The sequence below is a fragment of the Tympanuchus pallidicinctus genome, unplaced genomic scaffold, assembly GCF_026119805.1.
Source record: "Tympanuchus pallidicinctus isolate F22 unplaced genomic scaffold, pur_lepc_1.0 scaffold9, whole genome shotgun sequence".
NCBI lineage: Eukaryota > Metazoa > Chordata > Aves > Galliformes > Phasianidae > Tympanuchus > Tympanuchus pallidicinctus.
The window spans coordinates 3,670,076-3,814,254 of NW_026294813.1; the positions used below are offsets into that span (position 1 = coordinate 3,670,076).

General features: G+C 39.0%; 2 protein-coding genes across 3 annotated transcripts; one reads left to right on the forward strand and one right to left on the reverse strand.

Annotated features, from left to right (window-relative positions):
- Positions 1 to 538: 538 nt before the first annotated feature.
- On the reverse strand, positions 539 to 72,119 carry RNF180 (ring finger protein 180). 2 transcript variants are annotated; one of them, XM_052670442.1, is made up of 7 exons: positions 71,858 to 72,119; positions 66,184 to 66,315; positions 62,335 to 62,430; positions 55,625 to 56,581; positions 23,568 to 23,793; positions 20,586 to 20,711; positions 539 to 3,731 (listed from the first exon to the last, which is right to left on the reverse strand). In XM_052670442.1, the coding sequence occupies exons 1-7, from the start codon at positions 71,939 to 71,941 to the stop codon at positions 3,532 to 3,534; spliced, it is 1,821 nt and encodes a 606-aa protein (XP_052526402.1). In that variant the 5' UTR covers positions 71,942 to 72,119; the 3' UTR covers positions 539 to 3,531. The 2 variants fall into 2 exon arrangements, with proteins under 2 accessions (XP_052526402.1, XP_052526401.1); XM_052670441.1 differs by having other exon boundaries at positions 539 to 3,734.
- Positions 72,120 to 132,092: 59,973 nt separating this feature from the next.
- On the forward strand, positions 132,093 to 133,407 carry HTR1A (5-hydroxytryptamine receptor 1A). Its single transcript, XM_052670458.1, has one exon. It carries the CDS (start codon positions 132,124 to 132,126, stop codon positions 133,363 to 133,365), a length of 1,242 nt encoding a protein of 413 aa, XP_052526418.1. The 5' UTR covers positions 132,093 to 132,123; the 3' UTR covers positions 133,366 to 133,407.
- The last annotated feature ends 10,772 nt before the right edge of the window (positions 133,408 to 144,179 follow it).

The window sequence follows — 144,179 nt, forward strand, 5'->3', positions numbered from 1 at the left end:
CATTTTCATCCTTCTCCTTCAGTAACTGTGGTAATGCTGCTGGTGACATATGTATGTACTTCAGGTGTATCTGTAGAGATACAGGCTAACCTTAGATCCCAGTTTTGTGGGCAGGTGCAGCTACTTCTTGGGAATTTTTTTAAAAAGTTGTGGGAGGAAAGAAAGATGACTGCACCTCCAGCACGCCATAAGAGATTTATAAACATACCCACCGCTAGGCTGGAAACACATTACTGAATGAACATAAGGTCCCATTGCCAGTCAAAAGGCAAACTTCTCATTCTCATTTTGGATTTACGCTGACTTCAACAGTTAATCAGTTTGAACTGACTGAAGCAGTACCAGGACTGAAACCTTAACCCAGGATAATTTCTGATAAAAGTCTGCTAATATGAAAAGAGGACATCACAGAAACAAGATATTCAGCAGAACCCAGCTGTACCCCAAGAAGAACAGACACGGTGACAAACAAAGCACTGATAGAAAAAACTATTAAAATTTAATTCCACCAAGAAAGAGCTACTGAATGGCTGCAAAATATTACAAACAACTCAAATTTTATTGCAAACATTGTAATATCACTGCAGATAAGAAAGACAAGATTGAAGTGCAGGATCATCTTAACCAGAAAATTGCTCCCACAGATATCAACCTCACTTTACAGACAGTCTTTGATGAAAACCAGATTCAAAACTTTTAATTTTCAATGTATTTTTACAAAAGAATTTATCTCACAAAATCAATAAAACACAAAAAATTTACCTTTTTTTCTACACCTACCACTTCTTGTTCCCTATGGAGGATGTCTCAAAGTTGCAATAGTAATTTATAAAACTTAAAAAAAAAATATTATCTGGAATTAATAACAAACAATATGAAGTAAAATAGTACAGCTCAAGAGAGACTTCACTGTTTAGGCCTCAAAGGAAGGTGCTGCTGCACAGTTGGGAATGCCACACTAAACTGTCCCTTCTACTAAAATGAGGAAAATGCAGCCACCTCTCAGTTACCAACTTTTGCTTGATGGGGCCAATATTAGATTGGATTTTTGCCTCTTCTTGTTGCCCTTTTCAGAAATAATTCATCATAACCTGCTACTAAAAATGATATAAGTAACTCTTTCTTATATAATTAGTTAGTATCTATACTAAGTTTTTTATGTCTCAATATATTTTGAAATACTTCCTTAAGGATATTGCTACAGCAGATATCCTGGTTACACCATTTTAGTTTAAATTATTACTGAAATTTCAGACTATGTCATTTAAATTAAAGATTTTTTTTCATTACATATCTCTTTATTTTAGTATTTTCTGAGATAAAAGGTAGAAGCAATTTTGGCTTAACAGGTAGATTGTCCTCTCTTCGTGGAGAGAGGAGCATGAAGTTCATAACGTTAGAGACAAATAAAAAATGGTTAGAATCTCAGTCCTGGAATAGAAAACTTCTAAAAATTACTGATAGCATTTCAGCATACAGACCTACACATATGCATGTAGCAACACAGGAGCCCATGCCTTAAAACACTCCAAATTTTTAAAGATTTACCTGCATTTGTATAGAGAAGGAAATTTACCAAGTGCTTTCCTATAACCTTAAAAAGCTTTTAAAATTGTATGCCTACACCACCATTAATAAAGCCAATCATTTTTAAATAGAGATAATGTAACTAGGTATAATGCAATTACTGAAAATATATTTCTGTCATGGTCACAGCCACATATGATAGTTAATCTCAATTATTTTACCTTCTTGAGTTTGCAGGTATTAAATATGATGGCAATAGGCATTTATCTCAGTGTGTTCAGACTTGTAATTTTGAATTCTACATACATATTCTCAAACATACAAAGAAATTGTTTTATGCAGCCTGTAAGAAAATGAAATATAAGCAGCTGATTTACAGCTGTTTTCGAGATTATGTCAAAGTTTCTGGTCCTGATCTCTTTATGACCAATAAGATACTGAGCATGTTGGCCATGCTCAGCAAAGAAGCATAAGCACATGTTTAATGTTAAGCACACTGATAAAGCCTCTGGTTTCATTCCATAACATTTGGCAGATGGCACCTTCTGTTACACATTTCTCCTTGTTCTCGTTTAGAACAGGGGAGTATGCCACCTACTGAGAAAAACACAGGTCTCCCACACAAATCCTGATACCACAGTTACAACACAAATGCTATTTAGATCAAACCACAGTGTACTTGTAGGATCATGCCATTAGAAACAAGAACTTCCTTGTACCTTCCTGAAAAGTAAACCCTTCAGCTACCTTGTATCATTACTCAGCATTTGATTTTCATAATAGTTTCAAATATTCTCTCTGTAATTTAGTTTCACTTTCATTTGAAAATACTGTGTGAAGTAGCAAGTACAGACTTATTGCTGACCTGTGTACGGTTTGGTACTGAAAGTCAGCAACATCCACATGGAATAGATATAAAGTGCTTTATAATTCTTTTACATGAAAGGTGCACATAAACGCTGTGTCGTCCTACATGGTCTCCCTGGAGACATAGTACTGGTGAGCCCCCACTTAAACAGTATCCTCAAATTGTTACGGTAGTTTAATAGTGATTCAGTCATGTACAGACTGAATTAGTACAAGAGAATGCTCCGCTTTCTGTTATTCCTCCATTATTTACTGGAGTTAGTGTCTCAGAGCACACAGCTGCAGGCGCGCTGCCCGCCCCCATTAACTCTGTTGCTGGATCTGTATGCAGTCATCTGAATGTCTACTAAAGGTACAGTGCTGCTCTGGGAATCTGCACAGAAAAAGTTCCTTCAGTGTGCAGATCTCGAGTTGTTAGTTGATTCCTTATGATTGCCATTTGCTGAAAAGACAAACTTATCCAATGCTGCGCAGTGTCATTTTTCTTTTTGGTTTATAGGCTCTAGATTTCAGGCACTGAGTATAGTATATCCCCACAACAGAAAGCTGACAGGTCTATCAGTTGTCAAAGCTTTCAGGAATTTGGATAATGCCAGTGAAATTACTCTGGTAAATATTTATATATTACATAGTGCAGTGCTTAAAATCTACTATCCCCAACAGATCTGATTATATATAGCAACTGCCTTTATTGTTTTTTATACACAAGCAATTGAAGCACCAATGAGTGAAATGACTTATTTACAAATTTTGTTAATACAGTATCAACCCTAAACATGACTGTATGGGTTATTTTTTTATCGTAGCACACACTTGAACTCCTCTAAGAACAAACAGTAATGTGTAATTCTACTGAGTAAATATTTTATACATTAGGAGTAAAGTCCTGTTCCCATCCAAAATAAGGTAAAATGGCCACTGAAAGAAGAATTATCTGGAACACACATTACATCTGGAACCAAACTTGAGTACTTTGTCATACATAGCAGAAGCATCAAAAAGCATAATAGCATGCTTGAAGCAGTCTGATGCAGTTTTGAATGACAAAAATGCAACATCGAACATTTCTCCTTCTTCAGTTGTTTTCTATTCACATTATCGTGGTTCACAGTCTTCCTTAGCTGTGGTTTCTACAGACTAGAAAGGGAAAAAGAAATAGCAAAGAAAACAGAACACAATAAATCCTATTACCCAGTTGACTGAATAAATGTAGATTATCACCATGTCCATATCAAACCGCCATCCACGACTATCATCTTCAAAGTCCATATAGTCCATTCTGTGAGCAGCATGTGGGAAATGTCTCCTTGTTACAGTATCTGAGCGTCTTCGAAAACCTGCTGAAGATTACATCATGAGATAAAACATCTTTATAAAAGCAACTAGATTGACTACGACAAAAGTAAATTAAGTCTTCTCTTAGTTACTTACAGAACAAACGGAAGCAGGAGAACTCACATCTCACTGCTAGGATTTCTCACTTTGTTGGACAAGAAGATCTCCACAGACTTCATTTTGAAAGATTTAAAACCTAGCTCTTCTGTTTCTAGCAAATACTAAGTTTGATTACTCAGAGTTGGCACTTCCTAAAGGTAACACTGTATCTCATGAGATGGATGAGATACTTACACAGATCCATGAAACTGTCTTAACTGTCTCTAGGTATCTTCTTCCACTGAATTCCATTCAGTGACCTAGAAGTGAAACCCTCTAAATACTGTAACTCGTTTCTTGAGTAATTTATTTCTGGATTCCTTAAATCTACTCATGTTAATTCTCCACTAATCTAGCCATATGCATATGTGTACATACTGTTCAAGAGGGCAAATATATATGAATTCCTATTATGAGTATTTGTTCAGAACACTCTTAAATCCTGCTTGCTTTAATACTATGTCTCTGTCTGAAGAATATCAGAAACTAATTGTTTTTGTTTTTTTTTTTTAATTAAATTACTGTTTGTAAAATACTCATAGTACTTTAAAATATATATATGAAGATGCAAGTGGAGTCTTTCAAGTTAAAATAAAAACCCTGGGTCTACTTCTAAGGAATCCATATAAAGATCATCTAGCATGTCACCAAGGAAACAAATTCATAGTAATAAAATTTTAAGTAAATGAATATTTACTTAAATATTTTTAAATTGGAATAAATTGTAACCTCACGTATAACTTTCTTTTTAAGCTACACTAATTTTAAAGTATTTATAATGACCATTCTGGAAAGACAGAAATGAAGACATTCTCAGTGAAAAAGCAGTGGCAGAGTGTACTCCATCCAGTCTCTCTTAATCAAAACAAGCAGCAAATGACACAGAGAGCTGCAAAGAAATCTCTGTTCAACAGTTACACAATAATCAAATCTGCAAATATCTGATCTGAGAAAAGTTTATTTTGACCCCCAAAACAAAAGGCTTGCTTTTGCACTGAAATGTAATTTGTGTGCTGCTACTCTTGTTTTTGGAAAGGTTACTCATGCCATACTTTTATCTATGTGAAACTGCAATCCTACTTTAAATTCTGTAAAGCTCTTAATGTCAAAGATCTAAAGAAATCAATTAAAAGTTCTGTAAAAAAATGTATTCAATCATATTAAGCTTTTTTAAAAAATGTCTTTGAATATATTTTGATCTTTTACTAAAAAAAAATCTACAAGTAGTGGTGGCCTATCCATTCTGCAGATTACAGTAGTTTGTCCACAATGCCTAAAATCATGACTTTTTTCTGAGGAAGGACTTTTCCATTTCTGATAATCTTTACTACTTACTGCCATCAAAACCCTCTATTTCTCTCCGTCATTTTGGAGATACATGAAATTTAAGCATCTGAATTAGAGATTTCTGAATATTTTACAGGCTCTGGGAGACCCCAAGAACATCCTCATTGCCATGCCAAACAAACTTCTTTCCACTCTTCCTGATTTCTTTGTTTAGTAAGATAAAGACAAATCTTTAGTAAGATAAATACACTACATGTGAATGTCAAGACAAATTGCACAGGTCTCTTTCATGTCTCTTCATCTGCACTGGACACAATTTGTGGCAGAGGAAAGAGGGCGGGAGGTGAGCTGCAAAGGCGGAAGATCTGGCCCATCCATGAAGGACAAGGTGGCAAGGGAGCACCTTCTGGACTTCTGTTCCCAGGTTGTTCTCAATCATTATAATGGGTCTCTGCAGAGCCATGCAAATTCTCCTCTAAGCAGACATAATGGCTCTTGGGAGTCTCAAGGTGAATAGGAAGACATAAAATCTGTGTCTCTTTCAGTGTGCACCACTGCCCAATGGCATTCATTAATTTTTTATCTGCTGCAGTGCTGTCTTCTAATGCAGTTTAATCAGGATTCCTTGAAGTTCCTGTCTTTAGTATTGGCTAATATATAATTGTTCACATGCCAGTAATTTTCATTTAAATAACATCAGACCTTATTCAAGGTAATTGAGAAATTTATTTAAAAAAAAAAAAAAAAAAAAGTATTCCAATAGGGAACTTTGCTTGGAATTCACCAATTTACTTTTTCAGTGGTAGATATTGACTGTTTCTTTGTATTCTTCTCCTAATTAATATTTTGTCCAGAACTTTTCAGAACAATTTCCATGCATTCCAAATAAGACTACTGTTTCTTTCTATTGTACTGCTGAACTGTTGATCTGTTTCTGTTTTAGAGATATTTAATGATGGATCATTTTATTCCAGATAGAATAGATAATCATTCAAGGATGCTTTGTACAGAAGAGTGACTGGCCTGCTGAAAAGAGAAATTCTTTCTCTGGAGAACCACTTATGGTTAGACACCACCATATCATCACATTTATTTACTTATTTATTTATGACCATTTGTATCAGTTCACTGTGTACACACACTGCTTACAGATCTGCATCTGTACACATCAGAATCCCTCTAGTATTTTATTTATCTTGTTTTGGAGACCATACACAAAATCTTCATTCTAGTCGAGGGAATGACAATATTTTATGATGGTTTTCAGTTACTCAGATTGGTCTAAGATTCACTTCATAGATAAATATGTTACCCTGATTTTAGAAAGAGAAAACAATCCAGTGATATACTTTTAAAGAGTTTGAAATTACAATACTGCAAAAACAAACAAACAAACAAACAAAAGCCTCAACAAATGCATGAGTTAAACATCAGCGAAAAGAGAAGAATGATACAGACTTCTGTTATGCTTAAAATTATTTTAAATTATGTTAACTTCAAATTATATTAATTCAATATATGATCTTCAGTTACTTAAAAATAGTATCAGCAATTCCTTAATTTAATCCTGAAAAATGTGGGTCTAAGTGACTTTCTACCAAGATGTAATTCACTTGAAAAATGCTAATTTGATTTCAAGTGACCAATTTCTATTTTCCTTATCTATTTCTCTAACACATGCTAAATACTGCCAGATCTTGACTAGCATTATTTTCTTAAAAAATTAATTTGAAAATAACAAGTATTATCACTAATGCAATATTATTCACTTCACCTTTTACATATGAAATTTAGTGTCTGGGAACTTGTACTCAGGGGAATTATGTACAGAAGTAGCTGCATTAGTTTTGAATTGGCACTCCTCACCTTCTCCAGGATTTAGACAAACATTATTCTTGATTTGTACATCTGCAATTAACCCTCAGAAAACATGCACTTACTTTATCATGGATTTGATATCGTAATGCAATCATTCTACATTCAAGAACACCTGTGTCAGTATAGGATATTAACTACTCTTATTGTTCTTGCTATAGAAAGCCACAGAGAAAGAACTGTTGATGCACTGAAGATAAGCATCAATCAGGAACTGGTTAGTGTATAACACATGTAATCCCTGTGGCTTCGTTGAGCATGGGTAAAGCTACTGAAGGTTGACAGCTGATTATATGGACTGCATTTTAAATCCATTATTATTATTATTAGAATAGTCTCTTTTTTACCACCTATGTACTGACTGAGCTTCAGCTGAAAACGTCAATATTAAAACTACTCTGTAAACTGAATTCTTGAACTTAGCAGAGGCTAACAAAGAACAATAAATGTTTCTTTGACCTGAAGCATATTATGAAATAAATGTCAGTACAGTACTGAAAAGGGATCAAATTTAGAAATCCTATATGATCATGCCAAAGTTTCCTTCAGGCACTATGATCCATACTGTGACGACTATCTTCAATAAATTGTGGCATGGAAAATACCTTCAAATGTCTATGTCTGCAGTGAGAGCTGACATAAACTGTCTCTACATCTGTTTCTAGCCATCTGCAGACAAAAACTCAGAGCTGTGAAGCTGCTTAAAAACAGTACAGCAACACTTAAAAGGGGTTTGAATTATGAAATAGAACAGCTGAAAGAGCTCCAAATTTCCAATGTATTTGCTCCATTTTTAAAAAGCGAACTCAATCTTATTTGATCAGTACATTTCCTAAATAATTTCTAAAAATACATGCATTTGTTAAAATGTATACCTTAACTTTTTTGTGCCTGTGTTATTATACTCTAAAAAAGAACTTCCAATCAAATCACATGCAGGTACACGCACAGTGCCAGAAGAGTCTAGAAGATTGCTAGTGGAAACCAGTCACTGTATAACAAAAGCAACAGTATGTGCAAATCACACTTCTGTAATCAAGAAATTGAGCAAAGGATTAGCACCAGAACATGAACGGGCATATCTGTGGTATGTGTTCCTCCTGAAGTTTTTGTGGCATCATATTGAGGTACTAGCTCAGTATTCCAATTAAGGCTACCAACAATTTAAAATATTCTCTCAGTTTTATAAATTGACAGAACTCATTTTGCTATTACTGAAGATAATAAGGAGGCACAATTTACTCTGAAATTGTGCCTGATTAATGCACAGGCTACAATAATCATTTACACTGCAAATGCTCATATAAGATTAAAATTCCTAAGAACAATTGTTTCAGATATACAGACATAATTTTGCCCCAGTCTCGTGTTATTGATATGAACAGCAGCAGATAAATCTACCAAAAGACTAACAAAAAATGGAAGTATGGATTGGCACAGCGTTCTTGCAGCAATGAGCACTTTATAGATTCAGTGTTTTGAAAGCTATGCTCAGAAAAATGCATTATAAACATCATCGATGGGACCTCCTTTCCTGAGATGTGACTGTGCATGCTTTTAAACTAGATTTCACAATAAGCCCACTCACACACTTTTTGTCCCTTTATGTAGTAATATTGGAGCAAATAGATTTACTTCACTTGGGGTAGAATTAAACCAGAAGATGAACTTCAGGAGCTCAAATAAGCACTGGTGATGTGCTCCAATCACTAGTGGGCATTCAGCCAATGGGATCAGAAGAAAGTTATTAATTTCTTCCCTAAAATGCAAATGTAGCCATATGGTCTTGTGTGTGTTGTTTTTCCCTATCCATTATGGCTGATTTAATTGCTAATTAACAGCTAACATTTTTCCTAAAACACCATTAATAATTTTACCTCTTGTATATTTTCTGTAAAACCTTTTCCAAATGAAAAAGTTATAGTCTCCCTCTGTATGGAAAAACTTCCATAATTCAGACCTTCCCTTCTATATTACACCTCACTCTGTTTTATCCTTTGAGAAAATCAAATTCAAAATTGTAGCAAAATTGGAGATGTGTGTTCACCACAAATCTTGCTAACAAAACAACGCTTTCCATTTTGTTATGAGTCTAATCATGCCTGTTTACTTTCTGACTATGCATTAAAAATTTCCAGAAAACTACCCATGATGTTAGTAGGTCTCTTTTGATAAGAGGCAATAACCTAATTTACAGCTCAGAACGCTGAGTCATTTCTATGGGTAGCTGCTCCACTTGAATGTCCTCCTATTGAAAATTTATCTTATTTGCAGTCTGAGCTTCTCATGTTACCATGCTTGTCACATGCCAATGTGAAGAGGAAGCTCTTGCTCTTGGTGACTTCCATATAGCTATAGTGCTGCCCCGATATCTTCCCACAAACCTACCCTTCTCCAAACAAAGCAAACCCATTTCCCTCAGATTGCCCTCACTGGGTAGGCATTCCAGCCTTGTAAGATAATAAGCCTTATTGGTGTCCCTTTGCTAATTCTGCTCCAATTTAACAACTTCTTCATGGTACTTGCAGTATTCCAGATATAGTCTGCTGAATAACAGGTGATAATGACTTCCCTAGTCTACTGGCCATGCTCCTATTCCTGCAGCCCAGAGTACAGCTGGGGCACAGCATGCTGGGGCATGCAGCCAGCTCAGCTTCCTCTCCACCAGGATGCCCAGATTCTTTCCAGAGAACTGCTCCCCAGTCAGCACTCCACCAATCACACTGCTAGGGGCTCCTCTCTCTCAGGTAAAAGACAGCACATTTGAGCTTGCTGAATTTCAAGAGGATCCCTTCAGTTTGCTCCAACCTGTCTACATGACTCCTGTCTGAATGACAGACTGATCCTTCAGTTTACAGTCATGAGCAGACCTGATGAGTATTGTATTGCCTCGCTCAAGTTTCTGATAAAGAAAATACTTTTATATTACTATCATCAGTGAAATGAATAATTTAGTATCATGCTGTATCCCTTTTGCAAATTACTGATGAATGTTCTGAACTATGCAGACTGCTGTGGGATTCCAACAAACCAGTACAGCTTGCGATACTTGTTTCCAGTCCATTGCCAGTGTATTTGCCCATCTTTCCTCAGTCTGCTTTCCTTTCTATAAGCCCTGCTTGGAAGAAGACTTCATTTCATGAAATGTTTCCTTCACTGTTTCCCAAATGAAATTTTACAGTGTTTGTCTTGAATTTCTTACATGCACACCAGCCTTCTTAGATGTGTACACCATGTTCTTTCATGTTCTGATTGTGTTTACAGCATAATGTTTAATGATTAAAATAAGCCATGAGTTTTGAGTTATTTCCAACAAATATAAAAGCATTGTTGCTAGATGTTTAGAAGATGGCAGTCACACTGTGATTGCCTGCAAGGATTTTCCACTGAATTCCAAGCTCCAAGTCTGTTTCAAACTTTTCAACACACTCAAAGCATCCAGCACCTTCCCCAAACAGCAGCCACTCATCCCCATCACAAGCCTTTCTCAAAGTCTGAATTTTAGCTTTTCCTGCTTTTTCTGCTTTTCCTGAAAAGTTCAAACTGACCTACCCTGCCTGCCTCAGATACTTCAGATCATTCATTGTCTTAGATGTCAAAATCTCATTCTTTTCTGTAGAGTTATCAAATTCCAAACTCCTCTTGCCCAAGGATGCACATGAGAATACCTGGCTTTCATATGCTAAAAATTCTGCCATCTGTTTCGCAGCCTTTCTCACCTCAAAGCCCAACCATCTTCCCTAAAATGACCCTCATCTTACTTCTACCTTCCTTTCACATTCCCTCTGCACTCTGTGACCACTTCCGTGGTCTTGCCCTTCTGACTTCGTCCCCAGGCTCTCACTGGCTGCCACCACCTCATATCAACATCTGACTAAAATTATACGATGGCCTGAACATTTTTCCATTCCTTTTCCCACCAGAAAATCCAAGTCTTAATAAAGCTAGCAGTTGGTCTTTAAAACACCTGCATATAATCCCTATCTGAGGATTTTTATATTCACTGTGATGTCTGTCTTACTGGCTGTAGTGCTTTTATGGAGCTTTTGGTTTAAATGCTGAAATCAGCGATAAATTTATACAGAGATAAATTGTTTGTAAGCAGTTATTTGCAAATCCATAAAAGCTGATTCACTGAACTCACTGTGCACGTGATGCAGAGTTCCTCTGTACACAAAAAAATCAGCATCATGCAGGCAATATAGCATGCAACATACAGTAATTGGCTTTCAACTTGTCCAACACCTTGTCTACCGAGAATCTAGAAAAGCAACTGATGACTGAGAATTTGAAAAAACTGAAGCCTTTCACAGGTAACACAAGATTTTGTGTTCCTTATGAAAAAGAACATCATGTACAGAAAAAAAAATTGTGCAGAAATCCAAAATTTGATAATGCTACTAAATGACATACATTTCATCAGTTGAAGCAGGAAGTCTAAAAAAATGGTAGCCCAACAGTTAGACATATAATACTCCTTGCTGATCAATTATCATTTTTAACTATTGGCATTCCTACCTGGAAATCATCTGTACTCTTTTGAAACCTTATGAACTCTCCAAGCAACTGGGATGGCAATATATGCAAGTGAAACAGAAGTCACTTGAAATGAGAAGTTCTTGTTATTACCTCTCTTAGGAAGCTTTATTCCATATTGCTCAACCTTTCAACATATAATTTTTTCAAAATTAGAAATGATATATATTTTTTTTCTTTAGTTATCTACCTAAACCTGATATATGCAATCTAAATAAACCTAGGCTCTAAGCTCCTATATTACATGTTTGTTCACAAAAGCCCTGCCTGAATTAACATATCTTTTGACCTTTTACTGTTAATAACTACAACTAACACCTCTCACTTCTTCCAGACAGGATGGAAGAAACTGCTCATTTGGAGTATTTTTCTTTTTTGAAATATCATACACATAATTCAAACAAAAATTACAAACATTTACACCTGACAGAAAAAGATATGACAATTTTACTCTGTCTAAGAGAAAGAGAGGAGATATTTTTTCCATTAAAATAACACTCACTGGAATTCAGTGCAGATTATTTACCATTCAAGTTTTTTTTACAGCTACTATTCCTACCATTAGTTTGAGTACAAAGACATAAATGCAGTGCCTCTGTCAGAAATTAACAACAATCTTCTGAATCTTACCAAATAAAAATGCATAAAGCAAATTATTTCTTTCTATCTTATAGATGAATAATTTAGCTCTTACCAATTAGAACACAAACCAGAAAGCCAGCTGGTATATCTCATCAAAGAATCAAGTTATTGAGAAATAAAACAAAACAAAGCTTTCAAAATGAAGTAAGAAATCCACAAAGCCACATTACATGCGAGGAAACACATTTTTACATTGGGAGTTATGCACATCTAAGATTTTTCTTATTCTTTAAATCTGAAATTCTATTTACTGATTTCATGAAAAATACTCAAAGGCTACTGTGTCCAGTCCCTCTAATGAATTCAGATCAAAGCCAGAACAACTTGCGTTTTCTGTCATGGGCTGTTTATTTCCCTTCAAGTAAATGAATCAACAAGCAAAAAGCGTATGGGAGGACACAGTGAGCTTAGAAAATGTTGTCTGCCTGTTCAGACATCTATGATTATTCCGTAATTATTGATTCACAAATACAAGCTAATTGGTGAGTCTAAGAACTGGGATGCGTTCAAAAACGGTGTGACTAATCTCATGCTTCACAATACTAATGTTAGAATGTGGGAATTGTGAAGGAATTTTGATAGTCTGTAAGCAGATTTTTAAAAAATTCACTAAGTGCATTATTTGCTGTCTTTGTTCCTTTCCCCTAAACTACAACTCACTAAGAACAAAACACGCAGAACACCATATGACAGATTTTTTAAATGATTTACAGCAAAACCTACCCTCCTAATTTAAAATCTCTGTATTCAAAAATTAAATTAAGAGTGATAAAATAAAAATAATATGCAGTAACTTGAAAAGCACGCTCTCCTTTTCACCAGAGCTCTGTGAACTGAAAAACTGTCTTCTTTAATGCTGTTGCCCTTCACCATCCAGTTCTCCTGACTGTAATCCACATGGCCTTGCTGATGAATGCAAAATATGCACTATCCCTGTGAGAGCATGTCATGGATCTTAATACACATTCTATGTACATTTTAGATCAAACAAATGTATTCCTTTAATTGTAAAGAGCACAGTTTTCAACATACATATTTATGACACATATTACAGTTACTGTAATTCTCATTTATTTCCCCTTTTGTTAGCATTTTCATGTAGATGAGTTTTATCTTTACAGTGAATGTAACTTGTGGAATACCTGCTCTTACTGTAATAGCATAGACACTGAAAACCAGTTAAAGTCAAAAAAAACCTTGGAATATTCAATTCTATGTGGTATGTGTATCAATAGCAAACATGAGAAATCAGATTGAAATAATTCAGAATATTCTAACTCAATATGTATTTTGCTATTGCCTTTGTATCTCTTGTTCATGTTTACTTGTCTCTTCACTTAGTTATCACAGTCTCAAATTCTGTCCACCACTGGCCACTTCTTGCACTGCTCCTACTTTCTTATCACCAAATACTTCTAAAAATCATGTTGCATGATATTTTTTTTTTACTTTTATCATCTTCTCAGCTGATCAAATACTGTATTTCAGATGTCATCAACTCTTGCTAAATTATAAAAAGATTCTTTCATCTTTCATATCATGTTCTTGTAATAACCACTCTTGTTAGCTTTATTCCCAACTACTTATTTCCTTGCAACTTCCATCTGTTGGGAATGCTATGATAAAATATGAGTAGAGGCAACAGCTATTGGTACTTATAGGAAGGGTTAATATAAAAGCTCAAGATTGAGTAAGTATAAAATAGCGTAAATATAATACCGTCTGTTCCCAATTTGGTGTACTTAATTTGTCTTCATATGCTATTTCTTGAATTGCTTTATTACTATATTTTCTTAATAATTATACTGGCATAATATTACTTATCATTTAATAAAATTTTTGAAGAGTTTTGCTTACCACAAGACTTTCAGTGCTTAAAGATTTAATGTTTTAAGCCAATTTTACTGGAACACTAAGATAACAGTAATGCAAATATTTTCTTAAGTAAAATGGTTGGCTCTACTTCTGTGACAGTGAAGGCCAGAGACAATATACAGTATAGGCATGCCAGAACCTCACTAAACTGTATGTAAGACAAGACTCTATTGCCACAAAATCATTACACTTGCACATCCAGCTGTCTGGCAGCATGCCTCCTGTAACCTATGTTGGAGACATGCCACTGTCTTCAAACAGATTGATATTCAAATTTGTAGCCAATGTCAATTCAGAAAATTCCTACTTCTCATTTGAGCAAACAAAAGAAATATGAATTCCTCCAGAAAGTGAAAAATATACAACAGAAACCATTTTGTGAGAAGGCTGGCATAGTTTTTTTGAGTTCAAAGACTTGTAATACTGGCATTACTTATATAGTTTTTAGGAAGCTGACCAATGTTTTGCAGAAATAGCTGTGTGAAGAGCTGTCATATTTGTTCATTGGAAAATTAAAAATAAATTTTCACCAAAAAGTGTTACTTAAAAATATATCAAGAAAGACCTTATTTGAATTTAAAATAGACTATGTTTAAGATAAATTATATTTATAAACTGTTAGAAAATCCTGATAGATAGCAGAAAAAAATGTTCTTCATTTTTTTTTGTTTTTTTATAGAACAGGCTCCCCAGATAAGCTGCAGATGGTGGAGGTGTTCAAGGCCAGGCTGGATAAGGCGCTGGGCAACGTGATCTAGTAGAAGGTGCCCAAAGAGGTGGGGCTGGACTAGATGACTTTTACAGGCTTCTTCCAACATTCTCTACAACCTCTTCTCAGCCACAGATTCTTCTTTATTTTTATAGTATACAGGATTTCTGTGGGTCATCAAATCAAATCTCTGTTCACTGAGCAAACATAACTTTCAAGTTAAGATATTCTTACATCAGTGGAGACTCTTCAGGGGCTACTTTATTACAAATTGCTCTACTATCCAGTGCATTTTAGCGCTAAATGTATTGAAGGAGTGTACTGGAGAAGCATGTCTGCCATTATCTTTATTAAAAATAGTTCACAGCCAAGTACGAATATTATTAATTTTACCGGGCATGTTCAGAGGCCACAATCTATTTATTTTCCCATTCAACTTGGCCTAGCTGGCAAGGACCATTCCTCACTTCCAGTAAAATGCACGGAAAGATACTTGCTAATCCCTGCTGGTGATTAAGACAGAAGGCATCTTTGCTGGCACGTGTTCACAGAAATCAGTCACAAGCTGAAGTAGTCTCAGCAGACTCTTACATAAGGCATAAAACTAAGCCCATGGTATACATTAGGCTCTGAAGAGATTCTACGATGAAAGAGTACCATAGCAAAAAGATAATAGTTCCTAGTGTGGCCAGGGTGGTTTAAGCAGGATTACGTACTGTTCTCAATTGTTTCTGGAGGGCAAATACAAAGTGTTTATGTAATTTTATTTGATAAATACATAAAATTATGTCATGATATCTAAGCAAAAATTGTAACTGAACATATAATTGCTAGCAAACTGTAAGATTTCAAAAGAATAGGTGTGCTGGAATACACTAAAGGCCTATCACCCTGTTACTCTTTCTCTAACAAGGTCAAATAATGTGAAACTGATGAACAGTAAGGAAAGAGTATAAGAATGAAGCAAGCATGTTGCAATCCTCTTCTGGTATGCTCTCTCAGTTCCCACGGACACACAGCTCAAGGATCTCCACAGGCAAATGTGTTATCTTTCAGTTTAATTTAACTTTACTGTCTAATTTAGTTTAGTTTGACTTCATTGTACTTTTTTTTTGCAACAAAAAACTGCCATGCTTTGTGAACCTCCTGCATTAACAGAAGTTTACATGGTTTTCATGTGGCAACTTGGAACAATAAGCTACACTGCCTGATTACACATTGTAGGTCTGTGGATTTCGTTGATTTTGAGTATGCCACATGACATTTCTATTTAATGTTCCCTACTTCTTTTATTATGAGACAGTGAATAACAGCAGCTCATTCACTTCTGCCATGCCTCTCAAGACTTTACTTACCCCCAGAGCCTTCTCTCTTAATCCTAATCTCTTGTTCTGGCTGAATAATCCTAGTCCATTTACACATACCTCATTAGGTCTTTATTCAAAACTTCGTAATTCCTTATTTATCTTCTCTCTACCTTTCCATTTTACTACTTCTACAAAGAAAGCAAAGGAATGTAGACATTACTGAAGATGACACAGTATCATGACAATCTTATCCAACTGCTTCTATATGGCTTATGATTTATTATCCTGAACATTGTAGATCTCTAAGCAAAGTTTATCATCTTTGTTCCTCCTTACAAATAAACTGGATTGTGCAAGCTGTATCATAGGGTCATTTAGGATCAGACTGCTAATGTTTGTCCAGAAAGAACACTGGATCATTTATTTATATCCTTTTATTTGTTATCCCATAACCATCTACTAATGAATAATAGAACATCCCCTCTCATCCTAAACACAACATACTGAGACAAAAAAGTCTCCTTAAAAGGCTTTTGGAATTTGTAAGAAGCAGGGTGAAAATTATAATACCTTTAACTCCCCTGCAATTTCAGTTTGGTCCATCCAGTATAGCTGTGGGACCATAGTTGGGTAAGAGGTCTAAGCTCTTAGCTTGTCTTACTGGTGAGCAGTTCCTTATGCCACCACTGATGGTGTTCATTAGAGACATGTCATAAAACATACGTGGAAAGGCGAGGGAATTTGATTTTGTTATGGCCAGTCTATCACAATCCTGGATGTTGCATAATTATAGCTATTGATATTCTTGACACTGCAGGTGTATTAGTTAAACAAACATCTCTGATGACACATGAAAATGACTTAGAATTCAGTTTTCTTTAACACATTAAGATACAGAATCACAGAGGTTGGAAGAGAGATAATCTCTGGAGATCATCTAGTCCAATTCCCTCCTAAAGCAGGTTCCTTAGAGTAGGTTGCACAGGAAAGCATACAGGCAGCATTTGAATATGTTCGGAAAAGGATAATCTACAACCTCTCTGAGAAGCTTGTGCCAGTGCACTGTTGCCTTCAAAACAGAGAATTTTTTTCATCACCTTTAAAGGGACCTCCTCTGCTTCAGTTTGTGTTCATTGCCTTTGCCCCGTCAGTGGGAACCATTGAAAAGAGCCTGGCCCCATCCTCTTGACTTCTGCCCTTTAAGTTTTTTAAGTGTTATAAGATCCCTCTCAGCCTTCTACTATCCAGGCTAAACAGTCTCAGCCTCTCATTCTTTCCTCATAAGACCTTTTCAACCAGCAATGCTTGGATCCTGTGTTTTCTGTCCTGGTGTACTTTGGACATAACAGAAGCTCAAAAACAACACGTCCCAGTAACATGCGTCTCCTTGAGGCAGAAAATCCACCTACTGTGAAGACTGTACATTATAAATTCATCTTGTAAGAAAGGCATGTATGTAAATCATGATTCCACAAGCTATACTGAATAAACTGATGGGTCTCAGCTAAAAAAGCATTCTGATCAGTAAGCACTGTATGGTACCACAGATCGAGTAGTATGACAAAGGACAAACAAAGAAGTGAGGAAGGAAATTAATGAAAAGAGAAAAATGCAATAAGAAAGAATGGAGTAGAAAGTCTAGGGAAATAAGAGGCTGGATAGTTAAGAGGAACAAAGGTAGTACAGATTGTGCTAGAACAACTGTAGCTACTACTGAAGTTTCGAATGTCTGCAGCTAAAAACTATCAAAATAAGAATGGATGTATAATTGTTGCTTAACAACAGAATATCTTCTTGTGTCCTATCCTATACTTTCTCTGCTTCAGCCACAATGAGAAATAATTTATCTAAGTCTGAATATGAACATGAGAGTTGTATGGAGACATTTCTTACACTCCACTGTTATTGTTTCTGTCTAAAATCAATGCTGCACCTTCTATTTTCAATAACAAATGTTTTGTTTCTATTCTTAGTAGATCACAGCACTAGTAACTTGAAAAAGAGTATCACTTTTCTTTTTTCCTTCTTTTTAAAAAGAGAAATATGATGAATTCAAAACCTAGTTAATGAAATTTTTTTGCTGTCTTTCTAGCCAAAATCACTGTAAGAACCTTGAACAAAGGAAGATTTTTGAGTGTTGTGCCCCAATGTGCATTTTTAAAGACAGAGATAAAGGTATATATCAGAGGTGTTATTAAAATCTTTCACAATGTATCTACCTTTTTTGAAAAATGCATAGAAATCTGAGCACTCTTTTTCTCTCAAGAATGATTAGCTAAAACAATATGGCAGATGTGGCCTGCTGCAGTATTAGGAGCTCCCACTGGTAACAGCAGGAGTTGAAAAAGCTGTTCTATCTTGCAATCCCTTTCCAATGCAGAAGCCAATACCTTTTTATTACATTACTAAACAGATGCCATCAGTAAGAATGTGGTACAGATTCCATTATATGTAACACCGGTGGAAGATCTTCTAGATTAAGCATTGAAAAACCATAAAAAGAACTGTGCTATTTCTAAATTGTCTTTCCCACTTCCAGAGCAATGACTATATATTAAATATAAATCTTAGCATGAGAATGATTAGAGTGAATTTTGCACTAGCCCACCAAATCTTGTACTTTTAAATAGCCACCAAAGGTTTTAACACAGTGGTTTTGTTATTCTCATCTCTCATTCTGAACACTATGTATGTCATCCTCAGGTATACCCAAAACCTTCTTCTCCACACAGGCAGCCAACACTATTTTACAACATCTCCATCTTTATCTTGTCTATTCTACTATATTTCCCTGGTTTCTCTACTGTATTTCTATCTCAGATACGATGTGAAAACGTTTTCAATAACTATTTAAAGCCCAATTTTCTAATTGTCTCAGTCTGTTTTTGACACTCCTGCATCTCACTACAGCAAATTCACTATGTATTGTATCCTCAATTTAAAAGATTGTGAACACTTTTTCTTTAATTCACAATTATGGAATAAAATTACTTTTGGAGATTTTCCCTTAGTTTATAAACCTTCTGCAATTGTGAAGTGTTTACAGAACGCAGTTCCAGTCTGGCATTGCATACCAAAGGCTACACTTCAGATATTGTTAAATCATAGGTTTTAGACTTAAGTACAACAGACTCCAGAGAGGCATATTTACTATCTAACTGTTCTATCAAAACTACATCACCTATTTATAAATCTATTTTACAATGCAGTTATTTGAGATATTATTTTTATTGTGCTCTTATACTTTTTGAAGTTGCCAATATTGAGTAATGTAATGCACCTATTTATTTCATAAAGTAAAATTTTAGAGGCAGATTTTAAAGAGACAGTGTTAATAGTACACTGAAATTTCAGTTGTTGCTGAGTGATGGAAGCATGCTCAGAGCTAGGCAGGGCTGCTTGGCAGGGAAGGCTTGGTGCCTTTAGGGTACCAGGGAGCAAAGCCAGGACATGTGCCTGAATTAGCAATGGGGTTATTCCATACCATGTGACATAGTGAGGAAGACTATAAACCTGTGGGAGTTGGCAAGGGATAGCCAGTGCTTGAGGGTTGCTGGGTGTTGTTTGGCAGGTGGTGAAATGTTGAGTTGGTAGCAGGCTGTTGGTCGTTGTGCAGCTGTATTATGACCCGGGCTTTGGTTGTAGCAATAATGTACCACCACAGAGATATATACCACAGCATTTTTGTTTCTGTTTTCTTTTGGTCTCTTAGTAAATAGTTTTTACCTCAACCCACAAGTTCTATTTCGTTTCCAATTCTCTTTCTCATCCCATTGAGGCAGGGGGAGCAAAGGCAGTATGGAGTTGAGCTGCTGCCAGGTTAAACTACACCACCACTATACCTGCTAGATATAAACCAAATGAAAGAGCATATCCCACGAACTTTCTTCTTGGACAATGCTGAATATATTAGGCAGTTATTCTCACATCTAAAATTCCATGCTTTCATTTCCTTATCTGCACCACCATCATGCCCTTAAAAAGCCCTATCTTTACTCCATTTTGCATGTATAAAACAATAAAATAAAATAGTAATACAGTTGGTATTATTCTAAATTTTAATATGAATTTACTAATAAAAGAGACCGATTTTTTGGGGGTAGTCTTTATAGAGTAGACTCCAAACTGGGAACACTTTATCCAGAGCAATTTTCTTTCTTCCTCTTTGCAGCCACATTTTTTTCAAAACAGGAAACCACATATAATTATCCTGATAATGTGCATAAAATTAAAGATTTAAGAATACACAGAAATTTATAGACACACACACACAAACTGCCTTTTTGAAATTTGCAGCATATGTTCAGATCCAGAACGCTAGGTATGAATCACAGAGGGAGAATTTAACTCAACTCAACAACAGTCATCCATTGCTGGTTTCCTAAAGCACAGATTAGCTAGAGACTTATTTTCAACTAGTGTACTCAAGACTGAATGAAGATTGGAAAAAACTTCAACAAAGTTTTCAAAAAAACTAAGTCTAAAAATTATTCTTGTCTAAAATGATATGTAAGCAATGTTCTTACCTTCAAAAACTCTGAAAGCTTTCTTGCAGCTTGGTAGAGGCCATTTTGCAGAATTAGATTTTTGAAAACTTTCTTGTAACTTCAAATATTCCGTAGGGAAAAAGGACTTTGTAGAGTTGTTCAGTTCTACAACAGTTAATGGGAAACAACACATGTATAAATGCTATAAATATAGCAAAAATTGTATATGGCTATGCAACAAATTAAAAGTGCCCTATCTACTGTGAAATGCACTTTTATAACATCTCTTCAAGTTTATTTGAATCAAAAATCCTTTCCATACACGGCAAGAATAAGATTTAAACATGCTTTTCCCTCAGAAATAAAACATTTAGAAAAGATGATGTCAAATGCTAACAAAACAAAATACATTCTAAATCAGTTAATTTAATTTGCAGGCCTATGACAACTTCTATGAATCTATCAGTCTGACTATGGTACTAATTCTCAGCTTGTACTGTTTTTTGTTTTAACACTGTCACTCAATAACAGACAATAATGCAGAGAAGAGAGAAGTCTAAAAATTATTTTGAACATTTTAAAAATACAGCATTAACAGGAACATTCATAGAATGGTAATGACAGGTTGTAAAAGTTGATAATAACCTATGAATCTCAAGAGCTTATCAGCTCATGAAGATGTAATTTCAGTTAATATCTACATGGTCTGCAAATCAAAACTGGAAAAACTAACTCATCCAGAGAAATAAAAGAATGGAAAATAAAGTTTAACAGTATTTTTCTACTACAAAAACGAATTGATCTGATGATAGCAGACAGAGTTGTTAAGTTAGCAATTAGTATGAAAAACTTAAAAACCCACATTTTCAATTGTTTAACAAATATTCTACCTCCTAAATGTCAGGTCTCCAGATAAAAACTAATAACATAGCTGCTGCTGCCACAATTCCTTGTATGTCTTAAAAGAAAGAAAAGGCCTTTCAGGGACCTCTGAAAAAGCTTATGTACTATTACTTTACTTTATTCATTGCAGTTTTTTTTTTCAAGGATAGAAAAGATAGAAAAGGCTCATTTGATGTAGGCAACAGGACAGATGAATCACGGAATCACTGAATCATAGAATGGTTTGGGTTCATCTAATTCCAACTTACTGCTGTAGGCAGGAACACCTCCTTCTAGATCAGGATGCTCAAAGCCCCATCCATCCTGGCCTTGAACAGCTCCAGGGAGGGGGCATCCACAGCTGTGCTGGGCAACCTATTCCAGTGTATCACCACTCTCATAGTAAATAACTTCTTCCTGATATCTAGTCTAAATCCACCATCTTTCAGTTGAAAACCATTCCCCCTCATCCTGTCACTACATGCCTTATAAAAAGTCCCTCCCCAGCTTTCCTGTAGGCCCCCTTCAGGTACTGAAAGGATGCTATAAGTTCTCCTTGGTGCCTTCTCTTCTCTGGCTGAACAGCCCCAGCTCTCCCAGTCTGTCCTAGTAAGGGAGGTGCCCCAGCCTGCTGATCTTCATAGTCCTCCTCTGGACCATTATGTTATTGTGTATGTACACTTTGAAGTGCCACAAAGTCCTCCAAATACCACAGAGGTAATTCGCTGTAGTGGAATTTCATTTGTGGTGTGTGAATTCACCTTTTAAAGCTTCAGGTAAAAAAGACTGATTTATACTGCTCTATATATGCCGATCATTACTTACCATGTATTCCTACTGCTTAAAGACAGGAATACCAAATAGAAGAGTGCAGAGGCCCCGAAGAAAGGGTTTAAAAAGAAGATAGGAGAATTCTGTAGCTCTGCCAAGCTTTATTTTCACTTATAGCAGAATTAAAATCATAAAACCAAAAAGGGGTTTTTTTGTTAATTAAGTTAGCCATTTAAAAATAACTTCAGTGAAGTATTTTGATACAATGTATGTTTATAATGCCTGGAGTTTGTAAGATTTATTCAACAAGAAGAAAGGAAATACAAAATATCAGAATCTCACTTCAAATATCAAAAAGGTTTAAGCCTGCATGAAACAGTCCTAGAACAAGTTAAACACAAAGAAATCCTCGCAACGGATAACAAGACTAAATTTTGCTCTCAATGAATTCTGGATGTACTCATTGCATGCTATTATCTCTCTGGACAAGAGACTAATTTGATGATTGTACACTATACTTTTAACTACATATTTATTCAGATCTCTTGAAATTCAACAAAGACAGGAATGGGGTATTGCCCCCCTGGTGGAATAACACCCTGTACAGATACAGTCTGGGGCTAATGTAACCCTGTGGATAGAGACATATGAGTCTGGTGGACACCAGGCTGACTATGAGCTAGCAGTGTGCCCTGTGGCCAAGGTCAGTGGTATCCTGGACTATATGAGGAACAGCATTGCCAGCACATTGAGGAAAGTTATCCTCTCCATTTACTCTCCCTCTACTATGCCCTGGTAAGGCCTCATCTGGAGTACTGTGTCCAGTTCTGGGCTCCCTAGTACAAGAGAAACATGGAGCTCCAGAACAGGGCATAGAAAAGGGCAGTTAATGATGAAGGCATTAGAGCATCTCTTCTATCAGAAAGGCTGAAGGGGCTGGGCCTGTTCAGTCTGGAGAAAAGAAGGCTCAGGGGAAATCTGATCAATGTGCACCTGAAAAGAAGGTGTCAAGTAAATTGGGCCAGACTCTTTTCAGTAGGGGCCAATGTTAGGAAGAGACGCAATGGGCACAAACTCAAACACAGGAAGTTCTGACTGAACACAAGAAAAAACTTGTTTACTATGAAGATGACTGAGTGCAGTAAGTGGCTGTCCAAAGAATTTGTGGAGCCGCCTTCCCTGGAGATATTCAATAGCTGTCTGGACACAATCCTGATTTTGCTTTAGGGTTTCTGCTCAGACAGGAAATGTTGGAGTAGATGCTCTCCAGAGGTCCTATCCAACATCAACCATTCTGCAACTCTCTGTAATACACAAATGAAAAATCAGAAATAATTTTCTACATTGTAAAAACTTTCAATTTGTTACCTGTTTGGAAAAAGACTCTGGCAATTGTAGTGCGACACAGTGGACACGGAGTGCTGGTTGGATTGTCTTTGGCAAGCATCCTTAAGCAGGGTTCACAAAAGATATGGTGGCATGGGTAACACATGTAAGGATTGAAATAAACATCCAGGCACACTGCACAGAGATAGCTTTCCTTATCTCCTCTGAGTTCAGGCTCATCGTCTGTATGCAGATTATCATTTGCAGTCTGCAAGAAGAAAAAGAAATAGAAAACATCTCTGCACAGCTCCTCTCAAAACTGTTTTGGATAAACTAATCAGCAGGAAAGCGTTTTAAAGAATGGTTAAGAAGCTAGCACACATTGGTGATATCAATTTTTAATATAGGTTACTTGGTAAGACAGGAATGTCATAAGTATTCTGATAGAAGGAGAACAAAAATCATATGAGACAGTAAAAGAAATAACAAAAGCAATAATGTTGAATACAGATGCACTGTGGTCACATTTTTTTTAAATAAATTTTAACTACATACTTACAACTATTATGAAAATAACTGAATACTTTCCCAAGAGAGGCAAAACGAAACTAAAATCTAAAAATAAAAATAACCTGGACATTGTTCTTCACTTGAGAAGTCACTAGCAAAGTACATGCTTCAGCATGAACAATGATTCACAATTCGAAGCAAGCCACAATTTTATTACTATAATGCAGAAACTAAACCTTAAAGTAGAAAGTTCAGCTGAGTCAGGGATTTCTTGCAGGCTCCAGCATGCATACTTGACATTCTAAATCGGCACTACTTTAAACTAAGGTTGAAGGTGGAGGGAGATGATAGCAAGCCTGCACTTAACAAGGTGTGGGACAGCACAGCTGGGTTAGTGGCACAGGGTGCTAGCAAGTGTCTCAATCTGCTGCCCTGACATGTGCTGTCAACACTGCAGCACACTTGAAATCTTATGACAATATGAGGCAAAAGGAGAAAGCAATAGGGAAACTCAAGAAAAACACTTAAGAAGAATCAAGGAGTTATCCTCCAAGAAAGCAAGAAGGTTGGCTCCCAAGTGAAGTGCCTCTACACCAATGCATACAGACTGGGAAACAAACACTAGGAGATGGAAGCCGCTGTGCTACTAGCAAACCATGATGTAGTTGCTGTCACTGAAACCTGAAGGGATGATTCCCATGACTAGAATGTGGCTATCAGTGGCTACAAACTGTTCAGAATGGAGGGGCAAGGAAGGAGGGGAGATAATGAACTCTACATCAAGGAAGGAAGGAATAGAGTGAAGAACGGCCAAGAGCACGTCAAAAGCTTTGGTTGAGAGTTACAGATCAAGACAACAAAGGGAGCCATGTGTCTTTGTATTTACTAAAGGCCATCTGGTCAAGCAGAACATTTTGATAAGGCTTCTTTCTCCAGCTACAGGTGGCACTGAAATTATAGCCTCTCATCCTGCTGGGCGGCTTAAACCACCCTGACATCTGCTGGAAAAGTGGCACAGTGAGCTGCAGCGTAGACCAGGAGGCTCCAGGAATGCACTGAGGATAACTTCTTGTGAGCCATGGCAAACAACCACTGTCTGATGCTCGTATAGCAAATACTAACAGTAACTATTATTTTATGCCTACTATGGATATGACAGTCTCTGTTGATCTCAGAAGTGACTACATTTATAACTTACTGGTTTGGATTTCTGTCTTCTCTCATTACTGTCAGCCAACTGTTGCCTGGGACACCGACCAGTGAAAATAATGAAAGCCTCTAACAATATAGATACTGTGGAATGCATTTAAGAACACAAATCAAAAATATTTACCTAGAATTTATCAGCTGTATTAAGTAGTAGTCCTACCAGACTATCTCAACTCTATATGATCTGCTTTCCAGAACAGTTGCCGAAGTGCTAAGAGATTCTGGTGCATGGAGACATCTTGGGTTTAGCACTGTCTCCAATCATAAGATCACATGGAACCCAGAGTCTCAATGTGTATGTGGATTTTGTAACACTTATCTCAGCATTTATTATTCCAGCTTTTTCTATTCCAGATCTGAGATGGATCCAGCAAATATTTGCAAGTATTGAAATTTACTGCAAATGCAACTAGGCTGTCCTGACGCACAGCCGATGTAGTCTGCCTGGGACTATTATTTCTAGTTATGTGCTGCAGGAAAACAACTGTCAGATTCTGGGGAAAGCTTGCCCAAAGGAGTGTTAGAGAAACACTGTATTACACCAAATCAATTATTCTCTTTAACCCAGACTGTCCCTATAGTTACAGCACAAATATCCCACACCTGAACAACATGGTAAAAGATCACTAGGAGTTGACTGCCATTAGGTAATTTTAAAATGAAGGAAGCCTCACAACACAATTTCATTGACATAACATGGAAACAACACAGGCACAGGAAGTAAGGAGCGTAGTCACAGCTTGATACATGACACAGATGACTTTGGTAGATCTAAGGAAACTCTGATATGTTGCGACAAGAACATCCCCCAGTCCCAGCTCCAACCCACAGAACTCTGCCACGTAAGGATAAAATCATAATTAAAAGCTAGCATAAATCTAAAAGTTGTGGAGTGGAAGCAATCTTTGCTGACTGGTTTTGATGAAGGCTGACTCGAGAGGAAATGTGGAGAGGATGTGTAGTTGAGGTATCTCGCTCAGGGGCAGCAAGTTAAACATTTTCCATGAATCAAACAAATGATGGAATTAGTGGCAAAATGGCTGAGAATTCAAGGGTTCTTGTTGGTTCAGAGACTTTGAAATCAGGGTAAGATGAACAGACAGGAGAATTTCAGAGCCATTTACGATTAGAAGGCATATCAAAATCATCTCAATGTCTCTATTAGACTCCAGTTATGAGTAATTCGATTAGTGGATCAGAGGAAGAGCTATCATTGCTCTTTATATATCTATATATATCTATATATATATATCACTGCTTTGCCCCTCTTCTCAAAAGACCTATCTATGCACACTGCATTATTTTAGAATCACAAAGTTAAATCAAAGCAACTTCTAAATGATAGTGCTAAGCTTGTGCAAATATTTTATAGAGTTACCATTTTTCTTCTGCAGTTAAGCCTGAATATTTGTATTAGAAGGAGAGCTTCCGTGCTTGAGATCTTTAAAGTGTAAGACAGACCACTACTCTTGCAGAACTATAATACAGACAAAATTGAGAAACGACAGACATCGAAGACGGTGACAAAAAGGAAAAGACATAGAATACTACCAGAAAAACCCTGAAAGCAAAACAATGCTACTACTATTACTAAGAAATGAAAGAAAGGTAAGAATCCACACAAACTTCAACCTTCTCAAGTCTCTTGGGAACTGCTAAAACTGATAGTATCATCTGACTATAATTACTAACACTTCATGGACAGGTAGCAGACGGTCATTAATAAAATAACAAAGGAACAACGTACCAAATTCTGCTTGTATTGTCTGTAAACATCAGCTAAATGTAAGGATTATAATGTAGTTTGGCTCAACTATGTGGAAGTGTTTAATTCTGTTTCACATTCAGAGAGAACACAGATATCAATTAACAATGTGATATTTAATGTGAGATTTGCTCTACATTCTAAGAATGAGAAATATCTAAATTAGTGGGTTAGACATTAACAAGATAACATTTTATATGCGTGCTACCAGAAAAAGAAAATTGAGAGAAAAATTTGGAGTATGATCAGAACAGCAAAGCCAAAACATAGTATCACACCATAGCATCACAGAACCATAGAATAGCTTGGGTTGGCAGGGACCTCAAGGATTATCAAGCTCCAACCCCCTGCCACACGCAGGGCCAGCAACATCCATATCTAATAGTAGACCAGGCTGGCCAGGGCCCCACCCAACCTGGCCTTGAACACCTCCAAGGACAGAGCATGCACAACCTCTCTGGGCAGCCTGTTCCAGCACTTCACCACTCTCTCTGTAAAGAATTTCCCCCTAAATTCCAACATAAATCTTCCCTCCCTCAACTTAAAACCATTTCCCCTTGTCCTGCCATTATCTACCCTTGCAAGAAGTTGACTCTTCTCCTGTTTATAGGCTACCTTTAGGTACTGGAAGGCTGCAATGAGGTCACCCTGCAGCCTTCTCCAGACATTATGAAGAAAAAAATCAACTCTGCCCCAGCTGAAACCAGGATAACAGCATACACAGAACAACAAGTGCACCAAGATGACAAACAATGAAGAGAAAGCCTTAAAAGAAATGTCATTTTAAATGAAGTAATTTAGAATGCTTTTAAAGTTATTTTAAATGTCCATAATAACAGTGAATGGTAATGAAGAAAATATCAGTTCTTCAACTTGCAGAACTCTGCAGTTCACAGAGTTACTTTGCAAAATGAACTGCCTGAAATAAATCTGAAAAAAACCACATACATAAAGCTGTATTTCATAGAAATATTACGCCAGCAAAGATTAATGATCAAAGGTGGATTTTTGAAGGTCTCTGAAGCTAAGTAAACATTACAGAATATTTTCCATATATTTCACTTTTTAATCAGAAGAATAAAGGTATCTATGAATGCTTTAGGTACATGTAAGTCCAAATTAATTAGCAGTTGACTTATGAGTACATAATAATGTATCAATAAATTGCCTTGAAATGATAGCACAAGATGACTATACATGCCTCATAGGACTACATTCTCTAATACTTCTAACAAGGAGTTAAAATAGAATGATGTAGACTCTCCAATAACTTCCATGATGGAAGTTTCAGGGGTAATCCATTCAGCCTGGACATGCTTTTATCAGGTGACCATTTTGTAGTACTTGTGATGCTGAGAAATAATCTGTATATGGGAATTGCTAAGAAGGACAGTAGTGTGCTGTATGGTGGACTTGAAAAACACCTAGTGGTGTGAAGTGCTGGCTTAAGTCTAGTAATGCACATGATGAAATAGCTGGGCATTGCATTGAATGAGATTGTGTAAGAGTGATGGAGAACTCTGTGGAACAAAGACTATGGAAAAATACATTAATAGTGCACAGCTCATCAAATACACTTGAAAATTCTTAGTGCTTAAAAAAAGTTCTTCATCCTCTCCATAAAACTTTGTAAATCCCATTCCAGACTGCATTTGTAATATAATATAATGACCATTTTTTTTTCCAGATAATGACATATGTAGTGATCAGACTAGCTATTATGTAGATTCGTTCAGAGGAAAAAAAACCTTGTTCTGTCCTTGCATGCCTAATGTAAAGGGAGATAAACTATAGTTTCTTTGCAGAAGCAATTACTCCTTTGCCTTCTTACATGTACAGTATCTCAAACAGTACCTTGAAATGGGAACAGTGGTCTGTGAGAGAAGAATACATAAAGCCACTTTCTTGTGTTTACAAACCAGGAGGAAGACATGATTTGCTGTACATTTGCATACCTCACATTTTGAGTGCATAGTCCCCTTTGGTCTCTTGCAACCTGTTCCTTTGTCTGTTCCCTGCTACTCATAAACTGAACATAAACGATACTACAGTGATCTGCAGCTCTAAAGACTTTATTCATATTTATTATATAATCAGAACTGTATACTAACAGTCTGAAAAGTTTGAAAGAATGAATATAGGCTCTGTTTTGTACACAAGTAGATCAAGAAGAAATAAATACTTGGTTATTATTGGAGAAAAAACATCAGTTGTTTTAGCCTAACTTCCTACAAAAATACAACTCATCAGATCACCATATCTGTCAGGTTGTTCTACAGCAGCTTTGAAATCCATTAGTCAATTGTAACCAAATCTGATATAATGGTAGAACTCCTCAAGAATTTCATAAAAATTGACAGATAGACTGAAACGAATGCCATCACTTTAAAACTACTTTAAGAGAGTTGAAAGGAGGGCGATAAAGATAGTGAAGGATACAGCTAAGGTCACTTGGTTTGTTCAGCCTGGTGAAGCCTCATGATGGTCTACAGCTCTCTCTGGTAAGTAGCAGAGGGGCAGGCACTGATCTCTTCCCTATGGTGACAGTCATAGGACCTGAAAGGATGGCATGAAGCTGCATCAGGGAAGGGTCAGGTTGGATATCAGACTAAAGGTTCTTCACCACAGGGTGGTTGGGCCCTGGAACACGCTGCCCAGGGCAGTGGTCACAGCCCCAACCTGCTGGAGTTCAAGAAATGCTGATTTTTGGATAGCTTCATGTGGTGCCAGCAGCTGGACTAGATCCTTCTGTTCCCTTTCAACTACAGATATTCTGTGATTCTGTGATTATTGTGGGAAAATTTGTGTCTGCAACAAAGACTTGGAAGAGTGAAGTGGGGAGATGGTATAAGAGAGCAGTACTGTAAGGAGCTTTAACAGCTAAATAAGAGCTGGGATACTTAGTGGTAGAGAGAGTAAAGAAAGAGCAAATGATTATACAAGGGAGGATGCATAAATATGTTAGTTATAAGATACGAAGAAATAGGAAAGTAGGCTTTACCTATTCACATTAACAACTTCTAGTGATGAAAAGAGCATTAATATGTTGTTGCTTTGATCAGAAATCATGTAACCTGATTTCTGCAGACTAAATTGGTCAGAAGCAAGCAAATCAAGTCCAAAATATAGTAGGAAAAATCATAAATCTCTGCTAACTAACCTAGCGAAATTTCTGTCAGATCAGGTAATAAGGTCCTCTGGGGATTGTATACCTTTAAGCACTCTATATTTGTTGACTGATATGATGAATACACATCTTCTTAGGCTACTAGCAAACCTAAGCTCAAAATAGATGAATCATAATAGAGTGCAAGCACCAATGCCCACAGCTTACATATCTGCACAAATCAATAATTCACTCTGAACTACCTGCACTCTACAATACAACATTTTAGAAAGATCCAAAAGCAAGCTAAAAACTTCAAAGCATGGAAAAGCAACTTAAGCAGTTCCGCAGAACTGCCTACTACCAGGAGCCATGGCCTCTCTTCAGACTCTCTCTCTGCTGCATTTGGGTTGTATAAATTGCTCAAGCGAAAAACAACTAAGGAACATTTTCTTCCACAGAGAACTTTTGTTTAAAGCAAGCAGCATATTTATTTTTATCTTTATTTTGTGTCATTTAGAAATAGCTGCAGGCAATGGTGCTATCCATTTCCTTCACTGAAGTGCTCTGCAAACCACAGCTTCCAAGGCATGTACTGATGAGACACCTGTGCTTTTAATATGAGAGGCTTTAAAGAGACAACAATAAATGAATAAATAATACAAGTGAAAACCAGATATTTGCTCTCTTACTTCCAGTTACCTTCCTCATGTTTCAGAGAAAATAACAAACTACCTGTCTTCCATCTTCTCACAGAAAACATCCTCCTTAACACCCAAATTCCCTTTCCCTCTCTATTAACTGAAAGTTATTCTGAAGTTATGTTTATTCATGATGGCTACCACTTTACTTATCTGAAAAGACATCCTTATCCTACATTTTTTTTCCCATCCTCTAGCAGCCTGCTTAATCAAATATGCTTAATTTGATTTGTCTAATCAAATATTTGTGCACAAACTAACTTTACCGTATCAATCTCAGATCTTTTTCTTTCCTCAGTTAATGATGTCTACCATAGTACAACTACAAACTTTTCTTAATACTGAATGATGACATAATAAGCAACACAGGGAAGCTATATTTCTCACCACATTAAGTTTACCCAATCATTATGTGCAGAACATAATTGAGAAAATTAAGTAGGTTTTAAATGACAGGAGTATAGATCAAAAGTGCTGACAGGACTGCGCACAGGCAACAACTCTTTGAGAAATACTCTGAAATCACTTCTGATAATTTCAAAGGTGTGTTGTGCCTCCCGAAATACAAGTAAGTAATATATATTAATATGTATTAAATATAAATGTCTTGTCATATGTTGGAAAACGTTCACGTGGAAACATTGTGGTAACTATGAACAAGAAACTGAGCAACTGTTATGGATGGACACAGGGTCTTGGATCAGTACTTACGAACACTGGAACAGTGTTTCTGGACATTATTCACCGTGGTTTCTAAACAAGAAGTCAAGCATCTAGGGCCAAAGAACTACATGCATTTCACTTACATTATGTCACTCTGCCTTTCACTGAGGCCAATTACAACGGCACCAGATCAGAGGTAACACCAATGGATGATGCAAGGAAGTGACAAATCTGTTAATTCTATTGAGACTTAGAGGACCAAAAAACTCCTCATATTTACTGAATGCTAGGATGCCTTCATACCCACAGGGAAAATGTGGCTACAGAAAACCATTTAAAGAAAATAACCTGTGCTTGCCCTAAAGAAATTTCTCCTTGTATTGCTTAGACAGATTGCTTTTAAAGACTCCCTTGCAATTCTGTACCAGTTGTTACTGAGATCTCTGCTAGAATATAATATCCAAGTCTGAGAGGCCACAATTTAAAAAACTGACATTGAAAACTAGAAAGGGGACAGTGAAATAAAAGCCTAAAATACATCTTACAACAGAAGGCACAGCAATTCAATCAGCCTGAAATTTTTAAACCGCTGACGGAATAAAGAGATGACACAACTTATAGATGCAGTTAATAATTCAAAGTGAAAATAAACCACATATTTTGTGAAAGAAATGAAAAACAAAAACCAAATCCCACACATACAGGTAAAGGAGAAGAAAAGTATCTAATGTTTTTATTCCAGTAAAAACCTCCCAGAACTGGCAATGAGTATTTTAATGTACTACTGTTTTATACTGATTTATAATGTTTTAATCAGGTTGAAACAAGCCACCCATACAGATAATGGAATTGTACTGGGTTATTTTATACATCTCCTTTTTTTTTAACAAGCATCTGTTTCCCATTATGATGGACTTGAAATTATTTACACATTTTTTGTAAAGAATCATGGACAAACTCTGTGGTTCCTTTTACGAAGTAACTGAACTGATTTTGAAGTAATAGTTTTGATTTTGGAACATAAATCTAAATTGGCATTATTATCCTCTTGGAAATTTCTCTTAGGAGAATCAAATTTATTGTTAAAGGAACACCTACAAACATAACTTTTATGAAGATTTCTTGAAGGTGAGGAGATCTACTTCATTTCGTTAATAAGAAGTATTTTTCCTATTAGAATAATTTAATTACCATGGTAAATTCAGAAGTAGGCTACTGGAATACATATTACTTGAAGTACTCAAATAACAGTCATTTCAATGCTTGAATCTTTATATCACCCCTGAAAACCTAACACTAAAGTGAATGTTAACAGTAACTCATCTTTATAACAACTAGTATTTCAAATAATATGATGGAAAAAATTAATTCCCAGAAGTCTCCAAATTCTGCACAGAGAAAGCAATCAGTACGCGTTCTCTTCTGCTAGTAGTTTATTCTGGTCATGGTAAAAAGAAACAATCTTGTCAAGTTGCATCTATAAAAACTAGAGAATCAATAAAGTTATTTTATAAATTGAAATATTAGTATTATGTCTCATAAATCTTTTAAATAAAACAAAAAGATTTTCAGCACTGAGATAACAATTGTATGCATTTATTCTTCCATCTACTTCCAGGCTTTGTAGAAGAGTATGCACTGTTACTCTTTCAAGGAAAATGCTCTTAAAATGCCTGTGAAAGGGTGTTTAGAGAAGTGCTACTATATTTTGGCAGCTTTGCATAAACACAGTCATTGTACGTCAAACAATGCATTTGAAATTCTTGTCATTCAGCATAAATCTAAAGCAATTTATAGTGATGCATGACACAATCGCAGTTAATAGCATACAAAAGGCCCCTTTGTGAAGAACTCCCACTCCCATCATTAAAATAAGTCTCCATGCACTGTATGGCAGACCATGGAGAAGATGGCATGAAAAGAGGTCTGTCTGGAGAGAGAGTCCCACATCTATTCTGAACAGCCTTTACAAACCATCTGTAGCTTCATGTATCTCCATTTCTGGGGCACAGAAGAGAAGAATAGAGAGAATATAGTTTAGGTAAGAACCATCATAGCACTGAATTAAAACAGAAATGTAGCCAATGTATATACACTGCTCCAGAAGTAATGCCTACAATTTTATTTCTGTGGTGGTGTAGTTTAACTCAGTTGCTCAATCATTCCTTCTCCTCTCAGTGGGATGAAGGAAAGAACAAAAAAAGTAGAACTTGTAGGTTGAGATAAAAATGCTTACTAAGATAGGAAAAAAGAAAAAGGAGAAAAGTTATGACTATACACACATACATATATATATATACATTATACAAATGTATATAATAAGTGATGCAACTGCTCACCATCCTCCCACCAATGCCCAGCTAGTCCCCAAGCAGCACAAGAGGGTAAGATGAACTCCCACTCCACTTCAAAACTCCTTCCCCTTGATGTCATATGGTATAGAACATCCCTTTGTCCAGTTTAAGTTGGTTCTCGTAATTCTGTTCCCTCACAGCTCCTTGAGCCCTTTGCTGCCAATGGCCTTGGCTCTGTACAACACTGCTTAGCAAACAACTATAAACACTGATGTGTTATCAACACTGTTTTTCTTCTAGAACCAAACACAGCATCATATCAGACACTCTGAAGAGAATAATTCTATCTCAGCTGAAACTAAGATGCATGGAAACTACAACAAATACAACGAGCACAATAACACTATTTAACAGAGCAAATTCTCAGCTACAAAACACTCTTTTTCAGCATAGATACCACCATTAGATGACTTGTGTGGATGAGCTGATTTAGACATTCCTCATTTTGTGGTGTGATGGCTGTGCACAGCTGTTCTGCATATGGTTTGTTTTTCACCTTGCTGTCACCACTGCTGAAATACACCTGCCACCACCTCACTGGTGGCTGGTGTCCATGAATACTCAGCAAATGTCAATGAATATCAGCAGATGCAACTTTTTTCCACATGGAGTAATTCACTGATACACTCTGCTTCATACACCCTTACATGTCAGACATCATGTTGCCAGACTGCCCCTGTGCTGCCATCTCTCTCATGACAACAAATGTAATGGAATACTGGTTCAACCTCTACTATTATCCCGCCAACATTTGTCTCTTCAATGGCTTTTCATAAGCCAACAAAGTAAAATAGGAAGCATTACCTTTGGAGCAACCTTTGTACATTAATTGTGGTTCTGCCTGCATTCACCTGGATGTCCATTACAGTATTCCCCAGCTTATGACCACCTAGGCACTCACTGGAATGTGATGTATTTCCATATGGGCTGGGTGCCCAGGGTGTCCTTCAGAATCATGGAATCACTCAGGTTGGAAAAGACCTTAAAGACCATAGAGTCCAACCACAACCTAACCAAACTACCCTAACAAACAACCCTCCACTAAATCATATCCCTGAGCACCATATCCAAACAGTTTTTACACACATCCAGTCACCATCCAGGGATGGTGACTCAACCACCTCCCTGGGGAGCCTATGCCAGTGCTTAACAACCCCTTCTGTGAAGAAGTTTTTCCTGATATCCAACCTAAACCTACCCTGGCGGAACTTGAGGCCACTTCCCTTCATCCTGTCATCTGTCACCAGTGAGAAGAGACCAACCCCACTCTCACTGTAAGCATCTTTCAGATATTGGAAGAGAGCAATAACGTCTCCCCTCAGCCTTTTCCACAGACTGAACATCCCCAGTTCCTTCATTTGCTCCTCATAAGGCATATTCTCCAAACCCTTCACAAGCCTTGTTGTCCTTCTTTGGACCTGCTCCAGCACCTCAATGTCCTTTCTGTACTGAGGTGTACAAAACTGAACGCAGTACTTGAGGTGAGGCCTCACCAATTTTTTCCACTGGCTAGGGCACATCTGCCTCTCACCCTAAAATGAAGGTACAAACAGGATACCTGCTTTCACAAGGATCCTAATACCTTTGGTTTCTACAATCAAGACATTGCTTGTGACATAATGCAGTAGAAGAAAGATCTACTGAGTGAAATTAATTGCTTTAAAGTACGTTATCCTAAAATTAGGGATCTAAATCTATATTTGACAGTTACATGATTGTACCAGTTTTCAAAAGTTTCCTTAACTGGATGGAACAATTGGGTGATTAGCTTGCTTGGAACAATCAGGCCATCTATTTAATGCATCTTGGCTGAGTTCCTTAAACTCTGCTTAATTATTTGCTACATAAATAGATTCCATCATAAACAGTGTTGAAGTACAACATTCACTTACATCCAAGGAAAATAAATACAAGTGAAAGTAATCAGATTTAATCACTCTTAGTTTATCTGTTTTATGCCTTAAGATCACTACTCAATAATCCATACTGCATCAGACTTGAATCCTAGAATTTATTTCTCATGCATTTTAGGAATGATCTGACAAAATCACAAAGAGTTTTTCTTTAAAACGCAAACAAATAGATAACGGAGGTACAAAAAGTACACCCTCACTTCAAAAATATGAAGAAAATTAAGGTAGATAGACCAATATTAGGAATTTGCAAGTTGTTCAAATCTCTTTGATTTCCTACAGATTTCCTATAGCCTTTCAGAACATTTTAGGTTGTAAATGATAATCTGAAAAATGATTTAAGCTTAGAACTCCAGGAATCAGCTACAACAACAGTATTTGTGAATAGGCCAAACAAGATATTTTCATTGTTCTGACTCAGTAAAAGTTGCAGTTTATATTCCATCTCAAATAGACATTCCAATGTAAAATTAAGACAATAAACTACCAAAAATACAAAGTGTTTGCCCTAATGTATCAACTGAAAAAATCCAAGACCCTTTTCCTTTCATGCAGTCTTCTGAGGGTGACGCTGAAATTTGATCCTGCTTTTAAAAAAACCCAAACACCTGGAGGTATCCCCATGAACAAAATGCCATCCAAATATACCATATATTGCTTTTCTGAAAAATAAGATCTAGATGCTCATTTTGATTAAGCTATCTCAACTGATTTTTTATGCTATTTTATCAGAAAGTATAAATTATGGTTCTGTGATGATAGCTGTCATCAATAAGCACTGTGTCTTTTTTCCTTGGCATTGTACTTCAGTCATATCCAGTTATCCAAACTGTGTAAAAGCTTGTTTAACCATTAAATGCCTCAGCCTGAAAGTGACGAACATGGATGGCTTCAGAGGGGCCCATCATCAGTATGCTGGTACTTATATAAATCCTCTTTCTAGACACTCTATTTGAACAGCTGTTACCCAAATCTTTTCTATAAACTGAGCAGAAATTACTGCTTATTTTTTATTCCTTGGTATAAGTGGAAAATCTTGCACACATGCATGCATAATAAAGTTTTAATTATTACAAACACACAAACCTCCTTATACAGCAAACTATATTTGCTGTGCAGATATTACAACATTCATACCCTATTTTATGCAATTCATTGATTATCTGTGTCATATAATCAGCCTATCACATCCTACTTCACTTTTTTCCCCAGAAGATATTTAGTGAGATGATAAGAGCATTTTAAATTTTAGGGTGGCAACATTTCCCTTCTTGCAAGCCTTCCTTCAAAAGCCTTGAGGGGACTGAATAACAAGCCCTAACGATTTCAATCTTTTCTCTCTGTTATGATTTAGTATTGCAGATTGCCTTCAAATGAAGCCTCTCAGAAATCAAATACTAAAATCCACCTCCTCTCCATTAAAAAAAACTGAGAATTTAAAGCTCCTCTTTGAGAAAGATAGGATAATGAAACAGAAAATGGAGCTGAACATCTGCTTATTTCACATTTCTCTACCTGGATTTAAAAGTAGGATTCAACTGTTAATATTGCATCAACATATTCACCAGCAGAAGGATTTAAGAATTACTGTGCTGAAGTGTATAACTGACTATAAATAGGATTACATGCAAAGTGACAGAACTACTAGCAACCTCAAAGTAACTGATAACTGATTAAGAGAGAGACTACACATTAAAAAAAAAACCACCCTCCAATTACTTACCCCATAATTTCTCAAACACCATTTCCTTTGTAACAAATTTTTTACAACATAAGCCTTACTATAGGTATAACTAGTCCACAAATAGTAGCTTCCCAATTTTTAAGTAGCAGATTGCTAACAAGGAAATCTTTCAAAAAGCACTGCCAGCTATCCCCCTTCCTCAAAGAGAATTCACTCTACCTGTTGGCAGTGGGCAAGGCATGGTACTTCTTCAACTGGCATTAAGATGTTATGTGCACTTTCATTTATGATACATGTTCTACGCTGCTAATGATGATGTCTTAAGTCTCTACTTAAACAACATTTTGCTGCAAGACTGTTTTTTTTTTACTAAAAAACTCCAACAGGAATGATAGAGGACTCACTTCTCCGCTTGCATTGCAGATGTAATTTTCTTAGTAAAGGAAACAACCATTTGAAATAGGAATGATATTTTTTAAACCAACATTTTTCCTGTTTTTGTGTCGTTGTGTAAAAGAAACACGGCCCTCTAGATTATGTGGAAGTGGCAGAAGATGTCTGGCAAAGTACAAGCTGGATGAGAAAACACCAAAACCCATCTTTGGCTCAACTATTATGGAATGTACTCCAACAAGCAATATTTAGGATGTAGAATGAGGTTGAGTGCTTAGGAAATTCTACACACTATACCCTGATCCATTGCTTTTAACATTTCTTTCATTCTGCTAAGGTCTATGGCTATTAGTGGATACAGATGAAACAAAACTATTTTTACCTGACCCATAAGATATAGAAGCTACCTGGCCCAAGAAATGCTCTTGAGTTTCTCTCTTCAGAGGGGATGTGAGATGCAAAGGCAAGCCAGGGGAAGGGCACCATGGACTACTGCTACTGCAGTGCTCAGCAAAACAAGATTACTTTTCTTGTTGTCTTGTTTTTGTAACAAAATGAACTGACTGTGTAGAACAGTGCTAACAAGTGTTTATTCTTGAGAAAGTGAAAACAACAGGAGGATAGGATTCTGCAGCCTGGGATGTTCTTTCCTTCAGATGTATTTTGTGTAATTCCTCTAACATTTATATTCTTACTGCACACTTTTATGGAATTTATTTTTCATTATTATCTTTCCGTTATTAGCAAAGTATAAACAGCAATGTATTTTGTTAATGAAGTGCTCTGTATAGAAATAATCTCCGTGTTCCCATTTTCAAGTTTGGTAAAATAATGCCTAAGAAGAAAATGTGCTTCAAATGTTGTGCACTAATTGCACTGTAACAATAACTGTATTACAGCTTTTTAATCACATCATCTTCATCTGACACATTCTGTTAAGTTGTAAGAAATCCAACTCCTTGATGATTTTGATAAAATGTACTTGATGAGTACATTTTGTCTGTGTTCCTCTCCTAATAGGGTTCTAACTTACTTTCTTCTCTGTTTTTTTCCCCTTTTTGCTAAAATGCAGAAATAATGAATAGTAGATAAAGTTTCTTTACAAGGCTCACACTCATGCAGGAAGATTAGAACAAAGCTGCAAAATTAAAGCAGAAAGAACACTGGTAAATTTTTTTTTTCAAAAAATACATTTGTAAATGACAGTCAGAAATAAAATATCACCAATAAAAAGGTGTAAAGACTAGCAGAAGAATAAGGAAATGCTTAAGTACAATTTTTGTTTTCCAGAAAATACAGTGTTCCACAGATAACTTGGGTTTATCTAGAAACATATGTATGCATACACAAACATCTACACTATCCTTCACTGTGAACTGCAGACACAGTTAATACCATTTGCTGATGGCAGCTCAATTAACTTTTTTTAAAAAACATTTTTAAGAACTACTTATAGGATATTTTTTTTAAGAAATTAATTGCACAGAACAATCTCATACAGACAAACAGAAATACAGCACTGAAGAGTGTGTTCAGGCCTGACAACTCTAGAAAGTAAACTGCATACAGAAAGCTTTCTTCATATTTTTAATTTTCTTTCAGAAGTAGAAATGTTGAGTATAACCCTCCTATTATTGCTATTATCATTACAGCTTTATCAGATGTACAAATTTTTCACTCATTCCCTGTGTTTGAAATTCCAAGAATGAAATGGAAGAAATCAGTTATAAGAAAGAATTAATTTCTTTTACTATAAAACTGAAGGGCAATTTGGAATGAGACTATGGGATACAAAACAATTTAACTCCAACAAAGATGAAGTAAAGATTCAAAAAATGCGTAAGATCTGTAATTGTAACAATGCATTTTAAAGACACGGTTCTTTTGGTGCTTAGGTAAACAGCAGAGTGAAGCTAACGCTCCACTAAAATCACTAGGACAAGTCTAGGATCTTACTCTGCTGCATCAGATGAGATTATACATTACTAGCAGTTTATTATAGCAGCACAGTGTGTGCAGTTAGATCTACCACAATCATTGTGTATTCATAAATGTACATTTTCTAGCTACATATTTTATGATACAAACAGAGTCTCACAATAAGTCCTATTAATTAGCTATCTTAAAAAAATAAAAATGTTACCATAAAAAACTATTTGTGATTATTAAATGCAGGCAAGACTGTTGTTAGAAGGTCGAAACTTTTTGAAAAGCAGCTGAGGAAAAAAACATCTTAAACATCATCATCTCATTTTATGGATCACAAGTTGAAGTTGTATTAGTACTAGTACACCCTACCTAAAAACCTTCTCATGCAGCTACACCATCCTTAAATAAATATTAAGAAATATATATTTATTAGAAGTCTTCTATTTGGTTTTACACACTGCCCTACACTTCAGGTGTTTGGCCTTACTTAGATATATGATAAAACAAATAGTCAGATCTGAATATGGTAGACAATATACAAGACAATTCATTATCAGTAGACAAGACATTACAAAAAATTCACTGCTGCAAGTCAAAAAGTCCTTGCCAGACTGACACAAAGAAGGTAAAAGGAAAGTTCGGAAATTTGTAGAAATATAAGACAACAAAACAGAATGCTCAGCTTACAGTATTTTCATGTTAAAAACACCACAAAAAATGTTTAAGAATGAAAAAAAAAGGAACATCAGAAAAGTTTATTTATGAATCACTGTCCTAAGTTATGCAAAATTAACTGCAGTTTTCTTTTTCTGGGAGAGTCAAAACACTGTATTCTAATATGGGATCAGAATAAACATAATCCTTTCTGTAAAATGCAACAGAATTCCAGTTTGAATGTGGCAATGTAAGACTGCCCACTACTATTACCATTAGTTAAATATGGCTTTATTTTTAATTATCTACATTGAAATTAAGAAATTACTCTATTTCCTGCTTTCCTTCTTTTAGAACAGTGTAGAAAAAAAGAGAGAAATAATAAAACAGTCTTACAAAAATTCAGCAGAGGGCAGATGTTTGTGGGACAGCATCCCACATTATCCAACAGCCTAAAGTGGGGTCTTGCAACTTTTCTAGTGCTAGCTAAAAAAGAGCACTAAACATTCCTCTGGGACATACCACATCGGTCTAGACTTAATGGATATGACTGCTATGACACAGCACATGGGGACATACCACTCACCTTACATGTAAGATCTCCAAAAGCAAAAGAAGAGAGAACTCTGTTGACCAGATGAGGCATTCAGCTTCAAAAGCGAGGCGTTCACTTTAGCAGAAACACCAGGCTCCCAGCTGAGGTGTGCCATACTTGCTTTGTTTCTTTTTTTGTGAGTAGATGTGTTCAGGGTCTTAGGTAGCCAAATGAGATAGGGCTTCCTTTGTTGGGAAAAATCACTCTTTGATACTTATGTTAATGGATAAAATGAATCTTTCTTTAGTTTAGTATATTTTAAATATTTCAAAGCCTCATAGATTTGATGTATTTTCTAAATCTTTTTACAAATAATTTCACTTTTCTTTCCTTAATGTAGGCAGCATCCTGTGACCTACTTTAGCAGAACAGGAAAGGTCTTTTCTGATGAGGAAATGTAATGGTCAAAGATAAAAGACCCAGTACAGTAAAGAACACAAAGCAAAGCAATGCTGTTTAGTTTGATTCCGATGGATTGCTTGCCTCCTTAATATAAGCTCGTAGCTGACAAACTAATCATTTTAGATGATTATTTATGTCAGTTCCTCAGGCAAATACAGGGCATGTTTGGAGCAATCTTATTCAAGGATCTGGTTATCTTAAAAGAATAGATTATATGCTACATTTTATTTTATGGCTTTCACAGTGAATTTGATGAGATGCCATTACTTTATTTTAGGTTCCTAACACAAGTAAGCTATAGTCCTCAAGCAGAAGGTCCAACATTAAGCCTTTGTGAAGAAAATATCTAGAGCTCACATGAAAAAATCAAATCCTCTAGTACCCAACATTTTGTTACTATAAAGTAGTTCTTAATGCTCATTCTGCAGATAAGCCTTCAAAAGTAATAAAATTTAACCAGACAACTTGAAAGAAAAACTCAGCGATGTGAATTCTGCCCCTCTTAAGCCTGACTGCAATATTAGCTATGAAGTCCATCAATGTCAACATCAGCTACTCAACCACAGATCATTCAAAAGATAAAGGGGGGCATGAAATGGTAATGAAACAGACTCAGATCTCACCGAGAGACGCCACTGGGAAGAAAGCACAGCACAGCATGTACATTAGGTATGACCTTGAGGCTGGGAGAGGACACAGCCACAACAGGTGGTCCAAACTGACCAAACGGATATTCTGTGTCAGCAACGAAGTCCAGGGAGAGGAAGAGGGAGGGCATTCAACCTTGTGATGTCTCTTTTTTGCAAGCAACCACTATGTGTACTGAGACACTGCTTTCCAGGAAGCAGCTGGACATCTGCCTGCTGATCAGAAATAATCAATGAATTCCTCTTTGCTTTGCTTGTATGTGCAGCTTTCATTTCCTCTATTAAGCTCTTATTATCTCGAACCACAAGTCTGCTTGCCCTCCTCCTATTTTCTTCCCAGAGTGAGAAGAGCAGAGTGATCAAGAAGCTGAGTGTTTGCCTGCTGACCAGAATCAATCTACTACAGCCCCGAAAGTACTAATTGTTTAGCTATTCTTCTTATGACTGTATCCTATAAGGAACAGGGAGGTCTACAGATCATAAATTACATATTAAAATGTATATTAAAACATACTTACCAAAACATATATTAAGTCAAACAAAATCATGTCACCTGATGTACAATTGTGGAGGATAATTATGTAGGTAAAAAAGCATTATAAATGTTTACACACACTGTACCTTACATTACAGTACATACACCTATGTGTTTCACCAGCTATTTTTTTAAATACTGGAAGAGACAACTTGATATCAAGAACAAATGACTTAAAATACTATTTAAAAAAAAATACTGAAGTGCAATAAAGTAGTTCCTAATGCAAAATGTTACCATAAGCCCTCCTAAATGCTGCTCTTAATTTAGTTTCTAAAAAGCAAAAACATCTATCTTTAAAAACTGCAAGAAACCGTGAAAATTATCCTTTTGTACTAGCTTTGTGCAGCTACAGCAGAAAACAGTTCAATTATACCTCTGCATTCAGGTGGAGATACTATGCATTACTAATGTAGTTTTCTTAAGTGGTAGAAAGAAGCATTGCGAACTCCTACACATAATGATGCTTTATTTAGTTCTACGTATTTCTAAAAAAATATATTCACAGTAGTTAAAGCTATCCAGCAACTGAATATTAGTTTATTAGGCAATAACACAAAGATGAAGTCTATGTAACAGCTCTTCTACAATCTATGCATTCACCGCAAAACAAACGGCCTTACTAGATAAGACTTCATACAGAAGTAATGAGTATGCCTGCATAAAGATGCCAAGCAAATGAAAAAAGCATAGAAAAAAAAATACACGTTAAGAAATTTAATTGCAAATATACAAAACTAGTTTAAATTGCAAAATCAAAACATTACTTTTGATATTTTATCAGTTCTAAAAAGCTAAACACTAAAAAGTGGTATTGTAGTTTACACATGCGACAAGCACTTAGAAGCACTGCATTCTGGATACATACATCAATAAGCCAATTTAGAGGTGGGTGAACAAATAACAGTAACGAAAACCTATTTTTGCAGGAGGAATTTTTGTATACAGGAAAGGAATGAATGATGATACAACTTCTTCTATAATGTTTAAGGTTTTCCATTTGAAATGTTATCCCATATGCTCAGCTCAGACTCTTAGCTATACAATATCTACTTATAATTTGACGTGGTAAAAATCACTGCACTTACACTTTGCATGCCTCCTTTTCTCCCCTTTGCATAGCCCTTTTCTACCAGCTCAGACACTTAGAGCTGACAGAAGAAACATCCAGTACTTGACTGAATCTTCAGAATGTGGTGCACCACCTGGGTCTCAGACCCAGAGCAGTGCTGCTGAGTGAAAGGTGCTCTAAGCAGACTGCACAGGAGCAGGGCCACTATGCTTCAGACTGAAGGATGATTCCTTGGCTCTTTTCCAGCAATTACAAACATACCCATTACATTTTAGTCCCTGACCTAGATCTACTCAAAGTAGTACTAGGGCTAAAAGGTAATAGAATTGTAAGAAATAGAACCAGAACACTCCCAGGGTTGCCAAGTGCAGTATTCTAAAATCATGAGTAATAAGATGGGAGCTCCTACTTCATAGCTGTTGATCCAAAACTACATTCCTTCATTCTGAAATAATTTCTACATTTATACTAAGGCGAAAAGAAAATCAACAACCTAGAAAACTAAGAGGAAGAAAATCAGCTACAGATAAAATTGACAAGGAAACTAGGAACTGCTTTCACCTCTATAAGCTGTGTGAAAAAAAAATATCCCGGCACCAAATCTGGTGATTAGGTTCACTTTCTTAGAGTACACACATAATACACCAACCAAACATCTGAGAAACCAATGCCAAATAATTCTGCCTACCCCATTTCTGCACTGGCAAATTTCCAATACTTGGCGGCCTTGTAAAAGCCTGAGTGTTATACAGACAAAAAGTGGTATAAAAGAAAAATTCTTTAGACTCTTTTTTTCCTTTTTCTTTTTTTTTGTCAAGCAAAAAGTTAGGAAAGTTAGGTTAGAAGGACCTCAGACACAGGCTTTGATAAAAGGTTGATTCAGAATATGAGACTGCTCTTATTTTTCAGTAAATGAATATTTAATTCGCTGTGATAACAAGAAAAGCATATAACACATAACCTAGCAGTCTGAACAATATACTTTTCTTGCTTTGCATTTCAGAAGGACAATTTTGTAGAAGACTGAAAAGCACATACACTAACTTGAAACAGAAACTGATATTTTATTTTTTGCCTTACTGAAGATTACTTGCGTACTTTTAGATCTGGGGCTCTCCAGCCTAGAAAAGAGAAGGCTCTGGGGTGAGCTTATCGTGGCCTTCCAGTACCTGAAGGGTACAGTCTGAGCTCTATCACCTGAACTTAACTTATTCATTTAGCTTCTTAACTACTTCCCATTTTCAGTTTTAGACTGCACTCCATTTTCAAGCGTGGTAATTTTTGCAGACTCAGTATTAAATATTCATTATTGTATTTAAAAAGGGGATAGAAACCTACATCACTTTTTATAAAAAAATGAATTAAGAACTATTTTATCTGCCAAATGAAACTCAATTAAGAATTCAGACTTCTCCTTAATATCAGTCAGTAATACATCAGCTTTTAACTTACCTTAGAAAAATACTTCATAAGACTATAATCACTCACTTTTGAGATGATGTGTGGTTTGTAGTAGGCATACACATACATATGCATTTTCATAAAAAGTAAATTATTGATATTAGGAAAGATGATCATGAAGAAAACAAGAATTCCCCAAATGCCATACAAACAAAATATATCATTACTCTATTAAAGTTAACTTTTTATAACAGTGGAAATACCTAGCGAAAATAATTTGCCATGTTTGCCATCACTTTCATCTGAATTAATCTTGCATTCAACATTGGCAGGTGTCTTTCTGTATAACACCTGTTTGGGTCATCCAGAGGGACCTGGATAGGCTTGAGGGGTGGACCCATGCCAACCTCAACAAGGCCGAGTGCAAGGTCCTGCATCTGGATCGGGACAGTCTTAAGCATAGATACAGGCTCGGTGAGAATGGCTTGAGAGCAGCCCTGAGAAGAATTTGGGGGTATCACTTGATAAAAGACTCAACATGAACATCCCAGATGGACTGCACCAAGAGAAGTGTGACCAGAAGGTTGAGGGAGGCAATTCTGCCCCTCTAGTCTGCTCTCGTGAGACACCACCTGGAGTACTGCATCCAGTTCTGGGGTCCCCAACAAAAGAAGGACATGAGGCTGTTGGAGTGGGTCCAGAGGAGGGCCACAAAGATGATCAGAAGGCTGGAGCACCTCCACTGCAAGGACAGACTGAGAGAGTTGGGGCTGTTCAGCCTGAAGAAGGCTCCAAGGAGACCTTATAGTGGCCTTACAGTACCTAAAGGGGCCTACAGGAAAACTTTGGAGGAGTTTTTATAAGGGCATGTAGCAATGGGATGAGCGGAAATGGTTTTAAACTGGAAAAGGGTAGATTTACACTAGACATCAGAAAGCAGTTTTTTTAATGTGAGGGTGGTGTGACACTGGAACAGGTTGCCCAGTGAAGCCATGAATGCCCCCTCCCTGGAAGCATTCAAGGCCAGGCTGGATGGGGCTTCGAGCAACCTGGTCTAGAGGGAGGTGTCCCTGCCTATAGCAGGGGTTTGGAACTAGGTGATCTTAAATGTCCTATCCAACCCAATCTATTCTATCATTTTTTGATTCTGTGATTAACTGTCATAACTGCAATGACAAGAGGTTCTTTACACAGTCACTTTTATTTAGCAGGTCTCATAGAACACAACCAGAATCACATGAAAGCTAATCTTAAGTTTCCAGGGCCATTTCAACATATGAGCAGTCTAACCACCATAATATGGTGTGAAGAAATAAATTTAGCACATCAGAAACACTTCTGTGCAATGTTAGCTCAAATACTTCTGCATGATGATCCTAGAAACAAATACATGGTGAGGACATCTGACTGACTGCCTATATTCAGACTGATCCATACAGAAGCACTTAGATATTTTTAGTATCATGCTCTTTCCTGACAGTGCAAAACCATGGATTCAGCTTGCATATAACCCTCACTGAATTCACATCAAATGTCCTGTGATACAGTGAAGGACAACAAAGGAACTGAAGAATATGTGCAGAATTCAGCTTGCTCCTGTACAGGCTTATGGGGTCCGGATTGGAGGCGCATGATCCAGAATGATTACAGAATCACAGAATTGTATGAGTTAGAAGGGACCTCTAAAGGTCACCGGGTCAAACTCTCCTCAACAAACATGGACACCTACAGCCAGATCAGGCTGCTCAAATCCTAGTCCATCCTGGGAAATAAGTTCTACCACATCTCTGGGCAACCTGTTCCAGTGCCTCACTATCTTTACTATACATTATCTTCTCTTTACTATCACTTATAGTAAAAGCTTTTTCCTTATATCCAATCTAAACCTCCTGTTTTTCAGTTTGTAACCATTTTCTTTGTCCTGTACCAACAGACTCCACAAAAGGTCTGTCCTCTTCTTTCTTACAGCCCCACTTTAGATAGTGAAAGGCTGCTGTAAGGTCTCCCCAAAGCCTTCTCTTCTCCAGGCTGAACAGCCCCAGCTCTCTCATCCTGTCCTTGCAGGGGAGTGTTTCATCTTTTGGATCATTTCATGGCCCTCTGCATGTGCTCCAACAGATCCATGTCTCTCCTGTACTCAGAGCTCCCCATCGGGATGCAGTAGTTCAGGTGAGGTCTAACCAGCACAGAGGGGCAGGATCACCTCCCTCTGCCTCTGCTGTGCTGTGTTCCCAAATAAACACCTCTATCTGTAAAAAAACAATATGCTTAATTTTCATCAGATTAAATTTAAATCTGAAAGCATGGAGCAATTGTGACTGCTCTTAGCATACCCAATTTCAAATCCTCAGTCAGTCAGTGTTTTTAGACTGAACATGGCACGGCTTACTGGGTCTATTAACCCTTCTAGTTGGCTGTTCTCTTCCACTGAATCATTTCTGAAGATATACTGCATGCCAATGAGGCAAGAATTATTGATTTTACCCACAACGAAAAGTATCTAACACTTCTGAAGTGCTCCAAAACAAATAAATATGTTAGAATATCCTGCCTGCTGATGTCTTTATGAAAAATGCAGCAAAACACTTCTATAAAAAAGCTACACAATTAAATAGATATTGTTTACAAATCCAATGATCCACAGAGTATGAATCTACACATATTTAAAATAAGTGCTATAGCAGTTTTTGTGTTCTTTGTTGTTCTTAGGCTCTTGGCTTCAGTAACTGTACATTTAATACAACTAGACACTGTACATTTGTAAATTAATTTCTGTCCTTCCATAATGCTCTGTCCTCTCTTCTGAATAGTTACTAGCATATGAATGCTTATGAACTTAAAAAAGAAATGCATTTTTGGGGCAACAAATCATCTGTAATGAGAGCTATTGTTTAGATATAGGGCAGCCTTTTCCAAAACATTCCTACTGAAAAAAAAAGTATGTGAAATAATTTTTATAAGCTTTGGAAGGAACGTCTAATGCAATACAAAGAAGCTAATGCCAAGTTCTCCTCATGGAAAGAATGAAACAAGCACAAAAATCAGCCATAATGCAGTGGCAAACATTTTGATGTCAGCTGTGTAATCATCAGTATCCACGTTTGACATCATTATAATTTGGCATTATTGATAGAGCAGTCCATGACAACTATGCAGCTTTGAAATAAGTATGCTGCACACTTTTTGCTGATCTATCAATGCACATACTGCTTTGGACCATTTTTTTTCTTCAAATTTGTTATTCCTAACAAAACACAGCAGAAAAAAATCTTACTGTTGATCTTACAATATAGCATGCTATATAATTGTTGTGAGACAATGCCATAACTAAATCGATGTAATAATCCCAGGATGTATTAGCACTTTCTGGGCACATTTTCCTTTTCCTTTTCCTTTTCCTTTTCCTTTTCCTTTTTTTTTTTTTTTTTTTTTTTTTGAGATTCCCATATGGCATTAAAGATTAACATGACCATGAATTAATTCCTCTAAGATATGGGAGAAAAATGGTTTTGCTATCAAATGATAAAAAATATAAATATAAGTTGTAATTTCAGACTACTTTTATAAATGCATGTAGTAAGCAGATAATCCTAACTAAGTTTAAGATATATAGTCTTGTCCACTCAAACTTGATTTAGCACAAAAGGGAGGAGACAAGCACAAGAATGAACGTCTGTTTTATCTAGATGCAACTGTGAACTGAATTAGATCTCAAGGTGCATCTTCAGATTATGGTTATTTAGTGTTAGCAACATTCAAGTGACTCAGGCACAAGTAATCCCTCTAGAATGGTCCTAACCATTACTCAGTAGAAGTTAAATGTACCCCTAAGAATAAGGTATGTTAGTTTCTTAGGAAACACTGAAATCATTAGGCATGTAGTCTGAACTAGATTTCATCTGTTTGTTTCCATGCATATTTTTTCACCCAGAAACATGCTTTCCTTGTGAAAAGACAGTTAGAGGTCAGGCAACTTACTGCATAGTAAGTGTTCTGTAAAGTGATTGCTGTTGTTACTTTGGGTTCCAGAAGCACAATGCAGAGCTGGACTGGTTTCTCAGATTTGCTTACTTACAATTAACCAAGTCAATTGCTAATTGGTACTGAAACCGGCCTTAAATAAGAATTTAGCATAAACCTCCCAAGGCACTCGCTCTCACATTCCCAGAATACAACATATTGTGGCAGCAACTACAAAAATTGTGTTTTGCTTTTAATTCTAGAAGTTCCCTGTACCTGAAGTCTGATCATCTAAGAAAAGTCTGTTTCTGTTTCGTATTTCTTCTAGCACATAAAATCTGCATTCAGTCTGCTAGTCCACCGAAGTAAGTACTTTAATTTTTACTGTAACATAATTAACATTCTCAACTTGGTCTGGATTATAGACTCACTTCAAGAGGACAACTACATGCAGTACAAGCTATGTCATTATGCAACCAAGAGCAACTACCAGGTTCACATGTATTTAATCTTCTTTGTAACTTTTCATACAACCTTGCCTCTTCCATTGTAAGCGAGATAGAACAGACTGCACTTAACAGTGGGGAAAAAAACAGCGAATTCTAAAAATTCACAAAAATCTACAAATGCCCATAAGCGATGCTACATTTTCCTATTGTCTGTTCTAGAATCCTACTTTTCCAATGTAATCAAACCTACAAAAACAGGTATATGAACCAAAGACAACCTGCCAACTCTATTGCTAACGGGAGTGGACACAGTTAGAAGCATTTGCTTTAAGTGTTAAGATTACGTCTCAGTGATTTAACAGGTCTAAGAAGTTAAATACACTCAGGATGCTTCAGACGTAGGAATATAAGCAAATTAATCTGACTTAAGAACAGAAGGCCCTACCCGAGACACTCTTCTAGACATGCTAGTGTTAGCTTGGTATGGAATACCAATACCAATAGAATTTTGGGAATAGCTTGCTTTAAAAAAAAACAGTGCTGTCACAGCTTTGAAGGCATTAGGGTGTTAGATCATAATACAGAAAACTTTTGCTTTATCACCTGTATTAGTTTATTTTGGTATAAGCTTGTACTTTTGACTGAAGCAAGTGTTCATATGTTTAAAGACTACAACCTCCTACAGTTTAAACAGTAAATGCTACCTTCCCTTACATTTCATTCTGAAATGCAGCTACCATACAACACCTCTTCAGAATTTTGCAGTAGTACATATAATTCATTTCACTGATACTTTTTTTAAAATTTCCTACTAGTATCAGACAGCTTATCAACTTCAGAACAGTGAGGTTTTACGAAATCTCTTCCGTTTTACAAAGTTTCTTACGAAATCTCTATTCTAGTTGTGTGAGATTGTTTTAATGTTTAGAGTGACTTCTCCATGCATACCTAAATTTTCACACAAAAAAAAAAAGTTGAAGAATTGTAAAGAAATCAATTCTTCTCACTTAGTGTTATTTCCTGCTATATACAGACATGGTGAGTGGGGAGGAAGAAAACAACAGCAAAAATAAACACTAGCATGCTTGACATCGTAAAATCGAAGGCGGTTGTGAATGAGAAAAAATCAGGTATCTTTGAACACAGCAATGCATGAGTGATTAGTTCTAGAAACAGAACAAAACATAACAATATGGAAATTTAGTTCTCCTAGATGTTTGGAATTTCTTTTTTTCTGAAAAAAAAAATTCTACTTGCATTCACAGAACCAAGATCTGCTCTCTGATTACACCTCCAAGCAAGCTTCCAGATCTCAAATTTGCCATTGTTTTATATGCATTCAGAGAGTCTATTAACACGAAAACCAATCAGAGATATCAAACTGACACAAATGCAGCGTCAGTGAATCATTAACAGAACAATCTGCAGATGTGAAGACACAAAATTGTGTAACAAGACAAGAACCAATCTTAAATTCTCTCCTTACTGTGTATTCATTGTCTTTCTATTAATATGTGGTAAATTTCAAAATATGAAAGTACTTCTGAATTCTTACTTGTATCGCTGAACTTTCATTTTTGTGTGCTGTGAGCCATCTTACATAACTGTGCAGTTCAGTCTGCTTTTCACATTGTGCATGGTGCTGTAACTTACCTCCATTGTTGTTCTTAGCTGAGGGACAGCATGTCTCATAAACTGTTATTATCTAACCTGTTTGTAAGCTTATAAAATAAACAACATAATATAAACTTAGTAGTGTATGCAAGAAGGAATTATATAATATTTCTGTAGTTCTCAGCTGCTCATCAATATGATACTGAAGTAGTAACAATTACTTAATATTAACAATGATGATACCTAAAAAATGCTGATTTTGACAGTCAGCAATAAAATACAGAGGACTGGGAGACTGTGGTGTGGGAGGGAGTCCTGAAATTGACAAGCAATGGTGCAGTTTATACAATAGAAAGAAGGGATGTCAAAGGGAACTGGACAAGCTTGGAAAGTGAGCCCATGTGAACCTAATGAGGTAGTTCAATAAGGTCAAGTGCAAGGTGTTGCACTTCAGTCAGAACAATCCCAAATATGCATACAAACTGAGAGCAGTTTGTGGAGAATGATACAGTAGCCCTGGTGGATGAAAAGCTGGATGTAAGGCAGCAGTGTGTGCTTGCAGCCCAGAAGGCCAACCGTATCCTGGGCTGCATCAGTAGAAGGGTGGCCAGCATGGAGAGGACTGTAGCACTCTGCTCTGGCCCTGTGAGGACCCATCTGGAATAGTGCATCCAGGCCTGGGGCCCCCAGCACAAGGCAGATGAAGAGCTGTTGAAGTGGAGGTACAGAAGAGCACAATTAAGACGATCAGAGGGTTGGACCACTTCTCCTGTGAAGAAAGACCAGGGGAGCTGGACTTATTCAGCTTGGAGAAGAGAAGCCCCGGGGAAATCTCACTGTGGGTTTTCAGTACTTGAAGGGAGTTAATAAACAAGATAGAGACTGATTTTTCATATGGTCAGACAGTACAACGGAGAATGGCTTTACTAAAAGAGGAGAGATCTAAGATAGAAATTAAGAGGAATTTTTTTTTACTCAGAGGCCCGCATGTAAGGTGCTGGACCAGACAGGCCAGAGAAGTTGTGGATGCTCCACAGCTGGAGGCATTTGCCAGGTTGGATAGGACCCTGGGCAGCCTGATCTGGTGAGTGGAAACCCTGCACACTGCTGGAAGTTAGAAGCAGATGATCGTTAAAGGCTCTTCCAACCCCAGCCACACTATGTTTCTATGGTTCTATGATCACATGAAGAGGCCAGGTCACAAATGACCCTAAAAAACTGCAATCATAAATAAAAGTGTGAGAAGACTACTGATATAAGTAATTAAAGTCGAAAGTGCTGGGATTTAAAGACATGCAAGAGGAGCTCCAAATGCATGCCATAAATCAGTAGCTTTTGCGTGCTTCTCCCTCAGATGCAACTCTTTCTGAAAGTACAACTGCAATTTAAGAAAGGTAAGTCACGCCTTTAGGCATGAATCCATCATTGCTAATATCTATTATCTCTTCCTTACTCTATAGTATATGACAAATAAATCTCTTAATTACAAAAGCATCAGATAATAGTCATAATAAAATCAAAAGAAAGTACAATTCTCCCTCTGAAAGTACAGTTGCAATTTAAGAATGGTAAATCATGCATTTGGGCACGAATCCATCATTGTTAATACCTCTTCCTAACTGTTGTTTATAATCTGTGACAGAATTAATCTCTTAATTACAAAGGTATCAGATAATAGCCACAATAAAATCAAAAGATATACATGTTTTGACTCAGATGTTCCTCAAGAGTCTTGTAAAATGTACTAGCTAAATAAAGATACTGCCTTATGTTTGCAAGTGCATAGCCCTGTAATGCAGTATTGCCACTGTAAAAAACAGACATCAGCTTTGTTCTCAGCCTGCAAGGTCTGAACTAAAGCTGCGTCAGGCTCGCTCTGACTGAACCTTTCTTGCCTGTTTTACTTGGTTTAGCTTACAGTAAACTGTGAGAACAGTTTATCTAACTGATCAGATATCCGTGCCTACCATGGTTTATTTTTGTTATTGCTGTATGGGACAACTACAAATAGCTGTAACAACGTGTTATTTCGCATATAATAATGAAGCAGTGTAAAGAAATACAGATCTGCTAAGAAGGCAGAGAACTTTAGGAGCAGAGACAGAGAAGGCTCTCAGAATACTCGGTGACATGTTTTTTCAGAATGGATCAGGATGATTTCCAAAATCATCTGATACTGATTAACTGATACTGCAGTTTTGAAGCTAACTCAGTAGTCTTCCTTCATGTAAAATTATTCTGAGCAGAAATAAAATATAACTGGAGGAACAGCAAATGATACCTCTGTCTGAGATATTTTAGGATACAAGTATGAGCTCCAGACCATAGCAAACAATGCAAATATGAAAAGATGTACATAAGAGTTTGTAACAAAAATCTTAAATTTCTTAGAGAAAAAAAAAATATTAACACTAGACTTAAATACTTCATACTGTAACAATACACTGCAGTGCTAGAAATCTCTCCTGAACACAAAGATGCCCGCATGTTGTACACAAAATGCTTATACACTCCACAGGCTTTAAGAGCTCTCCCCTGCAGAACAGTCAAAGGAAGCTTGGGTCCCTCTGCTGTTATAGCAGGGCACCTTAGTCCTGCATGTACTCCCAGTGCAGACCTCCAAGTGCAAGCTTATGTCAGAAGCTCACAGAATTGTTCCTATTCACAATTTGAGATTTATATATACTTCACCTTCATATTAGCTCATATTCTGTCACAACACAACTTTTATGAACATATTTTGGCTTACTGGAAGGCTTACTGGAAGACAGGAAAACAACTTGACAGATAAAGTTACCATGCAATGAAACAAAAGCAGAGAACTGCATGATGCATTTGCATCATCTGCAAACTGCTTTAACTAAAGACAAAAATGAGATATATAGTACTTATAGCGAAGAGAGCTTAGAATCAAAGTACCCACATAAGGATTTTGCTGCACTGAAGAAGAGCACTTAAGTGAAACACTCCTCAGTGTCATTTATCAAAACTCTCTCATTCTATCAGTCAGAGATTTATGATGTTTTTCATTTTTTGGGGTTTTTTTTTTTGAGGTTTTAATATCTCACTGCTTAAACATAGGTGCTAAGCATGCTGAAAATCATGGTTAAAGAGTCCCACAGCTCTGTTTCTTATTTCTAAGCAGCAATGTAATATTATGTATGTCGTTACCAAGAGGAGTATCTGAAAGTCAAAGAGAAATGAAAACAAACTTGGAAGAGAAGGGAGGACACGTAAGCAGGAATAGTAGTAAGAAGCATGATCTAACAGGGAAAGATTTAAAGTTTATCTTTTCCTCTCCCCAGTTACCAACAAATTAGGAAAATCTGTACAGCGCTTTACTCGTAAAAGTAACATCTAGCAAAGATGAAGGTGGCTGCAGAGACTGCAGATGACACGACAATGCAAATGCTCTTATGCATCATGCCTTTACATTGTCACTTCATTCAAAAGAAATATAAAGACCTTGAATTTTTAGAACCATTTAAGGAAATCTGACATCCTAGTAAGTCTTAAACTTGTTAGAAAATAAATATTTAATATGAAGACATACAAATCTTAGAAAGGGTCTTTACTTTCAGTATCAGTGTACAATTATAAAAATTGAACATGTTTTCCAAATTTGGCAATATGAATTTAAACCAAAAAAAAAAAAAAATCCCAAAGATAAAATAACACACACACAGACTGAAAAAGTCTTATGATATGTCCCTGGTTCTTAAATTTAGTTAAGAGTAAGCCTCCAAGTAACTATCTCTCAACCCTGAATTCATTGTTCTGCTTAGATTCTGTACTGTACTCTAAAGGTTCTACTGACAGTACATAGGAAAGAACCTGAAGTCACTTTCTGCCTGAGTAATGTAGCATTGTACCAAAGCATTAAGAGGGAAAATCATTTATGTACAAAGGGCTGATCCTATGTAACTTTCAATTTTGGTCTTCAGTTGATAGTCTGAAGAGGGAAAACATAGCTGTACATGAGATAAAAATATGCAACTTCTTTTCACATTTGTAGGTAAGACATTTAGATACTAAGACTTATGTCTTAAAAAGCAACATTCAATTCTTTACCCAAAGAAAGAAACGTTTATGTTACAATAAGTAATAAATGCAGACACCTTTAAAAATAAAGTCTGCTGCAAAGATAATCTAAAATGATATTATGTAGTAGCTAGGAAATTCTGAAATACTATTATTTCTCATTTAGAAGATTTGAATGTGGAGGCTGCCTTCAATCACATTGACTAAATTTTACTGTATTTCTTCCCACTTCAGATTTGCTGTTACATCACAAAACATTAATAAAGCCAACATAAGCAAGTTTTATATACTTATCCATTTCAATTTGATTTTATATAGGAAAAAGCAGATTGGATTGAATTAGACAAATTATATGCAGAAAGAGGTTGAAATGCCTTGTTTGCAGGATAACTAACCCTATACAGCAGCACTATATTAAAACTGTATATTAAGAAACAGTATGAAAAGTAATAAAAGTAAGTCAAACAAAAAAAAAGCAGAACAAATCACTTTAAACACCTACTTGCTTCTGTAGCCACTGTTCTCGCTGCCTTTGTTTTCTCCTTATGCTTTTCAACTTGTTTTTTTCTCTCTTACTCAGATTTTGGTTGAAAGAAATACTTGTAGACTGTATGGGACTCTCAGGTGCAATATACTGTTCCTCTTCTACAGCTCTTGCAGATGAAGCAGTGTTCAACAGAAAAGGTGACCCATCAGCAATGGCATTCCCAGAAGATTGTCCGGTAGCTTCAAAATCACATTCATCACTTTCCATGTCTCTGTGTACCAATGTGGTACAGGACATAGCTCGAAACCTTTTTTGTAGTTTGCCAGCACTGGAACTATGTTGGACCTGAAAAGCACTATTATTAGACTCTAATTGCAGGTCACCTGGTGTATAAAGTGATGGATTTTCATTTTGGCCATTTGACCATTTCATGTGGTAAACTGGTCCCATACTGGAAGTTTCAAACAACACAGGTGACAAACCAAGTCTCTGTCTGATATTTAAATCCAAACTGTGTGATCTTCTGTGAAAAGGTTTTAGTGTGCATGCGTCATTCAGACAGGAAGCAAAAAGATTTCCTTTTTGATTTAATGCCTTTAAGGGAAATTTTTTACTTTCCATCACAAATCTGGGAGATCTTACTTCCAGACAAAGTGCTTCTGTAAATCTTTCAGTATCGTTATTCTTTCTGGTGATGTATGAAAGCCCTTGGGGGCTGGTATCTGAAACTTCTGTTACCATTTCATGGCAGCTATTCTTGTTAAAACCAGACTTTATTTCACAGAGAGGTAAGCATTTTCCTGCTGACTTTGCCAATCTAATAGAGTGAGCTGCTTGATAATCAGTCCGACTTTTGCAGAAATGTATATTTACTAGCTGTCCACAGGAGCATTTTGTGTTGCAAACAAAGTTAAAGCCCCCTAAACAGGCCTCACAAAATGGACAGTGCAGTTTTCCAACGGTCCACTGTGCCTATTAACAAAAAAACCCAAAAAAATTATTCAACACATTCATTACAAATCTAAGATTAGAAAATCATTACTAAATTTACTTTTGTCCTTCTACTAAAGGGTTTAGCTATTGTTTTTCCAACACAAGAAAAGAGATTCCATTCTAAAAAATGTTCCAGAGAAAATGTTCAATGCTTACGAAGTGATAATTAATTCTAAGTGATAGCTATTCTAAATGTAAGAATTCAAGTACTAACATATACTTCAAAATGTAGGGGCTCTAAAATATTTTAATAATTTGTTCATAGGTAGAACAATACCCTTGAAAACATTAGATCCTTTTAAACAAGGAAGTTAATTTACCACGTTAATCTGGAACTGGCAAGCACAGTTTCTCAGCTGAGCTTTCTGAGCGCTGATACATTTCTTGCATACCAAGTACAGTGAAAGGAGATTTCTCACAAAGAAAATATCGTTTTTTTCTTTGCTTACCCAAGAAAGCTTGAAATGGTTCTTGCATTTTGGTAGTATAACAACACAATCTGTGTGAACACGCCATCATAAATCCCTAATACTGAATCATTAGGGACGTGCTTACTTATATTATCAGCATTTTTATGAATCTCATATCACTCTTTGAAAAGGAAATACATATCAAAGACCTAAAATCTCCTTCATACTTGCACAACTATACTCATCTGCTTAGTAGAAACTTTTTTGAGGATTAAAGATATTCTAGTGTTTGCAGGATCGCAGCCCAGATGAGAAACGTTATTATCAACTCCAGTCACGTTATTCATTAGTGTGCATGAAGTAAAATAAGCAACCAATACAGAAGCTGTCTAGCATTTCTAGCAAAAGCACTGTTTTCAGTTGCAAAATCTTTGCAAGGTAGTTTGGCAAATGATTCCATGAGCAATATTCGTCTGAGTGAATACTTTTGGAAGTTTCAGTACAAGCACTTATGCAGTTTCAGAAAAGATGTGTGTGGAAGAAAAGTTATTTTTCACATGCGGTACTGTAAAAAGTTACAGAAACACTTCTTTGAGAAACTCATTTTTGCGTTGTGCGTTAAAAACATAAAATTTCAAAAATATCAAAGATATGATGGATGAGAACCTGTTTAAATCTGGACATATTATTAACCGAGAGAAAAATAAACCTGTTAGCATATGCCTAAACACAAACAAATCCCACAGAATTCATTAAGCATGCAGTCGTAGTTTGTAAGGCTGATGAATTTGTCTCTATGCCATTCCCTAAGAACAATTAAGCCAATTCAGAGATTTACTTTAAGTCTCTCATGCTCTTGGATGCTTGTGACTAGGCACTAGAATTAAGGAAAAAGCACTTTTTAGTGCAGTAGTAACCTCAATCCACAGACAAGGAGAAGGAAATGACCTACAAAGGTTAGGGAAGAAAGCTAAGAGCCTGGCAAACTGGAATACCAGAGACTCCCTTGAACAGCAGGGAACTTCAATGCTGCACAGAATCATAGAATCATAGAATGGCCTGGATTGAAAAGGACCTCATCATCTAGTTTCAATCCCCTGCTATATGCAGGGTTGCCAACCACTAGACCAGGCTGCCCAGAGCCACATCCAGCCTGGCCTTGAACGCCTCCAGGGATGGGGCATCCATAACCTACTTGGGCAACCTGTTCCAGTGCGTCACCACCCTCGGAGTGAAAAACTTCCTCCTAATATTTAACCTATCTAATCGAAACCAGTCCTGTCTCAGTTTAAAGCCATTGCCCCTTGTCCTATCACTATCCAACCTCAAAAACAGCCATTCTCCCTCCTGCTTACATGCTTCCTTCAAGTACTGGAAGGCCACAATGAGGTCTCCCTGCAGACTCCAGGCTACACAATCCCAGTTCCCTCAACCTTTCCCCATAGGAGAGGTGCTCCAGCCCTCTGTTCATCTTAGTGGCCTTCCTCTGGACCCGCTCCAAGAGCTCCACGTCCTTCCTGTGCTGGGGCCCCAGGCCTGGACGCAGTACTGCAGATGGGGGCTCACAGGAGCTCAGCAGAGGGGGACAATCACCTCCCTCTCCCTGCTGGTCACCCCTTTTTTAATGCAGCCCAGAACATATTTGGCCTTCCATGCTACAAGAGCACATCGCTGGCTCATGACCAGCTTCTCATCCACCAGAACCCCCAAGTCCTTCTCTGCAGGGCTGCTCTCAAGGAGATCTTCCCCCAATTTGCATAAATACTGGGTATTTATCTGTGCACTGGCACAGATTGCCCAGAGAGGTTGTGGGGTCTCCTCCTAGGAGATCTCCAGAATCTGCCTGGGCACAGTATACAGACCTGGGCACCCTGCTCTGGGCGTTCCCCTGGAGTAGGGGTTGGGCCAGATGGACTCAGAGTGCTCTGCCAACCTCAGCCACTCTGTGATTCAGGCAAAAATGGGAAAGCTAGAGACTGTAGGGAAGAAAAATTTCCAATGTGCAGGGAAACTGGGAGATCAAGTGCAGTAAGAGGGAGTCTGGGATTGATTTACCATGAGCTTGGTAAGGCACTGATAAGCCACTGATTCGGTTTAAGAAGTAACAGCAGAGGCGGTGCCAGTGGGAAAACCAGCAAGATCTTTAGAAGAGCTTAGAGTACACAGATTTAAATATGGTCTCCATAAAGACAGAAAAGTAGGAATGGTTACCTGAAGAAGTCAAACAAAATGAAGACTGATGGGGAAAACAGAATGCTACTAAATAATGGGCACTAGCAACACTGATCAGAGATTTGTAATTACTGAAGATTTTCTATATATTAATGTGCACATGAAACCCAATGAGATTGATTAAGAACAGGGACAGATGGCAAAAAAGAACTGGCTGGGAAGCAGTGGGCTGTTGCAGGCTGCAAATAGACTTTGTGCTTATGTAAAATGATTTAGCCTTTGATTCAGGAGTCATAAAGGAGAAAATAAAACATGATCACAACATTATTCAGAGCCCAGGAGGATCTGGAGGATCTGTGGATAAACCAAAATTGTTTTAAAACTCCATATATATATATCCATAAACCTGCAGCATCTTTCCAGAGAGGTCAGAAGTGAATGAAACAAGAGTTCCCAGGACATGAAAGAGAAAATAAAACACTGGTAGTGAAGACTTTCAGAGAGTACTGTGTTCTGTGCTTCGACAACCAGAGAAACATTGCTCTTCTGCAATCTTGAGGAAATACACTAAATCTCTTCTAAGAAGTCACTGTCTACAGGTCTTTTATCTTTCTGGCCTCCAAAATGAACCTTTGGGTTTTCATATGCAGAAAGATGAGTATTTACAACTATTGTAACATTAATTCAAATTATACTGAAATAATTGAACATGCAAACTGCTGTAAAAATTGGGTCACTGTGATCAGGCATTCAAGATTAGGTTAATCTGTAAGGCAAGAAAACACCTTATCATTCTGCTTTTCTTTTTCTTCCCAAAGATTAATATTTTTGAAGCAGATGCACTATTCTGTCGTGCACTATTTAGGTCCAAGATTTCATTAATTTTCAGAAGAGATTAATTAATATTTAAGAATACAAAAAAGATAGGAAAGCATTGAGGGAGAATGAAACAAGTTTTCTTAATTTCTGAATGCTTAGTTTTACAGTCATCATTTTTTCTTTGCACTGCCATTTTCAGAGTGGATTTGCTTAGACCAGAAATGTCACTTGAGATACAGATTAGAACAAAATAGAATATAACATAAATATATATGCTTTTGCATCTATAAGAAAACTTGGATACTGAAACCTAAGCAGAAAGAAATGCAAATAGAACATGCTTCTCAAAATCAAACATTAATTTGTTTGCAGGGCAAACAAAAACCACTGTTTTGGCTTACTTCTCCTACACCAGCAGAGAAAGACTTGGGGGATTCTGGTGAATGAAAAGACTAGCACAAGCCAGCAATATGTGTTTCCAGCCCTGAAGGCCAATTGTATCATGGGCTACATCAACAAAAGGGTGGTCAGCAGGGAGAGGTAGGGGACTGTGCTCTTCTGCTCTGCCCTCCTGAAGCCCCACCTGCAGTACTGCGTCCAGGCCTTGGGTCACAAGACAGATGTGAACTGAGCCATGAAGATAATCAGAGGGCTGGAGTGCTTTCTTACAGTGAAAGGTTGAGGGAGATGGGTTTGTTCAGCCTGGAGAAGACAAGACCTCATTATGGCCATCCAGTACTTGAAGGGAGCTTATAAGCAGGAGGCAGAGCAACATTTTACAAGGTCTCATACAAGATGAGAGGGAATGGCTTTAAACTACAGAGGGGAGATTTAAGATAGATAGTAGGTGGAAATTCTTTACTCAGAGGGTGGTATGGCACTGAAACAGGCTGCCCAGAGAAGCTGTGGATGCCCCATCCCTAGAGTTGTCAAGGCCGATTGGATGGGGCCATGATCAACTTGATCTGGTGGCTGGAAACTCTACTGATGGCACAGGGTCAGAACTGGATGAGCTTTAAGTCCCCTCCTACCCATGCCATTCTGTGATTCTACAAGTAACATTTACGTTCTAGACCTAAAAAAAGAATATAGTCAATAGAAACAATAATTTCAACAGTTGTGAGATGTCTTATACTTTTCAGTGGGCAGTTAAGACTCAAATGCATTGACACTAGCTCATCATCAGACCTTGGAATTTCCAAGTAAGCAAGTACTTTCTAGTCATATAAAAAAAAAATCTCAACATGTAAAATAAAGAAATTACATCATATTCCAACAACAAATCTCTAAAAAAACCTTAAATGTTACTGTCCACTGGTGTTAGTACTAAAAGATGCAATGATCAGCACAAACCAAAGCCAAAGCCCCGATAATTCATACATTTTTAATATACAGTCATCATCATTAGCTGTGCAATGAACAAGAACCTGCATGCCATGCTCATGACAATCTGCACTGCCTGAAACACACCACCCACCACCTCACAATGTACACATCACGGTTGGGTCATCTTCCATGTTCAGCAGGAGTCAATGAATATCAATGGGTGCATGTAGAGGAGCTGTTAGGTTATAGCTTGAACTGGTGACCAAGCACACGATGAAAGAGTGTCACTGGTCCAGAGAGCACAGGCAAACGGTTTGCACCTGTGCTCCCCATGTGACCAGAACGTGTGGACCCAGTGGGAAGTCACCCTGGGCTCATATAAGGGCCAGTCACTGAAAAGAGAGTGTCACTTGGATGTTGGCTTTTTCCTGTCAAGGAGTCAAGGAGTGACGGCCAGAGGTCCCCTTTACCAGCTGGGTGACTTCAGCTCTTCTTTTTGAATATGACTATTGGCCTACCTGTGAATACTTTGACTAGTTTTGCCAAGAAACTGTAGAAGCAATTTTGCTTGCTCATGAACTGAACAGTGCACTTTTTCCTCATGGAGGAATTCAATTCTTCACCTTTCCTTTGTACACACTTCCATGTCAGATGTTGTTTTGCCAGTCTGCCCCACTGCTGCCATATGTTGTATATCAACAAAATGTAATGGAATATCGGTGGGAAGGTTTAACCTCTACTGACATACCATAACCATCTGCCTACGGAGCGGCGGGCCAACATAGTAAAGTAGGAGGCATTTGTTTCAGAGCAGCCCTTGTACATAAGAAAATAATACATATAAAAGTCTTCCATAACAATATAGGTTACAAAAAAAAATAAAATCCTTCAGTTACAAAGTCTCTGTAATATATATAGATCTTTTCAGAGAAGTATCCTTCAAATTTCTTCCCTCCTTATTTGACGTTTTGTTAGATGATAAAGATACAAGGAAAATATATCTACCTTCTCAATGACGCATTTAACCCACTCTGGTATAGCTTCTAAGCTCACATGCCAAATGTTGCAAGACTCCTGAGCAACAGCTGGATGCCGTGATATCTATTGAAAAAATAAACACTGTATTGTTATTCAACATTCATGTAGGCTTTTTTTTGTTTGAACATATCAGCCTCCCAAATTCAGTAAATATTTTTATTAACAAATGATACTCAAAGATGCTGGTACATTCTTTAAGCCAAAAATCAAGTAGATGCTGTCAGGAATATACTATTTCTGAATCTAAGGACATTGGACAGGCTCCACTGTGGAGATGGAGGCGTCTGGAGGTGTTTTTATTTTGTTTGCAAGAACAGAAAGTATGCAATAGCTGATCTTCCAATTATATAAGGAAACTGATTTCACATGCTCTATCAGCTGGTACAATTTTCCATAAAAGCAGGAAGAACTTAAGTTATAGTATATGAAGACTGGTCAGTACTAGACAACTATTGCATGAATTGATTTATAATCACTTTTGAAATGCTTTCAGAAAAATTATCTGAGAAAACAGGGACCTTCTAATTTTTGAGTTTTATGCGCAATAATGTGACCAAATAAAGAGAACAAAAAGAAAGTTGGTAAGAGTGATAGAGCATTTCAATAACTCACACTGAAATAGATAAAATTACCTAACTACCCTTTAGCAGAGAAATGATATAGGTGTAGTTAAAACATTTTAATATAGTTTTGAATGTCAGTAAAGTTCTAAGGATAAGACATAAGCTCTAGTAAGTGTCAAAGTCCAAAAATCCTTTGTTAAAGGTGATGAATGTGGAAAAAACACTGACTACAAAGTTATGGAACCAATGGGAGTAAAAATTTTATTCCAATAATTGAAAGTGGACCATATACTGTAGACAAACTTATAGGAATTCTCCACTTAATGACAGTAGAGCTGAAACAGATTAATTTGTCGTATCTATGATATCACCTTCCTCTTCTCTATGAAATAGACTGCATGTACTTCAACCTAGATAAAATTCAACTTAGACCTCATTCTGATTTAAAGTATTTATAATGTATACACAACTTTAACATTTAGTTTTAAGATTTGATCTAAGAGTATTCTTTTACTCATATTTAAGCAACACATTCTATTGCAAGCTTAAAATTCAAAAGGGAAAGATGACTTACTAAAAATATTACTACCCTACTATTTTTTTTTGTCTCCTGCTGACTCAGAAAGCAGCATTAAATTACATTTATCTGCTATCTACATAATTAGTGAAAGAGCACTTTCAGTGCTCAAAATAAAGATGGATCTTTACTATCAATTTAAAGTTCCACATATTTTGCCATGAAAGGAGTGGAAATCCACTGCAAACAAAACAAATAAAAAACCATAGCATATACTATGAAAAATATTCTACACGCTCATGCTCTGCAGGCAAGAGGAGTTTAATCATAAAAGAAATCAGCAGAAAATTAATCTTCTTTCTAAGACTACAGTATGTTAGGAAATTAAGATCACATCCATACTATGGGGAGTCTACCCTGAAATACAGTAAAGCGTATTGTGGCAACAACCAAGTCACCTTTGAATCTTGTTACATTTGTAGTGAACTTAAAAGATTCACTTGAAAGTTGTGTCTTAGTACTTGGAGTAGCACAGGATACATTTGTACTTCTGCTTGGCCCCAAAGATTGTGTCAAAAGAGCTGCACTGCCTAAGGAATGCACTAGACTTGACTTTGCAAAGATGTCCCCTTCCACAAAGCGAAGCATAAGGTAAAAAAAAAAAAACTGCAAAAAGAACTAAAATTGAACACGTGATCAGTGTACTTTGCAATGTGAGAAAGACAAGAGTATATTCTGTGAGTTATTTAAATAAGGTGCCCACAAAACCTATACAGAAAAGGGGAATTTCCTACTATGTATGCAGCAGATGACTCTTTGCCTTACCCCTTGGAGGTATCTTCTCATACGCTTGTCAACTGCAGACACACATGATCTTCTGGAATAACAGTGTTCCGGAACTGAAGTTTTCCTTCTAAATTTATAGGTATTTACATAGTCGTAATCTGGGCTAAAATTTACAAAGGGTGTAACTCCACTAACAAGGCGCTAGCAATACACTATTTAAGAAGAAGCTCAAACAATTGATATAAGTGCATTAAATATGAAAAGATCTTGATTAGAACAAAGTTATTACTGTCAAGAAATATCTGCATCCAAATACCGCTGACTTTGGAAATGCTTTGCTTATTTATTCAAAAGGACCAATGTTACTGTTAAATTTTTGCTTCAGAAAAAGGCATTTAAAATTTTTACTTTTGTATTGTTGGGGAGGTACATAATGAGTAGGGCAGATTAGAAAATGCTAAAGACAATGAAAATTCTTCTTGCTGAAATGATATACCTGGTAGACTAAAACTCAAGATCAGCTATCAACACAGATTAAGACTCCAGAAATTTAGCAACTGAAAGTCACAGTGATTGTAAAAAAAAAATACCAAAACACACACAGATAAAAAACAAACAAACCAAAAAGATGCTGCTTTTAAAAGGTAGCCTTCTGAAAATGCTCTATGTTGTATGTTGTAAATAAGGTGAGAGCATATCCTGCTCTGTTGCAAACCTGTGTGTTAGAAAGGTCTCAGGGGAGACCTCATTGCTCTCTATAACTTCCTGAAGGGAGATTGTAGTGAGCTGGGGGTCGGCCTCTTCTCTCGTGTCATTAGTGATAGGACCAGGGGGAATGGCTTCAAGCTACGGCAGGCGAGATTCAGGCTGGACATGAGGAAGTATTACTTTTCAGAAAGGGTGGTCAGGCACTGGAATGGATGCCCAGGGAGGTGGTGGAGTCACCGACCCTGGGGGTGTTCAAGGAAAGGCTGGATGTTGTGTTGAGGGATATGGTTTAGTGGGAGCTATTGGGAATAGGTGAACGGTTGGACTGGGTGATCTTTTAGGTCTTTTCCAACCTTGGTGATTCTATGATTCTATGATTCTATGATTTCTGACTACTGACCTAAATGCATATAAATTAATAAAATAGGGTTTATTATTAATAATAATTATACTAAGGTCTTAATAGTAACTTTGTTTTTAACTTTAATTGTTTATGCTTTTCTCCAGTGCTAAAACAAGTGGTGAGGTATTTCATTTCTAGTTTGTTCAAAAACAAATAAAATTAACATATTCTATTTATTTTTTTCTCTCTGATTCAGCATCATAGGATGTAAGCACAGGGTTCTTGGTGTACTTGGAAGGATTCTAACTCTTTATGATAACTAACTTACAAAGCAGTACGAAATATTTTGTCACTGTTTTATTCTGTATGATAATTTTTCTCTTTATTTTAGCAATACAACACAAGTTACTAAGTGATATTTAGCCTGGCAATGCGTCAACAGTTTCTGTGCACAGACAATCCCCTCTTACAAAATTAATAGCAAAGATATCTGATCTAGAAATGTTTTATGCACAGTTAACTACCAGTTAACTGGAAATCAGCATCAGCATTTCAAATACACCTTAGAAATAAAGAGTTCCCTGTCAAGACAAATTATAACAAAACAAGATGCAAAGATAAAACTGATTTTTATATGTAAACTGTTACCAATATATATGCAAGCAAGTGGACAAGTGTATCACAAACATTAGCCGACAGGCTGCAGAATATTAGGAGACTGTTGACTACTTGGCTTTGAAAGCACTTTCTCCATGTAATTGTCCATTTTTTAGTACTTATCTTCACAAGCAAATTTAATGAAGGAAAGACTAACTAAAGGTTTTTCTTTATCAAAAACCAGTAGCTCTGGAAAAAGCTAAAAAACAAGAACAAAGCAGCCCTTCAGACACTATACTTACATCGGATGGCTCTTTTCCATAACATTTTGCAAGGCAAACAGAATTTGCTATGTATTTTCTACATCTCCAGCAACGTAGCACATCAGTCTCTTGGTTACTCATTTCAGCTTGTGATTCTTCAGCTTTGTAAGTCTGTTTGAAAAGACCATAAAAATGTACAATTCAGTCACCTGCTAAAAGCACGTTTTTTTCTTTTGCAGCTCTGAAGTCTATCAATCTATCTACCTCCTTGTCATGACGGAAGAGGCTAGCGTTTGTTTACAAGTATTCCCTGATTCTGTACAGCACATCATCCAACCACTTTAAGAAAGTAAATAAAAACAGCTGATCTAATTTCCAGGTTGCATACGGAACTGGAAAACAAAATTCCCGAAATCCCCCAAAAAGCCCCCATCTCCTCAGTGCTTACAGAAGAGATGAGAGAACTCCAGCCTCCAATTACAATCTCCTCTTCCACATCATATTATTTCCCAGAGCAGGTCCACAGAAATGAATCATTGTTGCCCGACACATCTAATGCACACATACCGACATTTATGTGATGTCACATAACAAAAGTTAACGCTGACATAAAAACAAAGGTTGTTTACTCAAAATGCCCCTAAAGGCTTGTTCTCTTTCGTAACGTTATGTAAGATGACCAGTGCTACTGGTACAACCAAGCTTTTCACAGACCTAAATCAACTTTCCTGTAAAACAAAGTTAAGACTTAAATTAAGACAGGCAAATATTTTTCTCTCTATGCCTTGCTATCTTACAATATTTCTCTAGTGTCCTCTAGCCTTATTCTATAACTTTCATTTTTGCCATGTTTTCCCCAAAGGTTTTCCTCTTTCTTCCTGCTTCTGTTTTACCCCTTTGTGCCAGCTACCTGGAAAAAAGCAAAAGATCTTTTATGCATACACAAACAAATGGAAGATTATGCTAGAATTATGTCTGCTTACACTGCTAAACTGCACATTTATACCACAGTCCTTTCCATAAAGGAGGCTGTGGTAAAAAATCTAAAACTAGTAATAAAATAACCTCTGTTCTTCCACAGTACAAATGTCTGACTTTGCAGTTCTTTCAACTTTATTTTAATGTATTTTTTGCTCTGAGGTCATCAACATTTGTTGATATTTATAGCCATGTGGCTTACTGAGCCACATAAGTCTTTGCGTTTTCCCTATTTCTGCCTTGTCTTTTCCTGCCTTGCTTTCTTAGTGAATAGAAGACTAGGAAACAAACACACAGTATTTGTACTTTTCCATTTATATCTGAGGTTTTTTCAGCAAATTTCCTACATTTTCTAAATATGTATGGAGTCCGAATATGGTTTAACGAGGAAGAACTAAAACATCATGTTCACACATCACGTAACTCAATTGTGTACAGAGCATTCAGTAACTAGATCCAAAGAAAGTGAAAATCAAAGAAAGTGAAATTAAGACAAACATTAAATCTGTTTTTTCAACATCATGATAAATTAAGATAAAATTTTGTGAAGATTCCATTTGTCTTCTTTTCTAACAAATGAATGGAAATTGTTAATGAACATTTAGATGGCCAAACAAAAGATTATAGTAGAGACACTTATAGATAAGGCAGAATTTACACTGGAAAGTCTGTTCTGTTTGTGACAAAAATTTGATTATTCAAATGCCTGAAGCAGAATCACAGCTTCTTCTTATTAACCTCAGACTGTGAAACAATGTGAGAGAGACTAATATTAAAAAAAAAAAAAAGAACAAATTCAGGTTCCATAGGGTTTTACAAGCAGTATGTACCAATTTGCAGTGAAAACTATGGCACTGGACTTTGGAGAAATGATCACCAGTTATACATATGCATCACTCAAACACCTTAAAGTTGCTGAAATTACTCAGTTTCATAGCACTGCTAAAATTAATTTAATCTTACAATTTTTACAGCTCAGTGGGAACCTCAAATCTGAGACTCAGTATGGCCTGAAAAACTCTGCCTAAGGCTAGCTCAGAAGGGAATTTCAGGCGCAGACATATCGTTTTGACTGGTGATATCTGTCTTATACAGCTTATATATTTAATCTATGCATTCAAATTGCATATATTTAAGTCTCTGTAAGTAGCCTAGTTCCTTTATACTAAGTAGAAAAAAACTGTTTTGTCATCTGATCGAAAAGCTGCTTCATTTGAAGGTGATGATAGTTGCTGAAGTGGGGTATGAATCAGTGATAAGAGCTCTGAACAAACAACAGGCTGTTGGATAAATGCAGTTGCTGCATTTAAAAGACTATGCTCAAGACATTTAAAGAAAAGTTGCCTAATGAAAGCGTCACATTCGAAGCAATGTAAACATTCCCTTTACCTGAATATTGCCTAGCAAGGAATCACTGCTATGCTGCAAAGTCTAAGTTTTGTTTTCTTGTTAAACACTGTAAGTATTTGCTTAGGTCTATACCTTTATTTAAAAATAAACAAACGTACAATATATTATAGATATAATAATCTGCATACCACAAGTTGCACAGTGTAACTAAGAATGCTGACACTCATCTAGATGAAAAAAACCCACCTACGTTAAAACTCAAATACTTTTAAAAACAATATTACAGTGGGTGAAGTGTTCTTCTGGCCTCACAGAATTTAAAAAGGAAAGTTCCTGTGACACTACTAAAATTCTACATGTATGTCCCTTTCTGCAGATCTTGCTGAAGGAAGAAATGCTACAAATTACACTAACACAGTACAGAGATTTCTACACACACCACTTAAGAAAACAACAGATTAAACATTTATAATTTTTTCAACAAGCATTCATTTCTATTTGATTTGCAAATAACTTAAACTGGAATTCAAATAAAAGTGGGCACACAGAGTTCTGAAGTGTTTTTATTAATCAAATGTAATTTAGCCATAGTGTTCTGGATACATTTCAATATACGTACATTTTATTTCTCATGGTTTGCCTTTAAAACTGTTACAAGGCACCTTGTTCTTACCTTTCAGCAATGACACCAATGCAAAGACCTAAGATTTTGAGAGGCAGACACACAGAAACTAGACAGTGTCCCCCTCAATGGGCCTTTCCAGGTTGGCACAGGGCCATGTTTGTTGTGCCTGTATTGCTTCAAGATTATTGGCCTTGAGTAAGCTCATACTTGCCTTCAAAATAGCATGCATATATATCCAAGTGTAAAAAAGCATTTGCTCCTCTAGGGTTTGTTTTTATCTCTTTCAAACTTTTCTTTTGTGATTCATTCTCAGAAAAGCCTGGAACAGAGAGTTTCTTTCCAACTCAGAAACTCTGTACTCTCTTAAAACATTTTTCTAAACTTCACTTGAAAGGCTTCTGATGGAGATTCTACACCTTCCCTAACTATTTCATTACTTTGTTATCTTCTATTATTATAACCCATGTCTAATCTAAATTTCCATGCAATTTAAACCTTACTTATTCCCTTATTTGTGTGAATTCAGAGGACAAAATATCTTTTTTTCCTTCCACACAGAGACACTTTACAATTTAAAGCTTCCCTTCAGACTTGTCTTTGGGTTAAAATAAAATCAATTCTTTAACTATCTCCTCACAGATCATGCTCTTTTGATCTCCACCTGTCACTACTATCCCGTGAACTCTTTGAAAAGGGTCATCTATACTTAAACAGCTACGATCCAATCTGGCTGCAGAATTCAATATGAACTCAATATGAAGTGCTACCAGTATTGAGCTGATCAGACAAATTCTCATGAGGAAGAAAAGATTAGGACATTGCCTTCTTAGAGTGGAAAATAACATAAGATTCACTAGATTTCTTTTTAAACAGGACACACCAGAAGACTAAACAATTACTGTAGTGAATAACTGGTAAATAATTTTCATGTGCAGTCTCTATGTGAGCTCCTCAAGATTTTCAGGCTCATACATGCTCATCAGTATGTTAAGTGAAGAAAAAACAATAAAAACATTTTTCCCTTCTATCCATCTGGAAATCTATGAGCAACAGCACAGAAAGCTAGTGGGATTATTGTGAAGAAAACAGCAGGAATCATGTGAAGGATGAAGCAGCAGACAAATTGAGAGAATTCTGATAATCAGCTTCCTGTTTACTCAGTATTCCTTGAATGGGATGCTTTGCCTACTGGCAACCTCTCATAAGTAGGTAGTCCCATTTGATGTTTCATTCAAGTTTCTTATACAATGCAAACACCATAATTTATTCAGCTTTGGTCATCCGCTCTCAAAAATACTGCTACAAATCATGACATGAAAGCCCCTCCAAAGTTTCTCAAATGTGCAAAGCAAAAGGCTAAACATAAAATTGTATTTCTGTTGAAAGCCTGATGTAGCATGTCTCTTCAGCTAGGTTTGCCCTCCTCTCAACTGCATAAAAGTGGTTCTCAATGGTTTTTGTTCAAAAGTCATCTGTGACCCCATCGGAATACTGTAGCCTTGAAGATGACAATAGTAATTAGGTTGCAGCAAGGAACTAGGGCACATTAACTAAGCATTAGTGACAGAGAGTCTTGAAAAAATAGATGCTTGGAAGCTTTGAGGTAGAGTCACAGAAGCAAGATTAACTGTGTTGGGCAACAAGTGTACGCACCAGAAATTCCTATTCCTGAAAAGGGAGGAACCAACTCTGATGAACAGGAAAACAAGGAGCTCAAGCACACATGAAAACTCACTGCTAGGTGAGGTTTTTTCTTCCTGGGGTGCAATCCCCAGAGTTTTTCTCTTTTAAAGAGACACTTGTAAAAGTACACAATCTGCATTTCTCAAAAAGGTGATGATGATAACATGAGGTTATCTCCTCATGTTATAAGGAGAGAAAGAAAATGATGCCAGAGCAGCAGATCAGCAACGTGTGTGAGCTGATGTGCACATCTCTCCCACAGGACTGCGAACTGCTCCACAGTGCAGCTGTTGTGAACTCAGCCCAAGTCACGGTCCACTGCTGATGAGAGGGTGGTGGGCCTCGATAACACTCCCTTCCAGCAATAGTAGTAAATTAAAAGGCAGTTAACCTTAAAAATAGGAAGGAATGTCTCACTTACAGTGTGTTACTTAATTTCCTAAAAGATCCTGTTGCATGCTGCCAAAGTCGATGAGTCTACACTATACATCAAGAGAGTACGGAGTGCTTAAATTGCTCTGACACAACAGACAAAACAGGTCAATGGAAAACCAGGGTTTGGCACGTAAATTTCCTCTTGCGCGAAATCCCACTTACTGTTCCAAGACTGTTTAATGGTTCTGTTCATATAAACATTGGTTGCCGCACAAAATAAGGGTCTGGGCCATCAGTAACGCACGTCCTGGTGGCACACAAGCTCCCCACCACCAGTTACCGGCCCACAGCCACAGCCAACCCAGCGTCCCGGCCCAGCCGCCAGCCGCCATCCGCCAGCGCACCCCCCCGCCGCGCCGGCCAGGCCCCGGCCGGGCACCGACCGCCTCGGAGCGGGGCCGGCAGCCGCCCCGTGGGCGGCGCGTGGAGCGCTGGGCCCCGCTCCCGCGCGTTCCGGGCGCTGTCAGGCGGCGGTACCGCTAAGTAAACTCTTAAGAGGAGTCGGGGCTCCCGCCGCCGCTCTCCGGCTCCCCTCGGGGCGGGCAGCACCCGAGGGCTCGGTGCGGGTGTCCGCCCCTTATCGTGCCCGGCGCGGCCTAAGCGCCTACGGCGCTGCCCCTCCCCGCGCCCCGCTCCGCTTACCGGGCCGCGCTGCTCGAAGCTGCGAGGAGGAGGCGACGCCGCCTTGGCGGGCGGGGAAGGGGCTGCGCAGCAGCAGCTGCTCATGCGAACGGGAAGAGACAGGAGACAAACGGCTGCGGAAAGCGCTCAGCCACCGCGGTGCCCGGCCGGCTCTGCCTGCCGTGGAGGTCATCCAAGGGAGGGCCGGTCCTCTAGGGCGCTGCTGCGAGCCCTCCCCACAGGGTGCCGGCAGAGGCCGGGCAGCGGGCGGCGGTCCGGCGGGCCGTGCAGCGCGGAAGCCCGAGGGTGGCACCTCCGCTGTCTCCAGCCTGGCAGAGGGGGGGAGCCGGTGTGGGGTGTGCCGGGCTGGGCGCGGCAGAGGTGAGACGCGGGAGTGGATTAGGGAGAGCTGAATAAAAACTTTTCAATAAAAGAAGGAACGGTAACAAAATGACAAAAATGCTTTGCGCTGCTGCAGCCCTTTCCATAAAGGCGGCAGTGCAGGTACTCTAATGCATTAGGCTGCTCCAGGTCAGCAGCGATGCCCGCCTGTGCTCAGGGTTTTTCTGAACTCAGGGAGAAGCTCTGTTCAGAGCGAGCGCAGCCAGACTGGAACCAGTGTGAGCAGAAAAACTGCGAGCAGCAGGATGCAGTACAGCAGTGTATCAGCTCCTTTGCAGCCTCTGAGTGCCTTAATGGGCACCAAAGCAAAAATAAAGTTTTAAATGATATACGTAAGTACTTTTGTGAACTTTTACACAGAATTGCTGCAATTCGTGTGGAGCTGTCTGGGAGAAAACCTGGACACGCAATTGGGGGGAATGCACCAGAGGACCCTGCTGTCATCAACAGGCTGGAGTGGCGGGCTGATAGGAATCTCGTGCAGTACAAGAAAGAAATGCAGGTCCTGCATCTGGGAAGGAACAGTCCGGGCATGAGGACATGCTGGGGGCATCCAAATGGAAAGGAGCTCTGCAGAAAAGGGCCTGGGGCTCCTGGTGGAGCCAGGTTAAACATGAGTCAGCAATATGCCCATGCGTCTAGAAGAAGCTTACAGCACTGTTGGCTTCATTAAGAGAAATGTTGATAAATGATTGAGGGAGGTGATCCTTCTCTTCTACTTAGCTCTGGTGAGGCCACACCTGGAGTGCTGTGTCCACTTCTGGGTTCCACAGTACAAGAATGGCATGGACATTGCGCAAAGAGTAAAACAGAGGGCCTTGAAAATGATGAAGGGTTTGGGGTACACCTGCAGTAATGAGAGGCTGAGAGAGCTGGTACTGTGCAGACTGGAGAATGGGAGGCTTAGTAGACATCTTATCAATGTGTACACCCCAGGATGCAAAAGGACAGGAGCCAGGCTCTTTTCTCTGATGCTTTGTTACATCATCTTGGAAAGCAAATGATATCCTGGGCACCATCAGAAGACGGGTGGCCAGCAGGGACAGGGAGGTGATTGTCCCCCTCTACTCTGCTCTTGTGAGGCCCCATCTGGAGTACTGTGTCCAAGTGTGGAACCCCCAGTACAAAAAAGACAGGGAGCTGTTGGAGAGGATCCAGGAGAGAGCCACGAAGATGATCAGGGGACTGGAGCACCTCCCTTACAAAGAAAGGCTGAGGTTTCATGATCCTTGAAGTCCCTTCCAACCCGGGCCATTCTGTGATTTTGTGATAATGAGACGATGGACATAAACTGGATGCAAGAGGAACATCGGAGGCTTTGTCAAGGTGTCAGGAAACTTTTCTTCACTGTTTGACCGCATGTTGTCCAAAGAGTTAGAATAGTTCAGATGGAGGGGACAAAGATCATTGAATAAAACTACCTGGCCATTTTAGCTGCCTGACCAGCTAACCAAAAGTTAAAGCATATTATTAAAGACACTGTCTTGAACATCAGGAGGCACAGAGATTGAGAAATTTCCTTCCTTGGAGACTGTCATAAGCTGCCTGGACATGGTACTGGGCAGCCTGCTCAGGGTGCTCCTTCTTGAGAAGATTGTTGACCAGATGATCTCCATTCTCAGCCATTCTGTGATTCTGTGATTTTATGATTCCACTAAGTTTTGCTCTTTGCTACCCTGTTCTAGCAGACTGCAGTGTAAGTATGGAATTAGTCTGTTTTTTGTTTTTTTTTTCCCTTAGGACATAGCGTAGGTTTCTTCATTTCCAACTACATGGAGTCCTACTGATATATGTGTATCTTAAAATATATAAAAGTACAACCAAACTTATCCTGACCTATGATCACCTATCTTCCTGCTTTATCGTTGGAATATTTATTTATTTATTTATTTATTTATTTATTTGCTGAGAACACCAATACTACATTCTTTTCAGTAATTATTCAGTTTGGTGCTTCTTCTTTGTTCTTGTGAGACCCGGCTTTGGCAGAGAGGTTGGACTCGGTGATCTCTAGAGATCCCTTCCAACCCCTACAAATCTGTGAATCTGTGATTCTGTTTTCTTTTTTTCTTTTTTTTTTTTTTCTTTTCTTTTTTTTTTTTTTGGTTTAGTAGAAAAGGTCTACACAAAGACCTTCTCTAGGTAGGTAGGTTCACAGGTAAAATGCTCACAGTAAACAAGTTCCACTGTGCTTAGCCATGGTTGTGTAGGAGAAGAAAGAGACTGTTAATTTGAAGTAATTTCCAGTGTGGTACAATGTGCTCAATTTTTATCTGAAAGGACTATTTAGGAAAAGCATTGTTTATTGGTAATGACTAGTTGTGGTTTACAAGGTGTTTCAAAAGCATGTATAGCAAGCAAAACAGGAAAATGAATGGAGTGTATAAAAGACAGGTTTAAATGACTGCCTGCTAATTTAGGTCTTCCCCTTCTGAAATAAAAGGATGTTGAGAATATTAGAGCAAGGAGATTTTACTCTTTTAAAATGTTATCATCTCATTTGATTCTTGTTAAGGAAGATGTAGGTTTTAACTACAGGAATTTTATGATATCTCATGCTTCAGAAGAAATAGCAGTGAAGAAGGCACTGAGGAAAAATAAGGTAGTGTATGGCTTATGTCACAGAATGGAATGAGGAAAGATAAAACCATGGTACTTCTATGAAATTATATTTTGAGAATTTTTGTTCTGCACCTTTGATTTTATTGAGCAAGACATTCAGTTGCGTGGTTAGCTTATCTGTTGTTTTACAGGTAGTTTTTGTCTCACAGCATGAGAACAGAACAGCTGGCCTGTGCAAGATAAGAGAGGATAAAGTGATCACGAAGAAGGTGAATAGTTATTGCTCACGCTGTAGCTTTAGGGTATGTGACAGCCTGGTGTAGAATTATTTCCCAAATGGGTATATACATGAAGTGCGCTTTACTGAGATATCCCACGGTGGTCTGGATGGTCTATGGTGGGCTGTCAGTCTATCAATACTGAACTGACAAGCAGTAAGATAGAAAACAGGGACTGTTTTTGATCTACTGAGATAGCAGGAAGGCTGTTGTGAAGGCTGTATGTATTATCTTTGAACACTGAAGCCCATTGCAGTGGGGCAGTGATTTGTGCAGGCTACTTACTACCCTGTAGTAGATATGACCTCCTTGCCAGCAGAGGTGATGAATTAGAAAATAGAAGTCTTTTCTACTTAAGAAAATAAATAAATAATCAGACTTTCACTCATGTAAAGTTCCTTTCTTTACCAAAATACATAGTCTCCAATTTATTACTTTTTATACAGATATTTAGTGTTGAACTAATGACTAACATTGGCATTAACCCACTCATCTCTGGTTTTTTAACACATTATTCTGGGGTCATCTCCAAGACCTGCATATTGTCATTTGTTCTGGAGGAAATTACAGTAGGAAGTGCTAGAGACAGATCGTTAGAAATAAGCGAAGAAACAGAATATGTTAAATGGAACTTTAGGAATATGATACACAGGAAGATATGTATTTTTGCTCTTAAAATTTTTTGTCTGTATTTTTGTTTTTAAGCTCAAGCATAATGCATATTTGAAAGGCAAAACTCCTTCACAGTAGGTCTCATTTCTGAAAAAAACTCTGGTGACATTAGGCGTTACGATAACAGTAAAGCATAACATTCACTCTATGGTGAGTATCATCTAGCATTTTATATTCCTTTCAAAAACACACCCTTATGTTCAATATGATTTACCATTGAAGAATCTTTCCAAATAGAATATTAATTGTAAGAAAGTGATATTTCCTCTCCTCTCCCTTGAAGATAATGGCTTATATTTGCTATTAAGCTTCCAAACCAGATCTATGAAGCTCATCTTTCTCATTTATGAAATCTTATGCCTATACAGAATATCCATCTTTAAACAAATCTTCTGATTGTGCTTCTCGTCAAAGAAAACTAGATCAGTCTAAAATTGTTTTGTGTGGTCACAGAACATGTTGGAACTAAGATACAAAATTTTAAGTGTGTAAGTCTGTCAGATGTATTTATATGCTATATGTATTTATAGTGTATTTCTTAATGTCACTTTCTTTCCTGGTGGTCACTTATTCCCTGGAATCCAAAACTGTGTTAGATGCAGGGATCTTCTCAGTGCTTCAGAGTCCTGCTGATCAAGGAATCCTGCTGTCTTGAGATGGAGAAAAGAAAATGCCTTGAAGGTGGTGTGCTATGCAAATTATTGCCAGTGAAGCTTAGTAGTTTGTGTTCTGTTTATCAGTGCTAGGAACTAGCGCCTACAAGTGAAATATTCATAAAGAAAATAGACCTCACATCACTTTTCTCCACAGCTTATTTGCTCATAGCACATTTCCTGTGACCTGGAAGAACACCCAGATTAACCAGCTAAAGATAAAAACACACTCTTTGGTATCTGTGGTATCCCAGATCTGCTGAGCAGTTTTCTACTATTAAGATCTACTGGACAGTTTTGGGATAGAAGAGACATATCTGCACAAATGGCTGTAAGACTTGCATAGGAAAGGGAATTTCAGGGATCTCGAAGGACTAATATAATTGTTTTACACTAGAAAGACATGTATTTACCAAAAAGACATTTTAATGTAAAAATACATTAAAAACCTTTACAAGAGGGTTCTATGCTATTTTATATCTAGTTTGAGTGAATGTAAAAAAAATGATGTTGCAGATAAATCTACCATTATACATTTTAATCAAGGTTTTTGATTAAGTCATTTTATTTTAAATTAAATGGAAAGACCAAGGTATTTCTTCAAGTATAGAGCTTGACTTGAGGCTTAGATAAGCTAAAGAAACTGAAACAAAACTGCAGTTTCTTTAGCTCTGCCAGTCTGTAGTGTGCAGGAATTTGAACAGAGAGGATATCTGGAATTAAAGTAAAATTTATTCAAAATTTATTCAAACCTTAAGCAAGTAAGGTAAAGACTTGCAAAAATAGTGCTGGACAATCACTGAAAAGATTTTAGAAATAAATGGATGAGTAAAAAAATAGGTTGAAAAAGAAAAACAGGAATAAAAGAGTACCGAATACGGGAACAGCAAAGTTATTTTTTTTTAAGCAAAAGTATTTTTTTTTTAAGTGTAGAGCAAGAATAAAAGATGTTTAAACTGCAGCTGAATTGGAACTTGCAAAGAATATTAAGAAAGACGTAGGTGACCTTGGGTATTAGAGAATTGGAAAATGTCTGAGATTCAAATGAATAATATGCAATGCTATACACTTGGAGAATGACGCTGGGGACCTACAGGCCTCTAACTGAAGAACGATACAGGGATGGAGCAAAGTATTATAAGTTTTTAGGTATAGGATAGTTTTAAGGGATCTATTGCAGAAAGAGCTGACCTTGGTGGTCAGTCTTGTTTTTGCAAGGACTTGTTTTGCAAGCAGGTGTTCCACCTGGGCTCCATAACATACACTGGTCATGCAGATACAGCATGCAAGTGGAAAAACCCCTGTAGACCTTGGGGAGAATAAAAGCAGGAAAGAGACTATGGTGGGAGAGAGAGGAAAAGGGAGAGAGAGGGGATGCTTGCTGGCTTGCTGGCACTAGCTATCAAATCCACTGCTGGCATGTTCCTTCTCTCTCCTTTTTGGTGGTTTGCTATCTCTCAAGGATTGGTAAGTAATAGCGTTCTTGTTTATTGTTTCTGCTTGCCAGGGATTACACAAAATGGATGCCTGTGTGTGAGAAGTGTGTATGCTGAACAAAACTCATAATGCTCTGTGCTGCTATAAGCTTGCTTGCCTCTGCTCCTGAGACATTTTGTCTCTCAGATCCAAATGTACTCCGAAACAAATGGTAGCAAAAGTTTCCACTGTAATTGGAGGGGACTCATCCAGTGGAAGCAGTAAGAGGGAGAGCTGTTGGAGTATACGAATTAGTCACAGGATGTCTATGCCTTGGCAGTGTAATGTAGCCTGGAAAAGGCGAATTGTAACTTGGACTGTGGAGCCTAGGAGATATATGTAAAAAAGAATATATGAATTGGCTGTTAAAAAATTTATAGTGGAAATAAAAAGGCTGCATCTGTCCCAATAAAGAAATTAATGAAATTGCTTCGTAAGGGAAGTATTAGAGAAAAACACAAACTAACAAAAGAGGAAGGAGTATAGCTGCATGATTATCAAGTTTACAGAAGCTGGTGGTGGGATTTAAAGATCTGGCAGCTTCTTTCAAGCCCTCTGTTATTACACTTACAGCAGGTTTTTTTTTTTTTTTTTTTTTTTTTTGTTTTTTTGTTTTTTAAATCTTCCCATTTCTGGGAAAATATTATCTTTGGTAATATGCTACCTTGTGATTGAGCATGCTTCTGTGTACTTAGACCTGATTTTCCTATGCTGTAAGAAGCTCATCAGTTCTTGAATATGAAGAAAAAAATTTCTTAAGGTTGTAAAAATATATTTTATATCCTTCAGAAAGGATCTAAAAGATATAAAATATGCTTTTCTTGTTTCGTTGTTTGTTTGCTTGTTTTGTTGGTTTGTTTTCCAATGCTGAGCTTGTTCCAAAATACTGAGCATCTTTGCACAAAATTTTTTTGATAAAGTTGAAGCTTTGAAAAGATTCCAGGGCCATCTGCTATGTTACCATTGTCTAAATTAAATATTTCCTACTATATTGTTTTATTATGTATTGTCATGTAATATAGTTTCTTAGAGCAGCCTGAAATTCACTCCTTTTTTAGAATTGTCAATTTGACTTTTTTAGTTGGAATCAGTAGGAAAAAGTTAAAGTTTCTTTCATTCATCAATGCTAAATTATGTGTAACAGGCTGGTTTTCTTTTTAGAAGCCACCCCAGGTTAAACTGTCTCATTCTCCTTGAAAACAGATCATCTAAAATTACTTCAGTTCTCTTGTTTGCATTCATGTCTCAGCTGCTACATAATTAACATTCTCAATTATGAAAAGCTTACTTCTTTTATCCTCACATAGTCATCAGTTTAAATTGTCGTAAATCATTTTAAGGTAATTTCTAGTTTTCCTTTTTGGAAACTTGTGTTTATTTTTATACATGTCACTGTTTCTGAATAAAGAATTGTGTTCTTGATGCATTCTGTTGTGCTTAGAATATGCAATTTAAAGATGTAATAAAAGGTAAGACTTCAAAGCTTCATCTTTCTAACATGATACTGTATTCAAATATTCTTTTTGTTGTAGTCAAAAGAACCTCCTACACTCATGACTGATTATTCATAATATTTTCGCCATTACTGAAATACTGTGTCTGTGAATTCTGCTGCCAGATCACAGAGAGATCTAAAATTTTTCATCTTGTCATGTAATCATCTAAAATATGTAATATAATGAGATGCTACACAAAATAATTTTGTCATTTTAGTTAGATAGGCTTTGTTTAATTTGGTGTTACTGTGCTTGCTTTTGCTGTAGAATCCATTCTGTAATCCCTAAATGTAAACTTTTATTTTTTTATTTATTTATTATTTATTATTTATTATTATTTATTTATTATTATTGGTTTATTCCGACAAAGGTACCTACAAAACAGTATTTCTGATGCCAGAATTAAGTACCAATTATCTGGAACAGAATTCCTTGCTTTAGCTGCGTGATTCAGGGCAGCTTCGCACCTCAAAGAGTGAACAAAGAACAAGACTCCCAAGGGGCATTTCTCTGTTCTAGTGCTGAGAAGAATGCCATCAGAGCTAGTGAGTAAGAATGCACACCCACATAATTATGATGCTCAGTTCTTTTCAAGCAGAAGCTATGAGCTAACTGAGCAGTCACTTTCAAGACCTTTGCCATAGTTTAGTGACACTCCTATCTCAGACTCAAAGAGCAGATCACAGAATCACAGAATGGCCCGGGTTGGAAGGGACCTCAAGGATCGTGAATCTCCTACCCCTGCCACTCGCAGGGTCACCAACCTCCCCATTTAATCCTAGACCAGACTGCCCAGGGCCCCATCCAATCTGGCCTTGAACACTTCTAGGTACAGGGCATCCACATCCTTTCTGGGCAGCCTGGTCCAGCACCTCACCACTCTCTCTGTAAAGAATTTCCCCCTGACATTCAAACTAAATCTCCCCTCCCTCAACTTAAAACCATTTCCCCTTGTCCTGCAGTTATCAACCCTTTCAAAGAGTTGATTCCCCTCCTGTTTGTAGGCTCCCTTTAGGTACTGAAAGTCATTCCGCAGCCTTCTTTTCTCCAGGCTGAACAAGCCCTGCTCCCTCAGCCTTTCTTCATAGGAGAGGTGCTCCAATCCCCTGATTATCTTTGTGGCTCTCCCCTGGATCCTCTCCAACAGCTCACTGTCTTTCTTGCACTGGGGGCTCCAGACCTGGACACAGCACTCCAGATGGGGCCTCACAAGAGCAGAGTAGAGGGGGACAATCACTTCCCTGTCCCTGCCCAGGATACCGTTTGCTTTCCAAGCTGCAAGAGCACACTACTGGCTCATGTTAAGTTTTTCATCCATCAGGACATCCAGGTTCTTCTCCACAGGGCTGCTCTCAAGTATTGCTCCTTCCAGTCTATATAAATGTCTTGGATTCCCTCAGCCCAGGTGCAAAACCTTGCTCTTTGCTGTACTGAACTTCATTAGGTTCACTAGGGTCCATCTTTCTAGCCTGTTTAAGACTCTCTGAATGGCATCCCTTCCTTCCACCGTATCAACCGCACCACTCAGCTTGGTGTCATCAGCAAACTTGCTGAGGGTGCACTCAATTCCGTCATCGATAAGATGTTAAAGAGCACCGGTCCCAAGACAGACCCTTGGGGGACGCTGCTCATTACCAGCCTCCGCCTGGACATGGAGCCATTGATGACCACCCTCTGTCTGCGGCCTTCCAGCCAGTTTCTTATCCATCGAGTGTCCACCCATCAAATCCACATCCCTCCAATTTGGAGATGAGGATGTGGTGGGGGACCATGTCAAAGGCCTTGCTCAAGTCCAGGTAAATGACATTGTTCACCTTCCTCTTGTCCACCAATGCTGTCACTCCATCATAATAGGCCACCAGATTGGTTAAGCATGATCTTCACCTGGTGAAGCCGTGCTGGCTGTCTCGGATCACATGCTCATTCCTCATGTGATCAAGCATGTTGTCCAGAAGGATCTTTTCCATGATCTTCTCAGGTTTAGAGGTGAGACTCACCAGCTCACTGAGAGCTGAGAGACTCACTGTAGTCCCTCAGGTCCTCCCTGCTCCCTTTATAAGCAAGGATCCTCCCTTGCTCCCAGATAACTTGAGGACAGTGGGCTGAATTTTCTTAAGGAAGGTATTAGGCTTTAACACTGAGAAAATTAAGTGGTTCGTAATCTGGAGATCTATAAACTTCAGGCACTGTAAGAGCTTATCAACTGGTATTCTAAATATTTTAAATGATTTTGACATGAAGCTTGATTTATACACCCACACACGTCTTCACTGCTTAAGATACTCACATCTTTGTGACACTGACATATCTGACATGGTCTCTGGATGAATGGTTGCAGATCAGGTGGAATACCTGAAAGCATTTCAAACTTTGCTAGGACCTTAATCACTTGCAACTGAACTGAGTTGCATCAGTCCATCAAGATGTATCTGAGATGCCCTCAAATAGTTGTTCTTATCTGCCAAAGTATTTTACTTTGTAAGACCTTGAAAGGCAGAGAGCAGTAATAAGAACTTGGAGAAGGTGGATCTGCCTGATGTAAGTGAAGAACAGTTTTGAGACCATCAAAAGGTGCACAAGCCTGTGGGACCCAATGAGATCCATCCATGGGTTCTGAGGGAACTGGCTGATAAAGTTGCCAAGATGCTATCCGTCATATTTGAAAGGTCATGGTAGTCTTGTGAAGCTCCCAATGATGGGAAAAGGGGAAATGTAATGCCCATTCTCAAAATAGAGAATAAAAGGAGATCCAGGACAGTCAATCTCACCTCGGAGCCTCGGAAAGATCATGGAGCAGATCATCTTGAAAGCCATACTAAAGCGCATGGAAAATAAAGATGAAGTGATTGGTGGTAACCAACATGGCTTCTCCAAGCGTCGTACCTGACAAACTCCAAGAGTCATGCCTGACAAACCTGGTGGCATTTTATGATGGAGTTACAATGTCAGTTGGTAAAGGAAGAGCAACTGATGTCATTTATCTGGACCTGTGCAAAGCATTTGTCACTATCCCTCATGACATCCTGGTTGCCAAACTGGAGAAAAATTGATTTAAGGGATGGATGGACCACTCACTGGATTCATACTCAGTGACTTGCGGTCAATGGCTCAGTTTCCAAGTGGAGACCAGTGACAAGGGGCATTCCTCGGGGATTAGTGCTGGGACCGATGTTATTTAACATCTTCATAGGTGACATGAATAGTGGGATCAAGTGCACCCTGAGCAAGTTTGTGGACAGCACCAAGCTGAGTGGTGCAGTTGACACACTAGAGGGTGTATTCTACACTGGCAACTGTCAGTTTCTGGGACACCTGTTTGGGTCATCCAGAGGGACCTGGACACGCTTGAGAGGTGGGCCCATGCCAACCTCATGAAGTTCAACAAGGCCAATTGTAAGGTGCTCTACCTGGGTCAGGACAATCCTAAGCACAGATACAGGATGGGTGAGAATGGCTTGAGAGCAGCCCTGAAGAGAAGGGTTGGGGGATGTCAGTTTATGAAGGATTCAACATGAGCTGACAATGTGCTCTTGCAGCCCAGAAGGCCAACCATGTCCTAGGCTGCATTAAAAGAATTGTGACCAGCAGGTCGAGGGAGGTGATTCTGCCCCTTTACTCTGCTCTTGAGAGACCCCACCTGGAGTCTGTGTACAGTTCTGGGGCCCCTAACACAGGAAGGTCATAGAGTTGTTGGAGCAGGTCAAGACAAGGGCTGCAAAGATTATCAGAGTGCTGGAGCACCTCTACAACGAGGACAGGCTGAGAGACCTCAGCCTGGAGAAGGCTCTGAGGAGAGTTTATGGCAGCCTTCTAGTACCTGAAGGAGACCTACAGGAAAGCTAGGGAGGAAATTTTTGTAAGGCATGTAGCAAAAGAATGAGGGGAATTGTTTTCAAATTGGATGAAGGTAGTTTTGGACTAGATACTAGGGAGAAATTATTTATTGTGAGGGTAGTGAGACACTGGAACAGGTTGCTCAGTGAGGTTGTGAATCCCCCCTCCCTGGAAGCATTCAAGGCCAGGCTGGATGGGGCTTTCAGCAACCTGGTGTAGAGGGACGTGTCCCTGCCTATAGCAGGGGGTTGGAACTAGAGGATCTTAAAAGTCCCTTTCAACCCAAACCATTCTATGATTCAGTGATTCTGATACCAGTGACAGTGTAGTGCCAAGTGCATTGTTTGCTACAGTTGCTAGTCTGTCCACTCTTTCAAAAACACGCAAAGATATTCATACGTGTTTATGGATGCTTGATTTAAGTAGCATTTGATTTTCTTCTTTATGTGGTTTAATACAAAGGACAGGAGAAGGGCACTGTTTCTACAGAGAAGTGATTAAAATGTTACATTACATGTTTATAAATATCCAGGGATTCTAGTCATACAGTATATAACTTCAAAGCAGGTATTAATTTGAATAAGAGCAAGGTTTAGAGAGAAATCTTGTAGACATTGAATCCGCGCCATTTTATGAAAAATACAGTACATGTGATGAGGAGATTCCATAAGGAAGATAGGCCGAATTAAGGTATGAATTATTATGCTGATTTATATTAATTATTATGCTGATTCACATTCTTGATAAAGATGTCATTGAGGTGAAAGATGCTTGCAGTTTGATGAGAAAAGCTAAATGGGTAGAAATGTGTAGTAAAATTATAGAAGTATGAGCAGAATGTATATGCATATTGATTTGTTCATCATGATTTTACTGTTTACAGTTGGATAAAGGACAAGTCTGTTCTCTTCAAAGCTCAGCAAAGTCAGCAGTGGTTTGTACATGGATTTACAGAATCCAAGCATTATGCTTTATGGGCAAAGATATAAAAGTTTTAAGCAGAAGTAAAATCAGGAAAAATATAAAATTACGATATTTTATTTTAATATTTATGGAGAGCATATTGATTTTTAGGAGCCTTGGATGGATATCCAAGCTTGGGTGGTAGGTGTGAAACACACAGTCTTTACAACATAACCTTTACAATCAAGATAGTCTTTACAGTCTTTATAACATTAGTTTACTCAGCTTTCATTAGTTTACTCAGCTTTCCCACTTCCCACACCCATTTAGACGATCCACTCCCACTTCCTCCATCCATTCAGATGATCCACTTGAATTACTGAAACTGAAAATCCTTAGGGCCAATTGCGACAATTTTTATCCCCGTTTTGCCCCAAATCAGCGTTTTCCACAGTTCTGCACAGTTTTGGGGATTCCCATTTTTTAACACTTCCCCCTCCCCCCCCTTTTTTCTTATCCTCCTCTTTCTCCCAAACCAGGGCTTTTCAGCCCATGTTTAACCAAAATCTCCTGGTTTCATCCCAAAACCAAATTTTTATTCAATATTTACCCATTTATCTGCTTTCTTTTCCTTTTTTTGGGGGGGGAGGAGGAGGGGAAATCCCAAAATAACAAAATTTTCCACCACCTCTTGAACTCTTTTTATTTTTAAAGCATTTTTTTCCTCATTTTCAGCTCTTATTTCCTTCATTTTTCTCCCATTTTTTCCTTACTTTTCCCTTTTTTTCCTTTTTCCACCAATTTTACTTCATTTTTTTTCCTTCCCCCCCATTCTCTCCATTGCTTTCCCCCAATTTTTCATATTTATTCCCTATTTTCCCCTTTCCTCCCCCCATTCCCGTATTTCAATCCTAGTCCAAATCTCCCCAAAATATGGACTCCCAAATCCCATTTTTTTCATCCAAACTTCATTTTTTTTGTGAATTTTCATTTTGAAGTGAATTTTTGTGTATCTTTAGAGATGAGCATGAGAAAGATTGGACCTATGATCTGTGACAGGAGCTCTTGTTGGAGTGTTGACAGTGCCACAATGTAACAGTGGCAATGCAATATACAGTTGGCATGTGATCATAATTTTATATTAAGTGGCAGTCTTCAGCCAGTGCTTTTTCCTTTGGACCATGATACTGCTGTTTCAGAACATTCCTAATTCTTGCTTCATCTATTATTCCCTGCTGCAGGAATCTAAGATCTGTGATTATATGTTTCAGGTTTATGTTTTGATGCATTTTCCTCCCCATTTGCTTACTGAGGTAAGAGAAACAGCATTGTTTTCTCCTTTAATGCAATTGTTCTTTACAAGGGAGCCTGTAGTTCCTTGTGCTAAGCTGATGAGTCAAAGTGGTAAGAGCTGTTCTTACTTTATGAGCAAATTTAGTTTACTACAGGAATCTCTCTCCAGTTGATGGGGATACAGAAATGCATATAGTAAAATTTTACCATCCTATAAAGCTGAATTCTTAACAGTGTGATTCTGCATTAAATAAAGTAAGAAAAGAAGTCTTTCCATATTATGTTGAAAATGGACTTCATTAAAAATACTGGAAAAAAATTATATGTCTATAAAAGCAACTGAATATGTGGCTAAAAGAATTAAATAATGTCAGAAATCCATTTGCACTTTATAGTGTTCTCACTGCCAGGCAGCAGGAGGGGTCACAGAATCATATTCCCCTCCCAGAATATTGCCCATGGTTGGTAGAGAGAGCCTCCCTGTAGGCCTGCAGGGAAAAACAGCTGGAGACATCTAAGCATAGTTCTCCCTCCTGAGCACACACTTGTGCTTCAGTTTTCTGCTTCTGATCAGCTGTCACTGCTATGCCTGTTTCTGCATGATGCTGGGGCAGAGCCATCTGCCCATGCAACCCACATGTGGCTTGGCATTGAATTGTCGTATCTTTGACCAAATGAGTTAAAGATACTCATTTTGCCTTTGATACAGAAACAACTAACATCATTAGCAGACTCGTGCCCATAACCATATTCTCATTTCTTACAATCTGAGAAATCTGATTCATGCTTTGGCAGATTTTTACATGAATTTTTGAAAATAATGTAGAAATTATTTTTTTGTAGAAGGCAAAAATTTTTTTTTTTCTGCTATCCTTAAGAGATTAAACTGCCAGTGATCAGGAGCACTGCTACCCTGATTTGCACTGACAGTCCTACAATCCTGTGCTACAAAGGACAGGTATTTTTGTTGCTGCATCTCTTTCAGAAAATGCATATTTGGGATAATTACAGAATCCAGGCCTGTATATCTGCCTTTGTTTTCATTTTTCTTTTCCATTTTCTCCTAACTGTGTAGTTTATACACTTCTTGGTACCTGCTTTGCCTGTGATTTTTTTTTATTTTTTTTTTCTGCAGTAACAGTTTTTAAAAAAATTCTTTTCACCCTTTCAAATATTTTCTATCTCCTTATTTTTAGTGCTATGGTTTTTATTTACCTTGGTCTTATTCAGTATTTTTTTAAACCTGGAATGGGTTTTCTTCTTTTTTTTTATAATCAAAAATCTCATTTTTTTCACGAAATGTTTGTCTCAATTTTCCGAATTCAACAGAAATAAGTGGCCAGTATCTATTTTCTTTCTATAAAAGTACGTATGAGTTTGCTTTATGTAAAATCCTGACTGTGTCTGTTCCCAAACAGATTGGGAAAGTTAAACTACAGATTAGATCAGTGCGGTAAATGCTTGAGCCGAGACTGCGAACTGCAAAAGCAAGAAGCTCAAATATCCAGTAGAGGGAGTGATTTCCACGGTCAATGCTCCTCTGTTAGGGATGCCCAGACTTCAGCCCCACAGGACAAACATTAGAATACCAGCGGAAGCACAGGCATAAGGCTTATGACAAAAAGCGCAACAAAAGGAGATGGAGCAGTTAGTGCAGCGTTTGACAACTGTATAAGCTGAAAGCACTGCCTTGAAATGGCTGTAATTCTTTGTTAACTAGGTAAAAACTTAAGAAAATTAGAGATAAAAATACAGAAATAATGGTTAGATTATTAGAAGTGCGAGATGATAAAGAAGGAAATATTTTAATTAATAGTAGAGACATTTATCTTTATGACTGCTATAAATCAAATATTGATGAAATGAGATTAGATCTTCAATAGGGAAATTAATTTTGTTACTTATACAAGTAATTTTTCATATTTGTTCATTAGAGTGTAAACTGAAATGATACATCTTGCTGAAATTGTTACTAGTTAAAACATGAATTTCATCACTACCTGTGGAGAAAATGTAAGTAAATGATTAAAATAAACAATTCATAAAAGTCAACCTATGTAATGAGCAATTAATTCACTGCTAATGACTGGGACGTTATGAATCTAATTTTGATCAGTATGTTCTGAGCAATTAAAGAGGTAAAAATCTCTAGAAATACCACGAGCCAGCAATGTTTTGCAAGCATTGATTTCTTGAGTTCTAAGGAGGATGTGGGCTGTGCTGAGATACTTAACTATTTGTTTGTCTCATTTTTACTGAGAACAGAAAAGGATGTGTTGCAATACAGGCAAGGCGAACTGTGTTGAATAGCAGCCCAGGAACTAAACTGACAAAAGCCAGCATGCAATTATGTTTGGTATATTTCCTTCCTTCCACAATTTACTCAAATTTTCACTTCTATTAAAAATAGGACTTTTAAGATCAATCTTATTTCTAGCTTAGAAACAAAATTAACACAATTCGTTACTATAAGCACAAACTAATTGTGAGAAGTGACAGGTCTGTATTACAGAAAGTACTGTTCAGTGGGCCTTGTTAATGTTACAAGTAACATTTTAGCTAATGAACTGGCAGTGTTTTAGGATCACATTTTAGATCAAAGCATGAGATAGAGGGAAAATACAGAATAACTTATAATTTTCAGAAAGCATACTGTGATGAAGTTTTTGGCAACAGGAAAATGAAATCACAATTTAAAAGACGCCCAAAGGAGTTCTGGGCAACCAATTGCAATATGTAGAAACATGTACCTGTAATATAGTAGAAAGAATAAACTTGAAACTTGGTTGAAACAAGGAGGTTTATTATTCCTGATCTTTAGGTCATGTCAAACAGCAATATAATACGTACCTTTCCAATAGCTGGGATGGGTATTGAAAGGACAATTTTCTTTGTTAAGAGGGGCTCACTTTGTTATGATAGCATTTTCTCAATATACTGTGGCTATATTATGAACTATGTACATGAACTACTAATCTAATACATGGAAACGCTTCTACTATGCAGCACAAAGAAGGTGGAAGAAATGGAGGAACCACCTGTAAATGAGCAGCTTTACTTAATTACATATTATATATTTACACATTCCACAATAGACATCAGCATGGCTATATTTAGAAACTACTTTTAAAATCATCCAGTAATAACAACCAACAGGAGACTATACTGGTGTCTTCATCACCAGAATTAATTGCAAAATCTTATGCTAATTTTTTAGTCATTGTAGCTGAGGAGGAGAGAGCTATTGTATAGGTACCATACTGGAAAGGAATGCTTCTCCTAAAAATTCCTTCTCAAGTAAGGAACCAGTAATGAACAAAATCCTATAGATACTGTCTTCTAGTAAAACAGAAGCATAGAATCAGTCATTACTACAAAAGGTAATGGATACCTGTAACTTGTCTGAATGGTCTCTTGCAGTCTGAAAATCAGACTCTGAATTACCAATTTGATAATGTCAAATCTTTTTTATTTTTTTTTTTTCTCTGACTGGAAAATAGGCAATTCTGATCTTAACAGAAAACAAATACTTCAAAAGATGAAGATTTAAGTAGTTGGCAATGCAAAACGATGCTGAAGTATTAAGAAATGGCAAAGAGTGCATGCACTGACACTGCAGAAAACACTAAGTTTAACACAGTGATTTCCACATTAGGTCAAAACATTATGTCTGGTCAAAATGCGATATGCACAAGAGGAATAAACGAATAAACATCAAAAGGGAGATGATTGATGGGAGACCTACTCAATAGTTTTGACTCTAGATGCTCTGATTATTTTCACACAGGATTAGGGATATCAGTTATTGGGAATTGTTCAAATAGACACACGGTTTGAAAGGAGTTGTTTTTTTTTTTTTTCTGACAGACTGTGTGTTGAGAAATGTTTTGCCAGCAAATGTCATTTTTAGGTTTCTTCTATTTTGAGGGGTATCTGAGATGTGAAGAGGTAGTGATTTATATTTGACTGACAGGTTGCAAAAGAAAGTAAGCAGTGTTTCAGAAGGCTGACCTTTAAAAAGAGATACAATCAAACTGCATACAGTATCCCAATATCATGATATAAATGGCCTTAAATATTTGTGAGAAAAAGACCAAGAATGAGACTTCATTCAGACATTTTGCTATGTTTATTTACTTCATCCTCATCCAGAGCAGCATTTTCATCAGTGATAGGAATTTTCTCTGACTTTGAGCAATTAAAAGCATTTTCTATACAGGCTGCCCCAGGCTAAGTAACTTTTAGGTAACTGTCTAATGGTATCTCTTTTTTTTTAATTAGAGATTTATCAATGACACTTTAATCATATATATTAACTCCTGTAGTTTTCTCATCAGTAGATGGTCCCCAGAAATAACGTCTAAAACTCTGACTTCATCTGGTATTATTTGTATTCTGGAAATAATTTTCCAAGGAAAATATTGTATGATAGAAGATACAGCTAATGCAAATTGACGCAAAAGAATAGATTCAGCTTCTTCTGTTTTCAAAAAGACAGTCAAACTGGCTGGCACATAGTTTTTTAAGTTATTCTCCAATTTTTCCTTGAATTGATAACTTACCACTTAGTGGATGCTTCTGACAGTTTTCATAAGACGCTGGAACCCACTGACAGAAATGACTAAGCAGTCTTACTATCACTGGTTCCCAAGTTAGCTTCTTTAAGACTAGCATGATGATTTCAAGTACTGGTGCTCAGTGGTGTTGAATAATGTAGATATTTATACCTGTATGCATCTACTGTGGCATGATTTCTCTTTCTGCTATTGCAGTTTGTTTAAAGTCATAGAATCATAGAATCATAGAATGGTCTGAATTGAAAAGGACCTCAAAGATCATGAAGTTTCAACCCCCCTGCTGTGTGCAGGATCACCAACCACCAGACCAGGCTGCCCAGAGCCACATCCAACCTGGCCATGAATGCCTCCAGGGCTGGGGCATCCACAGCCTTCTTGGACAACTTTTTCCAGTGCTTCAGCACCTTCTGGGTGAAAAATTCCCCTCTAATATTTAAACTAAGTCTCCCATGTCTCAGTATAAAACCATTCCCCCTTGTCCTATCACTATCCACCCTCATCACATCAGTTTATAATTCCATGGATAACAGATAAGTGAACTTAAGGTGAGGTCCTGTGTTTTTGATTATGGTGTGGCAAGCATCTTCCACTGTTGTACTTAAGAGAAAAGGAAAATTGAAGAATAATGTTTCCTTTGTCATGTCTTGGTATCTCATGTGTCTGTTTTAAATAGAAACTGCAACATCTCTCACTAATAGATATTCTAAGTATTCTAATAGATATTCTAAACTGGCTGTGCCAGTTTTCATATGTAAAGCATATACAAATTTGAGTGGGCTGTGGTTGCCCTCTCCAGCATACCTGCCTAGTTCTAATTTTTTTTACTGCACTAAACAAACAGAACTAACTCTGATTATTAGTTATGCTATGCTGTCCAGAAGCCACAGAACTTTTCTTGAATAGAAAAAAAAATGCAATGAGACATCAACAATGTGCATTGATCTGTCTTATTCCAGAATATTGATGTGGAAAAAAACTGCTAGTAAGAACACAGTGAGCCAGCAGTGTGCCCTGGTGGCCAAGAAGGCCAATGGGATCTTTGGGTGCAAAAAGAATATTAATATCTAAGGTGTGAGAAGCAAAGGGATGAGGCCAGACTTTTCAGTGGTGCACAGCAATAGGACAAGAGGAAGTGACCCCAAACTGAAGCATAGGAAGTTCTGCACAAATGTGCTTAAGAAATTCTTCACAGTGAGGGTGACAGAGCACTGTAACAGGCTGCTCAGGGTACATTTGTAGCACCAAAACTATAATTGTTTTTAAAGATAGATGCTGGCAATCCTTTTCCTCATTATATATGTATGCAGAACACTGAGCCATGGGGTGTCAAAAAGAGCCTCCTGTGAAATGTCTGAAATTGATGCTGGAATCAGATCTTTTCTGGCCTACTATTATTGGGAAAATATTTCTGACTAGTAAGAGGTACAAATTCCCTTTTCTTATCCTGGAGTCTAATTCACTTGTTTCTTCAGGAACTTAAGGGTACTTCTATTTGAGTTCAACTCTGTTGAGATGTTTTTACATTTTGCCTACTCTTCTCTCATCTGTTAAGACACCTACCTGAAATGTACTAAGAAAGAGACAGAAGAGAACGAGAGGATGGAGAGGAGTAGAAATAATGGTACTGTATCTTAGAATGAGGGAACACAAAGTAGACACCTTAGCTGTCTACCCAAGGAAGCTTTCCAAAGTTGCCATCTACCTCATGGATTTGACTGTTTACCCAAATGCTAATGATAGTGCTAACTGATGCTAATTTAAAGCATATGTAACCCTCTAACCCATTTGTAACAGTGCTCAAATCACTGTATTGAATATCAAAAAGGAGTTAACAATAAAGTTTATAATTTCTTATACATAATTTTAATTTTTGATCTGCTATCATCTTTACATTAAGGATGAGCACACTGCTTATTGCTCTTTTGGAACCTGACTTGGTTTCACTACACTGAGCCCTAATCCTCCATGCATTCAAATAGAGTTGTATCAGTAATCAAAACAGAAGGGTGGTAAAATAGAAACAGCACATATGGTAATAAATCCCATGGAAAGAACACAGACTGTAGCATAAATCTACCATCTGTTATAAGATTTACAGATTCCCTTTTTGCTTACTCGACGACAAACAGATAGATTACCCACCCTGTTAACCCACATTGAGAGCGGTTTTTCTACTGTCTAGTAATGCAATTAGCTTGGCTGAAATGTGCCTTGTATCTAGAGTTGCCCATTTGAAACACCGCACTGCCTGGAAGGCAGTCTAAGGTATTGGTTTAGCAAACAAACTCACCTTCCCTTAGTTGAGATTTTACTCAAGAGTCATTGTAACATCTAGCAGTTCCTCCAAGCATGGTGGAAGGGAAGACCACACATTTCTATTAATAAGGCAAAGCAGCTGTCAACTTGCATTCACAGTGTAGAAAGGCAGCAGGAGGAATGACTTAACTTAGTTGTTTCCACATATAACTAAAATTTGCCTCTGTGCAAAAGGTGGTCAATTCTGGGCTTTATACTTTCCAAAAACAGAGTTTAAAGCCCTCTTCATTTGGAGCTGGATTTTCTGGCAGCAGAGGTAAAATGGAAGGAAACTATTTTCCACTTCTTCAGAAGTGTCAGTGCTTTGCTTGCCTTTCACAGAAGTCTGCTCTATGCCCATGCATTTGCTGCGAGGATTGCTAAAAACATGTGGAACATTCTCAGTTTCTGTGGGAGTAATCTGAATCAGTATCGCCAAGACTTAACTCTTCTGATCCTGTTTGTTGCTGCCTGTCATCAGTTAACTGGAGGACAGGAGTTCCCGGTCAGCATCAAGTACAACAGTTTGCATCTACACTGCCTTGTGTTCAGAACTGGCAATTGCTCTTAGCGAGACACAATGCCCTCAAAACCTCATGATTTGTCAACATTCAGCAGTGTCCTTTCAAGTGAATTTTTTTACCTCAGAATGTAACATAATTTACAGTATTGGTATTTCAAATGTCTACATTTAACTCCAGAGTTAAAACCTGAAACTTAATGGGGTACTTCAATTCTTTTCTCAGAACTCCTGTTCCACATCACTGATCTGTATTCTCATTTGGAGTATACATAGTTTTCAAGCACAGCTGCAGATAGATGAATTAGAATCTGAAAGGACTGATCTGCAGAACTGCTAAGGACACAGAACTTAAGAAAGTCCTGATAAAAATCTTGGAAACTCAGAAAACATAAGGAAAACTGTTCACCTCCAGCAAGAAAACTGAAAATCATAACCAAGCAGAAAAGAGAGAAAGTCTAGATACTAACTGAAACAATGAGGGATACTAAAAAATGCAGATAGATCATGAATCTTTTCTATTGAACTGTATTTCTATAACATATTTTTCCCCTATAGTGTCTTTGGTTAAGGAATCATATACACTTTCAGAATGAAAGAATCTTGTTTAATTAAGATGGTATTTTATTTGTTCTCATTCCTCCTTGAAGTTTTCTGCTGGAAAGCTTATTTGTTCTACTTTCCCCTTGTTTGTAAATTCCAGATGCTCAAAAAGATGGATGTAAATAAATATTTTCCACTGAATACATCCTTTTGATCTCAAAGATATATTTTATTAATACAACTTCAACATTATTTCTCTAAATACATTATGCTCCAAATCCAAACTTCTAGATAAATAGCAAGAGGATAAGTAGCAAAGACCTAATGAAGTCAATCAGACTTGCCTAATTTCTGCCATTAGTGTTTGGTCACAGTGTCCTTGACATTCAGGATTCTTCTAATTAGGCTTTGTTTTCTGTCTTTGCAAATTTTGAGGAAACTGTGGAGAACTTTTGTGGCACCAGAGACTAGCTGTCTGTCTGTCTGTATCTTGTAACAGGTGTGATTAGGAACATCAGAAAAACCTCTCAATGGTGTTAGTTACATAGCTATTCTTATTGTTGCACAGAAATGGTGGGGAATTGCTCACACGAGGGTTGGAATTATACAAACCATTGTCCCACAGAGAAAAAATTCCGTTTTACTTTCAATGTGATGACTACTTAATACATCTCTTGTCTTAATGAGTCTTACTCTGTTACACGAACTCAATTTATGTTTTGTACAGGGAGGAAGAAAGTTGTTCTCCCCTAGTTGGTCTCAGAAATAGCAAATGGTCTGGAAACATGCATTAAACATACTTTAGTTGTATTAAGTAGTACTAGGAGGCTATATCATTTTGCTCTTTGGTATACTGAAGGCCTAGTAACGATCTCACTCACTTGGTGAGACTTACTCATTCCCTCTTTCAGCATACCCATCCTGCATGACTTTGGTTCCTTGATATCTTGCTGGATATCCTAAGACTGGCTGATACACAAGTCCTTACTTTCTTGCTTCAAGTTTCAGCCAGCAGTAACAATGCTCACCGTAACAGAATCTTTGCATACTAATGCATGGAACATTTTGACAGCTCTCAGTCACAGGATTTACTGGTGTAAAAGCATTGATCCTGTTTTTAAAATGCGTCTGTGAGTGCATTTTCTCACTCGAACTAGGCAGGAAAAAACAAGCTGAAGTGCATATGCACTAAAAATCACAGGCAATCTACATTATTGCAAGATACTTTGTAAGCATTATGAGATAAGAGAGAAATCCCAAAGATATAAAACAGACAGAGTAAACCTGTTTTTCTGAATATCACTCTAAAACAGATGCCTGCTCTGTGTATGCTCATCCTGTTCAGGCCAACTGGCACAGATGCTAGATATGCCAAACCCTATGACTTAATGTACTCTGAGAAAATAATTCAGTTTTGCTTGAAAACAGCTAATAATATAGTGATGTAGCTGAAGGAAAGTGATTAACTCATACTCTCAGAGGCAATTTATGACTTGTTTAACTATAAAAGTATCAAAGAAAAACTTGAACACACAAGAGAAATAGAAGGCAAGATACATAGTTATAAATCACACCAATCTGACTTAAATGGTCTCTGAGATAAGTAGTCAAATGTTTTCTGTCCTCACTAGTGATAGAAATGGAATTCCCTTTTAAGACCAATTGAATTCTGACTAAGTCTTGAGTTTCACATTGTAATTGCTAATTGTTATCCATTATTTTGATGTCTTCTCAAACTCTGGAGTGGTCTTATTCTTAATCCTAGATAATGCAGTGTGCTGTTTGTCACACATTGTGTCTATGTTGCTGCTTCTCAGATATTTTGTCTGTACTGTGCAGAGTCTGTCTAAAAGAATCAAGAAGCCAAATAATGAGAAAACAAAATCAAGAGCAGTTGAAATCTTACTGTCACAAATATGGGAAGATCTGGAAATATTTCCAAATGGTAGTTCATACTCTTGTCAGGCAAGGAGTTTTGAAGACTTCTGTCATTTCAGAGATTATCTGTTTGAAGATTTCTGTTTCATGAGTCTCCTTCCTTCTTGCTAAATGCCATTAATACAAGGCATAAATGAATACTGAGCAAGCTTCACGTATTAGTATGTTACCTATCAATTGCCAATATCTATATTAGCTCTTAGGCTACTTGTTATTTTTAAAGCTGAACGTATTTTCTTCATGCAGCAAAGTCCAGACAGACAATTGCATAGGGTTGAGATATTAAAAAAAGTGCAATGCAATTAATCTTTGTGATTTTTATAGAAGGAGAGGCAAAAATGTTACTGTTCTACTTGCAAGTCATTTGGAGCAAAAGAAAAGGTCTGTTGGTCCTTCTTGCTTAAAGTGTGCTATATGGCTGTGGAAAGATGTGCAGAAAGCTGACTGATCACTACAGGCTCAAAGTCTTAGTGAAAAATATGAGAATCGCTATACTAAGAAATTTCAGTTTGAATACACAGAAAAAGCAGAAGATGGGGAAAAGAAATGCATTGCTCTATCACAAACGCTAACTTCTGTGTGTGGATGCATGGATTGTGAATTATAATAAAAAAGAGAACACTGCTGACTTTCCACTAACACCTTGACAGCTGGGCTTGGTCTCATCACAATAATTGTCTTCATATTTATTGACATCAGTAAATGGGAGTGAGCCTGAATCTATGGTTTAAGAAGTCTAATAGAAAACAAAAGCAAACGTCTACATTTGTTTTTTTGTTGTTGTTGCTAAATAAGGAAAGGGTAGATCAGTAGAATTCTGATAATTAAATATTCCTTTTCATAAAGAGCAGCAACAAAAGCAGAGCAGCCTTTTACAGCAATAGTATTTTGACAATTCTGTTGGGTCTGGGCTGTGACTTTTTATATGAACTCTGACTTTTTAAAATGGATTTCCAGAGCTGACCTTTCAAGCAGTTAAATCCAGGTACTACATTATGGCCTCAAAACAAGGTAAGAACTGCAAGCAGAACATTCTTATGAGGACTGTCTTTGGAATAACAATAAACCAGATTTTGTATTACATCTTGGAACTACCTATCTTATCTAAAATCTCACTGGAAGAGTGCTTTTAACGATGACATTACAGGTAGGAAAAAATCCCTGTTCACCAGTTTGCTTATGACAATAGTGTACTGGTGTTGAAGTACTCTTTTGTTATTCCATTTAATGGAATATCTGTGAGCACAAGAGTTCTTATTTTGTAAACACCCATCAGTATTACTAGTTTCTGACCTACAAAGATAGTACTGTAGATAAAACAAATAATTTGGAATATACCTGTAGGTTATAATAATTGGTGAAAAAGGAGACTATAAAAAATAATATTAAGAAGAGAAACAATATCAAACATCTATCAGCTTATGTCACTTAATCGTTCATGTTTATTTCTCTTCTTCATTCTCACTTGATGGTGTTTTTCTCCTTTTTTTAATATATATATATTTTTAAAAAAAGGTATTACTTCACCTTCTGTTTGCTTGGTTTAGAAATACCATTTAAGAAATTTGTAAATAAAATGTAAATCAGTAATTTTGGAAATATGTACATTTTAGGAGGTTTCAATTCTTCATCAGAATTCTCTCCTCGTTTATGAAAAGTACAATTCAATTTTATGAAGCAGTTTCATTCCAACACAAAATACATTTTTTATAAGATTCTACATGTCATCTTTTGCAGAACCAGGAGGATTTTCATGTAAGGTATTGTATCTGTCTTTGAACAGAAATTATGAAAATTACAATTTATGTAGATATATCCAAGCTGTCTTTTAGAAATTGGCTTGAGTAAAAACATTAGCAAAAACAGATTTCTATAGGCTCTTGGTGGTATGGATGGCCTGCTTGCACTGAACTGCACAAAACCGTATCTTTCTTGAAGATGTTACCTAAGCTAGCTACCTTTCTTCATTCAAATTTGACCTGCTCTGTACTTGTGCTACGCTCAGTGTTCTGTCATTACTTACACATTTCTTTTTGCTGTGTAGTATATGACCTTAATTTATGCAGACTTTACAGTAATATACACTGTTCTTACAAATTTCACCTAATCTCAAGGTAAAGAGCAATAAATAGGAGAGCCCTTTTGGAGTTTCAACACCACTCATTTATTTTAAATAAGGTAAAGACTTTGATTCTATGTTTTCTTCATACTATTTTAATATCAGGTGCCTGTAAGTGTAATCATTCCATTATTATTCAATATTCAATGTTTGAAAATGTTATTTCACTAGAGGAATAGTTGTCACAGTATCATGGAATGACTGAGGTTGTCTGGGCCTTCTGAGTCCACTGGGTCCAACCTCTCCTCCACCAGGGACACCAAAAGCAGGATGCCCAGACAGCTTTTGGAGACCTCCAAGAAGGAGACCCCACAACGTCTGAGCAATCTGCAGCAGTGCACAGGTAAGAAGTACTGCCTGGTGCTCAGAGGGAACCTCCTGCATTCCAGTGTGTGCCCATTGTCTTTTTGTCCTGGCCTTGGACACTACCAACAAAAGCCTGGTTCCATCCTCTTTGAGTCTTCCCTTTGAGTATTTACAGACATTGATGAGGTTCTCCTTAACCTACCCCATCCTGAGACTTCTCCAGACTAAACTGTTACATTGTCCCTGAAAGCAATCACACACCTAGGATTATGAGGTCATGTGATACAAATGTGTATTTTTCACTTTTGTTGTTTTCTGAAGATTGTTTCCTTATGAGAGATACAATTAGAAAAACGCAGATTTTTGGAAAAGATATTTATGTATGGGATTTTTAACAACATTGATTCATCCGCTTTCTGCAGATTTCCATGTAAGTAAAACACAAATTCATAGAACTGTTTGAGTTGGAAAGGAGCTTTAAAAGCCATCTAGTTCAACTCTCCTGCAATAAACAGGACCTCTCCAGCAATGAACAAGGATGTACAGTGAGCACAAAGTTTCCTTCAAAAAATTACAATGTATATATTGCACAGCCTCAGAAAAATCTGAGTAATCTGTGATTGTCTCCTTTTCTGAATTTTCTTTCCACCAAGGAGATTAAATTCAGAAGAATATAGATAGAAAAATAAAACTGATTTAAAATGCTTCTGAGTCGTTAAAAATGTACTATGAGAGACTGTATGATGTCTTAATTAAAAAAAGCCTCCACTGTCTGGAGTACTTTTTAGTTAGATAGCTCTTGCCAATTCAGGTGTGTAGAAAACTGAATATTTTTCTGTTTAATTTAAGTTCACTTTACCATACAAAAATCTGATAGAAACAGGGAGATGTAATCTTTTAGTTAGTACAATCCACTGTGTTCAATGGGGTACTGTTTCAGTCATCACTAAATTCTTAGGGATATGTCTATAAATATGTCGTAGTTATTTCCGTATCAAATCTCTGAATTTGACCTTTTATTCCTACCTGTAATTGCAAGAGAGTGATGATGAGTTATACAGTGTTCTTTTCTTCCAAAATTCTGTAAAGATGTCATTCTATAGAGTCACATTTGATTGATAAGGAATTAAGTCCTTTTTTCTTTTCTATAGCTGAGCAGCTCCATTGGACTGATAAAAGTGGAGAGACTTTCTATCCTTTTCTGTACATCACTTTTTCAATACTTTAGCGAATGTGACCCTGTGCAATGAGGACAGAATCTAGATTGCAAACTAGTAACATTTTTGTACTATACACATCAGACATTGAAGGAGCTATGTACTTTAATAGAGTTAAAACAGTATGGGAGGTTAAATTACAGCTGTCCATCGCAGCAGTTTTCTTCCAGCACCTTCCTGGAAGTTCTCTGCAAAATACTTTTTATAGATTCATTTATTTTCAAGATAGATTTGCCTTTAGTATTTATCGCCTTTGATACATTTTCTTTTAAAATGTCTTATAATATATCTATAATATATTAGATATTATGTATCTAAATAAATATCAGTCATTGGACATTTTCAGGATGAAAAAGTGAAGAGGAAATACTCAACTGGAACAAAAATAGAAAATATCTAAAAGTTTAATGAAGGAAAATATATTAGTGATGCAATCCTAAAACTGTAATGTACTTCTTTTTCTCCAGTATGCTGGGTCCTGTTTTTTAACATCTCCATCCAGCTATTAAGAAGAAGGTGATCTCAGTATCCCTGGACCTACTCACAACTCCCAAGATCTGCCTACAACTCCCAAACTTGGAACTGAATTCTAGTGTATTTTTAGTGTGGAAACCTGAGGCGATTAAAAAAAAAAAAAATGAAAGACAGAATGAAATCCTGCAATAATAGAATTTTTGGAAATGTGGAAGGCAGTGATGTTTCTGCCAGTATTTCCTGTGTATTCAACTGCCTCAGTGAGTTTAAACTCCTCCTATTTCTTCTTCTTGTTGTGTTTGTTCTTCATCTTCTTCTTGGTGTCCTTAATTTATATCATATTAACATACGCAATATCAGATTGTAATACTTTTTTATAAGTAATTTTTATGGGCCTACAGAATTTGATGGGAAAACAGTTTATAATAGAGGCTTTTAAATAACCATCCAAGAGCAATATAAATTAGCCATAATTATTTGAACAAAATCCTTTGGAATGGATGTCTTGCGTACAAGTAACAGCTCATTGGGTAATTTCTGCAACCTGATTTCTTAAATTCCCCCCTGATTTCTTCACTCTTGCATTCTATGGGGCTTTCACAGAATCATAGAATCATAGAATGTCCTGGGTTGAAAAGGACCACAATGATCATCTAGTTTCAATTCCCCTGCTATGTGCAGGGTCGTCAACCACCAGACCAGGCTACCCGGAGCCACATCCAGCCTGGCCTTGAATGCCTCCAGGGATGGGGCATCCACAACCTCGTTGGGCAAAATGTTCCAGTGTGTCACCACCATCTGTGTGAAAAACTTCCTCCTACTATTTTTATATCACTATCCACCCTCAAAAACGGATGTACCCCTCCTGTTTGTACACTCCCTTTGAGTACTGGAAGGCCACAGTGATGTCTCCCCAGAGCCTTCTCTTCTCCAAGCTAAACAAGTCCAGTTCCCTCAACCTTTCTTCATAGGAGAGATGCTCCAGCCCTCTGTTCATCTTAGTGGCCCTACTTTGGACCCACTCAAAGAGCTTTACAATCTTTCTGGAGGCCCCTGGTTTGGACACAGTACTCCAGATGGGGCCTCACAAGGGGGGAAAATCACCTCCCTCTCCCTGTTCTGATCTCTTCCTGGCACTATGAAAACAAAGTTATAAATACTGAAAAAAATGTGTTTAGTTACAAGAGGAAAGAATTTTTGGGCATTAGAAGACAGAGCAACCATGTTTAATTCTGAGGTTGAATTTTTCTTTAAATGAAATAGGAAAACATTTGATTTTAATCTAGGACAATGAAGCCCCTATTTTTGTTTTTTAATTGTATAGATAGAATCATAGAATCACAGAATTGCAAGGTTGGAAACGGCCTTCAAGATCATCTAGTTCAACCACCCTCCCATTCCTATTAGTACCACAAGCTACTAACCCATATCTCATAGCTCCTCATCCAGACGCCTCTTGAACACTGCCAGGGACGGCGACTCCACCACCTCCCTGGGCAGCCATTCCAGTGCCTGACTACCCTCTGAGAGAAAAAGTTCTTCCTTATGTCCAACCTAAACCTTCTCTGGTAGAGGATAGTAGAGATATAGGCATACAGAAAGTTCTCTTCACTCAAAGCTGTACTGTATTATGTCTTTATGGGCCTTAATGAGCAAGCAAACGGACCAAAGCCTTTGAGCGCAATAAGTTGATTTAGAATTTCCAAATTTTACTTGTCCAGAGGTGACTGATTGTTTTTTGAAAGTAACACACTGGAGTAAATATTTAAAACAAAAATGAATTTTCCACAACTTCAGTAGTAGAACAGAGAGATGCTGGTAATTAAAAAGATGACCCAATTTTGCTTTGTGATTTTATGATTTGCTGCTGGTGAACAGCAGAGATCAGGTTAAAATACAAGTGGAGAAGACACACTCCAGGAATTTCAAACAAAGAAAGGTAAAATGTGCAGAATCACATTTCTGTTAATGAATATAGAAATTCTTTGGTGTGGGAAAATTTACTCAGCTCTGATCTAAACAATAAAATCCAGTACTGTGGAAACAGATAAAAGTTAGAAAATGTACACTACTTCCATTTCATAAGTAAGACCTACTTGGACCAGCAACTACTTAATTGTTTTCACTGATGAGAACAGTGTACATAGAAAAAAACAGTAGTGGTTCATTTGTATACTTATTAATTTATTGTTGAATGTTGTCTTCATATTTTTCTACAATTTTATAAATGCTTAACTGCCCAAGTTTCAGTGCAGTTTACTTTGTTTTCTCTCTTCTATCAGTGTTTGAGAAATTTTTGTATTTTGTGTATTTCTTTCACTGAGATCTCCGTCCTTCGTGCCAGACCCTTGCCATCTTACGTACTGGTTGCATAACAATTTACTTGTTAGCATCTGCTGATGTTGCAGAGTTTACCTAGTTCAATGTCAAACACTTAAGGGGAAAATTTCCTGACTGAAAGAAAAACAGATCCTGAAGCTCTCTTGGGAATTGCAGCCAAAATGCATTAACTCCCTTCTCAGATCACATATAACATCGAAAGTTTAGTTCCTAGAAGACTATGCCAAGATATCCTTATGAGGATCATTATGGAAGGGAAACCTGACAAGAATGTTTGTGCTTTCAAAGTTAAATATGTACCTTGAATTATACCTGTATAAAGTTGACCATTTGACTGTGGTAAATATCAAAATCAAGAACATGGGGAGAAAATTGAAACGCTTAGCAGTCCAGGGATGGAACGGGGAGAGTGAGCAAATATCTTCCCAAGGATTAGTTTAGTTTTAAACATTTTGATTAAACATGAGATTTGCACCTGTGATAACTGGGCTATTTCTGAATGTGCCATGCCACAGCTTGGCATGTCTTCAGCTTCTCAGAACAGATGATGAAAAAACGACACACAAGATGGCATCTCTAGAAGCTAGTGGATGCATTTGTGGGGATTGGAAGGAAAAATGAAATTGGTATGAAGTATAAGATTCATGTTCAAAACTATCTCATGAAGATGTGCTGGAGTCATTAGTATTTTCCTTCCGAATTTATAACCTGATATTTTGAATAACTATGGAATGGATCCTTCCCATGGACTAGAAGTATAGGCAAAATACTATAGGTAGAGGGCATGTGGAAATAGGCGTGAAAATGCAGATAAGAGAAGACTTGTGAGTCCTGCCAAACATGTGGGCCCATCAATCTCAAAGGAGCTACAGTCCACCTGTGGCATTGGCATAGTCTTTGGGATCCTGCTTACTAAAATAGAATGTCTGCTCTATTCTGGAGGATAGCATAATACTGTGCATGGGATAGTGAGAGAGATAGTGAAGCAGTGTAAGGGATTTCTCTTCTTCTATTAATGGAATTGATTTTTAACAAGTTTGATGTTCACTAATATAAAGAGAATTTTATTTTTATGTTGTTTATCTAGCTGACTGTTTAGTAATGCTCTGGATGTATAAAGTCAATTACAGTCTGGAGAAGTTGGGCCTGCTTTATTCTTTCTGATATCCAGTTTAGTCAAAGATAAATGCAGAGAAACAGTGCAATAAATAAATCTTAGGTACTGTATTCTATTGTTTTATTTGCCTAAGGTTTAAATCTTGACTAGTTATTTTATTACTTCAGTGATTTCAAGCAGATACAGATGGTTCATGTGCAAAGTTATTCATCACTGAACATGATTTCCATTGTATAGGCTATTGTAGAATGTCTGCATGAATCTGTTTTAAAAAACACATTCTCTCCACATTTCGTGTATTGTATGCAGTTACACTTCATAATCAGTAAATATTGCAAGAAGAATTCTGAAAGACTATTTGCCTCTAAGAGATATTGCTGGCAGCCTTTAAGTATTTCCTAACAGCAGTGATTAACAGCATCAAGCAGGCAGAAACTACAAACTCTGTATGTCATATATAATTTTATCACCTCCTCCCATACTAAGGTTTTTTTTTCTTCCTTTTTTCCCCTCAAGACCTTCCCAGTTTTACTGTGGGTGATATTCTGTATACTGCGTACAAGTGGCAAAGCTGACTTAAGTGACTCCTGTCCCTGACTGCTCAATCCTGCTTTATTCCCTAAGGCATCATTCCTCAGCTGCAACTCTCCTATGAAGAAAGGCTGATGGAGTTGGGATTGTTTATCTTTGAGAAGAGAAAGCTACTGTGAGACTTTGATGGCGATCTTCCAGTACGTAAAAGGAGCCTATAAACAAGAGGCAAGGGGAGCATGCCGCTGCGTCCTGGCAAAAGAGAGGCTGGAAATGCGCCCTTCACCTTGCTGCATTTCCCCTGGCCTTGTGTGCCAGGATGGTTGCAGGCACTCAGAGAGGAGACAAGCGCTCCAGTGGGGAGAGAGCACTGCCTGAGCTCTGAAGGAATTAAGGAGCGCAGAACCAGAGAACTGACCGATGGGCTTGTGAAACACAGCTTTATTGTGAGGCACACTTGAATCAGTGTGGCTCAATCCCTAAGGATAACTGATGTTTCCTCAGAGAAAACAGCTAAGGCACTGACATGCTTTCCTACTTGATGGCCTTGGATGAAAACTGCCCTACTGTGCTCCTGGCAACTCCTGAGCACATGGTGCGGTCTGCATGGAGCAGCACAGGGTGCCCCGGCCTCCTTGTCTCCTGCCTCATGGCGCTGCCCTGAGCACGTGGCGGTTGGCTCGCACCTTCATAGAGCTCTGCGATTCTGTAACCTCAGAGCTCATTGTGCAATCAGTTTACAGATTCCTGAATAAACAGGAAGGTGCTAAGTAAGCACAGGTTTGATCTCTTTACATGTATCATAGGTATGCTTTGTCCTTGTCTACAGGCACGCACCCCACACACAGGCACACATGTGTAAAGACACTTAAATATCATAAGGAAAGAGGGACTGCACAAAGGATAGGAACCAACCGAAGGATTCATGAATCCAAGATTTATTGGGAGCCAGATTCTAAACTGTCTGACAGGAACAGCAATGGCCAGTGGTGCAGAGCTCTCCTCACCTACTGACGGCTGCAGGGCTGACACCAGGGGCGTGCAATGCTCCGGCTGTGTCCCGGTCCTGGCCTAGAAGACAAAGAGCTCTTCTCTACCAGCTATGTTCACAAGTTCATAGGTGATGCAACTGGGATGGGAAGCCCCCCCTCTTACCCTTCGCCTCCTCACAGTGCCCATCCATCCCTCCCCATCCCTTTCTACTTCATCCCCTGCTCCACTGCTGCCCACTCTGCTCTGGGCTACTGGCTTGCTGGCACAGCCCTTTGTGAACCCGCTGGGGTGAGTTTTACTGTTCTCCCCTGTGTGACGCTGCTGCCATCACCATGGTGGGTGTACAGCAGGAGCTGATGGAAAGCCTGCCCCTCACCTGCCAGCATTGGAATAAGGCCTTCACTTTTTGCAGTTTTAATGCAGGAGTAAAATAACCCAGTCATAATTTACTTTATTTTTCACCAATCGTAAAACACACTGTAACTTCAAATCCGAAAGTAACCCTCAGTACCCTCAGTAAATTCGCAGATGACACCAAATTGACTGGAAGTCTGGATCTCCCTGGGGGTAGTGAGGTCCTACAGAGGGATCTGGACTGGCTGGAGAGCTGGGCTGAAGCCAATGGGATGAGTTTCAACAAGGCCAAATGCTGGGTCCTGCACTTCGGCTGCAACAACCCCAGGCGACGCCACAGGCTTGGGGCGGTGTGGCTGGAGGACTGCATAGAGGAAATGGACCTGGGGGTATTGATTGATGCTCGGCTGAACATGAGCCGACAGTGTGCCCAGGTGGCCAAGAAGGCCAATGGCTTCCTGGCCTGCATCAGAAACAGTGTTGCCAGCAGGAGCAGGGCAGTGATTGTCCCCCTGTACTCAGCTCTGGTGAGGCCGCACCTCGAGTGCTGTGTCCAGTTTTGGGCCCTGCACTGCAAGGAAGACACTGAGGCCCTGGAGCGGGTTCAAAGAAGGGCGACAAAGCTGTGAGGGGTCTGGAGCACAGGGCTTATGAGGAGAGGATGAAGGAGCTGGGAATGTTCAGCCTGGAGAAGAGGAGGCTCAGGGGAGACCTCATTGCTCTCTATAACTTCCTGCAGGGAGGCTGTAGTGAGCTGGGGGTCGGCCTCTTCTCTCGTGTCATTAGTGATAGGAGCAGAGGGAATGGTTTCAAGCTACGGCAGGCGAGATTCAGGCTGGACATGAGGAAGTATTACTTTTCAGAAAGGGTGGTCAGGCACTGGAATGGATGCCCAGGGAGGTGGTGGAGTTACTGACCCTGGGGGTGTTCAAGGAAAGACTGGATGTTGTGTTGAGGGACATGGTTTAGTAGGAGCTATTGGGAATAGGTGAATGGTTGGATTGGATGATCTTTTAGGTCTTTTCCAACCTTGGTGATTCTATGATTCTATGATTCTACCATAATCACAAAGTGTTTCAAAAGTTATTTCATTAAAACCTGGTGCAAAACCACCTCGAAGAAGCATTTTTTTTTTTTTTTTTTGCTAAAAAGCTTAAAAGAAAAAAAAATTTTTAGTGGACCACACATTATTCCAGAAGCAAATCCTCCCCTAGTTCTCCATCAGCAAAGTCACCTTCCTCAAATCTTTTCGTTGCTGCAGTTTTTGGTCTTTCTTCTTGTGGGCCAAGTGGGTCTAGGTAGGAAGCATCTGGGATTTAAACAAGTACATTTGAAACAGTTACCTGCAAGTACTTTTAGTTTGGTTTTAAGCATATCTAATGAAACACGAGACAGCTTTCTAACATGACACATCTGTCAAGGCATCTTCTTTGAAATGCAGACTAGAAAGATTACTGAAAGGAAAAGAAGATACCACATTCGGATTTTTAAGATATTTTTTCCTGACCAAACCTTTCTGCAGGTAAGTAACACCATAAATATTTAGTTGGGCCACATTCCTTAATATCTAAAGATCCTTTAAAATGAGCTGTGAACAATGAACGTCATTCATTATGATTATTTCATGAGGAAAATGCTTTCCTAATTGTGTAATTATTATACTTGCTCTTCCAATAATGTAAGTTTTCTAGTTCCCCTCCCTTAGAAGATCTGAGAAGTTGCAAGGTGTAAGATGCCCACTTGCCTATTCTTTATGGCTGCTGCTTTCATAGGCCTCACTTGCTCCAGGCAAAGCTTTTAGTTTGGCACTCAGTTTTTCCCTTTGCTACCACCAGCATGAAGGCAAAAAGAAATGCTGTCATGTGCTGTGAAATCACAGTACAAGAACAACATAACTTCAGTTACTTTCTTTCAAACAAGATTTGGATGAAACCATGCTTTTACAGTGGAATCAGTACTCATTTGTAACAGTAATTATTAAAACACAACAGACACCGTGTATAATGTTTTTAACTTATTTATTTATTTTACTATGGAGTAAACACATTAAATATTTCTATTTCTAGTGCATACATTTCAGTTGCTTACAAGTTAAAATAATATGCAGGAGCTAAAATAATCATGATAAACATTAGCATGGTCACATTGCATCCAGTTCCTTCTACAAGTATGAAACGTTTTTTTAAACAGTTGGTTTTACATGGCAGAAAAATTTATAAAGCAACATTCTGGAAAAGAAACCCTATCTTGGAATAATCCTATTTAAAGGAGTGATACCTTTAGCATAATTTAAATTGTTATGTTTCTGTATGTCCAATTTAGGATGATACCCATGCGTACAATAATACAAGCCCATTAATGCCAATATATTTATGTTTATATTTTAAAAAAATGCCATCGCCTTCAATTACAATGATGAGATTAATGCATCAGAAGTTGTTTGAGCATCACACAAAGGACATAAATCAGAATTTTTAGTTTGGCAGTTTGCCTTCATAAATTGTTTAAGTAAGGAAGCACACAGTTAGCCAATGCTTTTAAAGACTACGGAAGTTTCACTAAATACAGAATGTATTTAAATGGAGCTCTTGGCACCTTACACATTTGGGGTGAAGGCACCATCTTTGGAGAAGCAAAGGCTTTGGTTGGAGTTAACTAGCAGGGTTGGACTAGATGATCTGCAGAGGTCCCTTCCAATCACTACAATTCTGTGTCCCTAAAGGAGGGAGGCTGACTTTTTACATGTCCTGAAATTGACAGAAAAAGGGGAATGGCTTTAAACTAAAAAAGGGAGATAAAGGTTAGATGTTAGGAAGAAATTCTTTACTCAGAGGGTGGTGACGCACTGGCACAGACTGCAGAAACTGTGTATGCTACATCTCTGGAGGAGTTCAAGGCCAGGTTTGATGGTGCCCTGGGCAGCCTGAGCTGGTGGGGAGCAGCCCTGACCACAGCTGGAGGTTGAAATTGAATGAGCTTTAAGTCCCTCCCAACTCAAGCCATTCTGTGATTCTATGAACCTTTGGGGAAAACTTTCTTTCAGTGCCCAGACTGCAGCATAGCAGCACATTTGACAGATTCTGGCACTGACAAAAGTGAGGTGATAACAAACAGCTTTGTAAAAATAAGAATGCACATCCATAAGCAAAACAGATTTTTAATTCTTCTTCTTTTTTTTTTTTTATACTATCTGTAATATACTTGGAAGAATATCTACAACCGCGCCCTCAGGCCATGTTTTCACAACATGTACAGTCCAGAGTCAAGCTTCAGGGTTTCCAATATTAGACCAAACCCACTTTCATTACGTGCCACAAAAGCAATGATCCACTGTAAAATCATGTCTGCTTTAGTTGTTTTCATACATTTGAGTGGTTCGATGTTCTGCCACAGGCTCATTATTCAACCTTCTGCATCTGGCTCTTGGCAGAACGTCAGTCATAAATTTCACAATGTGTTCCAGATAGACTAGCATAAACACAGCCATAAACTCTATGCTTGGATCAATTTTTCATAAATGAGTAATTCATTAATGTGTTGATTTTGTAGTAATGATGGTGAAACTACGGCCTCAGTCTGGAGTGAGACGGTTTAAAAGAAGAGCTACTAAATAACAATTATTTCATCATTTTACTAACTTAGATATCTGATGCAAATTTCCAGTATGACAAGGCACTTCTGTTTTTATAGGATATAATGGAATTGGGTAGGGTAGAGTTAGGTCAGATAGGGTAGGATAGGGTAGGGTAGGGTAGGGTAGGGTAGGGTACGAAAGGATGGGATGGGATGAGATAGGATAGGATAGGATAGGATAGGATAGGATAGGATAGGATAGGATAGGATAGGATAGGATAGGATAGGATGGGATGGGATAGGATAGCCTGGCACCTCCCTCTTCTTCCCCTCCTCAAAGGTCTGCAGGGAGCATTGAAGTTGCCTCTCAGTCTTCTCCAAACTGGACATCTCAGGTGCCCCCACCCTCTCCTCACAGGACATGCCTTTCAGCCCTGTCACTAGCTTTCACAGAATCATAGAATTATTTTTTTGATCTTTGATGCTGCTTCCTTGATGCTTTTAACGGCCTTAACTTTTTTTAATGCTATGGAGCCCAGAACAGCACACAATATTTAAGATGAGGCTGTATCAAAACCAAGTGCAATGTTAGAATCACCTCATGTGCCCAACTGGCTGTGCTGTGCTAATGCACCCAAGATACAGTTTGGCCCTTGGTTGCCAGGGCACACTGCTATCTCATCCTGAGCTCCTGGACCAGTACTCCCATGTTTCCTCCTGCTCAGCTACTCCCCAGCCACTCACCAAATCACAGAATCAAAGAATTATAGGGACTGCAAGGGACAGCTAGAGGTCACCTAGTCCAAAGCCTCTGCTAAGGCAGGTACCTAGACCAGATTGCATAGGTAGGTGTCAAGTTGTGTCTTGAACATCTCCAGAATAGGAGAATCCACAGCCCCCCTGAGCAGCCTATTCCAGTGCTCTGTCACCCTTACTGTGAAGAATTTCTTAAGCACATTTGTGCAGAACTTCCTGTGCTTCAGTCTGGGGCCATTTCCTCTTGTCCTATCGCTGTGCACCACTGAAAAGTCTGGCCTCATCCCTTTGCCTCCCTCACCTTAGATATTTATAGACATCGATCAGATCCTCTCTCAGTCTTTGAAGAAGAGGAGGCTCAGGGGAGACCTCATTGCTCTCTATAACTTCCTGAAGGGAGGTTGTAGTGAGCTGGGGGTCGGCCTCTTCTCTCGTGTCATTAGTGATAGGACCAGGGGGAATGGTTTCAAGCTACGGCAGGCGAGATTCAGGCTGGACATGAGGAAGTATTACTTCTCAGAAAGGGTGGTCAGGCACTGGAATGGATGCCCAGGGAGGTGGTGGAGTCACCGACCCTGGGGGTGTTCAAGGAAAGGCTGGATGTTGTGTTGAGGGACATGGTTTAGTGGGAGCTATTGGGAATAGGTGAACGGTTGGACTGGATGATCTTTTAGGTCTTTTCCAACCTCGGTGATTCTATGATTCTATGATTCTGTGATTCTTTTCTGAAGGCTGAGCGGCCCCATGTCACTCAGACTTTCCTCATAAGAGAGATTCTCCAGGACATTTATCATCTTTGTTGTCCTCCACTGTACTCTTTACAGAAGATTCCAGTCTTTTTTGTACTGGACAGCCCAGAACTGCACGCAATACTCCAAGAGAGGCCAGAGTAGGGTAGACTAGAGAGAGGATCACCTCCCTTGACCTGCTGGCCACGCTCTTTTTAATGCACCCTAAGATCCCATTGGCCTTCTTGGCCACCAGGGCACACTGCTGGCTCATGTCAAACCTGTCATTCACCAGGGTACCCAGGTCCTCTTCTACAGAGCTCTTCTCCAGCAGGTCATCCCCCATCCTGTTGTCCTCCATATGGTTATTCCTCCCTGGGTTCAGGACTCTGCACTTGCCTCATCTGGCTCCTCGCTATTCAACTCTCTGGCCTGCCTAGATCTCACTGAATGGCAGTACAGTCTTCTGATGCATCTGCCATTCCTCCCAACTCACCAGCAAATTTGCTGAGGGTGGACACTATTCCCTCATCAAGGTCATTAATGAAAATGTTGAACAAGAACAGTCCCGGCACTGACCCCTGGGGAACACTGCTAGATAAAGGCCTACATTCAACTTCTATCTGTACCTGTTTTCAGCATTGCTCCATTCTAGGTTCAGCATTTGGTATTTCCTTGGTTGAAATTCATGCTACTGATGTTCCAATATCTCTAGATCACTTTGCAAGTCTTTCTAACCTTCCAGGCAGTTAAAAGTACTTCGCAGTTCAGGGTCATCAGCAAACATGCTGAGAATGCTTTCAAAACCTGCATCTAGTAGATGGTCAGACATGCCTGAGTGTCCTCTACTGGATTTTCAAAAGTAATGTAGCTCCACTGTGAATCCAGAAGGAGTCAATAGCCTGTGATACCAAAAAAAACCGGGGACATATAATAAAATGTATCAGGTCTCATGAGAAGTTTACTCTTTTTGTCTTTTTTTCCAAAGAAAAAACACAAAGGAAAAAGAGATATCTTGGTTTGCTGTGATGAAATTTATCTCCATATATACACACCAGTGTTGCTGGATCAGGAACCCTGCTGATGTGTTTATGGATTATTTCCTGCTGTACACCACAGGGTGGCCTGTGATGTACAAAATGATTTTAGCTGTTGTTTTATGTTATCTTGTTCATACAGTAGTTCCAAAATAATGGGCTATTGTAATAGTTGTTCAATTCTTATTATCTCCTCCCAGAGAATCCAATTCTGTGAATATTCCACTTGGATCTCAAATGTGATTATGCTTGACTGCTTGTTCCTAAATGTTCATCACAGTTTATTTCATCTATCCAGGCTGATTTGTTCATTTGGGTTAAGTAAAAATAGCATCTAATCTCATTGGTTGCTCAATGAACTATTAAATTTTTCTCATGTATTCATGCAAAAATATGTACACTACCTCTGTCATTTTGTTGGATTTAGAGCAGTGTATTTGAGGGTCAGTTAATTCTGCAAAGATCTGTGAATATTTGTTAAGATATTTTCCCTATACACTTCTCTTTTAAATTTAAAGACAAAAGCTAACCTCTGAATTTAGAGTATATAAAAATAAAGTGAATATTGTTTGCATTTGTTTTATGAATGGATTTCACAGAGGAAAATCTACTGAGTTTGAGCTCTTATAGTAAGAACGCTCTTAATTTCAGTCTTCCTTTCCTTCCTCTGATGTATTTTAAACCCACTGTTGTCCCATGATATCCACAGAATTTCTGAATATATTTTTTTATTTCATCATCCAGGCCAATATTCAAGTCTTGAACAGAAATGTACCTTAAACAGAGTTATGCAGGACTACTGAAATTATCACACAGTTTGAGAGTTTCTCCACTGGGTAACTATTTCATCTAGACCATGCCAGGTCCTGCACTTTGGCCACAACAACACCAGGCAATGCTACAGGCTTGGGGATGAATGGCTGGATGATTGTAAAGAGGAAAGGGACCTGAGGGTGTTGGTTGATGCTTGGCTGAACGTGAGCCAACAGTGTGCCCAGGTGGCCAAGAGGGCCAACAGCATCCTGGTCTGCATTAGAAATGGTGTGGCCAGCAGGAGCAGGGAGGTGATCATCCCCCTGTGCTCAGCTCTGGTGAGGCCGCACCTCAAGTACTGTGTTCAGTTTTGGGCCCCTCACTGCAAGAAAGACATTGAGGCCCTGGAGCGTGTGCAGAGTAGGGCAACGGAACTGGTGAGGGGTCTGGAGCACAGGCCTTCTGAGAAGTGACTGAGGGAGCTGGGATTGTTCAGCCTGGAGAAGAGGAGGCTCAGGGGAGACCTCATTGCACTCTACAACTTCCTGAAGGGAGGTTGTGGTGAAGAGGGATTTGGCCTCTTCTCCCAGGCATTGAACAGGACCCGGGGCAATGGCTGCAAGTTGTACCAGAGAAGGTTTAGGTTGGACATAAGGAAGAACTTTTTCTCTCAGAGAGTGGTCAGGCACTGGAATGGCTGCCCAGGGAGGTGGTGGAGTTGCCGTCCCTGGCAGTTCAAGAGGCGTCTGGATGAGGAGCTGCGAGATGGGTTAGTGCTTGTGGTAGCAGTGGAAATGGGAGACACTTGGACTAAGTGATCTTATAGGTCGTTTCCAACCCTGTGATTCTATGATTCTCTGATGCTCTGATTCTATGCTTCCTTAGGTTGCAAATAAGAATTTCATTCAGGAGAGCGTCAACAGTCTGCCGATGACAGAGCATCACTTTTCCTTCTTTCTCACTCAGCTGACTCTCTAAACAGAAGAATTTACATTGTCTTTCACTATTTGATTTTGACAAACCTATGCTGAATACATTTATTAGCATTGTTATACCTCAGGTACGTGTAGAATTGATAGTTCTATCATTTTACCAATACTGGTGTTAGATTGATATATATAATCCTCCAAGTCTTTTCCTATTCCATTTCAAGATACGTGCTATTTTTTCCTTAGCTTTTTCAGATTCAAAGTTATAATTTCTATTTCATTCCAAGGTTACTCAGGACTTCTTCAACTGCCAAACTGTGTTTTTTTCCTGCACTTTCAAAACTGTACTTGTGGAGTGTATATAAATATCTTACTTTCCTTTGAGTTATGATCTTTTTGACCTTGTAAAGAAAAGTCCATTTCTAAGCAGCTCTTTAAGAGAATATTTCATCCTTTTCTGCTCCCATGATTGATCACTGCTCTCCTATACACAGTTTACTTATCTATTCCTTTCTTTTGCTTACAAAATAGTATCTGGTTTTAGATGTTTTCGTCTTTTAGTCTACAATTTACTTTTTCTAATTTTGTCTTTAAGTGCCTAGGCTTGCTTGCCCATTAAAGAACAGATGAAGCCATATTTGTCTTTCACTATGCTTCCCAATTTTTCTCCATGCAAGGCAGTATGCCATTCTGATTTTAATGATGTTTCTTTCACAATCACTTTCTTTCATGCATTACCTGAAATAATCTTTATGAGACCTCACTGACAATCTATGTGCATTCATGTAGGCCTCCTATTAGGAACATTTATTCTGCTCTATACTAGATGTCTTCTTCATTTTCAAAGTAAAATGGGATTTTTTACACCTTCTTGGATAGATAAGCAGTAGCCAAATGTGGCAAGGCACTAGAATATGCTCCCTTTAATTTCATGAGCTTTCTTCAGAATGCTTTCAGCTGTAGTCTATTGCCACTTTCAGACAATTTTTGCACCTTTGTCTGGGACCATTAGTAAAAGGCACATTGAGATGCGCCTGACATCTTTTGGTTCCTAAGAAAGCTTGTTAGTGTAGCTCTGGACCTTTTCACACATTTTACTTCAGCACCCAAGCATTCCTGTGAGTTTACTAGAACAGAGAGTGTGAATTGGCTGCCATGGTCTTATTTTATGAGTTTGCAGAACTGCTGCCAATGGATTAAGCTTCTCGAACTGCTTAACTGTTAATATAAAACTATAACTGAATCAGTGATTGAATATATTAAAATACCTACTTGTTCTGTTAGAATCTTCTTTCCTCTAAGGAAATATTTTCATATGTGCTCAACACTAGGATAAACTTTTTTCCTGCTAATGTCAATGAAAATCCTAGACTATAAATATGCAACATCTGCAAAAGTGTGTGTTTCAGACTGTATCAAGCACAATGCCATATCTAAGAGCAATAGTCATTGCATGTAGATAAAAATTTATCAGATATATTTCTGACTGATTTCCAGCCCTATATCAAAGTTGGTCTGTCTAGCTGGGGGAAGATGACCTAGGGATTTCTGTCACCTGGCCATAGAATCATAGAATAGTTTGGGTTAGAAGGGACCTTTAGAATCATCTAGTTCCAACGCCCCCTACTACAGGCAGGGACACCTCCCTCTAGACCAGGTTGCTCAAAGCCACATCCAGCCTGGACTTGAATGCTTCCAGGGAGGGGGCATTCACAACTTTGCTGGGCAGCATATTGCAGTGTCTCAACACCCTCACAGTAAATAATTTTTTCCTATTATCTGGTCTAAATCTACCCTCATCCAGTTTAAAACTGTTTCCCCTCTTTCTGTCACTACATGCCCTTAGAAAATGTCCCTCCCCAGCTTTCCTGTAGGCCCTCTTCAGGTACTGGAAGGCCACTATATACTTCCCTTGGAGACCTCATTTCTCCAGGCTGAAGAGCTCTGGGTGTCTCAGCCTGTCCTCATGGGAGAGGTGCTTCAGTCCTCCAATCATTTTTGTGACTGTCCTCTGGATTTGCTCCAATAAATCCATGTCCTTCTTATGTTGGGGGCCCCAGAACTGGACACAATACTCCAGGTGGTATCTCATGAGAGCAAAGGAGCAGAATCACCTCCCTCGACCTGCTGGTCACACTTCTCTTAATGCAACCTAGGATGCGGTTTGCCTTCTGGGCTGCTAGAGCACACAATTGGCTCATATTGAGTCTTCCATCAACGAACACACCCAGATCCTTCTCTTCAGGGATGCTCTCAAGTCATTCTCCATCCAGCCTGTATTTGTGCTTAGGATTGTCCTGACCCAGGTGCAGGACCTTGCACTTGGCCCTGTTGAGCTTCATGAGGTTGGCATGGGCCCATTTCTCACACCGGTGCAGGTCCCTCTGGATGGCATCCCTTCCCTCTGGCATGTCAACTGCACCAGACAGCTTGGTGTCATCTGCAAACTTGTTCAGGGTGCACTTGATCCCACTGTCCATGTACCCTACACAGATGTTAAATAACACCAGTCCCAGCACTGATCCCACTTGAACACTGAGCCATGGACCACAACTCTCTCAGTGTGACAATCCAGCCAATTCACTATCCAGTGAGTGATCCATCCATAATCCATTTTTCTCCAATGTGGCAACAAGGATGTCATGCAGGACAGTCTCAAATGTTTTGCACAAGTTCAGATAAATGACATCAGTTGCTCGTTCTTTATCTACTGACATGTAACTCCATCATAAAAGGTCACCAAGGTTTTCAGGCATGACTTCCCCTTGATGAAGCCGTGCTGGTTACCACAAATCACCTCGTCTTTACTTTCCATGTGTCTTAGTACGGCCTTTCAGGATGATTTGCTTCATGATCTTTCCAGACTCAGAGGTGGGACTGGCTGGCCAGTAATTCCCTGGATCTTCTTTTTTTCCCCTTCTTAAAAAATGGGTGTGATGTTTCCCCTTTTCCAATTAGTGGGAGCTTCACGAGACTGTCATGACCTTTGAAATATGATAGCAATGTGGCAACTTCATCAGCCAGTTCCCTCAGAACCTGTGGATGGATCTTATCGGGTCCCACGAACCTGTGTACCTTCAGCTCTTTAGGTGGTCTTGAACCTTATCTTTACTTACAATAGGCCCTCCATGTATGCCATATGGTCTCTCCACGTATGTCAGGCATTACAGTGTTTGACACTCCTGGTGTGGCCTCACCTTGAGAGCTATGCAGCTTTGGATGTCACAGTACAGAAAAGATATAAAGCTCTTAGAATGTATCCAAAGGAGGGTTACAAAGATAGGGGAGGGTCTAGAGGGGAAGAAGTATGAGGAGTGGTTGAGGCCCCTGGGTGTGTTAGACCAAGAGCAGGAAAGGCTGAGAGGAGGCCTGATGGTGGCTGCAGCTCCTCACAGGAGCGGAGGGCAGCACTGAGCTCTGCTCTGTGTGACAGCGACAGGGCCTGAGGGAACAGCATGGAGCTGTGCCAGGGGAGGGGTGGCTGGGGGCTGGGGACAGGGTGTGCACCAGAAAGTGGTTTAGCACTAGAATAAGGTCCCCAGAGCAGTGGTCATGACAATGAGCTGATTCAAGAAGCACCTGGACAACATATCATCTGGTTTTTGGGTGTTCCTGTGTGGAGCCAGGAGTTGGACATGGTGACCCTTATGGGTCCCTTCCAACTCAGGATATTCTATGCTTCTATACTGATGGGAATGAAAAAATACTGAGTGTGAACAGAGAAAGTTTTTGGGGGAGAGATTGATAAATGGGCATATATTGTCTGCCTTATGTTCACCAATTCCAATACTTGCATACATACCATGCGTACTATAACCTAGATATAGTCATTCCGTAATTTCTCTTTCAAAAGAATGATTGTTCTTTAAACTGCTGCTTTCTTTGATGATGAATAATTTTCATTCCAGCCAACAATTTTTATTGTACTTCTTTCAACGCTAGCTATAAAATTATATAACATCAGACCTTGACCAAGGTATTAAAAGTTGAGTGGACAATAGCTTAGGGACTCTCCAGCTCCACTCTGTTACATCACAAAGGCATCTTTGCATAAGAGACTTATACCATAATAACTTACTCATTTTTTTTTCACATTAGGAACATTTGGCAGCTTCCCGACTCAACAATGACTTTTGGCAGCTCCGAACAGCCATGAAACTGATTTGTTTGATAAAAGTGAGAGTGAGTTGTGTCTTTCACAGTATGAAAATTGATCATATTTCTATTGGCTTTGCACAGTTTTCTTCCTGAGGTCTGAAGTCAGTTGGTTATTTTTGTTTCTTTAGATATTCACTATGCTATAATTTGCCTGCCCCATACACTTGCTTCCAAACATATTTCCTATTTCACAAACATCCCTGAGTCCCAAATCAGCAAAAGGTCCCCAGAAAATAATAAATAAACTGAGCTCATGTAATATTTAGAGCTATTTGCAATGTATTTCACAGGTACTACACTGATTGGGTGATTTTTGTTAGAACTGAAGCAGTATCTGAAATTACCCACATCAATTTCAATGGCTCTCAGTGTTTTCAGCTGCACATGAAGATTTTGGCTGCCTTTCTGGCAATTCTTCGTACCTCACTGCAGTCCAGGGAGCAGCTGAGATCCGGTTTAATTTTAGGATTGCTAACGTTAACTGGAATGACGACTAAGAGCAAGAAAGCAAGCTCTATAGGAAGCTTATAAAATGCTATTTGCAGGGCTCAGAATGGAGTGGTTTCATCCTGAGACTGCTAAGGATTACATGTTAGATACTCAAAGTCTTCTTGTATTTTACCTAGCAAATGATGCCCAGTCACATCTGGTAGAAAGAAGATGTAGACATACCTGTCTGCGATATCATCACGTGCTGGTTTGTTGTGGCCACTACTCACACATATGTTTAAAAGCCATTCTAACCTATTAATGGTTTAAGACTGTATGCTCTAGTCATTCCTTTTTGCATCTATATCACCATTTCACATGTTAATCTGATTTAGAGATTTGGCAGATTTATCCGCTTTACTGAGACAGAAATGCCCCTGAATAAGGAGTCCTGACCATGTCCTGAAGCCAACATGCAACTGTATAATTTCATTCAGCAACACTAAAGAATGTAAAAGCCTGCTTGTTTCAACATTTGTTTCAAACATTTTGCTGAATCAGGAGGTATCTCTAATCATAGAAGTAGTTACACTAAGATCTTTGGAATCACTGGAAGTTAAAGAATGTGTCTTGCTATTCTAAGGGCAGAACATTTACCAGCACACCTCCATCTGAGCAACAGCCCTTTTAGTTGAGAGGTGGCACACCTTTTGCTGCTTTTTTCTCTTTTCATAGCTATTAGCTGACTTGTGAATGGAATTCTCAGGATTTGGGTTGCATTCCTGTGAGTGAGTTGCATTTAAAATTGAGTCAGACCAGCAGTTTCTGGTTGGCAATTAAAACACATTTAAATACATTGTCATTTAATTTGAAATGATGGAGATTATTTTTCTTTTTTCTTTTTTTCTTTTTTTTCTTTTTTTTCTTTTTTCTTTTTTTTTTCTTCTTTTTTTTCCTTCCTTCCTTCCTTCCTTCCTTCCTTCCTTCCTTCCTTCCTTCCTTCCTTCCTTCCTTCCTTCCTTCCTTCCTTCCTTCCTTCCTTCCTTCCTTCCTTCCTTCCTTCCTTCCTTCCTTCCTTCCTTCCTTCCTTCCTTCCTTCCTTCCTTCCTTCCTTCCTTCCTTCCTTCCTTCCTTCCTTCCTTCCTTCCTTCCTTCCTTCCTTCCTTCCTTCCCTCCTTCCTTCCTTCCTTTCTTTTTTCTGTTCAGGTTGTTTCCTAATGCATTCCACCAGCCCAATTTATTTCCAAATAATAAGATATATTATTCAAAGATGTGTGCTGATTTAACTTATAGTGTTCATATTGAAAACCTTGCCTGGCTCTGACTAGTAGAGCTGCTTATATCTGTATTTGGTGTAGAGTTTTGTATACCAGCTGAAAGTGGATGGGTTTTGGAGGAACAAATGTTTTCTTTGCAAGTTTTATACCCTTTTTACTTTCCTTCTCCTCCTCTGTATTCTCCTCTCCTCATCTTCTCTTCCCTCTGTTTTTTTTTCCTTCTCTAACTTTTCCAGTCTATTGTTCAAAACAGTAGCACCTCTGTTTCTACACGCATTTTTGTGTTGGCAAGTGTTTCACATATGACATACTGTGTCTTTGCAGAAGAAAAATAGCTCATGGTGGAGGTCCTGCGCAACAAGTGAGACATTTAGTCTTAGTTGCATAAATCATGGTGACAGAGCTGGCAAGGTTTGCCATATTACTTCTGTACGGGAGAAGAAGAAACACTGGCAGAACTTTCTGTGAGACAAAAGTCACAAAAGTACAGTGAATGCATTCCAGGAAATGCAAAAGATGATCCATATCAGAAAACACTTTTTTTCCATTAATGAATAAAATATAATGAAATAAATATTAAAAATATATGTTTTTTAATATTAAAAATATACATGCAATATACATTTCATCTTTATCTTTTCCTTCTTTCAATTTCTATGTTTTGTGTAGTACTGCACGCACATAATTTATCACTCAAAACATAAAAATACGTATAGTGGGGTATGTAATCAAAAAGTTTGGAGATGTGTTAAAGGAATAATCCAGCATAATCCTAGCTGGATGCCAGAGTAGTTTGCAAGACATTATGCAACTGATTTTGATCTTATTTCAATTTCAAACCAATGTGTTTCTGATATAATTATTTCTGATTTATTCCAGTATGAAATCATTGTCCTGCCACTTGTAACAGGAAAAGAGAGGGCTTAATGCAAATGGAAGCACTAACTTAGCTGTTGATTGGCAGCTGCTGAATCATATATGTTTTCTGTCTCTGCAGCATTTTATGAGCTTGATTTTCATCTGCTTATTGAAATCTGCGAGAAAATGCATTGAGTTACTCTGGAATAAATCTGATGGATAGGAAAGAAGCAAATAGCTAGTAATTGTTACACTATCTATGGATGAAGTCCTCTAGAGACCTGGAAGAGACTGTGACCCTAGGAATTCATTGAGTCATAGAATCACAGAGTACCTTAGGTTGGAAGAGATCTTAAAGCTCACCCAGTTCCAAGCCACCCATCAGCTCCGGCTGCCCAGTGCCCCATCCAACCAATTGAATGTGTCCAGGGATGGGGCTCCACAGCTTCTCTGGACAGCCTGTGCCAAGTGCCTCACTGCCCTGTGAGTAAAGAATTTCTTTCTAATATCTAAACTAATTTTCCCCTCTTCCTAGTAGAGCTTCTATCTTCAGTAAACTCATCTGGAAATGAAGTCTAAAGAATACAACTTTGCAGAAAAAAAACTGTTGGCAGCAGGAATGATTTTGTTCCAAGATATCTATGCAAATTTAGGGCTAATATCTGTGGAAGGGTCAGTACTATTTAAATGAAATAACTTCTCCTTTGAAAAGTCTTGAAACTGATTCTGTAATTTTGTGATTTTGTACACAATTTTGTAATTGACAGTGGAACCATCAGAATTGATTCCTGGTGTCTTTGCCATGTAAACTCAAATCCTCCTAGCTCTGTTTTACAGGACAAACTTGAACTTAGGTCTTCTCCATGCCCAGTGGGGATCCTCGTTTTAGGCTTTTGACTATACTGAAGTAAGACACTTTTCATCTGTTGGTGAGATACTAGGCAATTTGAAGGAGCATTTCCACTTTGTATAAACAAGCAAATGGTCACAGGAATAGGAATTTGAAACCACTTCTTGATTTTATGAGTCACACCACTGAATCGGAGGAATCCCTCCATATGGACTAAAGTATATTTACAAGAAGTAGAATAATTGTAACTTTTTCAAACAACAGCAACAAAAATAAACAATCAAGGCATATGCAGCGCATTAATCACAAGAGATACAGAGAGACAAATATTGACTCCTTACTTTCCCTTGCTGTCTTCTTTCATTTGGAAAATCCACTAGTACTGATAATATATTAATAGAAGCATTGCTATTTGGTGTCTAGTGGCTTTTACCATTTTAATGTATCATTTTCTTTTAGATTTAATAAAACGATTTGTTTTGCTTTTAATGTTAGCCATTGATATTAGTTTCTATTAAGTATTTTTGGGTTGTGAATTTTAATGTCAGGTAAATAAAGTGAATCTTTTCCATCACATAGAAAACCTGAAAAGAAAATGTGGGAAGAAATTCTAATCTCACTGAAGATAATGAAAACTTATGTGTAAAAGAACTTTGCTTTGAAAATGGCCATATTTTATTCCTTGTTTTTCCCTGAGTTTTAAATATTTAAATGAGAAAAAATAGTATTATGAAGCTGTCCACATATATTCGGTTAACCTACGCCCTCATGATTGCAAAACTTTCATTAAAATCTGAGAGGATTTTCCTTCAGGCAAAAACTGCTTTAGCTTGCCTAACTGCCTTCATTCTGTGGACACCATTCTATGGAAGTCTGGGGCATCCAGCTCAGGTATGAAGGAAATAAGCAGCTTAATTTTACCAAAGAAGAACAAAACTGATCCTTTTGCAGCAACCCTTAAGGGAAGACAGATGAAAAATGAAACATGGAAAAAGAAGTTAGAAAATTGCATATGTATGCAATATGAGAACTTCACTTAAGGTGGTCTTTATTACACTGATTCTCCTGTAGAACAGGCAAACCTAACGGCTGTGCAGGTGAAAACTATTTTAGAGAAAATTTGTTAATAGCTGATTAGAATGTCATAGATAAGCACTGTGGGAAAATCTGGGAGATAGCCAAAGCCAGGGCAGTAGCTCTAACAGTGGTGATCCCAGAAGTGAAAACTGATGGTTGCACTGCCATGCAAGTGGATCGGATCTTTATTGCCTGTACTTAAAATGAATGATACATCTGCATCCAGTTTCTTGTGTCAGGTGAGACCATCCTCACCTGCACCTCATTAAGAAAGATTGAATGTGCCTTATTCAGTGAAAAATGGGAAATTGTTACAGTTGTATGGAGTAACGAAGAATCAATTTCCTTTCAACAGCACATTTCTCAGTCCACCTTTTTTTTACCTTCTTTTACTTTAGAAATGGAGAATGCTGGAATATTATTTACAGTGGGTGAGATTTATGACCTACACACTATCACCAAGTACAATAGAAACCAATGTTAATCTTTTGTCTGTGATTGTGTGGCAAAGGATTTTCTATTTTATAGCTGTCATAGACTTTTTTGAATCTTACTGTGTTCTCAGCTTTTTTATATAATTTGTGGCCATTAGTAGTCACATTTTGATTTAACTGTCCTGATTTAAAGCAGTTAGGAAACCAGTTCAACATCTTTTAATAGAGATGATAATTTTAACCAATTTCCACTGTTGTTAATGCAGGAACTTTTCTTACACTTTTTTAATTTAAATGATTAATTTAATGATTATTCATTTCTAACTACACTCTCAATTAGTAATATGACCAATGCTATTACTTGCAGAAAAGACTTGAAATCTATTTCTCTATCTAGACATCAGAAAGAAGGGTGCAAGTAAAACAGTGTAGTGTACAGCATGCATATGTATTGAGTAGGGTAGGTCAAGGATGGAACTTGTTACTGATAATGTCATTTGGACTATTAAGACTAGAAAGAATAGGGAAATTTAGTTTCCCAGGTGAAAATTTCATATTTTTTGAAGTGAACCTTTTCAGGAAAAAAAAAAAAAAAAAAAAAAAAAAGATTCTGATTGTGTCTCTTTTCCTGAAACAGTGTTTCCAAAAGATACAACTCATCCATATCCTAGGTTTTACAAATGGCCTATTTTCCCCTGATAACTTCTTAGGTCAACCTGAGAGAACTCATGAATTGTTGCAATTAATACACAGAGCAGATTATTTCCTGGCAACAGCAATCTCACATCTAAGCTCCAGTTGGATTAATGGACTACACAATCTGTTGTCTCAGGAACTCAGACCAGCAGTCTACACTGAACTGACTTTTTACAAAGGTGGATAGCGATAGGACAAGGGGAGATGGTTTTAAGTGGTGACATGCTGGAACACGTTGCTCAGAGAGGTTGCGGATGCCCCGTTCCTTGAGGTGTTTAAAGCCAAGTGGGATGGAGTCCTGGACAATCTGATCTAGTACTTGGTCTAGTGGCTGGCAACCCTGCCTATTGCATGGGGTTTGGAACTTGATGATCCTCAATGTCCCTTCCAAACCAAGCCATTCTATAATATGATTCTATGATATGACCCCATATATACATAAGGAAGAAGAAGCGGTGAACTGAAAAAGTCAAGATTTTTTAAACTGTTAGAAGATAAAAGCTTCCTGAGGTTTCTAGCTCTGCTGGTAGGATTAGGTGCCTGAACTACCCCATTGAGAGCAGGATAACTAACACTACACAGCATTTATTTCTGAGAGGATTAAGAGACTGTGTGCTCAGTGAGCTAACTTCTACTAATCATTGTCTGGGGGGGATGTCAGAACTTTCTTTGTTTCATAGAAGTTCTATGTGCTTAACTGAACCTGAAATTCAATTAGTAGGACACTTAAAACTGTAGATTCACAGAATCACCAATGTTGGAAAAGACCTTCAAAATCATCCAGTCCAACTGTCCACCTACCATAAATATCTCCCACTAAACGATGGCCTTCAGTACAACATCTAAACATTTCTTGTACATCTCCAGGGACAGTGACTCCACCACATCCCTGGGGAGCCCATACCAGTGCCTGATCACTCCTTCTGAGAAGATATTTTTCCTAATAACCAACCTGAACTTTGCCTGGCACAATATGAAGCCATTCCCTCTAGTCCCATTGCTAATTATGTGGGAAAAGAGGTCAACCCCCCTCACCACAACATCCTTGCAGGCATTGTAGAGAGCAATAAGTTCTTCCCTGAGCCTCTTCTTCTCCAGACTAAACAATCGCAATTCTCTGAGCTGCTGCTCATAAGACTTATCTCCAGACCCCTCACCAGTTCTGTTGATCTTCTCTTTTCATGCTCCAGTGCCCCAATGTCTTTCTTGTAGTGAGGGACCCAAAACTGTACACAGTACTCAAGGTGTGACCTCATGAGGGCTATGTATAAGGGGATTATCACCTCCCTGTTCCTCCTGGCAGCACAGTTTCTGATACAAGCCAGAATGTCACTGTCCTTCTTGGCCATATGGACACACTGCATGTTCATATTTAGCCGAGGATTACCAACACCACCAGGTCCATTTCTTCTACACAAGCCTTCCAGCCACTCTACTCCAAGCCTGCAACATTGCATGGCATTGTTGTGCCCAAAGTGCAGGACCCAGAGAAGTTGGTCTTGTTGAACTTCACTCTACTGGCCTTAGCTCAGCCATCCAGTTGAGCCAGATGGGGTCTTCTCCCCTCCAGGCAGATCAACACTTCCTCCCAGCTTGGTGTTAACTGCAGACTTGCTGAGGATGCACTCAGTCCCCTCATGCAGATCAGAATAAAATTATAAAACAGGACAGGTCCCAGTGTCAACCTCTGGGGAGCACTGCCCACAACCAGTTGCAACTGGATTTAAGTCTGTTCATCATCAGCCAATTCTTTACCCAGCAAAGAGTGTTCTTGTACAAGCCATGGGCTGTCAGATCCTCCAAGAGAATATGGTGGGAGACAGTGTCAAAGGCTGTGCTGAAGTCTAGGTAAACTATGTCAGCAGCCTTTTACTCATCCACCAGGTAGGTCACCTGGTCACATGAAAGGAAATTAGATTAGTCAAGAAGGACCTGCCTTTCATGAATCCATGCTGGCTGTGCCTGATCCCCTGATTGTCCCACACATTGTATGATCTCACTCAGGATGATCTGTTCATAGCCTTTCCTGGCACAAGGTCATGCTGACAGGTCTGTAGTTCCCTGAATCCTCCTTACCATCCTTCTTGAAGATGGGAGTCACATGGGCATGCCTCCAGTCCTCTGGGACCTCTCTCTCTGACCAGGAACACTGATATATGTTGGAAAGCACATATTGGCAATTCCATCTTGCCCCATGGACTAATGACAGTCCAGGTGTAGTAGTAGGTCTCTAACTTTCTCCACTTTTCTTTAGTTTATCTGCTTCCAGGTTAGGGAGTAGACTACCCTAAGGACAAAAATTAACTTAAAAGTTAATGAGCAGCAAAATGAGTATACACTTACAAATAGACAACAAGTATGGGCTCTGCTAAAAGGAAAATTCCTGTCTTCCATTGTATTCCTGGCCATACTCAGCAGCCTTCAGCTGCCTTCAGCATTTGGACATGGAACAGTAATTGCACTGAGCAACAAGTTCATGATGCAAAGGAAGAGGTTTGCAGCTGAGTAACTCCTCAAGAGCACTTTAACTTCCAATAAAGACAACAACCCTTCTCCATGTCCCACATTCCTGAGAAGATGTGGTGGTTTAGTACTAATGCCATGTGTAAGGGAGATTAATAGATCAGAAAGAACAGTATCCTGGTGAATTTTGTTGAGGTCCCTTGAAATACAGAGTTGCTGTGGGCCTCTAGGCCAAGGCATGACTTTCTTCTGTACAGATAAAATAAATTAATTTTTATTTCACAGGATAGTAGGTCTGGAAAGATGAGGTAGAAATTTAATTTCCATACATCAGATTTTCTTTTTCAAAACCATATTCATTTTATTCATTTTAAAGTAGGGAAGTTAAAATTATTTCATAAAAACATCTTTTTAAAAAATAATGTATGCAGGTTAATATCAAACAGCAGTCAATTGAGCTCTGGTCTTGCACTGTGCAGCAGAAAGGAGAGTTTATACACTTAGCAGCAATGTTGTTGAAACTGTACATGCCATCTCTACTGAATAAGGAAACAGTGATACTACAGAACTTACTTTTGATCCCTAGTATTGTGTGAAATTTCTGACAGTCAGAGCAGAGGAAGTTGCTACTCTACAACTCAGCTGTAGTTTTATTTTGAAAAGCAATGATAAATTAATTCAAATTTGTCTAATATTTAAAGCTGAGGCTTACAGAAGATCAGCTGGGAAAATGAGAAAATATTCACTTCAGAACTTGCTCTTATTTCTGAATAATTTCTCTCTTACTTTATCTCCTTTGAAGTGAAATAATACATGTGTATAAAAGAGCATAAAATGACAATTGTAATAAAAGTCTTTGGAGCATGATTATCCTTAAGTTAAATTCATCTGGGAATCTTCTGATGCTCACTGCATTAAAGTCCTTCTCATATAGAAGCTGTCCCATATTTTTTCTTGAGGTAGGGGGAAGGAGGACAAAACAAAAAGATTTGAATGCACCCACTAAAATATATCCATTAAACGCCATTTAAAAAGAGACTAACAATTAAAAAAAGTAACTAGAATACTTTCAAAATGCTTGCAAATCTTAGGTTACACTGTCAGTCCTTACTTAAACAATCATGCAAATATTGTTTAATATCTGGAAAAAGTGCTTAACATCTAGAATACTACTGGAATCTGGAATGTAATGTTTTAAGCTAGTTGTATATTTGTTACAAGATGAATGTGAGCACTAAATGAATAGATAGAATAATCTTAATTAGCAATGAGGAAGAGCCTGATTTAAGAAAGCTGCTCAGTTCTAGTCAGCAATTTTAGAAGTGTATAACAGGTGTTATTAGAGTGATTTATTTTGCGAATCTCAGAAAGAAAAAAAAGTGCTTGTGATATGGTATTTTTAATGCAATTAAAAATATCAGATTATAGCACTTAAGAAACCATTAAAGCAGAATCTGAGTTCTCAGGGACTGTACTGCACAATGTAGGTGATTCATTACCACCTACCGAACATTTCCTCACAGAGAGCAGTTCCCTTGCACCAGCCCTGTGCACGGCTCTCCCTTGTCTCTGATACAAGAGATGTGCTGATAAAAACCTCTGTGCAGGAGGAACATTGTATTGTTTTCCACAGTGTGATTAGAGTTTGCTAAGTGAATTGTCCCAGAGTTTCTTTGGAATCAAATGTGTGCCTAGAAACTCAAGTATCAAGAAAAAGTACAGATGGCTAAAAGAGAAACTTCCAGCTCTTTCTCCATCATAGATGCATACATACAGAAAGGAAACAACACAAGAAGTTTAATCTAAACTCAATTTTTTAAGAATGTCGAAATTCCAGTAAGTTTCTATAAATTTGTGAAAACCTACATTTGAACAAATATACTTTTTTTCTTTACAGAGTGATAATACTAAATGTAACATTCCCAAATTTGTCTTAAATTTCTAGACCTGGTGAAAGCTGCCCCATGACTTTGTTTAGCAGGAACCACTGGTAACAGCTTCATTCTGTAGTGCCACTTGAATAGACACAGTGTATGTCCCTCGTGGAAGAAGCGATTATGTACTGTGCTAATACATCTGAGGCTGTGAGGTGAAATGAATGAATCCTCTTGTGGGTTATATGCTTGAGTTATGCTATAATTTTAGTTGGTGCTGTAAGCTCTTGTCAGAGGATGGCAGAAATAGCAAAGAAATACTTGCGTACCTAAACAATTTATTTCTGCTCTTAATAAAAATGATGACTATGAGGGCTGTGATAAAATAACTGAGCAGAATGAGAATAAGACAGTAGAAATTGCAGTTAACTAATTATTCTCAGAAGTGAAAGTGAAGACTGGGAGAACTCAGATGACGAAAAATGTCATTATTAGCCATCAGTGCTCCAGCATTCTGAGGTGGTTACTCCTGCATGTTCCTGGTTATCCTTCTGAGTTACTGGGCAGACACAATTTACCTGTTTCAAAAAAAAAAAAAGAAAAAGAAAAAGAAAAAAAAAAAAGCCAACAAAAAGCCCAACATACCACACACAGAACAAACAAACAAACAAAAAACAAACAAACAAATAAACAAACAGTTATGAAAAGGAACAGAACTTGGATTGGGTTCATAGCAGAGATACCAGTGACTGCATGAGCAGACAACTGCTTGAAAGGCCTGCTAAAACCATGAAGCAGCATGACTGCTTTTGCATGACTATCACCAGATCTGGCAGATCTTGCTAGGTCTGAACTTGGATTATACTCTTCTGTGTTTGCATAACTGAGAGCATTATGAGGCAGGATGAGAGACACCACATCTTACAGGGCCTAATACAGAGCTTAAACTGAGTGCTGTGCTGGTGCTGTTACCTCTGTTAGACCCAAGCTGATTCTTGCAGAGCTACTGGAATATCTGTGCGCTGCACAGCTCCTGCTGGGCCACAGCTTGCCATCTCTGAGCTTGCTGGATAGGACTGCACAGAGAAGTACCCAATGAACTTCCACATTTCTTAAGGTGGCCACTGCAGAACTGTAGAATCATAGAATGCTTTTAGTTGGAAGGGATTCTATAGAACATCCAATCCCAATCCTTCTGCCGTGGGCACTTTCCAGCAGCTCAGGATGCCCACAGCCCCATCTAGCCTGGCCTTGAACATCTCCAGGGATGGGGCAGCTTCTCTGGCCAGCGTGAGCTGGTGTCTCACTGCCCTCTGAGTTAAGAATTTCTTCATAAAGATAATTTAGAATCAGCCAAGACACTTAATTCAGCTTTGCATCTGCCTATTGCCAATTGTGGTTCAAAACATAGACCAAAGTTGTAGAAACAACAGTGTGAATCTGAGGAGGAGAGCAGTGTAGAGATTCTAAGAGTTTATCAATGAAAAGACTTCTAACTGGTAGGCAAGTTTTTGGATAGCCAGAAAATAGAGGAGGAGAATCAATAACCATTCAAAGATGGAACCTTTTAAATATAGGGAAAATATACAGACATAGCACAAAGGTAATCCAGAAGACAGAAGTTTAGTACTTTATTTCTGCTGCAGTGATGAATTTGTAGTCTATGGTTCCTGCACAGACTACTTGTAGGATTCGAAAAGGATTTATTTTCCCCTGTAGCTATAAAGAAGACAGAAGGAATGGTTCTGCTACTGGTACTGAACATTGCTCGGGTTCCTGGCTGGTTCTTCTTTCCCACAAAGCCAGGAATAAACAGACTGCAGAATTCAGGCTTATTCTGTTCTAGGCCTGTTTAGCTGAGAGCTGTGTGACTGCAATACTAGAAATGGCCTTCAACTCTTCTGCGCCCTTCTTGTAGCTTTTGGCCTTCAACAGGTAAAGCTTGATTTTGAGAAAGCATTGTGATGAATTTGAGGTTTGTGAAAGGTGGGAAACATTAAGCAACTATCTCTCAAGTGAATCTCTCACAGTGAAATGCATATGACTTTGAGGAGAGGTCATGCTACAATTATATTGTCACTCCAGACATGAAATTCTCATTGGCTTTTCTGTATTTTAAAGTTGTGGCTGTTTTTCAAAGGTTTTGAACAAGGAGAAATAGTGCTAATTCCTGTCGGCTGCATTTCCAAGAAACCTAATCAGAAATTCAAGAGTGTAGTTGGTGGATTGTCTCCTGGCACACTTTCTCTTCCACCTGTTTGGAATTTCTCCCATGGAAAATTGCACATACTGGATCCTTTTCAGGGAACATTAATTTCCTTAGCTCCCTAGTGAAGCCCATTCATTCTACAATCATTACTTAAATATATTTGCTGGTACAACGCAAAAGCTGTATCTTATCCTAGTGAATGGTAAATAGACAAAGCCAAAATACTTTTCATAGTAAAGTATTGTAAGCAATCCCAGGAACAGCACAGCATGATCAAATTGCAGCGTTTTAGTTTCTCATTAAAAAGTAAATAATAGTCACAATCAGAAGACTAGAGTAGGTAGCTCTCTCTTTTTCTGAAAGGTGTAAATAGAAATTGCTCAGCAAAGCAACTTCTATCAGTATTGTTAACGTTTTTCTATTTTATTTACCTCTTCTTTTCTGTCATAAATGAGTAACACTAATATTTCGATTGGACTTTTCAAGGCTGTGCAGTGTTACGGTTTCATTTGCTCTCAAGCTGGCACGGATTTTATGAGGTTATGGCTTTCTTTACAGAATTTCCCTAGGTGCTTCACACAGGTTGTCTAAACACATTAGCACCTCATTAAGTTGTTTGAAAATTTAAACAGCATTTTGCTGCTTAAATGCTTAGTAGGATTAAAGGCGCTATCACATCACAAAAGTGAGCTTTCCCTTCATGTAAATCTCCCGCCTCCTACTCCCTGCCCATCTTCCACGGTTGTCTAAATTGCCTCGCAGTTTAATTCAGGGTGAAATGGCTTTCAGTCTCTGAACAAAAAATAAATCCGAGAACAAAGGCCGATTTAAGAGATTTCTATTGGAAAAAGACACTATCAACTTTTCCCCATTAGAAGATATCGGCGTAAAGCGTCCGAGATTTACTTCCCTCGGCCGTGTCTGTGCAAAACATCTCTGAAAACATTTTCCCCGAGAACCCTTCGTGGATTTCTAAAACCCGCATCCCCCGGGCTCTGAAACACAAATTCAGGCTAATCTAATTAGGCTAACGACTTGCCCACCTCCATGCAAGAAAGCTGGGACAATTTCTCCTGCCACCCAGAAACGCACTTTCTTCTTTTTATCAGGCTGGCTCTGAACAGCCAGAAGTCTCAACTTTCATTTCACAGGGATAGTCTTTAAACATCCAGCCGAGCGTGCTGTGCATCTGAAGAGACATTTAGAACGAAATAGATTTTGGTTGTGAAGGACCAAAGCATACTTATATTTCAGTTTACCAGCGAATATTGTCTTATCTATGTCTCGAAAGCGTTAAGTCTTCATTCAATCAGACACAAGTGATGTTGGCAGGGTCAGCTAAAGCGACGGAAAGGCAGAGGTGCTGATCGGTTCTGCATACCCATACTTATCCTGTATCTCTGTACCTTGATTTTTTAAAGATTGCAGATTCAGAGGCAGAGAAATGGAGCCTCGTCCGCTCAGAAAAAGGACTGGCCGAAATCCATCCGAATTTTGTGAAGTTACGAACTCAGTCTTATTTTTAAGTGCTGACAGAAAAGATAAGGAAACCTGAGCGCATGCAAGCCAGGCTCTGTGGTACTCATCTTAAATCTGATTAAGTTCAAATCTGGCAAAATCTTACTGTCAAGAAATTACTTAGCTTTCTGAGTTTTCGGAGTTTGCATGGCACAATTACAGACTAGAGAGATGTTCTCACATTGTTAAAAATGCTGAGCAACAGGACTTTGGAAAGCCTGCCGTGCAAATCCAAGGACTTTCTTTTACCTGTAGTGGATAGGTAAAGTCTGTCAATCGCATTAGTCGTTTTATTGTTTTCTTGTACGTTTTTCTTTTTCTTTAAATGACAAATGTTTCCCAGGTGCAGGATTGTTTAGTTTATATACCAGTCAATAGTAGATCTGTTTACGATGCGTCTGTCTATCTGATGCTTTAAAAAAAAATTCAAGATCGTTCCCAAAGATATTTTTCTCATTTCACTTTCAGTCTCAGCATTTCCCCTTCCTATCAGGAGGAACTGCAATGCAATTTGTTGTTGTTTTTTAATTTATAGGATAGTGATTTCAATAGCGTGTTGCACTGTAATTTCCGCCTCGGCCGCCCCTGGGAGGGAGGCTGGGCAGTGTTGTTTCTCTTTGGACGGACACGCGGAGCCTCACGCTGGCCCAGAGCCCCCGACGACAGACAACCACAGCAGGACTTTGGGGCGACGGCATGAATCATCACGAATGGGACTTTCACTACTGCCGTGCTCGTAAGCGACTGAGTAGGAGCCTTGCCCTGCACTGGATTCTAAAGCAAACCCCCCAGAGATACCATGCAGCGCTGCTGCCTGTACTCTCTCACCCCGAACCTGCGGCGGCAAGCTGACTCAGCGACAAGCTCGCAGCTGTTCCCCTGATAACCTCCACAACATGGTGCCGGCTACGGCCGGATAGGGGGCGAGGATGCAGTTCCGCACAGAGTCTCGGGTGCAGCCCCTCAAAAAGTGCCGGTGGACCAGCGGCCGCGAGAGTCCAGCAGAGCCGCCCGCGGATTTAGCGCCCCGGGGCCGCCGCCGCCCGCCTGCAGATGGCGATAAGCGCCTCCAAGGCACCCCGGCTCAGCATCTGGCAACACTGGGTGCGCTGTGCCCCCATCCCGGGAGGCAGTACCTGACCGCAGGGAGACCCACGCCTCGCACTCTCTGTGCCGGCAACCGGTGCTGGTCCCGAGGGGAAGCCTCGAGTCTCCACTGCCCGGGGTGGTGCTGCCGGGATGGGATTTGAGGGGAGCGTGGTGGGTGTCTTTGCCATTCCCTCCACTGGGAGGGGGCGCTGGTAGCCGCGGACACACCGCCCGCTCGGACTGCCCGCAGTGTCGAGGACCGATGATACCCAGGGAGAACCTTCCCGCGAAAGGGCGGGATGGAGGGAAAGGACGGAAGGGGAGGGGAAGGAGAGAGGGAGGGAGAAAGCAAGGGGAGAGAGGAGAGGCAAAGAAGGAAGGAGCGGTGCGGGAGAGCGGCGGAGCGAGGACAGCAGCACAGCGAGTAGCAGCGGCAGCGAAGGCCCCCCCCCCCCCCCGGGCTGCGCGCTGGGCAGAGGCGGCGAGGATGGGCGGGCGCGGGGCGGCTCCGCCAGCCGCCGTCCTCCGATCCTCGGCCGCCTCCCGCCGCTCTATATAGGGGTGGGAGGGGTGGGGGGGGGGCCGGCATGGCCAAAGCGGCAATGACTCCTGCCAGGGGAGCGCACAAGTGACCGTCGCCTCTTCCCATGCCCGTCTCTTGAAGCGACCCCCCCCCCCTCCCCGGCATGGATGTGGCCAACAACACTACCTCCCCAGAACGCACCCCCGAGGGAGAAAGCGGCCCCGACCTCGCCGAGGTGACCCTGGGCTACCAGCTGCTCACCTCCCTGCTCCTGGGCACGCTCATCCTGTGCGCCGTAAGCGGCAATGCCTGCGTGATAGCGGCCATCGCCCTGGAGCGCTCCCTGCAAACCGTGGCCAACTATCTCATCGGCTCGCTGGCCGTCACCGACCTCATGGTGTCCGTGCTGGTGCTGCCCATGGCAGCCCTCTACCAGGTGCTGAACAAGTGGACTCTGGGACAGGTCATCTGCGATATCTTCATCTCGCTGGACGTACTGTGCTGCACCTCTTCCATCCTGCACCTGTGCGCCATCGCCTTGGACCGGTACTGGGCCATCACAGACCCCATCGACTATGTCAACAAGCGGACTCCCCGCCGGGCCGCCGTGCTCATCAGCCTGACCTGGCTCATCGGCTTCTTGATATCCATCCCGCCAATGCTGGGCTGGAGAACGCCCGAGGACCGCTCAAACCCCGACGCCTGCACCATCAGCAAGGACCACGGGTACACCATCTACTCCACCTTCGGCGCCTTCTACATCCCGCTGCTCCTCATGCTGGTGCTCTACGGCCGCATTTTCAAGGCGGCCCGCTTCAGGATCCGCAAGACGGTCAAGAAAGCGGAGAAGAAGAAAATCGCCGACACTTGCCTCACCCTCTCCCCGTCCGCCTTGCAGAAAAAAAGCAACGGGGAGCCCGGCAAGGGCTGGCGTCGGACTGTGGAGCCCCGGAGCAGTGCCTGTGTCAACGGCGCCGTGCGACAGGGCGAGGATGGGGCGGCCCTGGAGGTCATAGAGATTCAGCGCTGCAGCAGCTCCTCCAAGATTCACTTGCCGCTGCCCAGCGAAGCGTGCGGCTCCCCGCCGCCTCCCTCCTTCGAGAGGCGCAACGAGAAGAACACGGAAGCCAAGCGGAGGATGGCTCTGTCCCGGGAGAGGAAGACTGTCAAGACCCTGGGCATCATTATGGGCACCTTCATCCTCTGCTGGCTGCCGTTCTTCATCGTGGCGTTGGTCCTGCCCTTTTGTGACAGTAAGTGCTACATGCCCGAGTGGCTGGGGGCAGTCATCAACTGGCTGGGCTATTCCAACTCCCTCCTTAACCCCATCATCTATGCCTATTTCAACAAAGACTTCCAAAGTGCTTTTAAGAAAATTATCAAGTGCAAATTTTGCCGGCAGTGAAGCCCGCCGCTCCGGGACGGGGCTCCCGCCCCGGCACCATCCCGCCCGCCCCCCCCCCCGTCGCAGCGTGCTCCCTGCTCAGCCCCTCTCCAGCGGGCCGCCAGCCTTCCCCCTCCGCTCGCTCCCCGTCGGTCCGACGAGCCACGGGGTGCGCAGCGCGGGGCAGCGCCGAGCTCCGCTGGAGCAGCGCAGCGCCGGGTGGCGACCGCCCTCGCCTCTCCTCGCCGGGGCTGCACTGCCGCCTCCCGCCTCCTCCGTCATCCAGGGCAGACGTCGGGTTTGCAGGTCGTTGGTTGCTTGTGGTCGCTGTAAACCACGCTGTCTGCTCGAGTAGCAGCGGTAAAAATAAACCACCCTATGCAGAAAACCGCCGCGTTGGGGATATTTCTTGGATTTCAGAGGAGGCGGCGGGGGGCTCAGAACCCTCCCCCGCTCCGGCGCTGTAAGTGCGGGGACGGACAGAGGCTCCCTGACTGGAGGAAGGGGCTTTGGGCTTGGACCGGCCGAGCGGATTTACCGGGAGGAAGCGCGGCTGCCGTGTCTAACCTCGCCAGGTACTTCCAGAGCCATCCCCTCTGCCTTACGTGTGTGTAGCAGCTCTCCTGCTCTGCTCGGACCTTTCACTTCATCGGGCTTCCCTTGTTACACGGCGGGGAGGGAAGGGCAGTTACCCACGCATTACATGGAGATATGTACTACTTTAAAAATGCCTTTGAAAAACTGGGCACCGTGCGGCCGTCCCCGAGCTCACCGAGAGCAGCACGGGGAGATGGAGCAGCCGCGGAGTGGAGGTTCTTTTGGGTTTGGTCTCTTTTGGAGCCGCTTGAAAATTTCTCGGGAGACGCTGCGGTTGCACGTGTTGACGGGGGATAAACAAACAGAGCACAACAGAAAGAACCAAACCGATCAACCAAAATATTACCATGTGCTCCTGACAGCAGGGGAGGGGCTGGGAGCATCCCGGCGACGGCCGCAGGTGGCGAACGCGAAATCTCCCTGGAAAGGGGCGGCTCTCCTCTCCCCAGGGCCAGTCCCGGCTAGAGTAAGATCTCTCAGAATTAGAGCCGCAGCCAAAAGAAGTCAGTGACACCGCAACGCCAAGGGCAAGGGCAGCCGCGCAGGTGAGCCCCGACCCGGCTTCTCCCCGCTCCGCAACCTCCCCGCAGAGGGTGCCCCTCTACCGGTAACCCCCGCTGCTTCTCCTCGGGGTGCTCCCCGTCCCCGCCCCGCCCGGGGTGGTGGCAGGACAGCCCCCGGCCCGCCCCGCCGTGCCCCGCCGCTGTGTCCCGGCCTTCCCATGGGCACGGTCGGAAGCTCTCGGGCCGGACCGGGCGGCTCCGAGCCCTGCGCGCACCGCTGCGAAGGTCCGCCTGAACTGAATGCTTGACCAAATATATATATAGATATATTCCTGTTTAGTTTGGTGTAATCCATGTTAACTGTAGGTGAAAGGGAATGTTACATCTGCGCGTCACGTGAATGTAAGTGTCCACTCGTTTCCGAACTTTAGCCGCTTATGTTAAATGGCAGTAGTGCTCTTAACCGCCTCAGAGATACACTGACTTTCTGAAAATCTCATTTGACCTCATTTTCGCAATTAAAGTGATCTTTGATCTTATATCCTCTTTGATGACTTCTACCCACGTGCGTTCCGGGTGCTCTCCAAGTGCCGGCGGCGATCTACTGTTCTGCGGAGCCGTGACGGGGGACGGGGGACTGAGGCTCGCCGGGGCCTCCGGGAACCAGGGGGCGGCATCGGGGCTCGCTCTTCTCTCTGCTTCCTCCGCCAAGCCCCGTAGCCTCCCGCGAAGCCACGTTTCGCACCTTTTATTTCACACCTCCCCGGAAACCATCCGGGCTAGAAAAACGTGGCCGCCGCTTAGCGTGCCTCCCCACATTCTCGAGTATGGCTACGGGCCGGGGCTGCCTCCGAGAGCCCACCCGGAGCCCGCCGGGCTGCCTTGTTACCCCTTACCCGTGGGCCTTGGCAGGGCCGGGAGCGGGATGGGGAACAGGCGGGAGGGAGCGCAGATTCCTTGGGTTTGCTCAGCGGGGCGATGCGCTCGAGTCGGGCAATGGGACCTCCACCCGCTGCTGCCCGGCCCCACTGCGCGGCACAAAGACCGACCTCAGCGGGGACAGCCGTCCTCGGAACAGCTCTCAATCGCATTTCTGTATCGGGGAGGAAACAGATCGCTTTCAGAGGTGGGATGTTTTGCTTCTGGGCTGTGGTTTTCACATTCCCAATTTGATTCCTATTGAGAGAAAAACAAAAGAAGAACAAAACAACCAAAAGGGGGATTTACAGTTTTTAGAAGGAAACATCAATTCAGGATCGAATCAATACTCGTGGTTTGTTGCAGTATTGGATTTGCTCCCCTAACGAGCAGCCTCCTCTCAGTTCTGAAAACTTCATTTCTGTTTTAAAAGGCCCATGGAAAGTAGAGCAATGAATAACTAAACACCCAAATAATTAGAAGAAAAGATTTCATTTTTCAAACAGAGCTGCAGGAAATTGAGTTTTAACTACTTGAGTCAGTTGTGGACCCCAAGGACAGGCATAAATGCGTTCTGTTTTTCTTCTCTTAAAAATGCCTCTTTAGACTGCTGCAAGATGAGAAGAAAGTCTCCTAACGTTGAGTTTCCTCTTGTCTGTGACTCCATGACACTCTTACTCAATTGGATCTGGGTCTGTGTCAGATGAGTTACTGACAGAAATCTCCTGAGAACACGTAGACCAGGCATCTGCAGTTATCGGGATGGGGTGGGAAAGGGATGAGAGAAAAATGAGCTGAAATTATCTAAGGTGGAGCACACCAAACACACACACACACACACACACACACACACAAAAAAAAAAAAAAAAAAAAAAAAAAAGGGGCTTTATGACAATGCAGGTACATATGTCTAAACAGAAAATTTCCCTGTAGTATATGTGACTCTCCACTTTTCCCCCACATTCCCATGCTGGCAGAAACATTACAAATCAAGCAAAAACAACAGTAAGATCCCCTAAACAAATGCTCCCCACTATCACTGTACTTAAAAAAATCTTTTTCAAAATCTACAATTCCAAACTTTGCTCAGGGCAGCATTATGAATCTTACATTACAACACATAACCAAGAAACTCAGTCCTCAAGAGAGAAGTGGAAAAGGACGCTGCGAGAGAATTTCATTTTCATGGTTGCTCAGAGAAACATTTTTAATAGAATAGGTGAATATTATCTCATCAAATATGTCTGAAGAAAATCCTAAGTGGCTATCATGGGAAATATCCCTAGGGAAATATCCCTAGGGACTCCGTGAAAGCTAGAAATGATTGCACTGCTCATACTTTCAAAACAACGCTCTCTGTGATCACTGCATCTCCCAAGTGGCTGGATCCCAGCTCAGGATGCTGCTGGGTGCATGCTGCTGTGAGCCTCACCTTATCTTGCTGCCTACGTCTGTGCTCTTATCCTCTCAAAGAAGTCAGTGTGGCTTCCAGCTATGTGAAGAGGCAGCTCAGCAGGAAGAGATTCCTTCTGTTAGGCTGGCAACAAAAATTTCTGGTGCACAAGCCTTTCATAGCTAGAATGTAGCCAAAATTATTTGACTTAATGAGGTGGCTTCTTGACTTGGGAGATGGATGATAGATTTGTGAGTGTTTTCATACCTCTTCAATTAAGAGAAAAGGAAAAATGCTCAGACAAGCAGAGGACCAGAGACTCAAGCCTTAAAAACACTGACAAGTGGCCAAAAATCCCAACCCAACAGATGTTTGTGCCAAGATGGTTTGGCAGGCTGTCAGCATTGTCCTGAAGAATGTAGATGAGGGACAGAAAACAAATAGACTATAAAATATTTTAAAGAGCTGAACAAAATTTTGTAGGATTAAAGAAAAATGAGAAAAAGGCACATGACAATTCTGGCGGATCTCCCAGGCTTCACAGGACCTGCTGAAAATGGTGAGGGTCTAAATGAAAAAAAAAAAAAAATTCCTTCGAACAAGCAAACAAATAAACAAACAGAGAAATGAAAAAGGAACAGGGGTCCTGTAATGAAAATGCTGGAAAGTACAAGCAGAGGTCAGTATCTGCTCCAGCTGTAATAACATCTTGTTTTATTGTTTGCACTACACAGTACTTGAAACGTATTTTCCTATTGGAATTAATATAATACTTGCAAATTGACTTTCACATTTCAGAGCTATTTACACCCATCCTGCTGGTCCATAATGTACACACAGAAGGGATGAGATGATGTAAGCACAATGTGTTTTCTGCTGCCTATTTTAAATTGCACATTGTTCCTCTTTCTTGGCATTCCCCCTGTGGTGGGATTTGTAGCTGGACTGTAGTCCCGAGGACTTGAAGGAATCTCATACAGTACAGATGATGCCATCTCCAAGGAGTGTTTCACACGTGACCTTTAACTGTAATCCAAAGACAACTCCCAGCTTGGTAGGACAGAGCAGGATTATACTGTAATCTTTTGTTCAAGTGGATCAGAAAGAAAATGTTATTTTTCAATTTGAACCTAAGTGGCTGGTTATGATTTTAAATTATCCAGCAACAGAGGAAACTATACATAAAATGGTTTTCTATTTGAACTGCTATGGTCCAAGCACAGGACTTACAAACCAAAGTGGGTTGTGAAATATTTGAGAAGCTATTAAATTTGACACATAAGCATTATGGCTATGAAGTAAAAATCTCTCTAGACATTCATTTCTAAATGGGCTTTGAAAGAGTGCTGCCAGGTGAAGTGAAGCAGGCTTGCATCTGAAAACAGACGCAGGAGCCATCAGACACAGCACCCGGCTGGCACTCAGAGGTGCTGACAGGACTTGGGTTTGGGCAGCTGCCTGTTGTCCAGAGATCAACTGCAGGCAGAGATTTTGGAAAAGTTACATCTGGTGCAGGTGAAAGGGCAGGCTGGGTGTTGTCTTCAAATTGGTGGCTGTTTGATCTCCATTATCTTCCAACCTCCATCTCCAGTTTCACATGCGCGCTGGATAATATGGGTAACTCACACTGAATTGTGCAGATGAAGGCCCAGGGGGAATGATGCAAAGTGACAGGCCTGGGGATTGCCCTGGGGAGATTTTCTGCACTTATGGTCTCTGTAACACAGGAAAGAACAAGTCCGTGAAGGAGAGCGTTCATGATGGAATCGACCTGGTCTGCTTTGGAGAAGGGGCTTGACACTGTGAACAGTGTCAGAATGTTCTGCTGCTGATGTGGAAATGTCTAGTCTCTTCACACTCAGAAGATTATTGTACACTTCAGATTAGGCAAGGTCTAACCCAAAGAGAGTCTGATCTAGTCAACATATCAGTTGAAAAATGCTTTCAGCAAACTTTAGTCTTTTCCTCTGTTGTATCTAGTCCTAAAAGCTACTGCCAGCTTTTCTCTAGTCAAACAGGAGTCTTTTCTACCTCCCTTCTAATGCTCATCCATGGGCATTTTCCCATCCTCAGTCTCTGAAAGGGGATTTCTCTCTGATTAAAACAGCCTTGACTGTCTGAGCTTGCTGATGCACCTATGGTTCTGCCTGAGAAGACCTGCAAACTTCTGGTTGTACCCAAAGTGTCTTTTTTTGCTGTCATGAGAGCTAACACAAGGAGAACAGCAGCAGAGTTATGCGTTGGGCTTGACTCACTACTGTGGGTGTCCACAAGTGTGCAAAGTTTGTAGACTAGCATTTTCTTACACCGTAAGAGGGGAAATGTTTTCCAACAAATCAGCAAAACCCACTTTCATTTTAAATGGATGCAGTGATTGTCCTTTTTGACAGGAATTGTGGTTAGGGTATAAAGTTAATTTCTCTAATAATCCATTTGTCTTCGTTCTTGTGATGTGCATCTGTTAAATGGCAACGTACTCTATTGTAACACCGGGAACTCCCACGTTCAGAACTGTTTTTGCAAAGACTATTTCCCTGTTTTAACCACCTTACATATGGAGTCGAAGATATCCAGATAGCAAAAAAACAAGCAAACAAACAAAAAGCAGAGAGTTCACTGGATGAAATCTGTTTCTTGAAAAATATTGCTGTCTTCCAAAGAATTGCAGAAGGCATGAATTCAGTTTATTGTGCCCTAAGCCAGCAGTGACGCTACCTTATTTTTTCACAGTTTAATGCACACAAATTTAATCAAAACACTGTGCAGGTCAAAAGGGTTATTTTTCCCATTGTATTTCAATTAATGGCACCTATTTTGAGCACCCTTGAGCTAGTTGCCTGAAAATGCCATTTTCAGTGGCCCTCATAATTTATTTCCTCTCATTTCTACTAATGCTCAAAAATGGTGCATAAAAGTTATTTGGTTTCTCAAAATTACTACAATGAAATTAGTGTGATATCTGTATTTGAAATGTTATGGTCATCTATAATTCATTAAGACGTAGAAAAGAATCGAATTTACACAAATTCTAGTTAAATTATCTTTGGCTTCAGTAAGAGAAGTGGAAGACAACAAGTAATCTCTGTCTTTCCATTAACCCTTGCATAGCTATGGCTTTTTTAGTAGACATAGGCAAAACAAATGTTTCCCTCTGAAATTTAAGTAAATGTGTGTGGGATGTTTTTGAGATTGTTATAAGGCTCAGATCATTACAATAGCTTGTGCTATGTTGTAAAGGTTCACAGAAATAATTAAAAAAGGCTATCCACTTCATTAAAATTAAAGACGTAACATTTGTCTTTTAATTTAGTCATCACCTTTATGAGCTATTTCATGGAGAGAAGTATTTTAAGCATTACAAAGCAGCAGCAGTGTTTAGTGACTTATGAAACAGCCAGCTACACCCTTTAATACAATGCTAATATTGACATCCTGAAATTATGTGAAAATAACAACAAAAAAAGTCATTAGCCACATTCAGAATTGAAATGAGGTACTGCTGCCTTAGAAGTTTATGTTTTTTTTTTCATTAAAGACATCATGCATTTTTTACCACAATGGCTAAAACTCTTTCCATCTCCTATCAAATTCTGTCCAAGCAGAATAATTTTGGGGACAGCAGTGCTATTTAACAGAGAAGAGTGCTTCTAGATGTACCCCACCACCCTCCCACCTTCTCAAAGGTGCAAGGTCTCAACCCATTTTTACAGGAATATCGCCTTATGCATGGGCATCTGAATCAGTGACTTGCTTTCAGAGCACAACTTCTTGCACATTTCCCAGCTAACAGCAAGAAATTGCTGCCCTTACCACTGCTAAACACTAATGCTGTGATGCTCTTCTCAGAGCGCTGCATCGCTCTGGCTGTAAAGAAGGAGGTATACATACCTGGACATGTAATCATTATGGTGAATTTATGGAAAGGATATGAAGAATGTTATTGGAATTGAATTTTTTTTGTATATGAATTTTTTTTTTTTTAAATTTATTATAACCTCACAGTCAGTCTAGCATTGTCCCATGACATATTACCACCAGGTTGCTGAAGATGTTGGAGATAATTTGTTTAGAAAGAAAAATAGCAGTGGATTAAGGAGTAGTTAGAAATGTACCTGCATGGCAACAAGCAGAGAACTTCAGTGGCCTTCAGATATGTTTTACAGATATCTTGTGATCTTACTCAAATAATGAAATCCCTAATCATGACTCAACTCTCTAGATGGAATTTTCAGTAGCCATATTTACTAAAATAGAGGAGTAAAGAAAGAATAGTGACATATATCCTGGAATGAGAAATAGCTATGTTTCATTCTGAGAACTTTCTTCAGATTTTGACAAATAAAGAAACCTTTCATAAAGAAACTTTCATGGAAAACTTCTTGTTTTCTGAGGATTGAATTTCTTCTTTACTTTTTTTGGTGGATTTTAGGAGTTATTGCATGCAGAAGATTGGTAACAGTAGTAGTAATGTGGAACAGTGTAATGTAGAGTCCATTATGATAGCAAAATAATTCACATACATGATCTCTAGTAGAAGTCTTTACAACCATAACAAATATTTTCTTTTTTCTTTCTTTTTTTTTTTTTTTTCTTTTAAAAATTTGTAAAACATAGACTTTTACTGTTTTATTCTTACATTACAAAGCAGCCTGGTAAATCTACATTCCTAAAGCCTGTTATTCTGATTATTAGTCTGGAAGGCTATTGCTTTTTGGCATCATTGGCATCTTATGAAGAGGGATAGTAGTTGCTGTAATGAAAATTTGTCAGCAAGATTGTGGAGTGGATTGTAGATCCATACTGCATGCTGCTTATTATAAACTTGGTTTGTACCTTCTGGATGTCATTCCCCAGGAAAATGTGCACAAACATCCCCAGCAGCTGTAATTTTGTGAGCCTTGTATTACACTCCCAAAGGGATTACTTGATTAACTTAAAGAGTTTGCATTCAAACTAAATAGTATGGATTTCTCCCAGAGTGTCTTACATGGAATTTGTTAGTCATTACATCCTTGATTTCTGCATCCTGAGCCAGAGTGACCTGCTCTGGAGCTCAAGGGTCCTGATGACCGCACAGCTGTCACTGTCTTAAAAAGTCAATTCTTAATTAATCTAGAATGTAAGGATTATTCAGATTAAGACATAGATATGACAGCTGGGGTACCTTAACTGAAGGCTACAAAGATTGATATTAGGTGTGTGCCTTGTGTGTGCCATTAAATGGAAGAGGAAGGGAGAAAATAAAATGTTTCTCCTCCCTTGTAACATCATTCCCCTTTTCCTAAGGAGGAAGCGGAAGAAGAAAGGTCAAATGAAGCTTGAATTCAAACCTAAAATAAGCTACTTTTGTTATATGGTGATATTAAAATATGGAGTTACAAAACCAAATCCATTAGTTTTGTTGCAAAAGCTATTTGCATTACTATAAGAATCAGATAGTTCTAATCAACATTTTACTTCATCACAAGCATGATAGCACTTCCAGTGCCTACTGGCAAAGGGAGTTTGTGCTGTGGGGCTGACTGGAGTGAGTCAGAAGCAGAAGGCACCTGCAGCAATTCCAGTGAAAAATTGTTTGGCTTGAGCTTATGTGAAAGCCTAGAAGACTGACAAAATTAGCATAGCTAGAAGATATACTTGTGCTCAGAATCACTAAGCACAGCAAACAAATCATAGAATCAGTAATCCAACCACCAACCCATCACCACTTACCAGTGATAACCAGTGGTAACCTCAGTACCACATCTAGACCTTTCTTGACCACCTCTGGGGATGGTGACTTCCACCTCCCTGGGCAGCCTGTTCCAATGTCTCATAAATCTTTCTGAGAAATTTTTCCTGATATACAACCTGAATCTGTTCAGTTCCTTGACATCAATCATGACCAGGTCTGTCCATGCAGCCTGCTTCCTTTCCTTCCATCAGAATAGGAAAACTGATAAATTGGTGGCAATCACAATTCTTCCTCCTCTTCCTATTTCTCTTCCTATTTTCTCTTTACAATAAATACAAGGGCATCAAGAAGGAACAGAGGAGGTAATAAACACTTAATCCCTGCCCCCAGCCAGAAAAGTTTAATAAAAAAAGCACATCACAGCAGGATGCAATTCAAATGTTAAGGCTGGGATGTAGTCATCCTCTGGAAAAAGGAATGATGAGGAGGTGAAGGGAACTACCCTCTTGCACTCTGTGCTAGCAGTAGATGAAGTAAGCATCAATTATCAAACATTTCATTCCTGCTGATTTTTTTTAGATCAGACAGCATCATTTTTTTTTTTTTTTTTAAACACTTAGACTATGTCTTTCTCCCATCGGTATCACATGGCAAAAATATAACAACAAAAATGAGTAAGTTAATCACAGCATGACTGAAAAGTGATGCCTCAGATGAAATGCCTGTGGCTCAGTGCACCTGTAGATACACATATCTGCTTACTGGAATTTTTAGTGAGAATTTTCAGGGGACAAGGTGGAGCAGGCCACATTGGAAAAATTGTACCAAACCCTTTCCTCAGAGCGCACCATTTCACCTAAACATTTATGGCGAGTGCGAGCAGCAGAAGGTTTAAAATACCATGAGGAAAGCTGTTTGTATTCTGTTGCTAAGTCCTAAGACAGGAATTATTTGTATGCACTACCCAATCCATTCCTTTGGGCAAGAAAGAGACACATAGTTAAAGACCAAGTGCTGGGCTCCGGACCTGAAGCCTACAGTCTGGTAATGTTAGTTTTGCAGATCAGTTTTTACAAGCAGACTGAGGATATCTCTTTATCACTATTTTGGTGAAAAGAAAGCTCTGTAAAATCATATACATATGCATTTCACCTTAGAGTGCATGGTCACTGTTATAGATCTTCATGTATTCTCTGCAGCTGTGGTATCCTGCAGGATGGAATACATCCTTTGGAGGCAAGCAGTTGTTATCTGGAGCTGGACCCAGTTAGTCTTTTTCATTTTCTGCAGTTTGGATGAGGGCTTATGACTGCAATACTTGGCAGACAGGCAATCAAACCACATTAACTCAAGTGAGTTCAATATAAGGTTGGCTGGACTGCATGACTAGCTGTATGCCAACAGACATGGACTCTATGATGAATGTTGTATGGTGCCCAGCACTGAAGTCTTACATTTTCGTTACAAACCTCCTGTAAGTGTGAAATGCATAAGTCAAAATTTGAATTCCAGGAAGAACTCTGGAAAGGAAACGACCAAAGGGATTATTTTCCACCTAGTATAGAAGGCAAATTTAGACTTCATTTGGTTGTCTTTTACCATTTGTCTGCCAGAGATGTCAAGGAATGTTATTCAAGTATCTTCATGTTGTTGTATTCAGATTTACTGTGATGACCTGCAGCCATACATTCAGAAGGTTTAATATTAAAGATCTGTGTCCCTTAATCCTTGGTGAAGCTGATTTACAAGT

What these genes read in the sequence shown, in the direction of transcription:
- HTR1A (XM_052670458.1), top strand. Translation starts at nt 132,124, where the DNA reads ATGGATGTGGCCAACAACACTACCTCCCCAGAACGCACCCCCGAGGGA.
- RNF180 (XM_052670441.1), bottom strand. Translation starts at nt 71,941, where the DNA reads ATGAGCAGCTGCTGCTGCGCAGCCCCTTCCCCGCCCGCCAAGGCGGCG. An exon ending in GCTTCGAGCAGCGCGGCCCG is followed by an intron (nt 66,316 to 71,857) that starts GTAAGCGGAGCG and finishes CTTTTCAAACAG; the next exon opens with ACTTACAAAGCTGAAGAATC. An exon ending in CAGAGTCTTTTTCCAAACAG is followed by an intron (nt 20,712 to 23,567) that starts GTAACAAATTGA and finishes TAACTGTTGTAG; the next exon opens with AACTGAACAACTCTACAAAG.